The sequence below is a fragment of the Mobula birostris genome, chromosome 13, assembly GCF_030028105.1.
Source record: "Mobula birostris isolate sMobBir1 chromosome 13, sMobBir1.hap1, whole genome shotgun sequence".
NCBI classification, from domain to species: Eukaryota; Metazoa; Chordata; class Chondrichthyes; order Myliobatiformes; family Myliobatidae; genus Mobula; species Mobula birostris.
Genome location: NC_092382.1, coordinates 9,242,639 through 9,372,151, shown reverse-complemented (window position 1 = coordinate 9,372,151; position 129,513 = coordinate 9,242,639). Strand labels below are relative to the sequence as shown.

Here is a 129,513-nt window from a genome sequence, read left to right as displayed (position 1 = left end):
GGTTTATGAGCGTGTTACCAACTGAACATTGCTCAGGGTGTGTTCACTTACTGTTAGAGTCCATAAAATTCAGATACTCGGATCCCCTGAAACCAGACCCATGAGTTCTGCATCAGGTAGGAACATGGACTGTATTCGGCAGTGTTATGGTATTTTAATAAGCACACTTGTAACGACAGTATTACTAATATTTCTACTATATCAGTATTGTCATTGAAATTGCGCGGCTGTACGGATCTGTGTGCTCGATTATTTTGTATGTGTTTTTTTTTAGCTAAGACCAGGTAGATCTGGCAGTGATATTTATATTAACAAATATTGTGGTAATTCTCACTGGCCGTAGATTAAAATAGCAAATTCTGCACTCATTAGGCACTTTGCTATGAACTTCCTGTACCTAATAATGTGGCCACTGAGTGCACGTCCAGGGGATTCTGCTGCGTTCCCCGTCCGCTTCAATGCTGACCACTGCGCTGTATTGGCTGGTATTCGATAAAGACGGGGATTTTATTGTATTCGCTGTTACTGAGATGAAGGAGGGGAGATTTTATCCACTAGTGGTTAGATAAATGAATTGAGTCCTTGCTGGGGACACTCAACATCACGCGGAGTCTAGACAGGAATGTGGAAAACATGTTTGCTGCTGTAGGGGGAGATGAAACAGGTGAAGATAGATGAGGTTATTTTATTGAGGTGGAACTAGTGTGTCTTTGGAATTCTCTTCCGCAAAGGGAAAGAGAAGCAGAGCTTTCTTTCAATGTGTTTAATTCCACTGAACACAGATTATTGACAGTCAAGGGAATGGTTTGTTCCAGGCGTTCGCAGGGATGTGTCACTGAGATCACAGTGCGCCTGTGATAATAAAGAATGGCGGAACAGGACAGAGGGAGCGAATGTCCTATAACTATTTAAACATGCCAGCAACGCACTCTGAGAGATCAGAGAAAAAGTGAATTTAATGTCTGGTGTTTCTCCATCGATCTCAGACGAGGAACGGTTGATGTATTTGTAAAATAAGTGCGATGCCAGGCAAATTCGCCATCGGGAAATAATCATAATTTCTTATGATTCTACTGAGACATGGTAGCTTGTTTCCAGAAAGTGAGTAATAAACTGAAAGGGAAGGGCGTTCTATCTTACTGTTGAATTTCACCGGTTGTTATCTCTGGGAGGTGGTTATCTCGGCACAGTTGCCCCCCAATCGGCCCATTACTGTAATGGTACAACTGCGGCCTTCTGTTAAAACTGGCTTTCTAAACAAGCTGACATTGACTTACCTCCTTCAGGCAGCACTTACAGAATGCCCAGTGTTAAAAAAAAGCAAAAAATACTCCAAATGCATAGTATTTTACAAGAGTTGACGGCGCCCTTCCTTCTCCTCTCTGTGAGTAACAAACCCACAGCGATCTTTGCCCTGAGCTGTCGCTGGAGTTTATAATCTGACAATAAACTGGTCCCGAGGTGAACAATAAATTAAAGCGACGACACCAGCGGAACCGATCCAGGATGCGTGTTGGGCTCCCTCCCTGGGGCAGATCAAATTTTCCAGACAAAGGCAATCATTGCATAGCGCACTGAAGTCGTACTTTTGGCTCGAACCACATGTTAGAAAGGCTCATTCAAAGAAAATGAGTCTTTGCGTTTTTCACTACAAGCGTTGTGGAACAGGGTGCGGCGTGACACGCTGAATAAGCTGAAGTTCAGGTTTATGAGCGAGTTATCAACTGATCATTGCTCAGGGTGTGATCACTTACTGTTAGGGACATAACATTCAGATGCTCGGATTCACTGAGAACAGACTCGGGAGTCCAGCACCAGGTAAGAACAGGAACTGTACTGGGCTGTGTTATGGTGCTCTAATAACCCTATTCGTCACGGAAGTATTTCTAACTTTTCTACCGTATACATACTATCAGTTGCTGTTCCCGGGGAAGCTGAAGCAGGTGAAGATAGATGAGGTGGAACAGTTTTCAAGGGAAACGACACGCAGAGTTTTTTTTTCCCAATATGTTTAATTCCGCAGCGCACAGATTCGAGAATGACAAGGCAGTGAATTATTCCAGGCGGTCGCAGGGATGTGCCACTGAGATCCCAGTCCTGTTGTGAATGGCGGAACAGGACTGAGGGGGTGAAAGTCCGGTTACTAATTCAACATACCAGCAGAGCACACTGAGAGATAAGAAACGCAGTGAATTTAATGTTTTTTTTCCCCATCGTTCTCTGAGGAGGAACGGTAGAAGTATTTGTAAATAAATGCGATGCTGGTTGATGTATCTGTGAAGTAAATGGTTTGCCAGGTAAATTCGCCGGCGGGAAATGATCATAATTTCATACGATTGCTGCTGTGACATGGTAACCTGTTTCCAGTCAGTGAGCAATAAACTGAAGGGGAAGGGTGTCCTTATATCGCTGTCGACTTTGGCCATTTGTTATCTCTGGGAGATGCTTATTTCGGCACAGTTGCTCAGTTACTGTAATGGTCCAACTGCAGACAACTGTTAAAAATGGCTCATTATAAACAGGGTGACCTTGAAGTCAGCTCCAGGCAGAGGGGGCACAGTAAAATCTGGAGAAAGGGAATGCGTCCTGTTCAGAAGAGAACATTATTCCAAATACATAATATTCCATCAGAGTTCAGAGCGCCCTTCCTTTCCCTGTCTCTGTGCAATAAAACCAGGGCGATCTTTGCCCTGAGCTGTCGCTGAGGTTTATCATCTGACAATAAACTGGTGCTAAGGTGAACAATAAATCAAAGCGACGGCACCAGTGGAGCGGACCAGGATGCGGGTTTTCTTCCTCTCCGAAACAGTTCAAATATTCGAGAGAAACGTAATCTTTGCACCGCTTGCACTTAAGTATTAAATCCGGCTCGGACCACTTGTTAGAAAGACGCGTTCAAGCATAATGAGTCTGTCCGTGGTTTAACACAAGCGTTGTGGAACAGGGTGCGGCGTTACAAGCTGAATAGGCTGAAGTTCAGGTTTATGAGCGAGTTATCAACTGAACTTTGCTCAGTGTGTGTTCACTTACTGGTAGGGATATAAAACTCAGATGCTCAGATTTGCAGGAAACTGAATCAGGAGCCTAGCAACAGGTAAGTACAGAGACTATACGGGGAAATGTTATGGTGTTTTATTACGATAGTATTTCTCGTGTTTCTACCAGTTCAATATTGTGGATTAACGGATTCGTGTCTCTTTTTTTTATTCTGTGTATTTTTTTTTCATTGGCAAAGACGGTGTATATCTGTCAGTGATAAAATAAAAATCCCAGCAATAAAATTCGCCGGCAGTTTAAGTAAATATGGAAGTCTGCTCTCAGTGGGCATTTTACTTTGTACAACTTGCACCTAATGGTGTGGGCACTGAGAGTGATCGGGGTCTCCTGCTGCTCTACGCCGTCCAAAATCAATGTTCGGCGTTCAGTGACGCCCTTCTGCACCCCGCTGTTGGGCGCATGGTTATTTGAGTTACTGTCGCCTTCCTGTCAGATTATATCAGTCTGGCCAATCTCCTTGATCTCTCTCATTAACAAGGCGTTTTCGTCCGCAGAACTGCCGCGATTTTGTGCGTGCAAATCCAAGGAGAAGGGCATCCAATTTGATAACTTTTTCGCTGTTAAAATAAAGAACTATATAAAGGAAATGTGTCATATAAACAGATAGTATTTAAAATGATTAGCAAACTGAGGAACATCTGTAGCGGCCAATTCTAACCAAACCAAGTTGTTATTGCCTGCGATCCCCACGGACTTGATATACTTGTATGACGCGCCCTCGGCTCCAATAAAGGTTGTTTCAAAAGTCAAAGGCATGTACTCGATCCTTTATTAGCGATCAGCAAACGTACAACCTTGAAGCAAAGACGCGTACAAGTACACAAGTGTAACCTCAGCGTAAACGAGCCGATGATTACAGAAGATACGCCCCCCGGCTGAATACTGCGCCGAACAAAGCATAAATATGTAACTGATCCCTTCGCGTTTACCACGTCGCCACTGATGCGACAAGTTACCATAAAAAGCATCATAAATACACAACGCAGAATACAATGCAGATAGAGAACAGATACATGGCTCCCACAGACAGGCTCAGCTCTGATACAGGGTTTTCCACCTGGAATATTAACAGGCTGTCTGTTTTGTTGAATAATTCTAGTATTTTGTTTATTTATTTTAAAAGCGTTTTTGTCAGCTCGCTCTTTTGGATGCATGGCGGATCTACATTGTGTTTAACAAGTGTCATGTAACTCTGATAATGGCCATCTGAATGCTCAAAGAAATCTTGACCGGAGTTTAGGCATTAATTATGTTCTTAAGGTCCTGCTGGAGAAACTATAGTGCTTCAGGACAAAATGTCGCGAAGTTATGGGTGATTCTGCGTTGTTCAGGATGTCAGAGGGTTTCTATATAGACTCAAACCGTATATTGCCAGAAGCGTCAACGTCAGGCGATGTTAAACTGAAATGAGATGGTGAGAATCAGGTGTGACTGAGAAATCTGTATAATTCAGTGACGAGAGGAATAGATGTCCCATTTGTCCATTACTCACCATAGCACCACCAGTGGTAGGAGGACCAAAGCAGTCTGCTCAGCCTGTCTAACCATTCCATGGACACATCACTCCCGGTCCAAGACACAGGATTGGTTCCTAAAACAGAATTGCCCACAATATAGCGAGCAGATACCCTGGAGAATCCTGGCCCAGTGTACAATCCATGGAGAGAGTGGAAATGGGCATTGTGTGGCTGTGGGTAGCTGGCCGCGGGTAGGTCAGGCCATGTCGAGTGTTCGGTGGATAGGCCCAAGATGTTTGGAAGAGAGCGACTCAGTTAAAGTGCTTTCATTTACACCTCAAATAATATCTGAATTTTCTGTTAATCTTGTTTGTTACAAAGCAGAAAAATCTGACCAGAACTGTCCTCAAAATGGATAACGGAATGAGCAGTGGAGGAGTTCCAGTGACGTCAACATCGGGAAAGGACACGGGTATGTTGGCGAATTATTTTAATTTATAAATATTGCCTTGACTACGTGTCTGGATTTAATTCAATATCGGCAAGTCACAAAATATTTGTGAAAACTGAGCAGAGAGATGAGAGAGAGAGTTACCATCTCTGGGGGAAACACAGTCACACGTGGAAGGGGTACAATTACCGTCTGCTCCTGCTCCTCCAGAAGATTGAGATACACATTAAAACAGTGAGGTGTTCCAGAGCACAGGAATTCTGCAGATGCTGGAAGTTTCGAGCAGCACAAAGATACACAAAATTTTGGCTGACTCAGCAGGTCAGGCAGCATCCATCGAGAGGAATAAACAGTTAACGTTTCAAACCAGGACCACAAGGAATAGAAAGTAATCTGACAATATCCAGAATTTCTGCCCCTTCATTTCCAGTCTGATGAAGGGCCTTGGCCCGAAACGTTCATTGTTTATTCTCCACCGTAGATGCTGCCTGGCATGCTGAGTACCTCCAGAAATTTGTGAGATATCCCAGAGATTTTCTGAGGAAGGGGTTGACCGGAATTGCAGAAAGTAACCCAGGGCAAAGCAGTGGTGATGGGCAGTACCAGGAGAGTGATGGTGATGGGTTACTACTGTATATTCCCAGCAATAGGCAGAGTCCTTTCCAAACACGGAGGTATATTCTCGGGGACACGAAACAGCAGCCTTCCACAGATGGAACTATACCCCCTTCTACACCCCCCGTGCCCCCCAACACGCAGCCCCCCGACCCAAGCCCTTTCCTCTTCCCCCCCCACCCAACCAATGTATATATATTCGGACTGTATTTGGTGATCTTGTGGGCACATGGCCAAGTGGTTAAGGCATTCGACTAGCGATCTGAATGTCGTGAGTTTGAGCCCCAGCCGAGGGAATGTGTTGTGTCCTTGAGCAAGACACCTAATCACACATTGCTCTGCGATGACACTGCTGCCAAGCTGTATGGGTCCTAATGCCCTTCCCTTGGACAACATCAGTGTCGTGGAGAGGGGAGACTTGCAGCATGGGCAACTGCTGTCTTCCATACAACTTTGCCCAGACCTGCGCCCTGGAGTGTGAACACTTTCCGGGCGCAGATCCATGGTCTCGCAAGACTAACGGATGCCTTTATTATTTGGTGATCTTTAGGTTCCAGAGAGAAAGTTGCTGCCCAATATGGGGTCGGTAAGTTCTTTAATTTTCGCCATTGTGCTTCACAGGTCCGAGCTCAGTGATCGCCGAGCTCCTGGCAAGCTGGAACGATTTCCAGCTGCTGCAGTTGACGGATTTCTACCGGGACAGGCTGGAGCAGGCGATGGAAGGAGGGATGCACGGAGTGAGCCTGGCGTTAACGGCCGAGAATCAGTTCAGCGGAGAGGAACATCGGGTGAGTGGGAGGGAGAATGGGTTTGAATGTTCACACGTCACAGGACTGATGGGTGTCGGAACTCTGACTCAGCGGATAATAAAGCATAAAAATAAATCAGAAATGAATATATATAATTCTTAAAACTGTGAATTTGAAGGAATGATTAAAAAAGGTGTAAACACTCCAGTGGCGGCTCAATGTTCAGAGCGAGGGGAGCCGGTAACAATTGTATGAGGTAGCAGTAAAGGAGCTTAAATGGAAATATGGTAGGAACTTTCATTCTGGGAAGACTGTACAGCGTGACAGTACGATGTCAGTGAGAGTTGGGACATCAGTCATGGATGCCACAGGAGCTGGAGTGTGTTCTGTTCTGGGTGGAGATGATTGTGTTACAATCTGTAACTGCAAACAGTGTGGATCGGGGAATACTGCCATGTTGTAATGTGTAATCACTGAATAAACCTCCACCAGAAAAGGCAAAGGAAAGGCGTCAGGTGTCAGCCGGTAATCCGCTGTCATGTTGGACACTGGCGGACTGAGGAAATGAATCACAACATCTTTTCTGCAACTTCTCTGAGACTGTTCACTCTGTTATAAAAATCTTCCTAACTTCTTCATCAGTGATCATTATTTTCTGATTTCTGTTTACACCATCTAATCCAGTGAGGAATTATTTATGGATTTTGACTGCTCAGTGTGATCCCGTTACAGAGCACATTATTTACTTCTCATTCTCTGTGTGAATCTGTCAGTCCCCAATATGTTCACCGTTACTCTTCACAGAAAATCTCTGATCTCGCTGATAAGGGAGAGCGGGCGGACAGTTCTAAACTCCTCCTGAGCCTGGTGATGGAGAAAGGCTCCCGCGCCCGGAGGGTGATGTGGGAAACCTTTGTGAAAATGCAGAACTGTGTCCCAAATTTGGACAAAATACTGAAGGAAATACAGATATATGGTGAGATAATATCAGCAATTAATTTAAATTTGGATCACAACACAGCACACTTTACAAATTTACAAAAATGATTTCCTCAATTTGTTTAAATTCATCAGGTTGTGATCCCTCCCATCGACCAATTCCCGCTCAACTTTTACTAGAGTTTCTCAGTGAGCTGAAAGGTAAGTGACCGTGCATTGAACATTGCAGAGTATAACGCTGAGATAAGCCATTAGGCCTATCATATTGTGCCGAAACAGCTAAGAAGTAAATCAGACACACCCAAGCTCTAATCTCTGCTTCCTACACCATGTCCATATGCGTCCATCTTCCTTACATCCATGTGTCTATCCAAACGTCTCTCAGAAGTCTCTAACAATTTGCCTCTACCATCGTACCAGGCAGTGCATTCCAGGCATCCACGACTCTCTGATTTAAAAAAAAAACTATCTCTCACATCTCCCATAATCCAACCCCCTCTCACCTTCACTGCAGGCCCTCTAGTAATAGACATTTGAACCCCAGGAAACCTATTCTCTCTGTCTACTCTATCTAAGCCTCTCATAATGTTGTCAACCTGTGTCAGAGCTCCCTCGGCCTCCGATGGTCCAGAGAAAACAATCTAATTTTCTCCAGCCTCTCATGATAGCACATGCCCTCTGAACCAGACAGCATCCTGGTGAATCTCTTGTGCTCCCTCTCTAAAGCCTCAACATCCCTCCGGTAGTGGGGCAATTGGAACGGTACGCAATGGCCCAGATGAGGCTGAAGCAGAGTTCATAATGTTGAAACCTGACCTCTGTTTCCACCAACGGTGGTACTTTACGTCGGGCGGTTAAATTGTTGAGCCACAAAAATCTGACCAGGTAAATGTTGGTACTGTGACAGAGAACACAGTGAGACACAGGGAAACATGTTTCCTAGAGGGAGAGATTTCAAAGAACATTTTGAGGAAAGAGGCAGAGAGCTGGCGAGTTTGACTAGAGTTGTCACACCGCTCTGGGACCTGCAACTACAGATCCCCACCGGAGTCTGGGTGGAGAAGGGGGCGATCCGGAGAATGGAAAAAAAACACACGAAAAAGTCAAAACCTTCTCTTGCCAGCCACTGCCCCCTCCTGAACAGCCTCATCCTTAACCATTTTCTAAACTCCCCCAGTTCCTGCAGATTATCTTTTCTTAGAGTTGGGCGTCCACTGAAGTTCCAGTCACAGAATAGTAATAATAGCATCACTTTAATTAGAAAAGCAGGTAACATCCCAACCGGTCTGTTCAACCACAGAGCAGCATATGAACACCGCTGTGTTTACATCTGCACTCCCTCGTGCAAACACTGCTACAGTGTTAGAGAGGGTGAGATTGGGGGACATATTCCTCAGCTCAGTCTACAGAAGCTGAAATTCCTGTCTACCGGCATTGTGTGATGGACACTGTGGAAGGGTGAGAGATGGGAATTAGGACAGGGAAACTGAGGGTTGTGGGATAGCGACAAGGAAGGTGCAAAGGACTGAAAACATCTATAAATAATATTGTAATTAGTTAAATTGTGATGGTCTGGATGGGAAGCTCACTGCATCCATAAACCCATCACGTCAGAGAAAATAGAGCCCGGGGCAGTGCATGGGCTCAGAGATTGTGAGGCTTCATCACCGCAGACTGAGTTGGACAGAGGAGAGAGTGTAAGAAAGACAAATATCACAAAACTTATTAACATTGCATCAGCCCATGTTTCACTGATTATTCGAACCTCTTAACAGAAATATAAGGAATCTCGGCCAGAATCCTGGTTCAGTCTCTTTCATTTACAAGAACAAATCCCAAAGACAATAATTTAAATCTGGGACCAGAGATAGACGAATCAGGAACTTTACAAACTACTCATGTCTTTGTCACCTCTGTTAATGATGTTCCAGTCCACATCCGGTCAATGAAACCCCTCAGTTTCCCTGCACCATGGGTTTGGTAAATCGCTACAAGCTTGTCCTTCACTAATCCTCATGTTGTTTGCCGAGGGAACAGACATGACAGTGAATTTCCCACAACCATTTCTGAATATCAAACAGATACACTCCCTGATTATTGAAGAACATCATTTCTCCCATTCTCACACTCTCTAAAGTAAATATGTACACAATCAATGTTTTCCTACACTCCCAATCACAGCCAAGTACAGTGAATGGAAACCCCAAACACTCCTGACAGGGTCCTAAAACACTGTGAGACCCCAGACGTCCCTGACAGGGTCCTGACACACTTTGAGACCCCACACACTCCTGACAGGTTCCTGACAGACTGTGAGACCCCCCACACACTTGACAGGTTGCTGACACACTGTCAGAACCCACACACCACTGACAGTGTCCTGATACACTGTGAGAACCCACAGACACCTGACTGGGCCCTGACACACCACACACTCCTGACAGAGTCCTGACACAATGTGAGAACCCACACACACCTGACAGGGTCCTGACACACTGTGAGATAATACATATCCTTGATAGGGTCCTGACACACGGTGAGACCCCACACACCCCTGACAGGGTCCTGACACACTGTGAGACCCCACACATCCATAACAGCGTCCTGACAGACCGTGAGACCCCACACGTCCCTGACAGTGTCCAAACACACTGTGAGACCCCGGACACCCTTGCCAGGGTCCTGACACACTGTGAGATATTACATATTCTTGATAGGGTCCTGACACACGGTGAGACCCCACACACCCCTGACAGGGTCCTGACACACTGTGAGACCCCAGATGTCCCTGAAAGTGTCCTGACACTCTGTGAGACACCAAACACCCCTGGCAGGTTCCTGACAGACTGTGAGACACCACACACACCTGACAGGGTCCTGACACACTGTGAGACCCCACACACTCCTGGCAGGGTCCTGACACACTGTGATACCCCACACACGCCTGACACGGTACTGACACGCTGTGAGACACCACACGCTATTGACAGGTTCCTGACACACTGTGAGACCCTGCACACGTCTGACACGGTCCTGGCACACTGTGAGACCCAACACACCCCTGTTAGGGGACTGAAACTCTGTGAGACCCGACTCACTCCTGACTGGGTCCTGACACACTGTGAGACACCACACGTCCCTGACAGGGTGCTGACACAGCGTGAGACACCACACACCCCTGACAGTGCCCTGACACACTGTGAGAACCCACACACCCCTGACAAGGTCCTGACACACTGTGACACCCCACACATGTCTGACAAGGTCTTGACACACTGTGAGAACACAATGTGAAACCCCACATTCCCTGACAAGGTCCTTACGCACTGTGAGACACCCCACACTCTTTTGGGCGTCCTGACATACTGTGATAACCCGCACACCCCTGACAGGTTCCTGACACAATGTGAAACCCCAGAAGTATGACAGTATGACAATGAGACCTTACACAACCCTGACAGGGTCCTGACACATTGTGAGATACCACACACCTCTGACAGGATCCTGACACACTGTGAGACCGCACACAACCGGACAGGGTCCTGAGACACTGTGAGACCCCAAACGTCCCAGACAGGGTGCTGACACACTGTGAGACCTCGCAAGCCCTTGACAGGTTTCTGACAGACTGTGAGAAAGCACACACACCTTGCAGTGTCCTGAAGCACTGTGATACCCCAGGCGTCCATGATAGTGTCCTGACACACTGTGAGACCCCACACACGCCTCACAGGTTCCTGACAGACTGTGAGACCCCACACACCCCTGACAGGGTCCTGACAGACTGTGAGACACCACACACCCCTGACAGGTTCCTGACATACGGTGACACACCACATGTCCCTGACAGGGTCCTGACACTGTGAAACCCCAGAAAACCTTGGCAGTGTGCTGACAAACTGTGAGACCACACATACCCTGACAGGGTCCTGACACACTGTGAGACTCCACACACCACTCTGTGTCCTAAATCACCCCTGACAGCGTCCTGACACACCGTGAAACCCCACAAGTACCTAGCATGTACCTGTCACACTGTGAAACCTCACACACCCATGACAGGGTCCTGACACACTGTGAGACTACACACACCCCTGACAGGGTCCTGACAGACTGTGAGACCCCACACACCCCTGACAGGGTCCTGACACACTGTGAGACCCCACACACCCCTGATAGGGTCCTGACAGACTGTGAGACACCAAACGCCACTGTCAGTGTCCTAAATCACCCCAGACAGTGTCCTGAAACACTGTGAGACCACAGACATCCCTGACAGTGTCCTGACAGACCATGAGACCCCACACACTCCTGACAGGGCCCTGACACACTATGAGACCCCACACACACCTGACAGACTCCTGATACACCGTATGACTCCACACACTCCTGACAGGGTCCTGACACAGCATGAGACCCCACACACCCCTGACAGGGTCCAGAAACACCATCAGATCCCACACACCCCTGACAGCGTCCTGACACACTGCGTGACACCACACACCTCTGACAGGGTCCGGACACACTGTGAGACCTTACACACCCCTGACAGGGACCTGACACAGTGTGAGACCACACACGTCCCTGACAGTGTCCTGACACACTCTGAGACCCCACACGTCCCTGACAGTGTCCTGACAAACTCTGAGACCCCACATGTCCCTGACAGGGTCCTGACACAATGTTAAACCCCACACAACCTTGGCAGGGTGCTAACGCACTGTGAGATACCACACACCCCTGACAGGGTCCTGACACACTGTGAGACACCACACACCCCTGACGGGGTCCGGACACACTGTGAGGCACAACACACCACTCTCAGTGTCCTAAATCAGCTGGGATGGTGTCCTGAAACGCTGTGAGACCACAGACGTCCCTGACAGGGTCCTGACACATCGTGAGACCCCACACACCCCTGACGGGTTCCTGAAACACCATGAGACCCCACACGTCCCTGACAGGTTCCTGACACAATGAGACACCCCACACACCTCTGACAGCGTCCTGACACACTGTGAAACCCCACAAGTCCCTGACAGGGTCCATACACACTGTGAGACACCACACATTCTTGACAGTGTCCTGACATACTGTGATACCCCGCACACCTCTGACAGGGTCCTGACACAATGAGAGACCCCACACAACCCTGACAGGCTCTTGACACACTGTGAGGCACCACATACCCCAGACAGTGTCCTTACACACTGTGAGTCCGCACACGTCCCTGACAGGGTCCTGACACACTGTGAGACCCCACACACCCCTGACAGGGTCCTGACACACTGTGACACCCTATACATCCCTGGTAGGTTCCTGACACACTGTGACACCCCACACATGTCTGACAGGGTCTTGACACACTGTGAGAACCCATACACACCTGACCGGTTCCTGACATACTGTCCGGACCCACACACAACTGACAAGGTCCTCACACACTGTGAGACCCCACACACTCCTGACAGTGTTCGGAAACACTGTGAGACACCAAGTGCCACTGTCAGTGTCCTAAATATCCCCAGACAGTGTCCTGAAACACTGAGACCACAGACATCCCTGACAGGGTCCTGACACACCATGAGACCACACACAGTCCTGACAGGGTCCTGACGCACTGCGAGACCCCACATGTCCCTGATATGTTCCTGACACACTCTGAGACCCTGCACACATCTAACAGAGTCCTGACACACTGTGAGACCCCACATATCCATGACAGAGCCCTGACACACTGTGAGACCCCACAAGTCCCTGACAGTGTCCTGACACACTGTGAGACCCCACAAGTCCCTGACAGGGTCCATACACACTGTGAGACACCACACACTCTTGACAGCGTCCTGACATACTGTGATACCCCGCACACCCCTATAAGGGTCCTAAAACACTGTGACCCACACGTCCCTGGCAGGGCCCTGACACACTGTGACACCCCACACAGTCCAGGCAGGGTTCTGACACACTGTGAGACCCCAGACACCTCTGACAAGGTCCTAAAACACTGTGAGACCCCACACACCCGTGACAAGGTCCTGACAGACAGTGAAACCCCACACGACCCTGACAGGGTCCTGACACACTGTGAGACCCCACACACCCCTGACAGGGTCCTGAGACTCTGTCGGATCCCACACACTCCTGGCAGGGTCCAGACAGGGTCCAGACACCCATGACAGGATTCGAACACACTTTATGATCCCACACACCCCAACCACCCACCCACAGTGCAGGTGCTGATCAGCATAGCTACCACTTTGTATTTTGAATAAGTAATGGTGAGAGGGGAGAGGGACCTGTGATTGCCCGACCTGTTCCTTTGACAGAATGCCCACTACCTTTTTCTCCATCTCCATACGCCACATCAACACTGGGGAGTAAAAGTTTCTTCCACAGGAATAAATGACAGCTGTGACAGTAGTGGGAGGTTGTCCAGTATGGGACATTTGGGGGACAGTGAACTACCCGGGAAATACTCACCTTCACAGTACAGTTAATTGTGAAAATGTGATGATCTGGTGTTTATCTATACCAGGCCTCCGTCCAGTCTAGGGTCTGTTAATGGAATTTACTTTACTGTTCGAGCATCCATTGATTAATCCAATTAATGCAATAATTTTCAGCTAACTCTTGTGTACTTAAATACTGAGTTCTGAGGTGAGGCATCTAACAGTTTGGTCACTGTCTGTTCCCATGGAAGATGTTCAACAGAAACACAAGGAGACTCTGCGGGCACAAACTGAAACCCTGAGAGTGAACACGATCCTGATGAGGGAGAAGGTGAAGGTTTTCCAGCTGGTTGATCGATACGCTGAGCTCACGGTCATTTCTACTGTTCGAGATCGGAGACTGGTGGAACATGAGCTGCTAGCAAGAGGCAGAGACCACGAGGAGTGGAGAGAGGAACATCTCCGCGGAGAGCTGGAAAAAATCCGCACTGATCAGCTGTTCCAGAGCAGCTTTTCCCGGAGTAATTCCAAATCTGGGAGTTCGGCAGCAGTGGCCGGAGTCCCGGGGATCGGGAAAACAACAATGGTACAAAAGATTGTCCATGACTGGGCCACAGGGAAAATATACCAACAATTCCAGTTTGTCTTCAGTTTCAAATTCCGGGATTTAAACACCATCACTTGTCAAATAAACCTGAGGGAACTGATTCTGGATCAGTATCCGTACTTTGGGAATTTACTCAGAGAGGTCTGGAAGAACCCAGAGGGATTGCTGTTTATATTTGATGGTTTGGATGAATTCAATGACAAAATTGATTTTGCTGGCAGTCAGAGAAACACAGAACCTCGGTCCACATGCACAGATCCTGAATTCAAGTGCAAGGTGTCTGACATTTTGTACAGTTTAATCCAGCACAAGCTGCTCCCAGGGTGTTCAGTGCTGGTCACCACCCGTCCCACTGCGTTACACTTATTGAAAATGGCAGAGATCAGTGTCTGTGCTGAAATCCTGGGATTTGTTGGCAAGGAACAGAAGGAGTATTTCATCAGGCATTTTGAAGATCAGACGGTGGCAGCAGCTGTTTTCAAACACGTGGAGGAGAACAAGATTCTGTACACCATGAGCTACAACCCCTCCTACTGCTGGATCCTCGCTCTGGCACTGGGCCCCTTCTTCACACAAAGAGTCAGCGACCCGCAGCGAGTTCCCAAGACCATCACCCAACTGTATTCCTACTATATTTACAACTTCCTGAAAAACCACGGCCGTGAGATTGAGAACCCCCGTGATGTGTTTCTCAGTCTTGGTCAGATGGCCTTCAGAGGGGTGTCCCAGAAGAAGATTGTGTTTACAGATGGAGATTTAATCAACTACAATCTGCAGCCTTCCCAGTTCCTGTCCGGGTTCCTGATGGAGCTTTTGGAGAGAGAAGATTCTGCCCGGAGCGTGGTGTACACATTCCCACACCTCACCATCCAAGAGTTTGTAGCTGCTATCGCACAATTCCTGACTCTACATCCCGAGAATATCCTGAAATTCCTCACTGAAGCCCACAGCACGACAGATGGGCGATTTGAGGTATTTCTCCGTTTCGTTGCTGGTCTCTCCAACCCAATGACAACTCGGGGCCTGGAGGAGTTTCTGGGTCCATTTCCTCATCAAACAACCTGCCGGGTGATTGACTGGGTGAAGGAGGAGGTTAAACGCCAGAGTGGAAACACATGGAGTGAATCTGGTAAAAGGAGTCTCCTGAACACATTGCACTACCTGTTTGAATCTCAGAATCGTGGACTGGCTCAGGCTGCAGTGGGATCTGTGGAAACACTTTCATTCAGTGGAATGACACTGACCCCGATTGACTGCGCGGTCCTGTCTCATGTCATCGGACTCTGTGATAGAATAAAACGTCTCGACCTGGAGTACTGTCACATTCACTGTGAAGGAATCCAGCGGCTGGGACCCGGGCTGCACAAGTGCCGGGAGTTGAGGTAACTTGATTTATCTCTCACTCTGAACTGTGAAACTGTCCCATTGTGTTGTTTCAATGTAAAGGGATTTGGGTAAATCTGTGATAAATCAGATTGAGAAGAGTTGTGACAAACGCCATCCCCTTACCTCCTGTGGGATTTCTCTTAGCTGTTACCCTTCTCCTGTGGGATCTCTCTTATCCCTGCCCCTCCCGACCCTCTCACGTCAGGAACACGTTTCTAACCATCGAGGAATGGGACAGAATATGTGGAGTTTACAGGGTCACACCGACAGACTAAATTACTGACATTCGGTGAATACCCTGGAGCTGGGCACTGAGGGACATTGACAGTGATGGGAACTCCGATCAGTGATTTACTGAAGGGTTTAATGTTTCCTGAAATATCCGAGTGAGAGAAATTCCCTCAGACCCTCGGCTTGAATCACTTTGTTCATCAATTTGTCTGTTTGTGTTTAGACTGAGTGGTAATGAACTGGGAGATTCAGGAGTGAAACTGGTGTCTGCGGCTCTGAGGAACCCGGAGTGTAAAATACAGAAACTGTGGTAAGTACCAGACTGTGGGAGATTGTGTTTACAGTCACTGGGTGTCTGACACTGAACATTAATGTGATCAGTAATTGTGTTACTGATAAACACTGGGGATTTGTACCGTCTCCTGTCTCTCTGTGTCCTTCACCCTCACTCTCTCTCATCTCCAGGCTGGAAAGTGTCGGTCTCACAGATTCTGTTGCCGAGGATCTCGTCTCCGCTCTCAGTACAAACCCATCACTGACGGGGCTGGACCTGGGATTAAACTCGCTGACAGACCGATCTGTCCCCGCTCTCCGCCGCCTCATACTGACCCTCCCGAGTCTGGAGCGGATCTGGTGAGTGTTTGTGTTACTGTTCAATGTGATAAAATATCAGCGGATCCGCGGGTTTTCTGGTGATATTTGTCTGTGAGTGTTGTCCCCTGTTACTGACACTGTTGTGTGATCTGTTTATTTCATCTTTATTCTCCCATCTGTTTCAGGCTGTGGTACAATAGGTTCAGTGAGACCGGGGAGAAGGAACTGAGATCTCTGCAGGGAGTCAAACCTGGACTGAGAGTGGATCTGTGAACATCTGAATGTGTGAACATCCCCGCCCGCGGGATGCCGACATTTTGGCCGATTCCACGCGCCAGGTTTAATTCCCAACCGTTTTTAACGGAACTAGCTTCAGGCTCGCGCTGTGCGTCGCTCGCTGGTCTCCCGTGGTGACGTATTTTCGCCTCCTGTCCAGCGGCGCTGCTTCTGCCGGATGTGCGGGTTCGAGACCCCGGGAATGACACAGACAGGAAGAGCCCGGGGGCCGGGGCTCAGTCTGGGACACCGGTGTCCCGGGGTGGGATTATCCTGGGAGTGCGTAATGCTGGCTGGCTGCTGCGTTCACGGGCAACTTTTACGTTTGATGCCGGGGAATTACACAGTCAAGAAGGGCCCGATGATGGCGGGTTTTTTTCTGAGACACGGGTGACTCCTGACCGGCGTGGATAACTGCACTCACATCATCTCTATACTGATTCCACAACCTACGGACTCACTTTCAAAGAATTTACAACTCATGTCATTATTATTTAATATTTTATTTGCACAAATTTCCCTTCCTTTGCACGTTGCTTGTTGATTAGTCTTTGTTTTTGTATAGTTTTTCATAAATTCTGCTATATTGATTTATTGTCCTGTAAATGACTGCAATAAAATGAATCTCGGGGTAGTATATGGTGACAAATAAGAACTTTGATAATAAGCAACACGCATCAAAGTTGCTGGTGAACGCAGCAGGCCAGGCAGCATCTCTAGGAAGAGGTGCAGTCGACGTTTTAGGCCGAGACCATTCGTGAGGACGAACTGAAGGAAGAGCTAGTAAGAGATTTGGAAGTGGGAGGGGGAGGGGGAGATCCAAAATGATAGGAGAAGACAGGAGGGGGAGGGATGGAGCCAAGAGCTGGACAGTTCATTGGCAAAAGGGATATGAGACGATCATGGGACAGGAGGTCCAGGGAGAAGGAAAAGGGTGAGGAGGGGGATACCCAGACGATGGGCAAGGGGTATAGTCAGAGGGACAGAGGGAGAAAAAAGAGAAATAATAAATAAATATGTCTGGGGCCCTGACTGTCCAATCACACACTCCCGGGGTTAGACACAGCGTGAAGCTCCCTCCACACTGTCTCATCACACACTCCCGGGGTCAGACACAGCGTGAAGCTCCCTCCACACTGTCTCATCACAGACTCCTGGGGTGAGACACAGCGTGAAGCTCCCTCCGCGCTGTCCCATCACACAATCCCAGCGACTCCCTTGTCCATTCGTCCCCCCCCATCCCTTCCCACCAATCTCCCTCCTGGCACTTTTCCTTGTAAGCGGAACAAGTGCTACACATGCCCTTACACTTCCTCCCTTACCACCATTCAGGGCCCCAGACAGTCCGTCCAGGTGAGGCGACACTTCACCTGTGAGTCGGCTGGGGTGATATACTGCGTCCAGTGCTCCCGATGTGGCCTTCTATATATTGGCGAGACCTGACGCAGACTGGGAGACTGCTTTGCTGAACACCTACGCTCTGTCCGCCAGAGAAAGCAGGATCTCCCAGTGGCCACACATTTTAATTCCACGTCCGATTCCCATTCCGATATGTCTATCCACGGCCTCCTCTACTGTAAAGATGAAGCCACATTCAGGTTGGAGGAACAACACCTTATATTCCGCCTGGTTAGCCTCCAACCTGATGGCATGAACATTGACTTCTCTAACTTCAGTTAATGCCCCACCTCCCCTTTGTACCCCATCCCTTATTTATTATTTATTTTTTCCCCCTTTTTTCTCTCTCTTTTTTCTCCCTCTGTCCCTCTCACTATAGTGGGTTCACCTCCCCCTTTCTTTCTCCCTACGCCTCCTGTCCCATGACCCTCCCCCTCCTCCATCTCTGTATCCCTTTTGCCAAGCACCTGTCCAGCTCTTAGCCCCATCCCTCCTCCTCCTGTCGTCTCCTATCACTTCGGATCTCCGCCTCCCCTCCTACTTTCAAATCTCTTACTATCTCTTCTTTCAGTTAGTCCTGACTAAGGGTCTCGGCTCTAAACGTCGACTGTACCTCTTCCTAGAGATGCTGCCTGGCCTGCTGCGTTCACCAGCATTTTTGTGTGTGTTCCTTGGTTAACGTGGCCGCCAGGGATGGAGTGAGACACAGACTTACAATGGCCACTGTCGCACACAGAATCTATGACGAAGGAACATGCGGTGCCCGTGGATACAATCCCGGGATCGAGTGTGTTACCAATCGTAATAACGGTATTTTACTTTGTGTTTTATATCGTCTTGGGTATTGCATGTATGTTTTAATTCTAATAATTTTCTCATTGAATAAACTAATGTATATATCTCAGATATTCACACATACACATATACATGTGGGTTTTGGGGAGGAGGGGTGAGGGGTTTGGGAGGAAGAGGAGTGACGGGACGAGGAGTGGACTGATGAGACGGTGACCGTGGCGAAGTCACTGACTCAATAGGGGACGAAAAGGGACAAAAGTTCCTGTCAGAAACTGTTTGCGACGTGGATAATATAGAGAGAGGGTGAGGAGGAATGAAACGACAGGAAGGGAGCGGGAGTGGTGGGACTGGGAAGGAGGGGAAGTGATGGGACATGGAGAGAGTGGAAGTAATGGGGCGGGGAGCGAGGGAAATGGGACGTGGAGGGAGGGGAAGTGATGGGACGAGGAGCGAGGGAATCTGATGGGATGGGAAGAGAGGGAAGTGACGGGACTGGGAGAGAGGGGTCTGATAGGACAGGGTGGGGAGGAACAGAATGAGGAGTGTGAGGGAGTGATTCATTCAATAGTAGAGGAAAACTGAGAAGTACCCATGGGGAGGAATGTAGCTACGGGAAATGCTTGGCACCGTTACCACCGCACTCCCAACTCCAAAATACCGCCTCGATTTTCCCTCCTCTCCTCAGGTGGCCTGACACGAATCCTTCAGCTTGTCCCGTGGAGCGGAGAACGTGTCTTCACTGAGGTCTGTCAAAGGCAGGAGTGGGCGCGGGCTGGCTGGAGAAGATGGAGGCGAGGTCTGTCGGTGCGGGCTGGTTAGCAGGGGCGGGGTGAGAGGGAGGGATCAGATTGAGGAGGGGAGGGGAGAAAGAAAAGGTGCGGAGAGGAGACGAGATGAGTAAAACCATCATCGCCTCTGCGTCGTCCATTACCCACTCCCTCAGCATCTCTCTCCCTCACTCCCCTCTCTCCCCCCTCTGTCCCCTTTTCCCTCTCCATATCCTCCCCCAGCTCTCTCTCCCACCCTGTCCCCCAGCCCCACTCACCACCCTTTATTTCGTTTCTCCCTCTGTCCCTATCTCTCTCTCTACCCCTCCCGCGCTGTTGCTCCCACCCATCTCTTTCTACCCTCTTTTACTGTCCAGGCCCCCAGTCTCTCTACCGTCCCCCACGCCACCTCGCCCCGTCTCTATATCCCCGGTCTCATCCCAAATCTCTCCCTCACCCCGGCTGCTCTCTCATCTACGATTCCTCTCACTCTCCTCCTGGTCTATCTCCTGTCTTGGTCTCTCCATCTCCCTCACTGGCCTTTCTCCCCGTTTCACTCTCCCCCCCCTCCCCAGTCGTTCTCTCTCCGCCCTCCCAGATTCTCTCTCTCCCACATTCCCTCTCTCCATTGGTCTCGTTCAAAGTTAAAAGCAAATTTATTATAGAAATGCTTCTATGCCACCGTATACAGCTCTGAGAGTCAGTTTAGAAACATAGAACATAGAAAACCTATAGCACAATACAGACCCTTCGGCCCACAAAGCTGTGCCGATCATGTCATTTCCTTGCAGGCATCCACAAAAAACAACATAAAATAATAACCACAATAGAATCAATGAAATATATCTGCTGATGGTCATTAGACAGGGCTTTCTTCCTCCAGGGTCCTCCACTCTCTCCTCACCCCCGTCTGTCTGTCCCAGACTCTCAGTCCCTCTACAGACTCTCTACTCCAGAGCTCTTTCTCTCCCGTCTGTCTCTCTCGTCTCTCTCTCTCTGCCGTCTCCCTCTCTTTCCACCCATCACCTGAACGGTGACTTTGAGGGTGAGAATTGGGGTGGGGGTAAATGTCTCTGTCTCCCTCTCTCTCTCTCTCTCTTTCTCTCTCGCTCACACACACACACACACACACACACACACACACACACACACACACACACACACACACAGTCTGTCTCCGCAGTCCTTTTCTCTCAATCCCAAACCCCAGACTCTGCCACGGGAGGAAGTGCGAGGAGAGAGAGAAGGATTGTTGGAGAGAAAGATTTCAAGGCAGTTGAGAAAAAAGGGAAGGTCAGTCAGACAGGCAGACAAATACAGGAGAGAGACAGAAAAAAAAACAACAGAAAACAAACCCGAGAGAGAGAGTGAGAGGGCAAGTCGGAGAGAGCAATGAGTAAAACCGAGGGAGTGAGAGGTAGAGACAGAGACACACAGAGAATTCAAGTGAATGAGAGAGAGAGAGAGAGAGAGAGAGAGAGAGAGAGAGAGAGAGAGAGAGAGAGAGAGGGAGAGAGAGACAGAGAAAGACAGTGAATGTCAGGATCACTGTCAGTCAGAGACGAGATGTGGACGGAACAGCGACGCGTGAGAGGTTCCATTCAGAGCAGCAGAAACTCGCACCGCAGCTCGGGAACAGGAGGAACTGGCGAACGGAGCGAGAATGGGAAACCTCAGACCCTCCCCTTGTGCTGCCTTGGTTACTGTGTTTGGGTCAGAGAGAATGGAACTTCCCACTCCCCTGTCTGAGTGTGTGTAGCTCTCTCACCATCTTCTCTCCTCTGTCCGCACGCCTCACCTCCTCCATCTCCCCATCCTCCTCAGCCGTCACCATCCTCACACAGCAGTATGTCAGTAAATCTCCAGAGAAGCACAATACAAACCACCATTAGAATAGTCGGGAAGTTCTGAGCAATTGAGAAATGAGTGTGCCCGTCCCTCTGGTTTTATCAGCTTGAGCCCAGAAAAACAAAACAATACATATTGACGTGTATAACACATATATCGCATAATATCTTGGTCTGAAACCGATCTGGAATCTTATAAAGGAAAACAAGGACTGAAATGAGGAATTTTGAAAAACACCATGTACACTCGAACCCACTTACATCAACTCCACCCAGGAAAGATGGATGAACAGAATAAGACATAAATACTTTACACAACAGTCAGATAAAACTTCTAAGGAAATATTTTCATTAACGGAAACATGATTAACCACTGCAACGAACATATACTATTCTGATAAGAAGTACACGGAACTGAAATTAAATTAAGGCACACGGATGAAAAATGAAGGAAGTATCACGACAGAAGAAACTGTTAACCAATGGAAGACCATGAACTCCAGACCCGGCAACATCCTTGTAAATTTCCCCAAAACTGTATCATACTACTTCAGCGTGACATCCCATCTCCTGTACTTAACTCTTTGATACATGAAGGCCAATGTGTCTAGAGCTTTCTTTACGACTCTATCTACCTGTGACGCCACTTTCAACAAATTATGGATCTGTATTCCCAGCTCCCCTCGTTCTACCGCACTCCTCAGTGCCCCACCGTTCAACCTCCCCTGGTTAGTTCTACTGAACAGTAAAACCTCGCATTTGTCTGCATTAAATTCCATCAGCCATTTTTCAGCTCATTTCTCCAGCCGGTGCGGATCCCGCTGTAAGTCATTATAGCCTTCCTCGCTGTCCACTACACCTCCAATCATGTTGTCATCGGCAAATTTCCAGTAAACCACATTATCATTCAGATGGTTGATATAGACGAGAAACAGAAACGTTCCCAGCACTGATCCCTGCGGCACTGTACGAGTCACAGGCCTCCAGTCAGAGATACAACACTCCACCTCCGCTCTCTGGATCCTACTACAAAGCCAATGTCTCACCCTGTTTACTACGTCATCCTGAATGTCGAGCGACTGAACCTTCGTGACCAACCTCCCACGCGGGAGCTTGTCATCTGGTCACTTATACAGACACAATCACGTGGCAAACATCATTCACAAAAATCTTGCTTTAAAAGGCAAACTCATAAAAGGTGCCATACATTACTACAAATACAATCCGCGTCCTGTTTTAGAGAGAGCCCGACAATAACATGACGACCGACCCATTATCACGGGTGGGGCAATCCATAATACTTGGGATATCACACCAGGACACCCAGTTGTAAGCAGGAAGTAGAGGTGAGAATACGTGTGGAAGTCAGAGATAGGTATACGAATAACAATAGTAGTAGTAATAATAATAATAATAATAATAATAATACTTGATGATCTCCTCACAAATATTGCCCAAGACTGCCGAAGTGCCAGCGATGTAGATTGGGTCAAATCTGCTACGTGCTCCGGGACCGCTTTGAGAAGTGAAGTGAAGATGATACTGAAAGTTGGACCGTTGCACTCGATCACTTGCGAGGGAACGAGACGGGTCAAGCGGCTTCGGCGATAGTGGGGACCTCTTTTGGGACGAATGGCCATCATCCTACTCGTTTCCAGGTTGTTAGAGAGAAGAGAGAAAACAGACACTTCAGTAAAAAAATCGAAATGCTGTGAACCCTACATTCGGTGGCATAAGGAAGGAGCATGTGATCCACATGCAGGAAACAGCGTCCCCTAACGCCTTCACCAGCAGTTTGTGGGATGTTAACCAGGACAGTCTGGGACAAAATCACCAAGAAATTACCATCACTTGCAATGGCAGAAGAAACCACACACTGGACCATTGTTACACCACCATCAATAATGCCTAGCGTGCTATTCCACGCTCTCACTTCGGGCAGTCTGACCACCCGGCTCTTCCTGTAATCCCTGAGTATAGGAAGGGACTGAAGACTGCAGCGCCTGCAATGAAGACCAAGGTACGGACAAGGGAAGCGCGGGAGCGCCGACAGGACGGCTTTGAATCGGTGGACTGGACTGTATTCAGAAATTCATCTTCCAATCTGGATGAGTATGCTGCAGTTGTTACCAACTTCATTAAAACTGTGCGGATGAGTGTGTGCCTGCAAAGAATTACTGTAAAATCCCAAATGAAAGGCCGTGGATAAACCAGCGGTACGTCTCTGCTGAAGTCTATATCTGTAGCAATTAACTCTGGCGACCTGGGTGTGTACCAGAAAACCAGGTATGATTTGCAGAGGACGAAGCGACAATTTCGTACGAGGTTGGAGGCGACATCGGATGTAGGACAACTCTGGCAGGTTTGAAAGACATTGCATCCTACAAAGCAAAACACAACAGTATAACGGGCAGCGATACTTCGCTACCAGATATACCCAACGCCTTCTATGGGCGCCTTGAAAGGGAGCGTATAACTGCTGCGCCCGGTGACGCTGTGATCTCCGTCTCAGAGGCCGATGTTAGTCTGTCTTTAAAGACAGTGAATCCTTTCAGGGTGAAAGGTTCGGTGGAATTCCTGGTAAGGCTCTGAAAACCTGTGCCAACCAACTGGCGGGACTATTCAAGGATATTTTCAACCCCTCACTGCTACAGGCGGAATTTCCTACTGCTTCAAAAAAAATCAACAATTATACCAGTGCCTAGGAAGATTAGTGTGAGCTGCCTTAATGGCTATCTCCCGGTTGCACTCGCATCGACAGTGATGAAATGCGTTGAGAAGTTGGTCATGACTAGAGTGAACTCTTGTCTCAACAAGCATCTGGATCCACTGCAAATTTCCTATCGCCACGACAGGTCAACGTCAGATGCAATGTTAGCGGCTCTTCATACGGCTTTAGACCACCTGGACAATACAAATACCTATGCAGGATGCTGTTTGGTGACAATAGCTCAGCATTCAACACCAGAATTCCCGCAATCCTGATTGAGAAGTTACAGAACCTGGGCCTCTGTGCCTCCCGGTGCAACTGGATCCTCGACTTCCTAACTAGAAGACCACAGTCTGTGCAGATTTTTGATAATATCTCCTCCACGCTGATGATCGACACTGGTGCACCTCGGGCCTGTGTGCTTAGCCCACTGCTCTACTGCCTGTACACCCATGACCGTATGGCTAGGCATTGCTCATCTGTAAATTCACTGATGATACAACCATTGTTGGTAGAATATGATATGGAGACGAGAGGGCGCACAGGAACGAGATATACCAACTAGTGGAGTGGTGTCTCAGCCACAACCTTGCCCTCAACGTCAGTAAGACGAAAGAGGTGATTGTGGACTTCAGGAACGATAAAAATAAGGATCAGATACCGATCCTCATAGAGAGATCAGAAGTGGAGAGAGTGAGCTGTTTCAAGTCCCTGGGTGTCTGGATCTCTGAGGGTCTAACCTGGTCCCAACATATCAATGCAGCTATAAAGAAGGCAAGACAGCGACTATACTTCATTTTTAGTTTGAAGTGATTTGATCTGTCGATAAAAAACACTTTAAAACTTCTGTAGATGGGAGAACATTCTGTCAGGCTCTCTCCTTCTCTCCCTCCCTCCCTCTATCAGTCAGTCTCTCTCTCTCTTTCTCTCTCTCTCTCTCTCATTCTGTCTGTCTCTTTCACTCTGTCTCTCTCACTCTTTCCCTTTCTCTTTCTCTCCTCCCCCTCTTTGTCTGTCTGCCTGTGTCTCTCTCCCTCTCTCCTCCTCTCGCTATCTCTCTCTCCCTCTCACTCTCTCAGCCAAATACTTATGCCACCCTGCTTTTCATTCAGAATATATGAAAATTAAGCTTTTGAAACAAATACCTTTTTTATTTAAAGGAACTTAATGAGAGAATCTGCACATTTTATTCTAGCCTTAACTTCGAATTTTACTCTGACTCAATATTTGCTAACTCTACTGAATATTTTAATAAACAAATTATGAACACATAAAACTTCATTGCTCGAAATTATTTTACAACACCTCCACACCTGCTACTTAGCTGCTGTGCAGAAAGGGTTAAATGCATCTGTCATTTCATTAAATGCCAATATCGTCATTTCCACGGAGGGTTTTAGCGCCACAAGGGAGTTTCCCTCTCCTATTAAATAGCATCGGAATCACTGAGTTCTCGCTGAGCAGCCGCTCCGACACTCACAGCGATTTGCCGATCCACACAGCGGGACAGAGAGAGCACACTCTACGGAAGGAAGGTTTGCTTGTTCCGTAATGGATCAGAGTCCGGGAACAGAAACGTGGAATGTGACAGAAACTCGGGACAATGTCTTCTGGGCTGCTCAATTTATCTTTGCGAAGCATGAATGGATGACCTTGGATCTTCGAATCACGCACGCATTAAAAGTCATTCAAGTGATTTACTACCCCGGTCTCGCTATCGTTGTTCTTCCCGGTGAGTGTCTCTCCAAAACTCAACTATACAACAATATTTAACTGCTTTCTAATATTTATCACCCATTTGAAATTATTGATACTGCCGCACACTCCAGGTAAGAAATCCCCAAAGGTTCAAATTCTGCAACGATTCTGTTCACTGTGGTTCTTGTAAATCTGCGGGTGTAATGGCCATTGATCCAATCGGTAAACTCCGTTCAATCGTTGCTCACATCAGTTCATAAACGAGGTTCTGATATTTTGCCTGTGGAAGCGTTGCTTTCTCTCAGTCGCTCCATCGTCCGCTCGAAAATATCGGCTTTTGAGTCAAGTTGCTTGAAACTCCTTGTGTTTGCAACGGAATTCAATCTGACTTCTAAACGTGCGTTATTCTCTCAGACAACCGGTCTGACTATCAACCAGCCGCCAACGTCACCGCTCACCCAGCACCGCCCAGCTCCGTACGTGCCTGCCACGTCATCGAACAGAACATCCCGCCTTCCCACTTCTCCCAGAACCGACTGTCTATTCTAAAACTCCCGGGTGTCCAGGGAATCCGTGATCCTTTCCTCACGGTTCACCACTGGCATTCGTCCCGCTGCAGCTCTATCTCCGCATTACCGGAATTTGAGAGCAAATGTCTGAATTGTTCCACCTCTGTCCTTTCCTCTGGTAATTCACGTGATTTAAAACAATCCTTCATTCGCTTTTCAAATGTCACTCTGAGGCTTTCGCAGAATTGGGTTATAATAATGATAAAGAGAGACGGCTTGTTGTCTGTCTTCTCCTGAGAGGAGTTACATTATGGTGAATATTCCCGACTCTGTTATTCTCTGGTCATTTCAAACAATATTCATCTGCATAACATTGTGTAGTCGAAACTGTAGTTGTCTATATGGACTGAATTCTGCAACACCGTCCGAAGTTTCGACTTCTTCCTTGAATTCCATTGGCATTTCACTCAAAAAAAAAGGAAAGGGATCTCAATTTCGACTATATTATTGTTAAATTATTCTCACAATCATTCGCTCTCTTCTGATTATCCTCCTCCAATCGATATCTGTATCAGATTTGATTCTACGATAGGAACTCAACAATGATAAAATGCAATTGTCCTATCCGTGAGTGTTTATTTTTTTGAATTTTTGACTCGCGAAAATTGACTGTGGTCTCAGTGATTTCGAATAATCCTGGTACAAAACTGATTCCATTCTCCTATTGCAATTCAAAAGCGTCCTCAACTATTTAGTCGGCGTTTACATTTGACTGCCAACTTGGTTGCTGCTCTGAAGTGACAAAAACAAACAAAAAATCTGCACACTGAAGGTTACGAAAAGGCCATGAAATTCTGACAGTGAGTCATTGCTTTGGGGATAATAGAGGGTCCTTATTCCGGGGAAGTATTTTTTTTAAACCACGAATGAAATAAAATGCAAAGGAATGGAGGAAAATCTCTTTAATAAGGGCAGGAGTATCTGAGGGGGATAAAGAAGCGTGGAGGAAAAATTCCAGAGGAATATCATTTGCCCAGTTAACTTCCGGCTTGTGAACATAACATCCGCTGAGGCAAAATCAGATCTTCTGTTCAACGTGTCAGAGAGTCGACCAGCTTCTCCGAGCTATCGGTCAGCAGATTTAAATCGGTTAATGGGTTATGGATGGATTCCGCTCCTCGGAATCACTCGTACATTGAGCGAATTCACTGGAGCTACTGCTGACAGGATGGTCCACTAGTGACAGTATTTTATACAGAGCGAGGATGCCCGAGACCTCGCCACAGAACTGTAGTAATTGTATATTACTCTGTACTGCTGGCTCAATAATAAATAATTTCTTGAGGTGAGATGGTAATGATGATCCTCATTCTGATATGGGTCTCTGTTGTGGACTGAGTGGGAAAGGGTCAGGGAGAGGGGATAGTAGTTGGAAAAAGTGGGGGGGGGGGGAGAGGGGAGGGAGCGGGCAGCACCAGGAAGACGTCCTGTATTTGTCAGTAATTCGCAACATATTTTTCTCGGGCCAGATTTGAAAGCTGGTTTTCCGCTCTATGTTGACAATACGGGACTGTGTAAAATACAACCATTGTTGGTAGAATCTCAGGTGGTGACGAGAGGGCGTACAGGAGTGAGATATGCCACCTAGTGGAGTGGTGCCGCAGCAACAACCTGACACTCAACAGCAGTAAGACGAAACAGCTGGTTATGGACTTCAGGAAGGGTAAGACGAAGTACAACGCATCAGTCCTCATAGAGGGGTCAGAAGTAGGGAGAGAGTGAGCAGCTTCAAGTTTCTGGGTGTCAAGATCTCTGAAGATCTAACCTGGTCCCAGCATATTGTTGCAGAAATAAAGAAGGCAAGACAACAGCTATACATTTTTAGGAGCTTGAAGCGATTTGGCATGTCTACAAATACACTCAAAAACTTATATAGTTACACTGTGGAGAGCATTCTGACGGGCTGCATCACTGTATAGTATGGAGGGGCTACTGCACAGAATCGAAAGAAGCTGCAGAAGGTTGTAAATCTGGTCATCTCCATCTTGGGCACTAGCCTACGAAGTACCTAGGACATATTTAGGAAGCAGTGTCTCGAAAAGTCAGCGCCCATTATTAAAGACCTCCAGCACCCAGGGCATGCCCTTTTCTCACTGTTACCATCAGGTAGGAGATACAGAAGCCTGAAGGCACACACTCAGCGATTCAGGAACAGCTTCTTCCCCTCTGCCATCCGATTCCTGAATGGACTATCAAGATTTGGACACGGCCTCATTATTTAATATGCAGTATTTCTGTTTTTGCACATTTTAAAAATAATCTATTCAACATACGCAATTAATTTACTTGTTTATTTATTTAATATGTTTTATTTATATTTATTATCTTCTTTTTTCTCTGTCTGCTTGATTGTGTATTGCATTGAACTGCTGCTGCTAATTTGACAAACAAATATGCCAAAGACATTTGCAGTAGGGTATAATGATCAGGGGAGGGAGCCTGCCGTTGATTTAAACAGTCATTGTTGCGGAAAGTTATTTAATTTTATTTAAGTTTCTGTAGAGTTCGTATTTGATGTCCCATTTACACCTTCTCCCCGAACACGCCCGAAGTTACCAAATATCAGTGATCGTTATCCGTGTTATTCGCTGCTGCTTTTGGGTGATATTGATACACAAATGTGCATGATATTTTTCACCGATTTCACTTGCGATTTGATTCTAATAATTGATTTTCTGGATAATTTTCCTGAGCAGCAATGATTAACGAACGTGGCAGAGAACAAATCGGATAAAATGTATGATAATAGAGAACGCTTCCGGATGTTTGTACACTGATTTTTTTATGCTTCTCGCAGTGAACCTGGTGACGATTTTACTCCTGTCAGGAGGAAAGTGCGGTCTCTCCAGAGTTGTCACTCGCTACCTGGTTGCCATGGAAGCGACGGATCTTATGGTCGTTGTCCTGGACCTGATACTGAGCAAGATCCCGTATACTGACGTGCCAATGGAATTTACCTTCTGGGCCGGGGATACACCGGTGTGTAATATCCACGCCGTCCCGCTTTACACCGCCACCGATTGTTCGGTCTGGTTCACCGTCACTTTCACCTTTGACCGGTTCGTGGCCATTTGTTGCCAGAAGCTGAAAACAAAATATTGCACTGGCAAAACTGCGGCTGTGATTCTGGGGACAGTGACTGTAATTAGCTGCTTAAGAAACATTTACTTGTATTTTCGGCTCTCGAGCGTTCCTCAGTGATAATTGATCCATTTATTTGTATGCGAACCGCGCGTTATGTGTCGTTATCTGTCGCAATGCCAATGGACTTATTTCATTAACTCCTCACCCCTGTGACCCCACGTCTGCTGGCTCTCCTGACGAATCGATTAACTGTCTGGCATGTTCTAGTCACCAGCAGAGGGCGCAGGAGACTCCGGCGTGCTGACAAGGGACAGGGTGACAGAGACCCGCAGATGGAGAGTCGCAGAAAATCCTTCGTTTTACTGCTGATCACCTCTGGCAATTTCGTCCTGCTGTGGGCACCGTTCACTGTGTATTCTGTGTGGAACCGGCTGTCGGTTCTCTCTGCGTTGGCACATCCTCCTGATTCTCTGCGAGGACTGGGCTCGATGCTGCAGCTTCTGAGCTGCTGCACAAACACGGCTCTTTACGCCGTCACCCAGACCAAGTTCAGGGAGCAACTGAAGGACGCGATAAAACATCCCCTGGCTCTCATTGCCGCAAGGATGTCATAAATTAGTGATGTAGTGATGTTTCCCTGCCTGGCCCAAATAATTCACCACTCATTGCAGGCAAATTCTGCAGCAATGCAGCCCAGCGTTGTCCTTGTTCGACTCATTATTCGCCCGCTTTACAATGACCATAGAACCATAGAACACAACAGCACAGTACATTCCCTTCGGCCCTTGATGTTGTTCGGACCCATAAAATCCTTTAAAAAAGTACTAAACCAACACTAACCTGTAACCCACCATTTTTCTTTCATCCATGTGCCTGTCCAAGAGGCTCTTAAATACCCCTAAAGTTTTAGCGTCCACCACCATCATTCCAGGTCATTCCAGGCATCCACAACCTTCTGTGTAAAAAAACTTACCTCTGGTGTCTCCCCTAAACTTCCCTCCCTTTACTTTGTACATATGCCCTCTGATGTTCGCTATTCGTGCCCTGGGAAACAAGTACTGGCTATCCACCCTATCTATGCCTCTCATAATCTTGTAGAGCTCTATCAAGTCCCCTCTCATCCTCGTACGCTCCAGCTCTGCTAACCTTGCCTCATAAGACTTGTTTTCCAATCCAGGCAACATCCTGGTAAATCTCTTCTGCTCCCTCTCCATAGCTTCCACATCCTGCCTATAATGAAGTGATTAGAATTGAACACAATACTCCAAGTGTGGTCTCACCAGAACTTTGTGGAGTTGCAACATGACTTCTCTATTGTTGAACTCAATCCCCTTATTAATGAAGCCTAGCATCCCACAGGCCTTCTTAACTATACTGTCAACCTGTGCAGCGATCTTGAGGGATGTGTGGATTTGAATCCCAAGGTCCCTCTGTTCATCTACATTCTTAAGTAACGACCATTAACCGTGTACTCAGCCTTCTGGTTTGTCCGTCGAAATGCATCACCTCACACTTATCCGGATTGAACTCCATCTGCCACTTTTCTGCCCAACTCTGCATCCTGTCTGTATCCTCTTGTAACTTTCGACAACCTACAGCTCCATCCACAACTCCTCCAATCTTAATATCATCCGCAAACTTACTCACCAATCCTTCTGCCTCTTTATCCAAATCATTTATAAAAATCACAAACAGCAGGGGTCCCAGGACAGATCCCTATAGCACTCCACTAATCACCGACCTCCAAGCAGAATACTTTCCTTCCACAAGTATCCTTTGCTTTCTTCCTTTAAGCGAATTTTTTATCCAAACAGCCAAGGTTCCACTGATCCCATGCCTCATGACTTTCTGGATGAGTCTCTCGTGAGGGACCTCGTCAAATGCCTTGCTAAAATCCATGTAAACCACATCTACCGCCCTACCCTCATCAATTTCTTTTGTTATCTCTTCAAAAAGCTTAATTGGGCTCGTGAGGCACATCCTGCCCTTGACAAAGCCATGCTGACTGTTCCTAATCATGTTATACCTCTCCAGAGGTTCATAAATCCTGCCTCTCAGGATCTTCTCCATCAACTTACCAACCACTGAGGTAAGACTCACTGGTCTATAATTTCCTAGGCTATCTCTACTCCCTTTTTTGAATAAAGGAACAAGATCAGCCACCCTCCAATCCCCCGGAACCTCTCCCGTCCCCATGGATGATGCAAAGATCATCGCCAGAGGATCAGCAATCCTCTCCCTCGACTCCCACAGCAGCCTGCGGTACATCTCATTCGGTCCCAGTGACTTACCCAACTTGATACTTTTCAAAAGCTCCAGCACATCCCCTTTCTTAATATCTACATGCTCAAGTATTTTCTGGTCTGCTGCAAGTCATCACTACAATCACCAAGATCCTTTTCCACAGTGAATAGTGAAGTAAAGTATTCATTAAGTAGCTCTGCTAATTGCTCCGGTTCCATACACACTTTTCCATTGATAGGCCCTATTCTTACACATCTTATCCTCTTGTTCTTCACTTACTTGTAGAAAGCCTTGGGGTTTTCTTTAATCCTGCCCACCAAGGCCTTCTCATGGGCCCTTCTGGCTCTCCCAATTTCCTTCTTAAGCTCCTTCCTATTAGCCTTATAATCTTCTGGATCTCTAACATTACCTAGCCCTCTGAACCTTTTGTAAGCTTTACTTTTCTTCTTGACTAGATTTATTACAGCCTTTGTACACCACAGTTCCTGTACCCGACCATAACTTCCCTGTCTCCGTTGATAAGCACATTCTTGTTAAATACGCAAACAGAATTCAAGTTCAACAATTAAAACATAAATGGCTTCGAATTGAACTGCCGTATATTTGTTTGTATTTGTGTGTGTGTGCGTGTGTGCGTGTGTGCGTGTGTGTGTGTGTGCGTGTGTGCGTGTGTGTGTGCGTGTGTGCGTGTGTGCGTGTGTGTGCGTGTGTGCGTGTGTGCGTGTGTGTGTGTGTGTGCGTGTGTGCGTGTGTGTGTGTGTGCGTGCGTGTGTGTGTGTGTGTGTTTGTGTGTGTGTGTCTGTGTGTTTGTGTGTGTCTGTGTGTGTGTGTGTGTGTGTGTGCGTGTGTGTGTGCGTTTGTGTGTGTGTGTCTGTGTGTTTGTGTGTGTGTGTCTGTGTGTGTGTGCGTGTGTGCGCGTGTGTGTGTGTGTGTGTGTGTGTGTGTGTGCGTGTGTGTGTGTGTGTGTGTGTGTGTGTGTGTGTGCGTGTGTGTGTTTGTGTGTGTGTGTGTGTGTGTGTGCGTGTGTGTGTGTGTGTCTGTTTGGGTCAGAGAGAATGGAACTTCCCAGTCCCCTGTCTGAGTGTGTGTAGCTCCCTCACCATCTTCTCTCCTCTGTCCACACGCCTCACATCCTCCATCTCCCCCATCCTCCTCACCCGTCACCATCCTCACCCAGCAGTATGTCAGTAAATCTCCAGAAAAGCACAATACTAAACACCATTAGAATAATCGGAAAGTTCTGAGCAATTGAGAAACAAGTGTGCCCGTCCCTCTGGTTTTATCAACTTGAGCCGAGAAAAGCAAAATAATACATATTGACGTATATAACACATGTATCGCGTGATATCTTTGTCTGAAACCGATCTGGAAATCTTACAAAGGAAAACAAGGACTGAAATGAGGAATTTTGAAAAACACCATGTATACTCGAACCCACCGACATCAACTCCACCCAGGAAAGATGGATGAACAGAATAAGACATAAATACTTTACACAACAGTCAGATAAAACTTCTAAGGAAATATTTTCATTAACGGAAACATGATCAACCACTCCAACGAACATATACTATTCTGATAAGAAGTACATGAAACTGAAGATAAATGAAAGCACACGGATGGGAAATGAAGGAATTATCACGACAGAAGAAACTGTTAACCAATGGAAGACCATTAGCTCCAGACCCGGCAACATCCTTGTAAATTTCCTCAGAAATGTATCATACTACTTCACCGTGACATCCCATCTCCTGTACTTAACTCTTTGATACAGAAAGGCCAATGTGCCCAAAGCTTTCTTTACGACCCTATCTACCTGTGACGCCACGTTCAACGAAGTATGGACCTGTATTCCCAGCTCCCTTTGTTCTACCGCACTCCTCAGTGCCCCTCCGTCCAACCGTCCCGGTTAGTTCTACCGAAGAGCAACACCTCGCATTTGTCTGCATTAAATTCCTGCAGCCATTGTTCAGCTCATTTCTCCAGCCGGTGCGGATCCCGCTGTAAGTCATTACAGCCTTCCTCGCTGTCCACTACACCTCCAATCATGTTGTCATCGGCAAATTTCCAGTAAACCACATTATCATTCAGATGGTTGATATAGACGAGATACAGAAACGTTCCCGGCACTGATTCCTGCGGCACTGTACGAGTCACAGGCCTCCAGTCAGAGATACAACACTCCACCTCCACTCTCTGGATCCAACTACAAAGCCAATGTCTCATCCTGTTTACTACGTCATCGTGAATGTCGAGCGACTGAACCCTCGTGACCAACCTCCCACGCGAGAGCTTGTCATCTGGTCACTTATACAGACACAATCACGTGGCAAACTTCATTCACAAAAATGTTGCTTTAAAAGGCAAACTCATAAATGGTGCCATACATTACTATAAATACAGAGTCAGAGTATATAAATATAAAGTCAGAGCCCTACAATAACATGACGACCGACCCATTATCACGGGTGGGACAATCCATAATACATGGGATATCACATCAGGACACCCAGTCGTAAGCAGGAAGTAAAGGTGAGAATACGTGTGGAATTCAGAGACAGGTATATGAATAATAATAGGGGGTAATACTTGATGAATTTCTCCCAAATATTCCCCAAGACCTCCGAAGTGCCAACGATGTAGATTGGGTCAAATCTGCTTTGCGCCTCCGGGACCGCTTTGAGAAGTGGAGAGAAGATGACACTGGTTGTCAGACCGTTGCACTTGTGAGGGAACAAGACGGGTCAAGCGGCCTCTGTGTCAGTGGGGACCTCGTTTGGGGCGACTGATCATCATTCAACCCGTTCCCAGGTTGTTAGAGAGAAGAGAGAGAACAGACATTTCAGTCAAAAACCTAAAAGGTGTGAACCCTATTTTCGGTGGCATAGGGAAGGATCAATGGGATCAACATGCGCGAAACAGCGCCCCCTAACGCCTTCACCAGCATTTTGGGGCTGTTAACCAGGCCAGTCTGAAAAAAATCACTAAGCAGTTACCATCAACAGATCACATGCGATAGCAGAAGAAACAACACACTGAACCACTGCTACCTCAAGAATGCCTACTGTGCTATTCCACGCCCTCACTTCGGGAAGTCTGATCACCTGGCTGTACTTCTACTCCCCGAATATAGGCAGAGACTGAAGACTGCAGCACCAGCAGTGAGGACCAAGAAGGTTTGGACAAGGGAAGCACAGGAGCCCCTACAGGACGGCTTTAAATCGGTGGACTGGACTGTATTCAGGAATCCATCTTCGAATCTGGATGAGTATAGTGTAGTTGTTATGGACCTGATTAAAAGCTGTGTGGATGAGTGTGTGCCTGCAATTAATTACTGTACAATCCCAAACCAAAGGCCGTGGATGAGCCAGAGGGAACGTCGTCTGCTGAAGTCTGGATCTGTGGCATTCAAATCTGGCGACCCACGTCTGTACCAGAAAACCAGGAATGATTTGCGGAGGACTATTTCAAGGGCGAGGCGACAATTTCCAACGAGGTTGGAGGCGACATCTGACGTACGACAACGCTGGCAGGGTTTGGAAGACATTACTTCCTACAAAGCGAAACCCAACAGTATGAATGGCGGCGATGTTTCACTACCAGATATACCCAATGCCTTCTCTGCGGGCTGTGAAAGGGAGAATATAACTACAGCTGTGAAGATCCTTGTTGCACCCGATGATGCCGTGATCTCTGTCTCAGAGGCCGATATTAGTCTGTCTTTAAAGAGAGTGAATCCTCGCAAGGGGAAAGGTTCAGTGGAATTCCTGGAAAGGCTCTGAAAACCTGTGCCAACCAACTGGCGGGAGCAAGTATTCAAGGACATTTTCAACCCCTCACTGCTACGGGCGGAATTTCCTACTGCTTCAAAAAAAAATTAACAATTATACCAGCGCCTAGGAAGATTAATGAGAGCTGCCTTAATGACTATCGCCCGGCAGCACGCAGATCTACAGTGATGAAATGCTTTGAGAGGTTGGTCATGACTAGAGTGAACTCCTGTCTCAGCAAGCATCTGGACCCACTGCAATCTGCCTATCGTCACAACAGGTGAACGGCAGAAGCGATCTCAATGGCCCTTCATACGGCTTTAGACCACCTGGGCAATAAAATTACCTATGCAGGATGCTGCTTGGTGACAATAGCTCAGCATTCAACACCATCATTCCGCAATCCTGATTGAGAAGTTACAGAACCTGGGCCTCTGTACCTCTCTCTGCAATTGGATCATCGACTTCCTAACTGGAAGACCACAGTCTGTGCGGATTGGTGACAATATCTCCTCCACGCTGACGATCAACACTGGTGCACCTCGGGGCTGTGTGCTTAGCCCACTGCTCTACTCTCTGTACACCCATGACTGTGTGCTTAGCCCACTGCTCTACTCTCTGTACACCCATCACTGTGTGGTAAGACATAGCTCATACACCATCTATAAGTTTATTGATTGCTGGTAGAATATGATATGGAGACGAGAGGGCGCACAGGAACGAGATATACCAACTAGTGGAGTGGTGTCTCAGCAACAACCTGGCACTCAACGTCAGTAAGACGAAAGAGCAGATTGTGGACTTCAGGAACGGCAAGACAAAGAATCAGATACCGATCCTCATAGAGGGATCAGAAGTGGAGAGAGTGAGCAGTTTCAAGTTCCTGGGTGTCTGAGGGCCTAACCTGGTCCCAACATATCGATGCAGCTATAAAGAAGGCAGCACAGCGACTGTACTTAATTTTTAGTTTGAAGAAATTAGGTATGTCGACAAAAAACACTCAAAAATTTCTATAGATGGGAGATCATTCTGACAGGCTGTATCGCTGTCTGATATGGAGGGTTGCGGGGGGTGAGGTGCTACTGCACGGGACCGAAAGAAGCCGCAGAGGGTCGTAAATTTAGGCAGCTCCATCTTGGGTACTGGCCTATAAAGTTGCCAGGACATCTTTCTAGATTAGTGTCAGTGTCAATTATTCAGGACCTCTATCATCCAGGATATGCCCTTTTCTCACTGTTACCATTAGGTAGGAGGTACAGAAGCCTGAAGGCACACACTCAGCGGTTCAGGAACAGCTTCTTCCCCTCTGCCATCCGATTCTTAAATGGACATTGAACCCGTGCTTACTATCCCACATTTTTAACACGTATTACTTGTATTTTGCACGATTTAAAAAAATCACTATTCATCCAATGTAATTGGTTTACTTATTTATCTACTTTTTCTATGTTATGCATTGCATTGAACTGCTGCTGCTAAGTTAACAAATATCACGACACATTCCAGTGATAATAAAGATAATTTTGACTATGAAATTATCTGTTTGCTTTCAGTACTGCGAGGCTACAGAGAGAGCGAAGGGCATGTCGAGACACAAATGAACTCATAGTTCTTCACTCGAGACAAAAAAGAGGTCAGTTTGTGATGGCTGTCTACACCACTGGACACGTAATTCTGAGGTCAAAAGAGTGGAACCGACCCAATGCAACGGGATTTGTACTTTAAAAACTCTCCTGCACATGCTTCATGGACAAAACCAGTTTATTATGATGGTATGAAAATTGGCCGTGAAACACTTGAAAAGCAACAGAAAGACCGAGAGATCGAGTGCAAAGAATAATAATGTTCTCTCTCTCTCTCTCTCTCTCTCCCCCCTCTCTCGATCTATCTATCTCTCTCCGTCTCTTTCTCTCCCTGTCTGTCTGTCTCTCGCTCTCTCACTCTCTCCCCTCTCTCTCTCCCTCCTCTCTTTGTCTGACTGTATTTCTCTCTCTCTCACTCTACCCCCTCTCTCTCTCACACACACACACTCTCACTCTGTCTATCTCTCTCTCCCTCTCTCTCTAAGCCAAACACTCTTGCTACCCTGCTTTTCAATCAGAATATTCAAAAGTAAGCTTTTGAAACAAATACCGGTTTTGTTTAAACGAACTTAATGAGAGAATCTGCACGTTTTATTTTGTCCTTATCTTCGAATTTTACTCTGACTCAGTTTTTGCCAAATCTACTGAATATTTTATAAACATATTATGAACATATAGAACTTTATTGCTCGAAATTATTTGACAACACCTCCGCACACTGGCTACTCAGCTGCTGTGCGAAAAGGGTTAACTACATCTGTCATTTCATTAAATGTCAATATAGTCATTTCCACAGAGGATTTCGGCGTCACGAGGGAGTTTCCCTCTCCTATTAGTAAACATCGGAATCACTGAGTTCTCACTGAGCAGCCGCTCATGCACTCACAGCGGTTCGCCGATCCACACAGCGAGGGACAGAGAGAGCACACTCTGCGGAAGGAAGGTTTGCTGGTTCCGTAATGGGTCAGAGTCCGGGAACAGCAGTGGCAGAAATTCAAAAGAATGTCTTCTGGGCTGCTCAATTTATCTTTGAAAATTATGAATGGATGTCCTTAGATCTTCGAATTGTGCATGCATTAATAGTCATTCAAGTGATTTACTACCCTGTCCTCGCTATCATTGCTCTTCCCGGTGAGTCTGACTCCATACCTCAACTACGCAGCAATATTTAACCTTTTTCTAATGTTTTTCTCCCATTTGAAATTGTTGCTGCTGTCGCACACTCCGTATAAGAAATTTTGAAAACTTCGAATTCTGCAGCGATGCTGTTCACTGTGGCTCCTGGAACTGTGCGGTCAATGATCTAATCGATAAACTCTGTTCAACCGTTCCACACATCATTTCATGATTGGGGCGTTCATGTTTTGCCCCTGAAAACGTCGCTTCTTTTTTGTCGCATCATCTCCCGTCGAGAATATTATCTGCCGAATCAAGTTGTAAATATAATCCAAATCCTCAATATTTGGAAATATAATCCAAATCCAGAATATTCCAGCAGCCAACCGCTCTGTCAGCTAAGAGCCAGCATCACTGCACACTAGCCACAAATCGGATAAATTGTATGTTCACTTAACAGAAAACGCTTCCTGACGTGTGTCAATTGATTATTATTACTTTTTTCTCCTCCTCGCAGTGAACCTGGTGACGATTTTAATCTTGTCCAGAGGAAAGTGCGGTCTCTCCAGAGTTGTCACTCGCTACCTGGTTGCCATGGCAGCGGCGGATCTTATGGTCGTTGTCCTGGACCTGATACTGAGCAAGATCCCGTATACTTACATGCCAATGGAATTTACCTTCTGGGCCGGGGATACACCCGTGTGTAAAATCCACGCCGCCCTGCTTTACACCGCCACCGATTGTTCGGTCTGGTTCACCGTCACTTTCACCTTTGACCGGTTCGTGGCCATTTGTTGCCAGAAGCTAAAAACAAAATATTGCACTGAGAAAACTGCAGCTGTGATTCTGGGGATGGTGACTGTAATCAGCTGTTTAAGAAACATTTACTGGTATTTTCGGTTCTCTGGGCGTTATGCATTCATAATTGATCCATTTATTTGTAGGAGAACCGCGCATTATGTGTCTTTATCTGTCGCAATACCAATAGAATTATTTAATTACCTTCTCACCCCTGTAATCCCATTCCTGCTGGTTCTCCTGACGAATGGATTAACCGTCCGGCATGTTCTAGTCACCAGCAGAGGGCGCAGGAGACTCCGGCGTGCTGACAAGGGACAGGGTGACAGGGACCCGCAGATGGACAGCCGCAGGAAATCCCTCGTTTTACTGCTGATCATCTCTGGCAATTTCGTCCTGCTGTGGGCACCGTTCACTGTGTATTCTGCGTGGAGCCTGCTGTCTGCTTCCTCTGCGCTGACGGTGCCTCCTGATTCTCTGCGAGAACTGGGCTCGGTGCTGCAGCTTCTGAGCTGCTGCACAAACACGGCCCTTTACACCGTCACCCAGACCAAGTTCAGGGAGCAACTGAAGGACGCGATAAAACATCCCCTGGCTCTCGTTGCTGCGAGGATGTCATGAATTACTGATGTTTCCTTGCCTGGCCCAACTAATTCACCGCTCATTACAGGCAGATTCCGCACCAATGGAGCCCGCGTTCTCCTTGTCCGTCTCATTCCTCGCCAGCTTTACCATCGCGCATGATTCCTCACTCTGGCTCACTGACGATCATTTTAATCGTTTGTTTTTCTGCATTCACCAGTTTATATCCCCCTTTCTTCCCCAGTGGAGCGAGCTATTTTATTAGTGTAGATCAGCACCATCGTTGTGAGCCACTGTTCTGCCGTCGAAGTCCCACTGTTCGTCTGTCCCAGCCACACTGCTCCGCTCCAGCGTGAAACCTCTCCTGTGTTCGCGAAACCTCTCCGGTTTAACAGTGACTGCGAACGGTCAGGTTCACCCAGTTCGCAGGTCATACTGGAAATCAGCTCTCGTCCCGGGTATCGTTCTGATAAATTCAAGGATTGCAGAATCATCTTGCAATCACAATGTTAACGTCAGTTTGAAAAATCGATGCTAGCGTTGAGGAAATGCGATTGTCAATTGGCAACGTAGGGGTGCAATTGCTCTAGTGTTTTTCTGGGGCGCGGGGGATAGCGAGGACAGACATGTCTCGGGAGTTGCATTGTATTTGTTGTCCAGCGCTATTTCAAGGCCTGGAGATGGGTGGAGGGAGAAGTATTGCGACAGTTATTGCGACTTTATCTGTCTTTCCCAGCTAAAGTTGTTTGTTTTTCCGGTACTGGTGGGGTGCTGAATTTAATGATGCTTTGAAACACGAACGTTATCAGGTTTTATCCAACGCGGATGGTTCAAGAGAGCCGAAACTCTGCCTGTTGTCTCTACTACAGAGGCCGGATCAGACCGAAACTGTATCACTGAATGTGTCTAAATGAGCAGAGAGGAAGGAGAGCTGACCGAGGAACTGTCTTCTGGAAAAGATCAGGAAAGCACGAGTAAAGCTGCAGAGTACAGCAAACACATAATTACAGGCTCGGGCAGGTCTTCTACTCCGCTGATAAAATATTATTGAAATGATCCCGAGTACGATAATATGGACTCTTCACCTCTCAGTTTATTCCGTCGTGATTTTCCTCCTTTTTTGTCCCCCTGTTGTTCAGTGTATCTGTAGTTGTTTCACTTTATTCAGCATTGTTACTGTTTGACCTTGTTCTGTTTGTTCTACTTCATATAATGATTTGGACTGTACACAAGACTGGATTTTCACAGCATCTCAGTATATGTGACAATACTAAACCGATTCCAATTGCATTCACCTAGGGAACAAATCTGAATCAGTCTTCCCACCATGGGGGAGTCACAGTCCGTGGACAGATTGGGCCGCTCACACGGAGTTGCCTTGTCCGGACCACAGTGAGAAGTGAGCGGCTACTTGGATATCACAGGTTCGCAAGTTCACAGAGTACGTCACGGCGGTACGTCATTTCCGGGTAAGGTACTCTCCCTGACTAGAACCGGATGGCGATAATTTCATGCCTCTTCTGTCCACATGTTCACCCAGATCCGTCTGATCTGCTGTCAGACTCTGCCTCCGCCGGGCGCTCACGCATTTGGTTTCTGATCTGTAGCAACTCACCCGGTGAGGATCAAAGCGATCCGATACTCTCTGTGTTCGCTACACTTCAGAAACATCTATGGTGCCTGGCTGCTGACGCCACCTTGCGTGGGTTGTATTGCAAACTGGTTATCGTCTGCCGATAATCGCGATCCTCTCAGCCTCAGGGTGTCTCGCTACAGCGGACACTAACCGATCCAGTTTATCGGTTTCGTGCTGTTTTAGGATTATTCCTTTCACATGTACCGAGATACAGTGGAACTATGTCTGGCGTTTTGTTCCATGAAACTCCGATGATTACACAAAGTATTGAGTAGAACAATGTAAAGAAATATCTCTGTCCTTGTCCTTGTCTCTGTTCTTGTGCACCGTGTCTCGTGTAATTAAAGGAAGCATGCATTCCAGTGTAGATGGAAATGTTGGGCTGGGGATTCATCGTTCAGTGGTCCCGGGAATCGTTTGCATCCAGGAAACCGTTCTGTTCTCACCATGGTCCGGGCAAAGAAACACGAGGAAATACAGCGCACATACTTTGGTGTTTTACCTATCGGGATCTATAGACTGAAAACACTGGAACGGCTTGTTCCTTCAGACTTATCACAGACCTAATGTCACTGGCGTGTGTTCTAAACTTATCAAACTTCCCCAAGATCTGTTAAAGTCACTTACAGTCTTTGGACCAGCCGGTAAAATAGGCTGAACATTGGTAGGTGGAATTTCATGCAGGTATCTGCGAGCTGTCGCATTTTGGGAGGACATACACGTTGAATGCTCGGTCACGGATGAGTGCGGTGGAACAGAGGGATCCGAGAATAGAGATCCGTAATCTCTCGAAAGCGGCATCACCGGTCGACAGTGTCGTAAAGAGAATATTTCTGTACATTGATCTTCATAAGTCAAGGTTTTGAGTATCAGAGATGAGATGAAATGTTGGAGATGTGTAAGACGTTTGTGAGGGTGAATTAGGGGAGTATTGTGCGCAGTTATGGTCGGCTGTCTGAAGGAAAGCTATCAATAAGACTGAATGTGTTCATAGAGATTTTACAAGAATGTTTCGGGTCTTGAGGACTTAGTCGTGTGAACATCTTACCAGAATAGAACATACCCAATCGAGTGTTGAGACCTGCTTTCATTGATACAGTAAATCCCGAGAAGATTTACTGTAAGCGGGACAGAGGGAATGGAACTGGCCCGACACCCAGTCTGAGTGTGTGCAGCTCTCACAACATCTTCTTCACGCAGCGAGCTCACCGTGTCCGCTTCCCGCTTCCTCCCCACCCCACCCCTCACCATCCTCTCACTCCTCAGCACATCCTCCTTTCTCAGTCTCACTACGTGAGCTCACCGTGTCCGCTTCCCGCTTCCCCCCACCCACCCCTCACCATCCTTGCACTCCTCAGCACACCCTCCTTTCTCAGTCTCACTATGTGAGCTCACCGTGTCCACTTTCCGCTTCCTCCCACCCCTCACCATCCTCTCACTCCTCAGCACATCCTCCTTTCTCAGTCTCACTACGTGAGCTCACCGTGCCCGATTCCCGCTTCCCCCACCCCACCCCTCACCATCCCCTCACTCTTCAGCACATCCTCCTTTCTCAGTCTCACTACGTGAGCTCACCGTGCCCGATTCCCGCTCCCCCCACCCACCCCTCACCATCATCTCACTCCTCAGCACACCCTCCTTTCTCAGTCTCACTACGTGAGCTCACCGTGCCCGATTCCCGCTCCCCCCACCCCTCACCATTCTCTCACTCCTCAGCACACCCTCCTTTCTCAGTCTCACTACGTGAGCTCACCGTGTCCGATTCCCGCTTCCTCCCCTCACCCTCACCATCCTCTCACTCCTCAGCACACCCTCCTTTCTCAGTCTCACTACGTGAGCTCACCGTGTCCGATTCCCGCTTCCTCCCCACCCCACCCCTCACCATCCCCTCACTCCTCAAAACACCCTCGTTTCTCAGTCTCACTACGTGAGCTCACCGTGTCCGATTCCCGCTTCCCCCCCTCACCCCTCACCATCCCCTCACTCCTCAGCACACCCTCCTTTCTCAGTCTCAGTACGTGAGCTCACCGTGTCCGATTCCCGCTTCCCCCCACCCCTCACCATCCCCTCACTCCTCAACACACCCTCGTTTCTCAGTCTCACTACGTGAGCTCACCGTGTCCGATTCCCGCTTCCCCCCTCACCCCTCACCATCCCCTCACTCCTCAGCACACCCTCCTTTCTCAGTCTCAGTAGGTGAGCTCACCGTGTCCGATTCCCGCTTCCCCCACCCCTCACCATCCTCTCACTCTTCAACACACCCTCCTTTCTCAGTCTCACTACGTGAGCTCACCGTGCCCGATTCCCGCTTCCTCCCCACCCCACCCCTCACCATCCCCTCACTCCTCAACACACCCTCCTTTCTCAGTCTCATTACTCCGTTTTCTCTTCCTCACCCCTCTATTTTCTCTTACTCTCCTTCTCTTTCCCCTCTCACCCTAACGTTCCCCCTTCCTTTCCTCACCTCCCTCTCCAACTCCCCTCACTCTCACTTTATAAAACTCTCACTTTTCTTCTCCCCTTTCTGTTTACAAACCACCCCCCACCCACCGCCCATTCACGGACCGACATTGAATCTCTGCCCGTGTTCATTCCGGGATAGCGTCCCATCACTTTCAATGTGCGATGGTGACAGAGAAGCAATTGTCGAAAAGGCTTATTCTGATGTTTGGAGATTGGAGTTTACAGGCATTCAGAGCTGGCTGACCCAGAGGAGAGAGCGACATAGAAGGTGAGTGGGGGGAGAGGGGAGAGGGAGAGCGCCTAGGGAGCGAGAGAGAGTGACCGGGATAGAGAGAAGCGTGAGCGGGTGAGAGATGGCAGTCAGTTAGGCAGGTGGGGTTGAGAAAAAAACTGGTGGAGAATGGTGGGAAATGTGATTGACATAGCTGATAAATAAATGTGGAGCGAGAGACGGGGAGACGGTGACGGGGCAGACAGAGCCGCTGGGAACAGGGTGACAGAGGAGAGAGAGCGGATGGGTTACGGTTGGGTAGAGAGTCGCAGTACAGAGAGAGACGGCGAGAGAGATTGGAATAGAAACGAAGGAGGGAAATGGGGGAGATGAGCAAGGGAGAGAGACGGGGAAGTGCGAGAGAGACTGGAGCAGAGTAGACCCTGGGATCAGAAAGACTCTGAGAAGGATTGTGAGGAATGAGAGTGGGGAGTGAGAGCGAAATAGAGGGAAAGCGAGAGAGAGAGAGAGAGAGAGAGAGAGAGAGTGAGAGAGGGAGGGGAGGGAAGGAGAGAGAGAGAGAAGTGGAATAGGGACAATGAAGGAGAGAATCAGGCGGAAATGGGGAGAGACAAGGGGTTTGAGAGACAGAAATGGGGAAGACAGAGAGAGACTAGGAAAGAGTAAGATGGGAGAGAGATAAGGAAACGACGGGAGAGGGATGATGAAAATAAGAGGGAGAAACAGATAGGGGGCGAGATAATAGGGGAGGATAAATGACTGAGACGGAGAAACTAGGGGAGAGAAGAGGGGAGGAGAGAGTGTGGAAGGAGAGAGGGAAAGTGGGCTGACAGAGTCTGAGAGAAAGAGAGCACGGGCAGAGAGAGACGTGTGACGGGTCGAACTGTAAAACTGTGGAAAGAGAGCAGAAGAGCAAGGGACTGGTGGAGAGAGAGAGAGAGAGAGACGGGTGGGGTGGGATAGAGAGATGGGAAGGAGTATTGTAAGTGATAAATACGGGGTGAGAAAGATGGAGAAGATGGACGGGGCAGAGAAGACAAGGGGAGAGCGCGAGAGAGAGACTGGGGTGGAGAATACACATTAGGAAATAATTTGCGGGAGAGAGAGACAGATAGAGAAGGAGAGAGGTTGCGGAATTCTGGTGAGGGAGAGAGAGTCTGGGGTCAGAGCCAGACGACGGAGAGAGGGAGAGTGCAGAAATGTGGAGACGGGGGATATGGAGAGATTTTGAATTGAGAGAGTTAGCGTACTGGTGAGGGAGATTGGAGTTTGGAGAAACTGGGGCAGAAGAGAGACTGGAGTGAGACGGGGACAGAGAGAGAGCCGAGGAGGGTAAGGGAGACGTGGGAAAGAGCGGCTGCGCAGAGAGAGACCCAGGACCTGGCGAGTGACTGGGCGGGGGCGGGGGGTGGGTGGTGGAGACATAGAATGGCGGTGAAAGACACGGGTTGAGGGCGGGAATGACAAGAGACTGTGAGAGAAGGAGGCCGGGATAGGAGAGATTCCGGTAACAGAGAGCGAATGAGGGAGTGAGAGGCCGGCGTTGGGAGGAGACGGCGGGGCTGTGAAGAAACACCGGGGTTCGGAAGAGACGCCGGGGTTGGATGGAGGCTGGGCGAGACAGACGCTGATATGAGAAAAGGACAGTGGGGTAGAGACCGGCTGGGATGGGAGGAAACAGTGTCTATGAGAGACTGGTGTGAGGGAAAGGAGACTGGGGGGTGTTGAGAGACACGGGGGCTAGATTCTGAGGAGAGAAGGGACGTGGTGGAAAAGGCGGGAGGAAGGAGACGGAGGCGAGACACAACGTGAGAGAGATACTGGGATAAAGGAGGGATTGCTGGAGGGAGAGAGAGATTGTGTAGAGAGAGTGAGACTGTGGAATGAGATAGAGTCGGAGAGGTAGAGACTACAGAAAGAGAGAGGGGAGAGACGAATATAAGGAGCGAAGCTGGGGAGGCAGAAAGACAGGGTAGAGAGGATCGGGGGAAGAGAAGATGGTGAGAGAGCGTCAGAGGGAGACTAGGGAGGAGACACTACAGAGACAGAAACAGGAGGAGAGAAAGAGCCGGGGGAGGTAGAGGCGGAGGGACAGTGTGCCTGGGGCAGAGATGGAGAACGGGAGAGAGGGAGAGACTGTAGGAGAAAGAAACTGGAGTGCTGAGGGGAGAGACAGGGAGTGGGAGGAGAGAGAGATGGGGAGAGAGACTTTTGAGGTAGAGAGAGACCGAGCAGGTAGAGAAAGACCAGAGCCGATAGAAAGGGAAACCTATGATGGGAAGAAAGATCGGAGTGAGGAGTGAGCTTGGGATGGGGAGAGAGATCTGAGTGGAGAGGGAGATCGGAGGTGACAGAGAACAGGAGTGACTGAAACGGTAGAGAGAAAGTTGGGAGGGTGGTGTGGAGAGTGAAAGACGTGGGAAAGAAACTGCAGAGGGAGAGAGGAAGAGACTGGGGAGAGAAAGTATTAGTGGAGGGCTGGACGAAATGGGCAGAGGGAGAGAGAGACTGAGGGAGAGAGACCGACTGGAGAGTGAGTCGGGGAAAAATGGGTTGGGGGCAGAATGGCGGAAATTTGATTGACATAGTTGAGAAATAAATGTGGAGCGAGAGACGGGGAGAGGGTGACGGGGCAAACAGAGCCGCTGGGAACAGGGTGACAGAGGAGAGAGAGCAGATCGGGTAGGGTTGGGTAGAGAGACGCGGTACAGAGACAGACGGCGAGAGAGTCTGGGACAGAAACGAGAGAGATGGGGGAAATGAGCAAGGGAGAGAGACGGGGAAGCGCAAGGGAGATGGCAGGGGAAAGACTCTGAGATCAGAAAGACTCTGAGAAGGATTGTGAGGAAAGAGAGTGGGGAGTGAGAGAGAAATAGAGGGAGAGTAAGAGAGAGAGAGGGAGAGAAAGGGAATGGGGGAATGGAGGAGAGAGTCACGCGGAGATGGGGAGAGGCGAGGGGTATGAGAGACAGAAATGTGGGAAAAGAGAGAGACTGGGAAAGAGTAAGATAGGAGAGAGGTGAGACGACGGGAGAGGGATGATGGGAATAAGAGGGAGAAACAGATGGGGGCGAGATAATAGGGGCGGGTAAATGACTGACACGGAGAGACTAGGGGAAAGAACATGGGAGGAGAGAGTGTGGAAGGAGAGAGGGAAAATGGGCTGAGAGAGACTGAGAGAAAGAGAGCACGGGCAGAGAGAGAAAGACTGGGCAGAGACGGGTCGATCTACAGAACAGTGGAAAGAGAGCAGAAGAGGGAGGGTCTGGTGGAGAGAGAGAGCGAGAGAGAGACTGGGGAGGAGAAAACACATCAGAAAATAGACTGGGAGAGAGACACACGAGGAGAGACGCTGGGGGGGATTCTGGTGAGGGTGAGAGTATGGGGGCAGAGACAGACGACGGAGAGAGGGAGAGTGGAGAAATGTGATGACTGGGGACGTGGCGAGATTTGGAATAGAGAGAGTTATCGGACTGGAGAGGGAGATTGGAGTGGGGAGAGACTGGGGCAGAAGAAAGACTGGGGTGAGACCGCATTAGGGTTCACTCCAGAGAGAGACCGGGACCTTGCGAGTGATTGGAGGGGGGGGGGTGGTGAAGGAGAATGGAGGAGAAATACACGGGTTGGGGGTGGGAAGGGGAAGAGACTGTGAGAGAAAGAGGCCTGGATAGGAGAGATTCTGGTATCAGAGAGAGAATGAGGGAGTGAGAGGCCGGCGTTGGGAAGAGACACTGGGGTTGAGAAGAGACGCTGGGGTTGGATAGAGACTGGGGGAGACAGACACTAAAATGGGAAAGGGTCAGTAGGTAGAGACTGGCTAGGGGTGGGAGGAAACAGTGTCTGTGAGAGACAGGTGGGAGGGAAAAGAGACTGGGGGGTGTTGAGAGACACGGGAGACAGATTCTCAGGAGAGAAGGGACGTGGCAGAGAAGGCGGAAGGGAAGGAGACGGAGGCGAGACACAAGGTCAGAGAGATACTAGGGTAAAGGAGGGAGTGGTGGAGAGAGAGATTGTGTAGAGATAGTGAGACTGTGGAATGAGATAGACTGGGAGACGGAGAGACAACGGAGAGGGGTGGGGGGCGAGACGAATATAGGGAGGGAAACTGGGGAACCAGAAAGACGGGGTAGAGAGGGTCGCGGGAAGAGAAGATGGAGAGAGAGAGTCAGAGGGAGGCTAGGGAGGGGACACTACAAAGACAGAAACAGGAGGAGAGAAAGAGCTGGGGGAGGTAAGGGCGGAGGGAGAGTGTGCCTGGGACATAGAGAGAGGGGGAGAGAGGGAGAAACTGTAGGAAGAAAGAGACTGGAGTGCTGAGGGGAGAGACAGGGAGTGGGAGGAGAGAGAGATGGGGAGAGAGACTTTTGAGGTAGAGAGATACCGAGCGGGTAGAGAAAGACCAGAGGCGATAGAAAGGGAAAGATCGGAGTGAGGAGTGAGCTTGGGATGGGGAGAGAGATCTGAGTGGAGAGGGAGATCGGAGGTGACAGAGAACAGGAGTGACTGAGACGGTAGAGAGAAAGTTGGGAGGGTGGTGTGGTGAGTGAAAGACGTGGGAAAGAGACTGCAGAGGGAGAGAAGAAGAGACTGGGGAGAGAAAGTATTAGTGGAGGGCTAGACGAAATGGGCAGAGGAAGAGTGACTGGGAGAGAGGGAGACCTATTGGAGAGTGAGTCGGGGAAGATTGAATGTGGGGGCGAGAGAGAGACAGCTTTTAGAGACTGGTGCGGGAGTGAGAAATTGTGGATTACAGAGAGACGGAGGATAACAGGACGGGTGAGGAAGATAGAGAGACTAGGTGTAGAGAGAGAAAGACTGGGATGTGGGAGGGTGGGGAAGTGTAAGTCAGAGAAAAGTCTTATTAACCCTGAGGGATTGCAGGGATTTCTCTCACGCACGGCATTCTGGGATTGCAGAGCCACCATTCTTAAATCCTCTGAAACATTCAGCGCTTCCCATCTAACTGACCACTCCCTTCCTTGACCCCTCCTTCCCACACCGTATCCGCAATCTCCCTTTCCCATCCCGTCTTCAGAACAACCACCCTCCCTTCCGCGTTGTGTGACCTCCTACCTCCCCGCCCCCCTGTCTCTGTGACCACCCCGACCCGCCTCCTGTTACATATGCGTGGAGTAGTCTGCTGAAACGCTTGTATTGAGTCATGTTAGAAATGGGACGCGTTGTGGAACTAACAGTGTGGAGGTTACTATCCGAACCCACCCGAGACGAAACCCCTGGGCTGTTGAAAGCCCGCGCCAAGAGTGCCTCAGTCTATAGACTCGCCCTATTAAACAGCCGCATGCGCACCTGCCATATTATCGCAATCAATCTGATTAACATGTTTAATATGTTGACATCTTCCCCTGCGTTTCTTCCCATCTGCACCGCATCCTCCCGTCCCTCCTCCGACCTGCCCGTCACTTCCTCTCTCCACAGCGATCATCCTCCCCGCACTTCTCGAGCGGCACGGTCTCCTTGGCTGAGGTAGGAGGCGGAAGGTCCCGGAGTGGACGCATCCGGGGACGTAGCCATCCTCTTGTCCAGATTAGAGTCCCTGACGGAGCTCAGGACAGCCTGCAGCCAGACCAGACTTGGAGATCGGGTAGCCCGGGAGGAAGAGTCTCTTCTCCTGATGAGGGTCTGACCCGGTCTGTGGTCGCCTATACCCTGGAGCACCTCTTCTCCCCAACAACCTCTGCGCTCCCTTCTACCTTCATTAGGGAGACACGGCGGAGCCTGGCCTCCAGTCCCGGTGCGCAAAACACTCCAACTTCCTCTGTGGAATTTCGGACCTACCGCAGCCTTTTGTCCAAGCAGCTCAGCGACAGGGTTCTGAGGTTCGTGAGGAGAGGAGGGAAAGCTGGAGATTTAACTCACCTTCGTGGGGCTGATCCATGGGGCCACCGGTAGCAGGGATGGTGAGAGCCCCGGAATTCCGGCACTTGTGGGGTAAGCGGTGCTCATAGGCTCGGGGATTCCGTGGTCTTGAGGTCAAAGGAAGTGTGTGTGAGAACTCGGTAATGCTGCTTTGGACCGCTAGGGGGAGCTTCAAGTTGGCGAGAGGGTGATCGCTGTGTGGTCTTATACCTCGATAGATAACATTAACTATTTATGAAATAATACAAACCAAAGACATTTGTAAAATATAATGAAATTAACACTTTACTGTGATTCATTTTGTTCCAGCAGCCTTCTTTCGTAAACGTGGAACACATACCATTCCCACAGCCCCGTATCAGCACCCAACGTAATCCCACTGCCCCATTACATCCCAGCAGCCCCCGGTCAGTCCCAAAACTGATTAACTGGGTAAGTGGAATTTTGATCCTATCAGGCTGGAAACTCAGAGCTAAAATCCGGAACGGATGTACTCTGGGAAAAGCACAACGGGAATGTAAAGGTATTTTAGGCAGCACTTGAATGGGGTTCTGGATAGGTTTGTCCCGTTGAGGCAGGGAAAGGATAGTAGGGTGAAGGAAACATGGTTGACAAGAGATGTGGAACATCTCATCAAGAGAGAGGAAGAAGCTGACTTAAGTTTCAGGAAGCAAGGATCAGACAGGGGTCGAGTTACAAGGTGGACAGGGATGAAGTGAAGAATGGAATTAGGAGAGATAGAAACGGCCTCAGAAGGACATAGCGACTACGATTAAGGACCCCCCCCCCAAGACATTCTAAATGTATTTGAAGAAGAGGATGACTACAGTGAGGGCATGGCCAGTCAGGGACAGAAGGTGAATCGTGCGGCTAGAATCGGGGGAGGTAGGGCAGGTCCTTAATGAAGACTCTGCTTCAGTTTTCACCAGTGAGAGAGATCTTGACGTCTGTGAGGACTGCGACAAACAGGCTGAGGTGTCGAGGTTAAGAGAGAGGACATGTCGGAACTTCGGAAAAACATCAGGATATTTAAGTCCTTTTGTGTGGTCGAGATATCCCCAGGTTACTGCGTGAAGCGAGGGAAGAGATTGCAGCTCCCTTGGAGATGTTCTTTGCATTATCAGTAGCCAGAGAAGTCGTGCCAGAGGACTGGAGCATGGAAAATATTATCGATTTGTTCAGGAAAGGGAGTAAGGATAACTCTGGAAATTATAGTCCAGTGAACCTTACTTCGATGGTGGGCAAACTATTGGAGAAGACTCTTAGAGACATGATTGATGAGAATGGGGGAGCATAACCTGATTTGGGAAAGTCAGTAAAGCTTTGTGAGTGGGAAGGCTTGTCCCACGAACCGGGTTGAATTCTGTGAGGATGTGACAAAACACATTGGTAAAGGCAGGAAAGTTGATCTGGTATAAATAGATTTTAATAAGGCAATTGATACGATTCACAATGATAGGCTGTTTCAGAAGGCATGGTATCCAGGGAAAGTTGGCTGGTGGATTCTGAATTGGCTTTTGTCTACAGAAGACAGAGGATAATTATCTAGAGAGCATTTTCTCCCTGGAAGTTGTTGACCAGTGGTGCTCTGTAGGGATTTGTTCTGGGAACTCCTGCTTTTAGTGTTTTTTTTTAAATATATGATTTGTTGAGAAAGTTGAAGGGTGGAATTAGTAAGTTTAAAATGATATGGCGATTGGTAGAGTTGTGGATACTGCAGACGATTGTCGGAGGTTACAACAGGACATTGACAGGATGCTGAACAGGGCTGAGTAGTGCCAGATGGAGTTCAAACTGAAAAGGTGTGGAGTGATTCACTTTGGAAGGGAGAATTTGACGGCGCTCCTTCTCTCCACTAGCCTGTAGGTCACTCTGGGCAAGGCGTAGCACCTACTTAGCACAATCCCTTCCCCACCCCGATCAGGGTCACTTGAAGCCATGTGAGCAGGTGGTAGATGGTCAAAGGAGACGCTGGTGCATGTCACAGGTTATGACACCGGTCAGACAATCTCTAAAGAGTACTGCTAATGGCTGGGATCACCCATCATGTAAAGTCACTGCCCAGCAGGTGGCAATGGCAAACCGCCTCTGTAGAAAGATTTTCTGTGCGATCACATTCACGGAAAGACCATGATCACCCAAATCATGTGACACGGCACATATCGAACCAACAAACAAATATAAGCTGGGACTTGCTTAGTGTAAGTAGTTTAGATGGAGCAGAATTTGTTAGCAGCATCTTCAATCAATATGTATATTGTTCAACCAGTGGAGGGCCTGTACAGCATTTGGTGTTGGGTAATTAGCGCACCTGAATCTCATCTAACCTGCGGCTTTCCATCCACTCATCACCAGATCGTTGCCTCAGCCAGTACGGTAGTTCACGTTCTAGCATGCTTAGTTTTGTTTCCGCGCTGTTGTTTGCCTGTGTTAACTCTGTCTCTCCGTGGTGCCAGGAGCATTGCTTGCCGCCTGCCTTCCCGTTCATCCTCCTGCCTGCCGTTCTCCTCCAGCCACGCTCACACCCTGGTCTGCATCCCCGCTCTGCCTCGTTCCGCAGCCCACCTACCCTCTCTGTTGGCTCAGTGGTTAAACGCCGCGCTCTCACCGCAGCGAAGGGTTCGATCCCCGGTCAAGCCTCGCTCACTCCTCTGCTTTCCTCTTCCTAATCTTCACTTCCCTGCCTTCCCTGTAACCATTAATGAGCACTGAGCAGATTACTCTACCCCCGTGTCAGTGTCCTGCGTCTGGGTTCACCCGTTCGTCGCAGCAATCAGTTCATACAGATTTTAGAAGAACGTTTCCGAGTCTTGAGGACAGGGCTATGATAGCTTCAATAGGTCAGGACTTTATTGCCTTAATAGTAGGAGAATGGCGGGAGATTAGATATAGGTGTACAACATTTTGAGGGTTGTATAGGGTAAGTGCAGGCAGGCTCTTTCCCACTGAGGTTGGGTGGGATAATGGTCACAGGTTAAGGGTGCCAGGTGAACATGAGGGTGGTGAGAGTGGAACAGGCTGTCTTTGGAGGTAACGAGCGCAGAATCGATTACAACATTTAACAGAAGTTTGGATAAGGACATGGAGGGGAGTGGAGTGCAGGGCTATGGTCATGATGCAAGTCGATGGGACTCGGAAGAACAGTTCAGCAAGACTACACGGGCCGAGTGGCCTGTTTCTGTGCTGTGTTTATCCATGTCTTTAGAAATTTCCACCAGCCTATCACACGACACCATAGGATAAGATGTCTCTCAGCCCTAGGTATTTGTTCTTATTTACGGACACGAGACTATCGAAATTATTGTTGAAGAAGCACAACAGAATTTCCCCTTCCCTTAGTGAACATTGCAACTGTAAAGAACGCATTTCTGACGAATATCGACGGGAAGTATTACTTTTTTGTCCCCTCTCTACGTTTAGAACTTCTACTCTCCGTTTAGAGTGCACGTCGAGTCCCCCTGCAGTACCGGCTCTTCCCACCAGCGTTTGTTTGTCCCTGTTATGCTGAAAGAAACCTTCGCATCAATCTTAATGACGTCAACCAGGGAATTCCCGCCATCCCCAGTTGGTCATATTGGCAGTTTCCTGAACTGGGCAGGTTACCCCGACTTCGCGCAAACAATGTGACGTAGATTCAGGAATTTCATGAATGAAAGCAAACTTTCACCATCGAGCGTGAAGATTAACAATTCATGTTATTGCACTTCTCGAACGTGAGTGAGATCACTGGCAGGACTTCCTCCTTCAAAATGACCGTCACTTCAACATAGAGTAAACAGAAGGATCAGACTGCTGGTGGCGCATCGCTGACCTCCAGTTTACTTTTGTTTCTCTAAGTAATTTCTCACACTTCTGCTCGGCTCTGCTTTATGTTGACATTCGTTATCACTTTCTCATCCGTGCAATTCTGCCTTAGCATTTTCTTGTAATTTTATCAAGTCCTCCGTTAAACAAGCAGCTACTATTGATTTCTGTAATTATTTACGCTGTTCGTCAGTCAGCCTCCATTCAAAACAATGCAGTGGAGATATCCATGCTTATTGTTTATGATTGATTGTTACCTGGGCATAATATACGGTGCTTTTCCTCCATCTGAGAATGACCTCATATTGGCTAGGGGGAGGCCGTGGACCGAGATTGGGATTAACAATTAAAATGGTCAGCCACTAGAAAACTTCGCTTGCTGTTGATGGAACTGGGGTGCTCGACAATGCGTTAATTAATTTGAAGTAGGGCCTTCCGGAAACGTTGACCATTTATTCATTTCTATAAAAGTTGCTTTCTGCAATTGATTTGATTGGCCGATTGGCCCGAGAGTGGTTCGCAAATACATTTCCTGACTTCGCGAATCATATTGTAATTTCGTGTCAAGCTATCCATACCTCATCACAATTGGGATTTTATTTGAATGACATCATGTTTATTTTTATCCCAGCTGTGTGAAGACACGTCAGCCTTGTGTAGTATTGAATATTCAGTGTGCTGGAGCGAGTATAAATGTATGAGCGTGGAGATTTATCAGCTCAGAGTTTCTTCAGCCAGATCACGGGCAGAGGGAAGACAGGCTGAATCTCACTCAGCATGCTTGAAACATTTTACCGCGTGAGAAAGATTTATTACATGGTCATTGCGGTTATTGGTGTGCCTGGTAAGAACATCGGCGAACTATCATTTGCGGTTCTTTGCGCGCGGTCTTTTGACTCGTTCAGATACCGACAGCGTTGCGATGTCGGTGTATCAGTGAGTGCGGTGCAGACATTGTGGCAAAACTCTGTGTTCCTTCAGAAGTTCCCTTGTAGTTTAATCCTTGGCCTGTGCTGAAAATAAACCGGCAGGTGAAACAGATGGCGAGTGCAAGATCTGGGAGATTGATTTTGTGAATTAATAGCAGACAGTTTTGATTTGTCAATGCAAAGCCACTGTCAAAGTAAACTCTGGTAATCCAGCGCGCTCGCCGCCTACTTGCTGATATTCTGTATCAGTAGCGAATCATGTCTTATCAGTTAGAGTCTGAACCATCGGGAGTTTCGTAATCTCAAATAAGGCGTTTTAGTGTATATGTGTTTGCATCCACGCACTATTATCCGTGCAGTGAAGGGGTAGTTAAGATCCCACCAGTTAGAGGTCAAACGGGGCAAGGTATATGCGACAGTCCACTCTGGAACAATAAGTATCAAAGAACTTGGGAAAATGCTGAAGTAACTTGGAGCAACCGCTACAAGACGCAGAATAATCTGTACTGCTTTTCGTTTGGAAATCGGATGGCTTATGCATGAACGTGCGAAATACCTGAATCCTTCGGTGGATCAGGTAAATTCTTTACATTGAAAGTTGGAAATTTCTGATCGGATTTTTTGACATATTATGAAGAAACCCCGTCCTAGAATAGTTGCAGAATTTGAAAGAAACAAACTATGTGGGGACCCTGTGGGCAAGTGACAAACGGAGGTGAGAAGAAGACAACGACACTCGAACTGGGGAAAATAAATTTTCTTTGACGTTTAGCTTTGCAAATGGACAGAGAAGTAGGGAGCAGGGCTTCACTTCACAGAGTGACAGAACATATGTGACGGGAACGCAGCAATCCTGTTCGCTAACGGAGCTGCCGAGGAATGCGGGCTTTACACATCAGTCGAAAAGTTGATGGTGCGAGATTTCTACTGAGTGCTCTACAACAGCGATCAGTTAACAATACCTCCTTCTCAAACACTGCTCCTTTCCCAGTGCCGCGTATCGTACCGTTTCATTCAGCATGCACGCGTGTCAGGCATCGGTGACTCCGCTTTAAATGTTTTAAATCTCCAGAAATGAATTATCTGGGAAGTTTTATTGTTCACAGTTTCCAGCTTATCTTTGCCCTGAGATCCACGAGTGGGCGAGACAGTAATTCATTAATTCTTTATTTGCTCTTTGCCCAGTGAATTTAGTGGCGATTGTGATCCTGTCCCGAGGAAAGTGCGGTCTCTCCACCTGTACCACTCGCTACCTGGTGGCCATGGCGTCGGCGGATCTACTCACCATCATCTTTGAGGTCATACTGTGGCGGGTCAGTTATTATTACTTTCCCGGGACTTTCCTGGACATCACCCCCGTGTGCAGCGTGATCTCTGCCCTGAGTGCGGCAGCCATCGACTGTTCTGTCTGGTTCACTGTCAGTTTTACGTTTGATCGGTTTGTCGCCATCTGTTGCAAGAAGCAAAAAGCAAAGTATTGCACCGGGAAAACTGCGGTTGTGAATCTGACAACAACCGTTGTTCTGCTCTGCTTCAAAGATGTGCCCATTTTTTTTGTTTATCATCCTGCAAAAGTGATTGACAATATACCCTGGGACTGTATTCAAAGGCCGGACCACAATACGGATCCCGGGTGGGTGGGCTATGACTGGCTTTCTACCGTTCTAACTCCATTACTCCCGTTTGTCTTAATACTGCTGCTCAACGCTCTGACAGTCAGGCACATTTTGGTGACCAGTCGCGTCCGTAAGGGGCTGAGGGGTCAGAGCAAGACGGAGAACCGCAGTGACCCGGAGATGGAGAGCAGGAGGAGGTCTGTGATCTTACTTCTCACCATCTCCGGCAGCTTCATCATCCTGTGGTCGGTGAATGTTGCCGAATTCCTTTATTACATCATTGCCGGGCTCGACCCAAAGTATTACAACGATTCGGAAATCATATTTCAGTTCTCCGCAGATATGCTGCAGATATTAAATTGCTGCACAAACACGTTTATTTATGGGATGACTCAGTCCAGGTTCAGAGAGCAGTTCATCAGTTCAGCGAAATATCCGTTCATGTTAATTATTTCAGTAACTAATAAACAAAATATCTGAGCTCCAGTCAGAGGCGGTCGCAGTGTTTTCCATCTCGGCCCACAGAACTGGCGGTCACTAGATAACGGGGCCCAAGAGGAACATAGCAATGGAACAGACCTTTCGCCACCCGCAGCCTGCGACATCCGCCTGTTACAAATTATTAAAATCATCTTACTTTTTATTTATATTCTTTCAGAATATTCACACTCTCGTCACCGCCACACCAATTTCGATAATGTTTCCCCAACTCCTGCGAAAATACCCATTGGTCAAGTGACCTAAATGGCTTCTCGGAAAGGGAGAACCTGGCGAAATTCTGTTGTCACAAGGTGACCGGGCGGCATTCACTCTGGGAGCTCCTCAGATCAGATCGGGTCTGCTCCATGCTTCGAGTGATCGGCAGCACAGTAAAAAAGATTTAGCCGATGATATCCAACATTGGCACGCCGGTCAACATGCTGTGAGCAGACATCATCACTGTGTACGGAAATCCTATCTTGAACTGTCGTGTTTATCTATGTCCAATGATTTGGTATCAACTTTGTGATGTGCTCTCCTGCAGAGGGAATGACTCAACAAAGTCCAATTACCATCTACAGAAAATCTATTTCTGAAGATGGCTTGCTTTACATTGTGAGGAAGGAGCCATTATTTCTTATTTCCCTGGGCTTTTAGAAGGTATCAAGGAGTCTTAATGGACGCAACACTGTCGAAGCGTCGATACACACATTATTAAGGTTTTGAACGAAGACCCGATAGTTAATTCTGACGGTAGAAAGGCTCGTGTTAAGACCATGAAAACACAGGATACGGAAGCAGATTTGGCTCTCTGGTTCCATCGAACACTTCTGCTGTTCTTTCTTGGGTGATACGTTTCTCAACCACAAACCCCTTCCTTCCCACATCATCCGTTAATCCCGTCACAAATCAACAGCTTATCAAACATTTTCTTAGCTGCACCCAATAACTTGCTATCGACGCCATCTGTAGGAGCAAATTCGTGTCCTTTGCTAATGAGTGTGAGCATTTCACTTACCTTCTTTAACATCAAACTAACCTGCAAATTAGCCTTCAGGAAGTAGAACACTACGACTCGTAACATTAATATAAATCTCTTATTTCGACCTGACTAGAAACTTTTCTGCGCATTAATTCCTTCTAAATGCATATGCTGCACCTTCCTGAGCTGCATTTCACCTGCCAAACTGAACCACGATCTGTAGATACCATCATTCACCACAACATCCCATTGCCATCCGCCAGCAAGAGGTTGTCCACAAGGAACTGGCTTGAGGTCAGCTACATGTATCTGGCACATATCTCCTCATTTGTCCTGACCGTGCCCATATTGAAAATTGCCAAAAGAGCTTGCATACTTCTGCCAGCACTGTCTTTTGCTTTAATGTCGATATTATGCCATCAATATCTTCTTAAAAACTTCAAACTTGTCCGACGTTTGCGAATAACATTTGAGAGTTCATCCCTTAGGCCACTGAAATTACGATTCGCACCATTTAGGTGTTTAGTTTGAAGGTGTGTTCTATCTGTTCTGTCTAACCACTTGTAATCGAGGACCATCTACATCTTAATTCACAAAGCCTTCCTGGAGATACATAACACATTTTACCCAAACTAAATCGTTGGCTCTTTGGCAGTCGCAGGCTTTGTTTGGAGGGATAAATGCACCATCTATTATTATTATTATTATTATACCTATCTAGGGCTACACTACATATTTCCACCTCCTAGAGTGTTAGTCATTAGAACCATAGAACCATAGAACACTACAGCACAGCACAGGCCCTTCGGCCCTCGATGTTGTGCCGACCGATATACTTCTTAAAAAAGTACAATCCCACACTACCCTGTAACCCTCTAATTTTCTTTCATCTATGTATCTGTCCAAGAGGCTCTTAAATACCCCTAACGTGTCAGCCTCTACCACCATCCCTGACAAGTCATCCCAGGCACCCACAACCCACTGTGCAAAAAAATTACCCCTGATATCTCCCCTAAACCTTCCTCTCTTAACTTTCTACATATGCCCTCGTGCCCTGGGAAACAGGTACTGGCTATCCACCCTATCTAAGCCTCTCATAACCTTGTAGACCTCTATCAAGGCCCCTCTCAAATGTATAATGATGCCACTTTGTTGCGTAATCGTCGTGTCCAATAAGCATGAGCCCCTGTGATGAAGGGCTGATTTGTGACGATATTCAATGCAAGACCAAGCCATCCAAATTCTACGCTCCAAAGAGAAGAGTCCCAGCTGTGCTAACCTTGCCTCATGAGACTTGTTTTCCAATCTAGGCAACATCCTGATAAATTTCCTCTACACCCTCGCCATAGCTTCCACATCCTTCCTATAATGACGTGACCAGAAATGAACACAATACTCTTAAGTATGGTCTCACGAGAGATTTGTAGAGTTACAACATGACCTCTCTCCTCTTGAACTCAATCCCCCTATTAATGAAGCCTAGCATCCCATAGGCCTTCTTAACTACCCTATCAACCTGTGCAGCGACCTTGAGGGATGTATGAATTTGAACCCCAAGGTCCCTTTGTTTTCCACACTATTAAGTAACCGACCATTAAGCCTGTACTCAGCCTTCTGGTTTGTCCTTCCAAAATGCATCAACTCACACTTGTCCGGAATGAACTCCATCTGCCATTTTTCTGCCCCACTTTGCATCCTGTCTATATCCTCGTGTAACCTTCGACAACCTACAGCTCCATCCACAACTCCTCCAATCTTAATATCATCCACAAACTTACTCACCCATCCTTCCACCTCTTCATCCAGGTCATTTATAAAAATTACAAAGAGCAGTGGTGTCGGGACAGATCCCTGCGACACTCCATTAGTCACCGACTTCCAGGCAGAATGCTTTCCTTCCACAACTACCCTCTTCTTTCTTCTTTTAAGCCAATTTTTTTTTATCCAAACAGCCGTGGTTCCACTGATCCCAAGCTTCCTGACTTTCTAGATGAGTCTCTCGTGAGGGACCTTGTCAAATGTCTTGCTAAAAGCCATGTAGACCACATCTACTGCCCTACCCTCATCAATTTCTTTTGTTATCTCTTCAAGAAAATCAATTAGGCTTGTGAAGCACGACCTGCCCTTGAGAAAGCCATGCTGACTATTCCTAATCATATTATACCTCTCCAAATGTTCACAAATCCTGCCTCTCGGGATCATCTCCATCAACTTACCAATCACTAAGGGAATACTCACTGGTCTATAATTTCCTGGGCTATCTCTACTTCCTTTTTTGAATAAAGGAAAAACATCCGCAACCCTCCAATCTTCCGGAAGTTGTATGACGTTTATAGGAAGCAGAGAGTAAATAAGGTGCTTGAGGAGCATAAGAAGTGCAAGAAAATACTTAAGAAAGAAATCAGGAGGGCTAAAAGAATACATGAGGTTGCCTTGGCAGTCAAAGTGAAGGATAATCCAATGAGCTTTTACAGGTATATTAAGAGCAAAAGGATTGTAAGGGATAAAATTGGTCCTCTTGAAGATCAGAGTGGTCGGCTATTTGCGGAACCAAAGGAAATGGGGGAGATCTTAAATAGTGTTTTTGCGTCTGTGTTTACTAAGGAAACTGGCATGAAGTCCATGGAATTAAGGGAAACAAGTAGTGAGATCATGGAAACTGTACAGATCGAAAAGGAGGAGGTCCTTGCTGTCTTGAGGAAAATTAAAGAGGATAAATCCCCGGGACCTGACAGGGTGTTCCCTCGGACCTTGAAAGAGACTAGCGTTGAAATTGCAGGGGCCCTGGCTGAAATATTTAAAATATCGCTGTCTGTAGGTGAGGTGCTGGAGGATTGGAGAGTGGCTCATGTTGTTCCGTTGTTTAAAAAAGGATCGAAAAGTAATCCGGGAAATTATAGGCCAGTAAGTTTAACGTCGGTAGTAGGTAAGTTATTGGAGGGAGTACTAAGAGACAGAATCTACAAGCATTTGGATAGACTGAGACTTATTACGGAGAGTCAACATGGCTTTGTGCGTGGTAGGTTATGTTTGACCAATTTATTGGAGTTTTTCGAGGAGGTTACCAGGAAAGTGGATGAAGGGAAGGCAGTGGATATTGTCTACATGGACTTCAGTAAGGCCTTTGATAAGGTCTCGCATGGGAGGTTAGTTAGGAAAATTCAGTCGCTAGGTATACATGGAGAGGTGGTAAATTGGATTAGACATTGGCTCGATGGAAGAAGCCAGAGAGTGGTGGTAGAGAATTGCTTCTCTGAGTGGAGGCCTGTGACTAGTCGTGTGCCACAGGGATCTGTGCTGGGTCCATTGTTATTTGTCATCTATATCAATGATCTGGATGATAATGTGGTAAATTGGATCAGCAAGTTTGCTGATGATACAAAGATTGGAGGTGTAGTAGACAGTGAGGAAGGTTTTCAGAGCCTGCAGAGGGACTTGGACCATCTGGAAAAATGGGCTGAAAAATGGCAGATGGAGTTTAATACTGACAAGTGTGAGGTATTGCACGTTGGAAGCACAAACCAACGTACAACATCTAGGGTTAATGGTAAGGCACTGAGGAGTGCAGTGGAACAGAGGGATCTGGGAATACAGATACAAAATTCCCTAAAAGTGTCGTCACAGGTAGATAGGGTCGTAAAGAGATCTTTTGGTACATTGGCCTTTATTAATCGAAGTATTGAGTATAAGAGCTGGAATGTTATGATGAGGTTGTATAAGGCATTGGTGAGGCCGAATCTGGAGTATTGTGTTCAGTTTTGGTCACCAAATTACAGGAAGGGTATAAATAAGGTTGAAAGAGTGCAGAGACGGTTTACAAGGATGTTGCCGGGACTTGAGAAACTCAGTTACAGAGAAAGGTTGAATAGGTTAGGACTTTATTCCCTGGAGCATAGAAAAATGAGGGGAGATTTGATAGAGGTATGTAAAATTATGATGGGTATAGATAGAGTGACTGCAAGCTGGCTTTTTCCACTGAGGCAAGGGGAGAAAAAAACCAGAGGACATGGGTTAAGGGTGAGGGGGGAAAAGTTTAAAGGGAACATTAGGGGGGGCTTCTTCACACAGAGAGTGGTGGGAGTATGGAATGAGCTGCCAGACGAGGTGGTAAATGCGGATTCTTTTTTTAATATTTAAGAATAAAATATTATTGGACAGATACATGGATGGGAGGTGTATGGAGGGATATGGTCCGTGTGCAGGTCAGTGGGTCTAGGCAGAAAATGGTTCGGCACAGCCAAGAAGGGCCGAAAGGCCTGTTTCTGTGCTGTAGTTTCTATGATTCTATGGTTCTATTGTTTGTTTCAGTGCTTTTGGACGTATTGCACTGTACACACATTTCACGACATTTACTGGAGACAGTAAACGTGATGCTGGTTCCGATTCTGATGATGGAAATGAGGAGCCAGTAATGATCCATAATATGCGCCGCCATTTACTGAGACCTTATTCAGAGCCAGAAAAGCCGATGCACATTCGGTATCGGTAATATTTGTCACAGAGGTTATTATAGAGATTTTTAACCTTCAATGTCAAAAAGCAGGGGTTACTTCAATACTTTTCGTGCTGCCCTTGTCAATCATGCCCGCACAACGGGCTGCTGAGTTCACTGTGACTGAGGAAGTATGGACAAAGTTGGAATAAGGTGATGGAATCCGTGTGGTCTACAATGACATTGGGCAAATAACGCAGACTGTGCAGGCCCGCTGTGATGTTCATATAATGTGGGGTTGGTTTCAGGATAAATCGTGAGCTCACTCAGAGCTAACATTTGCTTTGAGAGATATGGAGCGAGATATCATACAATTAATATCAAATAAAATGAATGTGAAAGCAACAATAGAAGTAGATAGGAGAAAATCTGCAGATGCTGGAAATTCAAGCAACATACATAAAATTCCGGTGGAACGCAGCGTTTTGTGTGTGTTAATATAAGCAGGTGATAGGTCATGACTGGCATTTCAATCCGGAGCGCGGGGAACAGCTTTAAAAACTTTCTGATTGTCTACTTTACTAGACGGTGTTCTGGACTGAGCTTTAAGTATTCCCCGCGGTGCCGAGAGAAACGGCGCCTTGTTTGTTAACTGACTGTAACTAACTCGAGTTATTGTGCAGCCTCTGTGTTTTATTCACCGGGGTATAGATTAATGTATAAAAGGGCAGCGAGGTCAGAACGCAGGCGAGTGGCTCTCAGTGCTAGCAGTGCGGTGCATTTTGTACAACACCCGAAAATGGCTCTACCAACAATCTTGCATGTAAGGGTTGTATTTTATCCTATTCTCGCAGCTTTCGGTGTTCCGGGTAAGTCGACACATCCTCTGTCTGAAATGTTAGGGACGGACTTCTATTAACAGTCATTTCACTGGGTGTTGTTTCCCGGCGAAACCGACCCAGCGCGGAGACACGGCAGACTACCGCTGCTGAACGGTTCGTCTCCGCTCCACACGCTGATGCAGGGTCAAGTTCACTGTCACCCCGACCTCCCATCCCGCCCCAAAAGTTCATCGTAGACGATGCTGCTGAAATTCAGGGAGATCAGTCCTCTCCGCTGTTCACCACTGTCAGCGTAAATCTGATACCGGCATTGTTGCAGATTGAAATGTATTTTGTGACCTAACTTTCGGTGAAGGAGCAGTAGAACAGGACGATTTGTGGGAGCGTTGCGGATTGTACCAACTGCCACCGTAGCTGAATTTTCTCTCTGTCTCTCTCTCACATCTCTCTCTCTCTCCCCCCCCCCACTCTCTGTCCTCTCTCTCTTTGTCTCTTTCTTCCTCTCCGTCCTCTCTCTTTCTCCCTTTCTTTCTCTCTCTCTCTCTCTCTATCTCTATCTCTCACAGTCTCCATCCTTTCTCTCTCTCACCCCCTCTCACTCACTCTCTCGTTCTCTCTCCGTCTCTGTCTCTGCCTCTCTTTCTCCCTCTCTCTCTCCCTCTCCATTTCTCTCTGTCTCCCTCACTCTCTGTCCTCCCTCTCTCTCTGTCCTCCCTCTCTCTCTCTCTCGCTCACTCACACTCTCCCTCTCCTTCCCTCTCCGCTTAGTAGATTTCAGATCAAACCTTTCATTATCTGTCTTACCCTTACCAGTTGGGAATTATAGTAAATATAGCTAGCACAAGAATGGGGTGTCCAGCTGGAGATTTGAATTAATATCTCCCTATCGCACCTTTAAGATGATAATGAATGTGATCAAAATGGCGGATATATCCAAGTGAGAGCTTATTTATTGATAGTCGATTCTGAAATTATTCGAGTTTAAGCTAGATTGTGCACAAGCGACACTAGACGAGTCAGTGAAGTCCGATTCTGTTCACCGGGCCCTGCGCTCATTCACTGACTAAACGGAGGGAACGAGTGCATCGGTTTCACCCTGGGGCTGATGACCGACAGCGGGCACGGCCCCACTTACTCCGGGCCAGTACCGGCTCAATAATAACGAGTTCCGTTGAGTGGAATCTGTCGGCTGCACGTCAGCCGATCCTCCTACAGCCACCGTGTTCAGCTCTATCACGGCTCTCATTCACTACAGCTGGTGTCTGAATGGCTCTTCGAGGGTAAGAGCCATTGAAATGACGATCCCACGGGTAGGGAAAGTAGGGCGCAAGGGAGGTATGGGAGAAGACGGTGATCTCCCCTATTTTTCTGGGTTGCGATGGCGAATGAGCAGCAGTGCTGCCCCCTCTCGGTTACATCGCCAAGGTGACATCGAGAGCACGTCACCAGCAACTTAACCAGGAGCAGTGCTGCCCCCTCTCGGTTACATCGCCAAGGTGACATCGAGAGCACGTCACCAGCAACTTAACCAGGAGCAGTGCTGCCCCCTCTCGGTTACATCGCCAAGGTGACATCGAGAGCACGTCACCAGCAACTTAACCAGGAGCAGTGCTGCCCCCTCTCGGTTACATCGCCAAGGTGACATCGAGAGCACGTCACCAGCAACTTAACCAGGAGCAGTGCTGCCCCCTCTCGGTTACATCGCCAAGGTGACATCAAGAGCACGTCACCAGCAACTTAACCAGGAGCAGTGCTGCCCCCTCTCGGTTACATCACCAAGGTGACATCGAGAGCACGTCACCAGCAACTTAACCAGGAGCAGTGCTGCCCCCTCTCGGTTACATCGCCAAGGTGACATCGAGAGCACGTCACCAGCAACTTACCCAGGAGCAAATGCGCAGTTCGGCTGCAAACTGTTTTAGTTCACTGAATGAGGAGTTTTCATTCTCTCTTGGAACATATTTCCCTGGTAATTTTGCCAATCACTGTCGGAAAAGTATTTTCACATTGAATTCCGAGAACGCTTCTCCTTGCCCTGTTTGTAATTCACAATTTGTGACTCTTTCCCTAGCGAACCTGTTGACAATGGTGGTCCTCTTTCGAGGGAATTGCGGCCTTTCCAAATGTATATCGCTCTACATGGCTTTCATGGCAATGGCAGATTTCCTGGTGATGATCGTCTGTGTGATTGTTTATCATATCGTCATGTACCAGTTTCTATTCTCCTTCCTGTCCTACACATCCGCCTGTAAGGTCGTCCTGTACTTCAATTCGACCTGCCTGCAAACCTCGGTCTGGTACACTGTCCTGTTCACAGCCGATCGGTTTGTAGCGATCTGTTGTCAGAAGCTTAAAACGAAATATTGCACGACGAGGACAGCTGTTGCCGGCATTATAACCGTGCCGCTCCTGATGCATTTACAGAACGTCCCATATCTATTTGAGTATAAGCCTGTGCGTGTAATTAACGGTATTCAATGGGGCTGTCAGCCGAGCTCGTGGTTCATGACGTCTCTTGTGGGCGTCGCATTCTCCTTTCTGCAGAGTATTTTAACGGTTATATCACCTTTTGTTCTGATAACCCTGTTTAACTGTCTGACGGTAAGGCGCATTTTATTAGCCAGTAAAATGCGCCGCGGACTGCGCGGTCACAGCAGTCAAACACAGAAGGATCCGGAGATGGAAGGCCGCCGGAAATCCATCATTTTACTCTTTAGTGTGTCCGGCAGTTTCATTCTGCTGTGGCTGTCGGTCACTGTGATCTTTCAGATCACCCGACTCACAGCAACCGCGCATTACGACGGCGATTACACCGACTCTGCCTATGTCGCCACTGAAGCCGGCTACATGATCATGTATCTGAGTTCCTGCACGAACGCCTGCATTTATACAGCGACCCAGGCTAAGTTTAGAGAGGAAATGCGGCTGGTGTTAAAATCTCCTTTGACTTTATTTTTAAAATTGGTTAAAAAACACAGGTAAAGCAAAGCACATATTCCTAAAGGTCGAATGTTCATTAACTACTAATTCTCCGCATCGGGAATCTGTTATTGGGTCACGATGTACATCTGGGTTTTATGTGTTTGAGTATAATACGTCTCGCTATTAAACTGACATGAAATAATATAACACTCCATTTCCGTGCAGAAGCGTCCTTGATAGCCGTGACGTCACCAACAATCCTGGTAGCCGATCGCTCAGTTGATTTCAGTCACTCGTTGCGTTTGACGGCTGCGTTGACACTCAGGGTTTATTTGGCTGCAGGGTAACTCAGGTAAAGGTGGAGTCATCGGAATGACTTTTACACTGGCAGTGCAGATTCGCTGCGGTCAGCGCTGTGACAGAGCTACCTTCTTGTAGATTGCAATGCGGAATCAATATTGCATAGATTCTGCCCCAGTTCGACTATGGCGACCTATGCCAATCCCCGGAGCCATAATCCAGCATGTATCCCTCTCTACCTTTGTTAACCAAGGGTTATCCAGGCACGTTTCCATTATTTTATTATCACCTGCATTCAGCACGTCTGCTGCAGACATAACCACGCCGCACTGGGCGAAAAAAAAGCAATGTCTTCAGATCTGTGTATGGACGTGCCACTGCTGACATAGGAGAAGACAAAGTTATTGGCTATCTGTACAATATACACCCCCTCATAGTTGTATAAACTTTTACAGGGACCATTCATTTTATTTGCTATTTCAGAAAATCAAACTTCTCCTTATAGTTTATCCCCTTTCCCACAGTCCAGGAAACAATCTAGTGAATATTGATCTTCCATCAGTTCTTACAACATCCTTCCCATGGCGTGGCAATCAGAATTGCACCCATTGCTCTCAGTCTGTTATAACCAGTGCTCCGTATAGCTGTAAGACCGAGTTGGAATTCTTCCACTCAAAGCCTCGGTGAACAATGCAAGAATAACAAAATTTACTTTCGCTGTACTGTCCTCCTCCATTCAGAAAGGTGTGGCCTAGCATTGCAAGGTTACAACTAAAAAACGACCCCCCAAAGGTCTATATGTCCTCCCAGAATTTTATTTCACAATGTGGATAAGTCACATCTTGTTTCACATACTCTTTTACAAACAATAAAGGACCCAGCAGCAAATCAACAGCTCGCCGCTTGTTGCCAGCGTCCGGGAGGAGAGACACGCTCGCACACTGCCATTCGCATCCACTTACCAAGCTAATTGTGTGACTAGTTTTCTCATTCATCTCGGCGTCCCTGCATCTGCCATGGGTGCTTTGTTAGGAACATTACTAAAGTCCATCCAAACTCTATCTACCTTCCTGCTTCGTTAAATCGTCGAGATCATTCCTTTAAAAGCACAATCATATTTGTGACACATGACGCCGCCAGCATCAGACCACACGGCTACGGCGTAGGGATCCGCATAGCTCTGCGTATGGTTCGTATGGTTCGCGGCGACGCCGTACCTACGGCGTCGATTTGACGCAGAAGTATAAATAAGCCTTGTCTCCTTATTCGCTTCGTTGAACTGCCTTCCGAGCTGCATATACATGTATTTTGTTAACCGGAATCTTCTCCCATGACATTCCCATACCGATATAAAGAGAACTCATCTCAGTATGAAGTGATAAGGGGAGCGATGTGGAAACGGTGAAGAAGGGAGAAAAAGACATTTAAGGAGGCACAGACGGTAAACGAGGTTTGGGGGATAAATGAAAGACAGGTGTTTGCATAACTAACGGCACAATTAAATCGAGATGGCTGGGTTTATAATTTTATGCACTTGTATCCAAATCACTGCAAGGTCCCGTCCAAATCAGTCCCACGATCCCAGAGCTCAGCGCTCTTTCAGTCACGCCCGCACGGCCCTCCCTCCTGACGTCATCCTTCAGCTACCTGAGGTGAAATTTCCGCAGTCCCATCCGTCAGCTCCGTAGCCTGTCTATTCCTTCCACTTCTGAGCATTCTCTCAGTGGAAAACTGGGCGACATACGCATCCCGTCAACAACTCATCCACAAGAATGCTCCAAGCCATATGGTAATGGACACGTAATTGAAAGCGTTCCAGGAGAACGAAACGGGACAAATAGAGCAAAGCCTCCTGGGTAATAACTGGGGAATAGCGATCACACTCTGAAAATTCGCGGAAATCCGGGTGGGCATATGAGATACAACAAGAAGCTATTCCTTAATGAGACATTATCACGACTAATATATTCCCACGAAGAAGCTTTTCCTTTTTCCGCATCTAATCTCATTGATTTACATAAAAAAGGAATATTTTGAAGTATTTCAAACACTGATCCCCCGCAGAACTTCGGGTGAAAAGTTGCAAGCGTTCACTTCATTTCCTGAAGGGTATTCTCCCCGTCACGTTTCCAAATTATCCCCTTTCTTAACTCCCCACCTGGGAAAAATTCCTTCTGCGTCCTTTTCTTTTGTGTCCTGTCTTCAGTGTGGAAGTTTGATTGGGTTCATTTCTGTCTCTTGTATTCACTCCGTGGATCCCCTCAGCTCCGGCCTCCTGCATCCATTCCACACCCTCACACTCCTCCTTTGGAGCTTCATTCCATTCTCACAGTTCCCATGTCTCCGCTGTACTTTTCCAATGTTGGAAGATTCTCCACACAGTTTTCTCTGAAGTTCCGTCCCTCTGCCAATGGAGAGAAATTCCTTCCTGCATCTCAGTTATTTCCTCTGCTTGTTCTCCCCACAACTCTCCCGAATTCAGCACGGTGAGATCCGCCCGGTCTTCATGCTCTTCAATTTTTATTAGTCAGCAAGATTCTACCAACCTCCACAACTCTTTTTATTTTCTCTGCCACCCCACGCCTTTCAGCATTTTGAAGGGAACATTTTTTACGTGATTTTCTGATCTATTCGGCCCTCGCCACCATTATGCCCTGGTCCTGGATGAGACACATCCACTGTGATCCAGGGACAAAGAATTGAGCAAAATAGCGGGCTCAGCGCTGGCGAAATTCTTGGCCGTCTCTGGAGAAGGTCTCTCTGCTGTGGGCCGAAGGGCCTGTAATGTGCTGTAAATATCTATGTTCTTTTTCAATCTTTTTATTAACTTTCAAAATAAAACATAACAATAATAGTAATGATACGTAGAGATCGGGATTACAATAATAACAGTTAACATGTACAAGCACAAATTCCAAGTAGCAAATATAGTTTAGCCTCGCAACCTCATAGTAATTGACCATGAAAATGATATTTTATAAAGAGAGAAAAAGAAAACCCCCTAAACTAAAAAGAAACTAAACTAAAAACAAAAGACGAATAAAGCTTTGGCTGTCATATTCCATCAGCTAAAATTATTTGTCGTTAACTCCGCTCTTCTATACACGAACAAAAAAAAAACTACAAAGGATTCCGAAAGGGTCAACTTACATCATATGAAAATATTGAATCAATGGCCTCCAAGTTTCTTCAAATTTGACGGAAGGATCCATAGTACCGCTCCTAATTTTTTCCAAGTTTGGGCATGCTATCGTTTGGGAAAACCATTGAAATGTAGTGGGGGAAGTAGAATCTTTCCATTTAAATAAAATGGATCTTCTGGCTATTAATGTAACAAATGCAATCAGACGACAAGCTCACAAGGATAAACGACTAGAGTCTATCACCGGTAGTCCAGAATTTGCAGTAATAGGATGAGGTTGTAAATCAATACACAGAACCACTGAAATAATATCAAAAATATCTTTACAATATTTTTCTAAAAGAGGACAAGACTAGACCATATGTGTCAAGGAAGCTACCTCAGAATTACATCTATCACAAACAGGATTTATATGGCAATAAAAACGAGCTGACTTATCCTTGGACATATGAGCCCAGTGAACCGCCTTGAACTGTATCCAGGCGTGTCTGACACACATTGAGGAAGTATTGACTAATGTTCTATGTTCATACAGTTTTCTCACTCCATCCAGAGACAACAGTAATGGAGAGGTACAGCTGTTAATTTTGTGTACTTCATTGAACGTTTAAAGTCACGTCGCCTGTATTCTGGACAAACAACAGGCGGATGAGTAACCGCTCCTGCTGATCGCCGACCTTTTTGTTCCTGCTGCTTTAGTTCCCTATTCCTTGTAAGTTCTGATCTTTATGTGTCCGGGTACATGTACTGATATACAGGTGAAACACCCTGGTTTCCTTGGCTGCGTGAGTCGAAGGAAGGCGCTCTCAATTCCGGCCGAACTCATGAGATTGAGACGGTTCGATCTCACCCCAAACCCCGGGTTGTGTGGATGCTGTGTAATTTGATATCCTATTACAAATAACAGACTGTACACCGCATACGATTAAAGAGATTATACATCTGAATCCTAACTTAACTGAAAGGTTAGTGAAGAATAACAAAAATAAACTGCCCAATTCAAATCAAACGGTCACACGTGCACACGTTGGAGCTCATCTGGAGCTTCTCTGTCACTCGGGCGCTGGGTCCTTGGTCAACGTGAAAGCTCACACCACCTTCCGAACGTCGCTCGCAACCCACCTCGAACAAACGGGTCTCCCGCCGGATCCTGCGCTTCGACCGGGTCTCTACAGCGTCTCCTCTCCCCATCTCCCGCCGGACAAAACCCAAGCCCAACCTTAGTGTCCCTCACCAGAGAAACAGCCCCTTCATTCAACCATCCTAAATGGATAGCACACATTTCTCCTCATCTCTTATGTTCAACCATCAGCCAAAACAGCTGAAAACAAGCTGCTTTTACTTAACTGCCAATATGAAATACATACAGCACAACAGTAAAAGTAGTAACCAAGGTATTACACTCTCCCCACACCAAAATAGTCATGTCATCATGACTTGGAAATAATTTGTCCTCTCACATTAATAACACCGCTTTCAATGGAATTTCGTAACTCCAATCCATTCGTAAAATGTATTGACATATCTCACTAGGGGGATAGTTGGAGCACTCTGTTACCCTGGTCCCACATAGGGAAGCTGATCCTTTGATACCTCCTTATCCCATTAACTACTTTCTCAGTTTCAGACACTCCTTGGGATACCTCTGGTGTAGATGACGAGGGTTCCCCCGGTCTATCACTCGTGCCTTGCTGCAACCCGGATCCCTCAGCTCAGCTTCATCCCCAGTTACTCTGGAGCCGAGACCCGTTTCCTGGTCCAGCTGCAAGCCTGCCTGAGCACAGCTAATCCCCCACACAACCCCCACCCCCCGCCCCGCTCAGGTCACCTGCCTCGGTGAGAGAAAGGCTGAGAACCCCTTCATCAATTTTTGGGGAGCTGGCGAAAGGCAGCATATACCACAACCCCTTTACCTCATCCTCCGAGTCCCTCAGTCTCTCCGCGTTGCGGCAGAGTCCTCTTACTAGGTGTAGGGTCCAGGCCAGGCTTTGGGCTAACACGCACCTCTTGCCCCAGAGGGAGAAGATGGTTCCGATGCAGAATCCTGACAGGTCCATTCCCATCCTCTGGTATCACTCAGAAAAGTAGTACGTTTGGCATTTGACTCTCCGTTACATAGGTCGTAGCCTCCCAGCGGTCAGCCAACTTATACTTCCCTGGTAGACCCAAATTCATTATGAGGACTCGGTTTCCAGGCATGCACTGGGAGAACTTAACTTTTTGATCATCTTCTTTGGGCGATAATGGCTTTCCACATCACAGCATCAATGATATCTCGCTCATTTAGATCTGATCTTTAACAGTGTCCATACATCTTCTTCTTTGCCTTCCTCTTCCACGTTTCGCAGGCATATGGCCTTGTAATGTAAGGCATTCTATTTCTCCCTTTCTGATGACATGGCCCAAAATTTAAGTTTCCTCTCATTTAATGTTCTCATTAAAGATCTTTTTGTATAGGCACGTTGGAATACTGTTTCATTAATACCATATCGCTATATGATATTTTCAGCATTCTTCTAAGAAACTACATTTCTGTTGCTTCTAAGTTCATTTGGAGCTCTGGTGTTATAGTCCATGTTTCGGAAGCATACAGCAAGATTGATCAGATGCAACATTTTAGTAGCCTAAGCCTTGCTGTCATAGAGATGTGTCTGTTGGTAAAAGTGAGTTTCACTTTTTGGAAGTTGGTTTTGGCAATGGCAATTCTTCTTTTTATTTCTACTTTACTTCCAGAATCTTGTGATATAAAGCTACTCAGGTAATTAAAGCTGGCCTTTTGTTCAATCACTTGGTTAGTGATGTACAATTGGCATTTGGGAGTATTCTGCTGTTTTGATATTACCATACATTTGTTTTTACAGTTGATGGTTAGACCAAAATCTGCACTTGTTTGTACTACTTTGTCTAGGAGGCTGGGTAGGTCTTCTGCAGCACTTGCTGTTAGGGTAGTATCGTCTGTATATCTTATATTGTTGATGTTAACACCACCAATTTTTATCCCATCTTGGTCTTCTATTTCTCTGAGAATCATTTCATTATAGATATCAAATAATTCCGGTAAGGCAATGCATCCCTGTCTAACTCCTCTTTGAATTTTAGTCCAACTGCTTATATTATCATCATTTTGTACCGCCGCTGTTTGATTCCAATATAAATTTTGAAGCAGTTGTTGGTCCCTTCCGTCACTGTTTAGTTTAGCGAGAATTTGAAATAATTTTTCATGTTGCACTTTTTCGAATGCTTTAGTGAAATCAATAAAACATAAAAAGACATCACTTTGATATTTAATGGCCCTTTCTGAAAGCATTCGTAGTATGATAATTGCGTTCCTAGTTCCTCTATCCTCAATGAACCCATATCGCAGTTTGGAAGTTTCTGGGCTTAACTTGTTTTTAATTCGACTCAGAGCAATTCTCAACCAAATCTTTATTATGTGACTCATAAGACTTATTGTTCTATAATTTTCGCAGTCAATCGTTCCAGGAATGCTTAGCAGAGTTATAAGTATTGATTTCAAGAGATAGTCAGAGAATCTACCAGACTCATATATGACATTAAACAGTTCAAAAATAATATCCATGCCCAGATCCTCCAGGGCTTGTATCATTTCCACTGAAATTTCATTAGGTCCAGTGGCTTTACCATGTTTGATGCTTCTCAATGCTTTAGTTATTCCTTCTTTGGTAATAGGTGGGCCAGAATTATGGTGTTTAATAGCTGGGGGTTCCCCTCTATTATCTTCAAAAAGCTGATCTATATGCTGAATCCATGTCTCACGTACTTTATCTGGGTCTGTTAGTATGGATCCGTCTGCTGATCTTATGCATCCTGTAGAGGAGGTTTTCTTAATTACAGTAATTTCCTTAATTTTCTTCTACATTTTTTTGCTGTTGTTAATATGGCTTTCTACTTCATTGCATTTTTGATTCAGCCATTCATCCTTTGCAATATTGCACAATTGTCTGGTCTGTCTGTCTCGCTGTCTGTGTTACACTTCATTATTCACTAACCTCCTTTGTTCCATCAGATCCAGAATTTCTTGGGTTATCCACCCCTTGTCGGTGTGTTGGATTTCTTGTACTGGGATTACCTCCTCTGCTGATTCCTGTATAGCATATTTAAATCCATCCCAAATAGGTGTTGTTTCGTTTTCGTTGAGGTGTTCTTCTACAGCTGTTTTGAATTGTTGCTTAAGTATGCTATCATTTTTAAGTTCTCCCAATATATACTTCTTTCTCTTTTTTCCACGTTTCAGTTTCTTTAAAATTGTTTTAATGGTAGATATTACTGGATGGTGATCTGAACCACAGTCTGCTCCTGGGTAGGCTTCAGAATTTGTGATATTATTTCTAAAGCATTCGTTGATGATAATGAAATCTATTTGAATCCTTGTTCTATCTCCAGGGCTATTCCAAGTACACAGTCTACGTGGATGGTTTTTATATCAAGTATTGTTTCTGACACACCAATGAGTAAACCTTTCTACATTTTCATTTTTTCCCCGAATCCAAAAGGTCCTATGATGTTATCAACGCTTTCCTGTACACTTTGAAATTAAAATCTCCCATGACTAGTTTTATATCCTGAGATTTACATTGCTCATAAACAATGTCGAGATCTTTATAAAACTTGCTGATATCTTCTTCATCCACATCATTTGTTGGCGCACAGGCTTGGATTATGCTAATGTTAAAAGGGTTACCCCTAAATTTAACTAAAAGCAGCTCACTATCCCATAACACATTTTCATATTTGTTTGTTTCAAATAATTCCAACTCCATACATATGCTGATGACCTCCAGAATACATGATCAGAGAACTATTCTCAGTGAATTTGCCACTGTCAATCCATCTAATTTCTGACAGGCCTAAGACATCAACTTCCAACCTTTTCATTTCAGTTAAAGCGCTGTCCAACTTTCCTTTCTGGTAAAGTGTATGGATGTCCCATACTGCTACCCTTAGCCTTTCCCTATTGCTTACAGTCTCTGGATGACGGTCTGGTGTCACCTGCAGCACATGACTACCCCGACCGAGCGAGGTGTTGTTCTGTTCATTAGAATAAACCCCATTCACGCTGTTGTCCGGTTTCCTTCTTTTGTTTCTTTCCATGACTGAAGAGGCAGAAATTTCAACAGTGGTTTGCCGTTGCCTTCTGCTGCCGCAGTGCTCATCTAACTAGAGCATTTGACCTCTACTGGTGTTCCCAACTGGGAATCATACACTAGGCGTCGCCCTAACTTTGCTGTTGTTGTACAAAGACAATCCTCCACCACAGCCTGAAATCAATCTCCCTGCTGCCGGAGTCTTCAGTGATTTTAGGTGAGACCACCAGCATTGGTCTGCTTATTTTTCTGGGGCCAAACACTCGCCATAGACAGAGCTCCTTCAGCGAGACAGGGTGCACCCGGACCTGAGCCCGACGTGAAGGTGGAGTTGTCTTGGGTGGCAGAAGCTATATAATCGCTATTGGCATTTCCTGAAATTTAGTCAGGATTCAACCACCCCATACACCCCCATTGCTTAACAGGATAAAACTCAGAAGAAATACTGGCATGGATAGAGGAATGTCTGGCAGCCAAGAGGCAGCGAGTGGGAATAAAAGGAGCCTTTTCTGGTTGGCTAACAGTGACTAGTGGTCTTCAGGGGTCAGCATTCGGTCCGCTATTTTTCACATTATTTGTCAATGATTTGGATAATGGAATTGATGGTTTTCTGCTAAGGGTTGCGGATGATACAAAGATAAGTGGACGCGTTGGTAGTGCTGAGGCGATATGAGTCAGCTGCACCTTTCCTCATTCCCTGTCACGGCCACTGTTGAGCCATTACGCATGCGAGGTCATGACCCGCGCGTCATCCATGTCAGCGCGAGAAGGAGATCAACTCCTCGAGCTTGCAAATGACGATGGGCTGCAAAGTATGTTTGACGTAACATCTCTGCCGGCATTCTGGATCAAAGTCAAGGCTGACTATCCTGTGATAGCCACGAAAGCACTGAAAATGTTGCTCCCATTTCCAACTTATCTCTGCAATGAATGCAACGAAAACCAAATTGAGAAATAGACTGGACGTAAGGAACCCCGTTCGAGTATCGCTGTCTCCCATCACCCCTCGATAGGACCGTCTTGTTGCAGGAAAACAAGCCCAGGGCTCCCACTGATTCAGCGATATTAGTGTGTTGCAGTGATTTTATATGTTCATATGTGGAAAATATGTGCTGTGTGTTTAATATCCAAACGTTACTTAAAATGCTATGATGCTATTGACTTACTTATATAACCATATAGCAATTACAGCAGGGAAACAGGCCATCTATGCCTTTCTAGTCCGTGCCGAACGCTACTCTCACCTCGTCCCACCGACCTGCACTCAGCCCATAAGCCTCCATTCCTTTCCTGTCCATATACCTGTACAATTTTTCTTCAAATGATAATATCGAACCTGCTTCTGCCAATTCTACTGGAGTTCGTTCAACACTTACTTCAAGCTCCCCTCATAATTGACTTATCACTATATTCATGCGAGGAAAACATGCGCTGTGTGTTTAATATTAAATTCTTTAGATAAACCCTTTTAGAAACGAAATTGAATGTATTAGCTACTTATCACCTATATTCCAGTCGTGATTAACACTCCCCCCCTCCCAGCCCCGCGATCAGAATCGCCAAAAAGGATTTGCAGGGTAAAGAAAACCGGCTGCTGACGACGCGCAGGCGTACTGGTGCCCGCGCTAGCCTTCATGGTCATTGTAGTCTTAAACGGGGTAAACACAACGTATCTGACTGCTACTCTTGTCCGTTGGCAACCCTACTCACCCACCCGGGTCGGCCTGTCCGCAAGAATATTGTCAATATTAAATCGGTCGGCAGTGCAAAAAAGGTTGGGGACCCCCGGCCAACAGGAAACCATCTGTTTCTGGGAAGAGGTTTCCAACTCTGATTCAGGCGTTGGACATTTCCTTGCCAACATCTAGTCTGCTCACATCGTGGTGATCTCTTCCGCGGACGGTCACGATCTTCAATTGGTTACCTTTTATTCTTCTGTTATGTTAATTTCTGCATTTATTCTAAGTTGTGCTTTCATTTGAGATAACTGATGCGTATTTCATACCTGACTCGTATATGCTCGCGTGGAGTGCTGAATGCTGTTTCTGTTGATGAAGCTATACATTTTAAAGCTTCATGTGACTGCTGTGTAATTTTTCAATCTGTTATTCGGTTCGCCCTTCTGTCCCAGTTGTGTTAATCGATAATACAAGAGTGTCTATAGTGTTTTATAAAATGTGTCATTTCAATTCTTATTCATCTTTTGTAAGGTTTCCAGATCGGTTTCGGCCAAGATATTATGCCAAAGGAAAATCTTAATATCGACTCAGCGGAAGTATTTGTTATCCTTATTATCAGGCTACTGTTGAGTTATGTTTGGAGAATTTTCTCAACCCTTACATACCGTTCGTGTCAAATTTGACCCGTTTTGATACTTGACAGCAGTAAAAACAGCCTAAATGCCATTTTTAGCCGAAATTTAATGACTTTTCCTAAAGTGACCAAAAATGAGCAAAAATGAAAATATTTAAAGATTTTATAATTTTGTACCGCTGCTACAAATTTTTGTACATCGAGGCTGTTCCGAGTCAGATTTGACCCGTATCTATTGAAATGGATTTTAAATCTCTGAAACATTAATTAAGGATGACAGTAATCACCCATTTATCAATGTCAGATAGGCTATTTGTACATTCTAAATAGATCCGCGGTTCAACCTTTGGTATAGACACTTTTCATGAGGGGATTCTTGGGCCCGGTCAAAATTGACCCGGACCAGACTGTGAAGGTATAGAATATTAACAGGTTGGACGGGTTAAATCTTGAAGTAAGTTCTATCACAGATTTTTTTTTTCATTATCGCACTATAATCTGTTTACTTTGCTTTCTGAGATGCCAAAATTCATCCACTGGTTGTATTGTATACGGCTGCTCGGTTCAGTGTTCTACTAGCTCTATTGCACCTTTCCTCATGTTTAATGAACGGCATTTATCCGTTCCAAAGTACGTCTTTATATCTTTCGAAAACAGTTCTACTATTCGAATTAATTGTCATAGCTTTATTGATGATGGAACATATAACTTACGATATTGGATTTTAGAAAGTGTGTTAAAATATAGCTCATTTCGTTGTCTCTAATTAGAAACACATTTTTCGTCCGATTCTGTAACCAAGAGAGCGGATTTAAAGTTGAACAGATCTACACTGGACTTAGTAGCAGGAAAGATTTCTGCTTTCTGCCTATCCAATCCTCTCTCGCTCGTTCTCCCCCCCCCCCCACCTCTCTCTCTCTCTCTCTCTCTCTCTCTTTCTCTCTCTCTCTTTCTCTCTCTCTCCCCCTCTCTCCCTCCGAGGTGACTGAAACACTTTCCATGTTTTACTCTAGAATTGTTAACAAAAACTGATCCACTTATTTCCCCCAATACTTCAGCGACCTTTCCCTCCCTGCTGCCCCCTGATGCTCTCCGAGCTGTTCCACGAAGGGCAGCTTCGATCTCACGGAATCTCGCCGAATATTTTGTTCTTTCGAGCGGCGCCCTTCTCAATGCGCGAAAGCATTCGACTGTCGTAACGAGGGTGCGGTGTGAGGAAAGGAGAAGGCGGTGCCTGAAGGGAGGTTGGGAGACAGAGACAGCTTCCCCAGATTCCCTTCTCTTTTACCCACCCCATTCTCCTCTCTCCCGCCCATATTCTCTCACTGAGCTCCCCTCTCTCCCTCGTCTCTCCCTTCCCACTTTAACCATTTCTGATCCCTGTCTCTCACCACTCTGTACCACCTCTCCCATCAGTGGTCTTTCTTCTTCATCTGTCTTACTCCGATTCCCTGTCCCGGCCTATACCGAACGCGAGTGAATGCAGACACATCGGAACACCGCCATTTCCCAGAGCAGGTTTCCTGGACTAATGTCCACAGTGGGAGTATTGTCCTACCTGGGAAGTGCGGACAGGTTCGGCTTCCATCCGCTGGTGGTTGGCAGTGGGAGAGTGAACGGAGAGTTGTGACAGAGGCAGGGGAGAGATGAAGGAGAGAGAGGACAGTGTGAGTTCCGGAGAGGTGAGAGGAATAAGAGGAATAGATAGAATAGATAGCCAGTGCCTCTTAGCCAGGGCACCACTGCTCAATACAAGAGGACATGGCTTTAAGGTAAGGGGTGGGAAGTTCAAGGGGGATATTAGAGGAAGGTTTTTTACTCAGAGAGTGGTTGGTGCGTGGAATGCACTGCCTGAGTCAGTGGTGGAGGCAGATACACCAGTGAAGTTTAAGAGACTACTAGACAGGTATATGGGGAATTTAAGGTGGGGGCTTATATGGCGGCAGGGTTTGGGGGTCGGCACAACATTGTGGGCCGAAGGGCCTATACTGTGCGGTACTATTCTATATTCCATGTTCTATGATACAGGAGTAAGGGGGAGAAAATCAGCTGTTAACGGTCATTAGTAATTGATGCCGCTTTCCTGAGGCACAGATTATTGAAGCTATCGTTAATGTTGGAGAGGGTTGTACCAGTAATGAGTCTACAGCCCTATACAGCGTCTCTCGATCCTGTGCATTGGTGACCCCATACGGGAAAGGGATGCAGCCAGTCAGAATGCTCACCGCCTGTCATCTGTCGGAATTTACTGTTGTAATGAGCTCGTCAGACCTGTGTGGGGCGCCGGAGCCTTGTACTCTGAGGTTCCGAGAACACCTTCATAGATTAATTGTGGTGTAACTATAAATAATCGTTAATTATTTAACTTTGTTAAGTTTATTTTATAGGCTCTGGGATTCCGGGTCACTTGTACTATTTAAGCGGACGTTCCTTAACACCCAGGGCGTGGTGCGAGTTTGGAGAATGCTTCCTCTCGCGGTGCCAGGCGGTTGAGCCACCGATCAACTCCGTTGCCGTCTCTGCATAGGAGTCTGCCGTTCCTCCGCCCTTGTGTCCAGTCATTGCCAGCGTGCTCCGTGACAGATGAACTCCTCGATGTAATCGACTCAGTGAGCATTGGACAGTGGCTTGGACAGCAGTCCGCTGGAGGCGAATAATGTCGCCTGTTCACTAGTCTACCTTCCGAGCCTCTCCAGTCTATGTGTAAGGGTCCTTTCCAAGGTTTGCTGGGTCAAGATTACTGGCTCTAAAATGGCCCTCCATGTTTCCGGGGAATATTCAATATTTCAAGGGGTTAATCTTTATCAGTTTATCAGAAAGAAGGGAAAAACTGCAGATGCTGGAAACCCGAGCAACACCCGCAAAGTGCTGAAGGAACTCGGCAGGCCGGGCAGCATCTGTCGAGAAAAAGAACTACAGTTGGATGTGGGGTCGAAACCCTTCGGCAGGATGGTTTAACAGGCTATGGATCTATATGGAGCCCTCAAACCCTACTGCGAGTTTACCAGGTCTGAATCGATTTTCACCAGGTCTGTCTCAATTTCACCTAGACTGCCTGGAATTTTTTCCAGCCCTGTCACTAGTTTACCAGCCCTGTTTCTATATCAACAGTAATATCACAGGTGGACTAAATCTGTCTCGGCTTTCCCAGTCCAGTGTCGAGATAAACAATGGGTGCCTCGTTTTCCCCGGCCCCTTATGGTGTTCTTCAGGAGTATAAATACCACCGGGCTAGACTTGTCCATCGAGTTTGTTCCACCATTTCAACATAGGTATTGTATTAACCCCTCAACCCCACTGTCCTGCCTTCTCAGCGTAATCTTTGAGACTACTGTGTTTTTGTGTATTCCCTTCCGAATAAATAAAAGTACTGCCGACATGTTCAGAGCACCCTGTTTTTTGAAAGATATTGAGGCCCTGGGTAAGAAGGAAAAGTACAGGCCATGAGGGACAGATGAGGTACAGAAGCATAAGAAATACAGAAATCTGTAGGGTTAAAATAAAGAATGATGCCTCTCTAGCAGACAAGGTGAAGGAGAATGACTCGGGCCTCTGCAGGTATATTAAGATGAAAGGGGAGAAAGGGACAAAATTGGTTCTCTTGAAACTCGGCGGCGTCATCCGTACCTGGAGCCGAAAGATCTTAAATGGATTTCAGAATCAAAATCGGGATCAGGTTTATTATCACCGGCATGTGTCTTAAAGTATGTTAACGTAGCAGCAGGAGTTCAATGCAATATGTAATATAGAAGAGAAAAAATAAAACAATGATGATAATATTAATAATAATAATAAAGAAAATCAATTACAGTATACGTATATTGAATAGATTAAAAATGGCGCAAAAAATCAGAAACAATATATATTTTAAAAGTGAGGTATTGCCGAAGGGTTCAATGTCCATTTAGGAATCAGATGACAGAGGAGAAGATGCTGTTCCTGAATCGCTGAGTGTGTGCCTTCAGGTTTCTGTACCACCTACCTGATGGTAACAGTGAGAAAAGGACATGCTCTGGGTGCAGGGGGTCCTTAATAATGGACGCCGCCTTTGTGAGACACCGCTCCCTGAAGATGTCCTGGGTACTTTGTAGGCTGGTAACCAAAATGGAGACCTCCATACCAGACAATGATTTGCCTATCAGAATGCTCTCCACGGTACATATATAGAAGTTTTTGGGTGTATTTGTTGACATACCAAATCTCTTCAAACTCCTAATGAAGTATAGCCGCTGTTTTGTCTCCTTTATAACTGCATCGAAATGCTGGGACAAGGTTTGTTCCTAAGGGATCTTGACGCCGATCTGCACGTGCATCTACACGGAGTCGTAGTGAACAGCGACGAAGGCTATCAAAGCTTGCAGAGGGAGCTGGGTTGGCTAAGAGAATGGCCTGAAAATGGCTATACGTGGTTATAGAGGCACGGCTGATGGATGATAATGCCGGCAACTCTGCCCGTCTGGGCTATTACTGCTTTGATAGAGATGAAATGGGGGAGAACTGTGTTAGTGATTTGGGGAAAATCACTGTAGCTCACAGGAATACGTATGACATAAAGGACGGAAACCAGCCACGTCCTGTAGAGGAACATAGAAATACCGAAGGAGTGATCACGATGATGGGATAATACACAGTCGGAATCAGCACGTAGAGGTGAACAGATGGAGGAAATTCAGAGTTAGGTATATGAAACCACTTTCTTACCGCGCGTTTCTAGCACTTTAGTACTTTGCTAAATCCAACGGTGAGAAATCCATGTTTCCAGACTCCGTCCATCTAGGATCAGTGTGAATTCCGCGCCCCCCCCAAATAAACCGGGAAGTTGGGATGACTCGCCTACCCGAACCCCGAATGGGTGAATAGTGTGTAAATACTGATACCATGCAACTGACCGTCGGGACGAAATGTGAAATCGTCCACTGCATGCAATTATAATGAAAGTATATTTACAAATGTCAGCTTTATCAAACTGTTAGTAGGAAAAAGACAATAAAAACAGGCCCTTCAGAGTTAACCTAGTCTAAGTGTACACACAAGTTGGAGCTCATCTTGAGGTTGTCTTTAACTCATGCGTGGACCCTCGGTCCGCGTGAAAGCGCACATCATCTTCCGAATGTCACTCGAAATTCATCTCGAACAACCGGGCTCCCCCACAGGAGTATTGGTCCTTCATCCCTGAAGTCACTTATCTGCACAGGGCACCTTGTACAACAGGGACGGCACTCTGAGCCATCTGTATTCTCCCATACCCCGCCCAAAAGACCCCAACCCACACGAGAGTCCGTCACAATAACCTCCCAGCCCAGCATTCTCTAAGAACCTGCTCCTAATCCACCATCCTGATCGGCTGACACAACGTTCCTAAGTTGAACAGCAGAGCCTCTGAACTTTAGCTCAAACTTAAACAGGCTGAAAGCAGAACAGCTCTCACAGAACGGCTAAAATGAAATGCCTACAACAAAACAATAACACTCTTAACTAGGTGTTACATATATGAATAACAATACCTGTAATACTTGGTGAAATTCTCCTCGAAATATTGCTGGGACTGCCAAAGTGCCAACGTTTTAGATTGGGTAAAATGTGTTATCTGCCTCCAGGAACGCTCTGTGAATTAGGATGAAGATGGCACCGGAAGTCAAATGATTGTACTCGATGACTTGTCAGGGAATCAGACTGTACAAGTGGCTGGTGTGTCAGTCTGTGGGGAAATCGTTCGGGATCAATGACCATCACTCTACCCTTTTACAGGTTGTTCGAGAGAAAAGGTAGAACAGACATTCAAGCCAAAGATCAAAACTGCGCGAAAAATAATGTCGGTGAAATAAGGAGAGCACTTGCATATGTTATATTAGTAAAGAACGCCGAACAGGTATGAAGCTTTTTAAGAAGGCGGCAGGTTTATGCTGGAGCAATGGGCCGTGTAGGCAAAGATAGGTAGGCTATTTTGGCAATGCTCTTCAAGGAATAATCAGGAAATTTAGGGAGAAATGTCCAGGTTTAGGCCGCTGGGACCACACCAGTTTCTGCTGGACTATAAGGGTGATGACTGTACATTAGTGTGGGAGAAGGTGGCAATGAGATATTCCTTGCAGTAAAAATAAAAGAGAAACTTGAACAATTTTTTTTGCAGTCTTGCGCAAAAGTTCTAGTCTGACCGGGGTGCTCAGTGTGCATGCTCCCCTTTTCTGCATGTGTCCGCGGTATTTCACCAGGTTCTCCGTCACCGAGAAGCTAACTGATGGATGCGCATTTCCTTTGGACCGTGGGATTCATTATCGAAATGGGCGTGGCGGTGACCGGGGGGGGGGGATGGGGGAAAGTGGTGAAAAAAGAAACATAAAATGACAAAGTAAACGGTACGGTGAGTTTAATCATTGGTAAGCGGTGGCGGTCACGCGCTGCGAAGAATCTGGTCCCGTGCTGTGTCTCTCTCGGACAAAACCAGCCTATTCTCCACGCTGCAATGTTAGTCAATGACCGGCAGTTCTGTAGTGCCAATTTGGAAAACGCCACCATCTCCTTTGAGAAGAGCTTAGATATTTTGTTTATTGATAAATTGAATAATTGATTTGAATGGATATATGGCAGCTCTGTTGAACTGCTCTCTGAACTTGGACTGAGTCACCCCATAAATAAAAGTATTTGTACAGCAACTTAACATCACCAGCATGTCTCCGGAGTGTCCAAATATGTATTCGTTGTAATATTTTTGATCCAGTCTGGCAATGGTGTAATAAAGGAATTCGGCAACATTCACCGACCACAGGATGATGAAGCTGCCGGAGATGCTGAGAAGTAAGATCACAGACCTCCTCCTGCTCTCCATCTCCGGGTCACTGCGGTTCTCCGCCTTGCTCTGACCCCTCAGCCCCTTACGGACCCGACTAGCCACTAAAATGTGTCTGACTGTCAGAGCGTTGAACAGCAGTATTAACACAAATGGGAGTAATGGCGTTAGAACAGCGGAAAGCCATCTATATCCCACTCACCCGCTATCCGTATAGTAGCCCGGCTTTGGAATACAGCCCCAGGGTACATTGTCAATCACTCTCACAGGATAATATATAAAGAAATAGGGCACATTTTTAAACCAGAACAGGACGCCGGTTGTTATCAGAACCACAGCCGCAGTTTTCCCGGTGCAATACTTTGCTTTCCGCTTCTGGCAGCAGATGGCGACAAACCGATCAAATGTAAAAGTAACAGTGAAACAGACAGAACAGTCAGTGGCTGTCTCTCCCAGGACATAAATCACACTGCACACGGGGGTGATGTCCAGGGAAGTCCCGGGGAGATAATAGTAATTGACCGGCTACAATATGACCCGGAAGATGATGGTCAGTAGATCGGCCGTTGCCATGGCCACCAGGTAGCGAGTGGTGCAGGTGGAGAGGCCGCACTTTCCCCGGGACAGGATCACAACCGCCACTAAATTCACTGGGGAACGGGGGAAGAAAAAAACGATGAGTGAATTACTGTCTCGCCACTCCGTGGGTCTCCGGACAGAGAGAAGCTGGAAATTCAGAACAATCAAACATTGCAGGCAACAATTTCAGTAAGTTTAAAACGTGTAAACCGGGATTCGCAGGTATCTCACACGCGTGCATGTGGGGTGAAAGTGCACGGTACTCGGTACAGAGGACTAGTGTTGGGAAAGGAGGCGCGGTCAACAGGCCGTCGAGGGTGCTTTGAGGAAATCAGTCTAAATTTTCAACCATTAAGTTTTCTACTGAGGTCAAATCCTGGAAACCTCGGCAAATTTCTTAGATATGTTGATTGCCGCAAAGCGGTCACCTGTGTTCTTTCAATCTCCTTTTCGTTATCGTTATTGTTAACATCATTACCGGTTGAACCAGGATCCCAGTCTCTGAAAAAGGGGGTGGACTGTCCGGGACTGAGATGAGCGGAAATGTCTCCACTCTGAGGTGGTGAATGTTTGTAAATCCCCACCACAGAGGCCGGTGAAGACTCGGTGATTTGTCCTCACATAAAACAGAGGCCGGCAGATGTGTGGAGACAGAAGGGGTCGAGGAAAGAAACATGTGGCTGAAATGGGAAAGCAGTCGTCACCTTGTTGTTGGTTGGAGGGGGAAATGGCCAACTGTTTCTTCTTCTCAATTGGTGATGTGTCCGTGTTTCTGTTCACTGAAGCCGGAGGAATACGAACAGAAATCAGTACATGTAAACCCAGAAGTGATTTAAATGATACATAGACACATAGAAACATAGAAAATAGGTGCAGGAGTAGGCCATTCGGCCCTTCGAGCCTGCACCGCCATTTATTATGATCATGGCTGATCATCCAACTCAGAACCCTGCACCAGCCTTCCCTTCAGACCCCCTGATCCCCGTAGCCACAAGGGCGATATCTAACTCCCTCTTAAATATAGCCAATGAACCGGCCTCAACTGTTTTCTGTGGCAGAGAATTCCACAGATTCACCACTCGCTGTGTGAAGAAGTTTTTCCTAATCTCAGTCCTAAAAGACTTCGCCTTTATCCTCAAACTGTGACCCCTTGTTCTGGACTTCCCCAACATCGGGAACAATCTCCCTGCATCTAGCCTGTCCAATCCCTTTAGGATTTTATACGTTTCAATCAGATTCCCCCTCAATCTTCTAAATTCCAACGAGTACAAGCCCAGTTCATCCAGTCTTTCTTCATATGAAAGTCCTGCCATCCCAGGAATCAATCTGGTGAACCTTCTTTGTACTCCCTCTATGGCAAGGATGTCTTTCCTCAGATTAGGGAACCAAAACTGCACACAATACTCCAGGTGTGGTCTCACCAAGGCCTTGTATACCTGCAGTAGTACCTCCCTGCTCCTGTACTCGAATCCTCTTGCTATAAATGCCAGCATACCATTCGCCTTTTTCACCGCCTGCTGTACCTTCATGCCCACTTTCAATGACTGGTGTATAATGACACCCAGGTCTCGTTGCACCTCCCCTTTTCCTAATCCGATTTCCGATTTGGGTGTAAATTGTATTTCAGAATGGTATGAGGATCAGCCCCGTGACTGTGATACGAAGGAGGAGGGAAGGGGGAAGATGGGGAAGAAAAGTTTAAGTGCAGTTGCTATAAATATGAAATAATGTAGAAAATGCTGCAGGTGGGCCGTGGGCAGCGTGTAAGGGGTGAGGAGCAGAGTCACCGGGTCAGGTGGCAGTCCGCAAATCGGTCACGTGATCCCGTTTTCCGCTCCCATCTCACCGCACATCTGCAGCAACTGCTGGTTTGTTTCTCGTGTGCCTGCAGTTTAATCTGTCACCCGTTCAAACAAAACAACAAGATCCAGACCTGTCACGTCCTCTCATTGTGGGTGGCCATTTTATTCTGACTCCTTTGACGAAGCGCCGCCAGTATTTCCCAATATATGAATATCCAGGTTTCGGCACTGGAACATTTTTATTAGAGTTGTACAAGATAATGAGAGGCATTGACCGTGTGGATATTCAGAGGTTTTTCCCCAGGGCTGAAATTGCTAGCACGAGAGGACATAGTTTTAAGATGCTTGGAAGTAGGTACAGAGGAGATGTCAGGGGTAAGATTTTTACGCAGAGAGTGGAATGGGCTGCCTGCGGCGGTGATGGAGCCGGGAACGAGAGGGTATTTTAAGAGTCTCCTGGATGGCTACATGCAGCTGTAGAAAAATAGAGGGCTATGGGTAAAGCCCAGGTAGTTCGAAGGTAGGGACATGTTCGGCACAGCTTTGTGGGCCGAAGGGTCTGTGTTGTGCTGTATGTTTTCTATGTGCCTATGTTTCTATGACGGTATCTTTCCGAGCTTGAACAACTTTTCCATTTATTTGCGCTTCTCCAAAATGTGTACAGTACAATTAAACCTCCCCCTGGAAGATCCAAATCAGCAATCCAGGCTGTCTTATATTTCCACACAACTAAAGTGGAGAATCGGTTAATTACGCTTTAATTTAAATTTTGCACTCTTATTTAATTTTATACACACACACACACACACACACACACACACACACACACACACACATACACACATACATGTGTAAATTTACTTTTTTCGTCTATGATGAATTACATCGTACTGCTGCCGTAAAGATAACACGTTCCACGATATTGCCGGAGATATTAAACCAGATTCTTAAATTATCAGGGGATACCCTCCCATCGGTCACGTGATCACACATTACCGCAGATGTGCAGCAGTTGCGGGTGTTACGGGCCTGCAGTTTCGCACTGTGGACTGTTACTTTAAGAGTTCCTGAGTGAGGCGGGACTATGACGTCAGTCACAAACTCTCGCAGTCTGTGCAGATTAAAAGAGAGAGAGAGAGAGAGAGCACAGCTACTCTGGCAGTCTGAGTAAGAGTTTGAACTAAGAACTGCCGGGGCAGGTTTGCTCCAAATGTGCGTGTCTCACACTTCGTATAATCCACCGGAGTGGATTCAGGAATGGTCTGTGGGACCACTCGAAGTTAACCCTTGCCTGGGTATATATGATGTGGTCACCACTTGAAGACGACATTCCTGTGACAGGTCACTTTGGTGAGATATTTGAGTGGACTTTGGATCGATTCAACGGATAAGATCTTCGACGACGGCTCTTTCGTTTATCTGTGAAATTTGACGTGATCGTCTTCTCTCCACGTTTGCCTGGGATTAAAGATATCTCTCTCTCCCATCATTCACTTTGTGGATAACTGAACTTTCATATTTTACCCTCGAAAGACTCCAGCTTTGTTTCCAAGTTTACCTCGGAAGCCACACTTATATATACCTACATAACACTGTTAACTTTTCTTTATCCTGCTTAAGTTAAGATATTATAAGTAGTTACTAATAAAGATAGTGGTTCTAACATCAAAACCAGACTCCACGTGTAATCTGTTGCTGCTGGTTCGTAACATGGGTTTGCTTCCCAAGTCCCGCCCTCCGCTCTGTTTTACTGAGCCGAGGGAGGGATCGCTGACTGCGGGGTGAAAACATGAAGTTCACATCGGTGAGCATCGAGGCTGGTCCCAAGCGGGGAGGCCTGATTTTGGGCAGTCAGTCCCGTTAACTTTTCTGAATTGGCGGCCTCGCCCCGCTTCCTGAAGCAGAACCTGCCGGCGTCGGTCCGGGTTGTGGGACCTTCACAGCGAACCGTCTGAAATGAGCCTCCGCTCAGTCCCTGTTGTTCTCGTCCTGACGGGCGGGGGAGGAATGAGGCGGTGATGCCGGGACTATACCCATCTTTCATCTTTCATGTCTCGTCCGTTCAGACAAGGCGGTGGCGGCCAGATCAGTCACCTCCTCCCACTGTGGGTGGGCATTTGTTTTTCAGCCCATTTCACAGTTATGATCAGCTGAAGTGCAGCCATTGTTTCCCGATGTATGACCCTATTTATGGGAGAATTGAAACTCTTGTATTCATCTGCGCTTCTCAAAAATTTGTACGCTTCCACACACACACACACACTCACGCACACATGTACTTATTGTAGTTCACAGTTTTTCTCTGTTATTATGTATTACTTAGTATTGCTGCCGTAAAGACAACACATTTTTATGACACATGCCGGAGATATTGAACCTGATTCTAATATTGACATGAGAGACTCACCAATCCCGTTTACCGCGGAGCTGCAGCATCTGCAGGTTTGTGTCCGCTCCCCCACCACCGCTCTCCGCCCACCACAGCGCTGGAGACGCGGAGCTCATACTGCGCATGTCCAGTCTCGATAGTGGGTGGTTTCCTTTCCGTTCAGCGTTGATGCGGATCGTCGGCGGGGAGCCGGGGGAAGATTGACTGTCTGCGGGGGAAGCTCCCATCGGTGAGTACTGAGGCCGGTCCCGAGCGGGAAATCTGACGATGGGCAGTGAATATTGTTAACTCACCCGAACTGGCTGTTTCGGTCCGGGTTGCTGACCAAAACTTGCTGGGGTCGATCCGGGTTGTGAGACCTTCGCACCGAGCCGCCGGAGATGAGCCTCCGCTCAGCCCCTGTTGCTCTAGTCCTGGGAGCGGGATGAGGCGGGATGCTGGAACTACTCCCATCTGTGGAGTTGTACCCGGGGATCTTTATGTCCATCACCCGGCCCGGTAGCGGATCTAAACTTCACCTGCAGCGATGCCTGGGGTCGACAATTGTTTTACATAGTTCCAGTACACGGGAAGCGGCCATTCGGCCTGTCGTGCTTTTGCAGACAGAGAAGATTAATGGCAGTAACTCCACGTTCGAGGCATTTCCCCACGTGTATGAGCAGTTTTATCTTTCACCCATTGAGACCAGTAGTGAGATCCAGATCTGTGACGGCATCTCTTTCTGTCTGGGCATTTTGTTCTTGATTCCATTCCCCTGTTACGACTTGCCGAGGTACAGCCAATATTTCCGGGTATCTAACCCTATCAATGGGAGAATTAAGCGTGTTCCATATATGTGGGTTCCTCAAAAGTGTGTACACTTCAGTGAAATCTCTCTACACATGTTTCACAGCAAAAGCTCATTCTCTCTGACGTGTCCACACAAATAAAGTGGGGAATCGTTTATTATTGTCATGTACCGAGGTATAGTAGAAAACCTGTCTTGCGAACCATCCACGAGGAATTCTGCAGATGCTGGAAATTCAAGCAATGCACATCAAAGTTGCTGGTGAACGCAGCAGGCCAGGCAGCATCTCTAGGAAGAGGCACAGTCGACGTTTCGGGTCGAGACCCTTCGTCAGGCCTAACCCAGTGGCCACTCATTTTAATTCCACGTCCCATTCCTATTCCGCTATGTCTATCCACGGCCTCCTCTACTGTAAAGATGAAGCCACACTCAGGTTGGAGGAACAACACCTCATATTCCGTCTGGGTAGCCTCCAACCTGATGGCATGAACATTGACTTCTCTAACTTCCGCTAATGTCCCACCTCCCCCTCGTACCCCATCCGTTATTTATTTGTATACACACATTCTTTCTCTCTCTCTCCTTTTTCTCCCTCTGCCCCTCAGACTATACCCCTTGCCCATCCTCTGGGGTTTCCCCCCTCCCCATTTTCTTTCTCCCTAGCCCTCCTGTCCCATGATCCTCTCATATCCCTTTTGCCAATCACCTGTCCAGCTCTTGGCTCCATCCCTCCCCCTCCTGTCTTCTCCGATCATTTTGGATCTTCCCCTCCCCCTCCCACTTTCAAATCTCTTACTCACTCTTCCTTCAGTTAGTCCTGACGAAGGTTCTCGGCCCGAAACGTCGACTGTGCCTCTTCCTAGAGATGCTGCCTGGCCTGCTGCGTTCACCGGCAACTTTGATGTGTGTTGTGAACCATCCATAGCAATCAATACATTACAACAGAACATTGAGGTGATGGAAGGTAAAATAATAACTGAATGTAACAAATCATTATGGTTACAGAGAAAGTGCGGTGCAGGTAGACATATGGTCCAAGGTCACATGGAGTTAGATAGTGAGGTGGACAGTCCATCTTATTAAGCTGTGTCCTATCATACTGGGAACATTCAATTTGATATCACAGCAAAATGGAGGCCATCCTTGAGCCCAGTGGTATGTTTTCTGGTTTCTTTTAATCTTCCACCGGATGGGTGGGGAGAGGTGAGAATGTCCAGGTTTGTGGAGAACTTTGATTATGTTTCCTGTTTTGCTGAGGCAACGGGAAATATAGAGGCAGTTCATGGCGGGGGGGGGGGCTGTTTCTATGCTGTGCTCAGCTGTATTCTCTGAAGTTTCAACTTGTCACGGGCAGGGCAGTAGCCGTACGAAGGCGGGAAGTATCTACATCGGATACTTCCACTCTCTCTCACTTGCACAACAAATACACTTATGTCAGAATGCTGTAGATTGATTTCAGTTCAGCGTTCAATACCATCATCCCGCAGAGACTAGTGGAGAAACTGTCGATGCTTGGCCTTACCACTGCCATGTGTCGCTGGATTCTGGATTTCTTGACAGAGAGGCCACAGTCAGTCCGTGTTGGCAGGAACATCTCTGACTCCATCACACTGAGCACTGGATCCCCACAAGGCTGTGTGCTTAGCCCACTGCTGTTTACACTGCTAACACATGACTGTGCAGCCAGATTCAAGGAGAACCTGATCATTAAATTTGCTGATGATACCACGGTGGTGGGGCTCATCAGCAAAAATGATGAAACAATGTACAGGGAGGAGGTCAAACACCTAGATAGTTGGTGCAGGGACAACAACTTGATGCTTAATGTCACCAAAACCAAGGAGGTGATCGTCGATTTCAGACGGTCTCAGCCTGAGCACACACCCCTCAGCATCAGCGGCTCCACAGTGGAGAGAGTGGAAAACATCAAGTTCCTTGGGGTGCAGATCTCGGACAACCTCACCTGGTCCAGGAACACCACTGGGATTGTGAAACGGGCCCAGCAGAGATTGCACTTTCTGAGGAAGCTTAAACAAGCATCACTCCCCACTAACATCTTAACTACATTCTACAGAGGCGAGGTTGAGAGTGTTCTGATCTTTAGCACCACAACCTGGTACTCCAGCTGCAGTTCTGTCGACAAAAAAGCCTTGCAGAGGGTGGTTAGGGGAGCGGAGAAGGTTATTGGGGTCTGCCGACCTTCTGTCCAAGACCTCTTTCAGAGTCAATGTCTCCAGAAGACACTGTACATCATTAAAGACCCCTCACACCCTCTCCATGAACTGTTTGTTTTTCTGCCATCAGGCAAACGTTACAGGAGCATCAAAACTAAAAGCACAAGGCTACTAAACAGCTTCCTCCCACAGGCAGTCAGACTGCTAAATAGCTGCTCCACCTGACTCTGCTTTTGATACTGTTAACTTGCACTGGACACTTATAACTTGGTTTTAACTAACATGTGGCTGTTGTGTTTTACTATTTATTGTTATATTTGTTATTTAGTGTTGTGTTTGTTATGTTATGACTGCACTGCTGCTGGGAAACGCTGTCTCATTCTGCCCTGCAGAGCTGATGCACGGTCAGAATGACAATAAAGTTTTTTGAATCTTTTAAACTTTGAATCTTTCCATGACTCACTGATAAAGTTTGGTCAGGGGCAAAGGGCATGTGCCAAATTTCTTACTGTTTGTTCTAGCTTTGTCATTTTAGGATACCTCAATGATCAGTATCAGCAATCTTTCTCCTGACCTCTGTCATCATTGTAAAGTGTTCTCTTTCACCTTTTACTTCATTCAGTTTTCCAGGAATCGTTGTTGTCTTATTATTTTTTTCTTTTTTGTTTTTTTTTTGTTGTCTCTTTTTTCCCCTTTTGTAGCTAGAACTACCAGAGGTCTAATTGAATACAGAACGAAGCAAGGTAAAAGCAGGCATTGCAATTTTAGTTTCTCCGTTACAAAATGGTCGGCGTGTTGATCCTTGTCACTATGAAACTCATAACATTTTATATTAAGTTTGTTATTTCGTTTCTCAGTTATTTTCGGTGAGCCACTTCCTCCGTTTCCAGGGTAACAGCCCGTCAGATCTGCAGCAAGTGTTGCACATTTTATCGCTCTGTGGTCACCGCCTCTCAGCGTAGAGACAGTGGCCTCAGGAGCAAATGTAACAGAGTGACAGTGGGAGGAAAGGATGCTGTGAGCATTGGCTGTATGAATGTATTACACCAGGGTCAGAATGAACTGAGAACTAACACATTGGAGGGGTGAGAGTGGCATTTACACAAATGGTTTGAACATTTTGGTGTGTCCCAAACATTTTGCAAACAGCTACTATCTGTGCATTGAAAATATTTTTTTAAAAAAAATGCTGTGGCCGGAAATTTAAAGTAATAAAAGAGAGAATGCTGGAAACGCTCAGCAGATCGGCAGCATCTTAGACAGTCCCAGTTCTGAATCTGGGTCACTCCACCATTTCTCCTTTGAGGAATGTAGCTTGATGTACTGAGTCCCCAGCATTTTCTGTTTTATAATTTTACATTTTGTTTCTGCTACCCTGAGGGAAACATGGCAGCTAATCGTGTTGGGCAGGATCTCTCACGGCAATAAGATGGTGATCAAATGTGCTCAGTTTAGCTGCTGAAGACATGCTAAAGGGTCTCCGTATCCTCTCTCAAGCTCCAGCCTGGTTCACCAGCCTGAGCCCCGGCCCCGGCAGAGGGTCTTCAGGTTCCAGTTCCAGCTCAGTTTATAAATCAAAAGTGGCAGCAGCACCACGGCAAATCGCCGGCATCAAAGCGTCTGTGACTGGGTTATACTATCAGGATGGACTCTGTCAGAACATGGAACTGGCAGTGTACGGATTTCAATCCAGGCTGGCAATCCTACAGCTGGAATTGGAATTTCCTCAGTCTGTAGTGAAGCTGCAGCCTCGGGTGGTTGGACAATGGGTATGGGGAAATCACAGACTACACCACCCAGAGGGACATCATATCTGTCAAGTATTCTGGAGATGTTTGAAGAGGTAAATATGGAGATAGATGAAGTTGAGCGGTGATTTTGTATAAATGGACTTTGGTAAAGCCTCGAACAAGATCCCGTGCGGCAGCTGATCTGTAAGTTTCGGTCACGTGGGATTCACGGGGAGCTAGCGAGGTTGATTCACACTGGGATCAATGACAGGAAGCAGAGAATAATAGAGTTCCTCTTGTCCTTATCTACCTCCCCTTCAACCTCTGCAACTTGCACCATATCCAAAAAGGTCTTACAACTAAACATATCTTTACCTTCCTCGCTCCCACCCCGCCCTCCACTTTCAACAGGGATCATCCCTCCTCAATTCCCTTGTTCAATCATCCCTCCTCACTAATTTCCCTCCAGTCACTTATCCCTATAAGTGGCCTAGTGCTACACCCTACCCGTACACCTCCTCCCTCACCTTCATGCATAGCGCAAAACAGTCCTTCCAGACGAGGCAACGCTTCACCTGTGAATCTGCTGGGGTCATCTATTGTGCTCCGTGCTCCCGATAGAGCATGATTTACACTGGTGAGACCCACCGTGAATTGGGAGACCGTTTTGTTGTGCGTCTGTGTATCATCTGCAAGAAGGGGGACTTCGCAGTGGCCAAACACTTTAATTCTGATTCCCATTCTGACGTCTCGATTTATGGTCTCCTTTCGTGCCGGGATGAGAACACCCCCAGAGTGAAGGGGCAACACCTTATATTCCATCTGGGTAATCTCCAACCCGATTGCATGAGTATTGAATTCTCCTTCCAGTAATCAAGTCCCCCCCACACACACACACACTTCTCTATGCTCCACTCTGAACTTTCATTTCTGCTCACCAGCCTATTACTTTCCCCTGAGTCCCCTCCTTCCCTTTCTCCTGTTGACACTCTCCGATTCTTCCTTCTCCAGCCGTTAACTTGTTCTACACTTGACTTCACTGTCACCGTCCAGCTCGCCTCTTTCTCCTCCTCCAAAGTTTTATTCAGGTATCTTGTCCATCCCTCCTCAGTAATGAAGAAGACTCTTTGCCGAAAATGTCGACTCTTTACACTTTTCCACAGACACTGCCTGATGTGCTGAGTTCCAGCAGCATTTTGTGTGCGTTGCTTTGAATTTCCAGCATTTGCAGGTCCTCTCGTGTTTAAGTGAGGTATGGACAACATTATTTTTTCAAAAGTGTTGCTTCCTCCGAATTTTTTTGCTGATGAGAGACTGCTTGGAGATGAACACAAATATAAGTTCAGACTACTTGTATCACGTAGGAACTTGGAGAAACAACAAATTAACTTTTATTGAATATAATGTGTTTAATTGCATGATGGTGCTGATGCTTTCCAATAGCTCAACTAAGTTAAAATTATTTTGTTAATGATTTTCATTTGTACTCAGTGTCTGAGCCTGCTCGCTTTAGTGTGCAACAATAATTCGCCAGCATTGATGAATTCCAGTTGCCCCGGTGTCTTCTCTCCATGACCGCTATCTCCTGGTGATACCTTTCACCAGCTCATCACTAACAGCAGCGAGATTTACAGGGAAGAAGTCTAAACGGGAATGCAGAAAATGAATCTTTAGTGACATGTTGCATTTCATGGTTTTATATGTTTGAGGTATGATTTCAACCAGCTGCATGTAGGTTGGTGCTCTGTAGATGCCGAGAACAAAATTCAACAACTTTCTTGAATGCCTTCCATGTGATTTTCTCCGGTCCCACTAGAAATTCTTCAAGTTGCCTGTCATTTTGACCTGTTTGATTGCTGGACAAACAAAAATGCCTTCCTTAATCTTGGCACCAGTTATTCTGGGAAATATCTGTCTCAAATATCAAAATCCTTTATAGAAATTTTTGTACCTGATGATAGAACATTCCATCCTTACAGTCCTGAACCCAATAATATTTACAAAAACCTGTCCTGCCATGCAGCAGCCGCGCTGCCTAAGCACACCTGGACAAGATAGGAAACTTGCCAACTTACATTGTGGGCAACATTTTAATTGACTTAAATTATGAATTGAAATAATAAACATTAGTGATTTCAAAAAATGGAGCGTGATTGGGAAATTTCAAGGTGGTTTTCATGATCAGTAGCCCAAAATTCAGAAGATACACCTGAAAGTTGAGGAAGCAAAACCTTTGTTGTCCAGAGTAATTACCATAATAATTATGTGGGCTTTGTTGAGATTATATCTGGAATATGCTCCCCATACTAACATGGATTATGCAGACCAAAGAACAAACCGCCAGAGGAACTCAATGGGTCGGGCAGCATCTGTGGAGGGAAATCAATTTTCAATATTTTGGGCTGAGAGTGGACGGGAAATAGTCAGAGAAAAGAGGTGAGGGGTGGAGATGGGGCAAGACCTGAGGAGTGAGAGGTGGATCCAGGTGAGGAGGGAGGTGGGAAGGTGGAACTAGTGACAGGGGTGCGAAGTAAGTGTTTGGGCCAACATGGGGCTGCAGAAATGGAATTTAAATCCATAGAGGGTTATCGAAGAAGTTAGAGAGTGTTTGTTTTAGAGATTCAGCAGAATGAGCATTGGAGGACGATGAAGTCTCAGTGATCGTCTTCACATAAAACAGAGGCCGGCAGATGTGTGGAGACTGAAGGGATCGAGGAACTGTGGATCGGACAAAAACTCTTGGCTGAGATGGGAGAACAACCGACATCTTGTTGATGGTTTGAGGGGCTGAACGGCCACCTCCTACTGTTTCTCACTTGATATTTCAGTGTTCCTGTCCAGCGAGGCTCCGGAGGAATGTGAATAGAAATTAGTGCTTATAAGCATAGAAGTGATTTCCACGAAACCTGCACAACTCCTGTTCGGGTGGGAATTGTGTATCGGACCGGGATGGGAATCGAAACCGTAACTCGGAGAACCGGGAGGTGGGGCGATGGGGACGGGGAAGACAAAGAGGGAAAATTTTAAAATGTAGCTGGTGTAAAAAATAAAATAACGTGTAAAACGCAGCTGTGGGTCAGGGAGCGTGTGAGGGGCGAGGAGCAGAGTCACCGGTTCAGATGGGAGACCCTCCACCCGTCACGTGATCCCGTTTCTCGCTCCCATTTCAAGCGCAGATCTGCAGCATCTGCGGGGTTTTATTATCGAGGCCCCGCCCCCGCCTCAGCCCCCCGCTGCCGAGGCTCCGCCCCCGCTCTCAAAGTCCCCGGATGGGCGGTGCTTTTCTATCCGTTCTCTGTTGAAGCGGATGGTCGGCTGGGAGCCGGTGAACCGATCGCTGTCTGCGGGACAAATTGATCAAGTTCTCATCGGTCAGTGTTGAGGCCGGTCACTAGGTGTGAACGCGACCGACAATTTCCCATCGGTGAGTACTGATGTCGATCCCGGTGGGGTGGGGTGGGGTGGGGTGGGGTGGGGGGGGTGCTGATGTTGGGCAGAGCGTCCCGTTAACTTCCTCGAACTGGCGGCCTCGTCCCACTTCCTGGACAGAACCTGCCGGGGTCGGTCCGGCTTATGGGACCGTCACACCGAACCGCCTGAGATGAGCCGCCGCTCAGCCCCGGTTGTTCTGGTCCCAGGAGCGGGATGAGGTGGTGAAGCCGAGACTGAACAAATCCATTAAGATGTAGCTGGGGACCTTTACCTCCATCACCCGGCCCGGTCTCGGATCCAAACTTCACCTGGATCGATGCCTGGGGTCGATAACTGTTTTACATATGTCCAGCACACTGGAATAGGCCGTTCGGCCTGGTGTGCTCTTGCAGACGCGAGGGTTCAACAGAGTAATCACACCCTCGGGACACTGATCCACGTGTATGAGTAGTTTCATTTATCCCCCGTTCAGACAGGACAGTGAGATCCAGATCTCTAACGTAGGACAGTGAGATCCAGATCTCTAACGTCCTCTCGGGGTACTGGGAAGTTTATTTCCATCTTGTTTCCATTGCAACGACTTGCCGAAATGCAGCCAGTGTTTCCCGATATATGAGCCTATTAATGCCGGAATTAAGTGTTGTTTCATTTATCTGGGTTTCTCGGAATTGTGTACACTCCCTCCAGAATTTCCAAAGGAGCAACCCAGGCCGTCTAATATTTCCACACGATTAAAATGGGGAATCTTTATTTTGTTTTACATGTACAGAGGTACAGTGAAAATCGTGTCTTCGGTATCATCCACACAGATCAATACATTACAGCAGTACATTAAGATAACAATACCTGAGTGTAACAACTCATTACGGTTACAGAGGAAGTGCAGTGCAGGTAGATATGTGGTGCAAGGTCAGATCGATTTAGACTGTGAGCTCCATCTCATCCCGCTGGGGAACATTCAGTTCGCTTATCACAGCCGAATGGACACCGTCCCTGAGCCCGGTGGTATGTTTCTGTTTTATTTTATCTTCGCCCCAGTGGGAGGGTGAGAAGTGAGAATGTTCAGGTTGTGGGGATCTTTCATTATGTTGGCTGCTTTACTGAGGCAGCGGGAAGTGTAGACTGAGTCCATGGAGGGGAGGTTGGTTTCTATGATGTGCTCAGCTGTGTCCACAGTTCTCCGCTACTTCATTCAGTTAAAGGAAGAGCGGTAGACAGTAGTTGTATTAAGCTGTGCGGTATCGGGATGGGATACTTTCTCCGGAGCACTGATGAAGCGTGTAGGGTGGGAAACGACAAATACCGAACTTCTTAGTCAAGTCAAGTTTATTGTCATTTCGACCATAAGCTGCTGGGACAGTACACAGTAAAAAGAAAACGACGTTCCTCCAGGGCTATTGTTTGTTCTGGCTTTGTTATATTGGAATCTGTTATCTAGTAGTGTGTACTATTATTTCAGTGTCAGTGTATTACTGGACGACCATCGGAGAGTGCACTTGATTCCTTCTCCCACCGGGTTCCATCTGCTCATTCCCTGCCCATCTGGTTCAACCTCTATCCAGTCTGAATCCCACCAACTGAATGATATATATCAACCCACTGTTCAATCTCTGTCCAGTCTGTATCCCACCACATCAATGATATATATCAACCATTTTGTTCAATCTCTGTCCAGTCTGTATCCCACCACATCAACGATATCTATCAACCATTTTGTTCAATCTCTGTCCAGCCTGTGTCCCAATGCCACAATGATATATTTCAGCAAACTCTCTTCTAAATTTTGTCTTCATTGCGAAGATTTGTTTTGCATCTTTTCCAGGATTGGGTTTTTGATAGCTGGAGCTACCAGAGGTTTAATTGAACACAGCAGGTGGCAGGGTAAAAGCAGCCATTTCAATTTTAGTTTCCCCGTTACAAAATGGCTGCAGTGTAAATCTTTGTAATAATGAAACTCACAGCATCTGATGTTGAGTTTGTTATTTCCTTTTTCGGTTATTTTCGGTGAGCCACTTCCTCCGTTTCCAGGGTAACGGCCCGTCAGAGCTGCAGCAAGTGTTGTACTTTTTATCGCTCTGTGGTCACCGCTTCTCAGCGGCCTCAGGAGCAAATGTGACAGAATGACAGTGGGAGGAAAGGATGCTGTGAGCATTGACGGTATGGGATGTATTACACCAGGGTCAGAATGAACTGAGAACTAACAAATGGTTTGGGGTGGGGTGGCATTTACTGTTTAGGGTGTTGTTGATATTTTACAATCAGTTACTATCTGTGCATTAAAACGAGGAGGGAGAGAATACTACAGTTGCAGGAAATTCAAAGTAAGGAGGAGAAAATACTGGAAACGCTCAGCAGATAGGCAGCATCTCGAACAGTCTCAGTTCTGAAACTGGGTCTTCCACCATTTGTCCTTTCAGAGATGTAGTCTGATGAACTGAGTTCCCAGCATTTTCTACTTTATAATTTTACATTTTGTTCCTGCTACACTGCAGGAAACATGGCAGCCAGCTGTACTGGGCGAGATCCCACGCAGCAAGAAGATTGAACTGGGATTAGCTGAGACACTGCCGCATATTACCGGCAGCAAAGAGCCCTGGGAGAGTTGGTGCTTGAGATACAATCTTGGGATGGGGGCTCCAGGAATATGGAACTGGCAGTGTTTGGGCTTCGGTCTACGTTGGTGCTTTTACAGATGTGGCTGGATGTTCCTCCTTCCACAGTGAAGCAGACGTCTCCAGGGGCTGGATATTGGTAGCGTGAGTCTGTCAGTGTGAGATGTGGAAACACCCAATGTGATATGTGGAAAAGATGTGTGAGGCTCTGGGTGTGGGCTGTGACCCTCTGAGGTTGGATCCTGGAATACCACACGTTTTCACCCAGATAAAATGAATCAGGGGATCAGGTTGTCCGGGTTTATGAGATGTTGAGCGAGTATTTCTGTTCTGTGCTCAGATGTTTGGTTCTGAGGTTCTGAAGTTCTGAAGCAAAGCAGAGAATGAGTTCCCATTCCATCCCTCGCAGGGAGAGGCTGTGATTAATACGCTATTTTGTGTTTGCCCCAGTAGAAATAGACCGGGGTTTCAGAATTCAATTCACTTTTGGAAATTCCCCCTCACTGTCACCTGTCTATCTGCCAGTGGGAGTCAAAGGGAAACTCAAGATGCTGAAGATAGAACAGAACATGGAACAGTACATCACAGGAACAGGCACATCGGCCACAATGGTGTGCCAAACCAGATAAAAAGTAAATCAACCCCCCCCCAAAAAAAAATAATGACGCCTACGTACACAATGTCCATATCCTCTCAATCTTCCTCACACCCATGTGCCTACCTAAACATCTCTTAATAGCTTCCAATGTGTTGGCTTCCACCACCATAACAGACAATGCATTCCAGGCATCCACACCTCTCTGAGTAGAAAAACTTACCCTAACATTTCCTTTGCAACTACTCCCTCACACCTTCATTGCATGTCCTCTGGTATTAGACATTTCTAACCAGTGAAACAATACTCCCCGTCTACTCTATCTATGTCTTTCATAATCTTATAAACCTCCATCCGATCTTCCCTCAGTTCCTACCACTCCATGGAGAACAACCCAAGATTTTCCACTAAAAACTGGATGATGTTTGAATCCATTCTGATGAAAGGTTAAGAAACCGAATTGCTAACTTTTTTCCTCTCCCCACAGCTGTTCCTTACCTGCTGAGCATTTCTAGTGATTCCAGTTTATCTGTGTTACATTCATCCTGGAACATTTTGTGAGAGTTGACAGAAGAGTAAAGAAGGCACAGCTTTTCCCAGTACATTATCCTGGTACCAATTGTCCTGTTTTCCCCGGAAATGTATTCAGTACAGCTGTTGATAACAAGGTTCACAAGAATAATCTGAGGAATAAGCATTATGCATGTGGAGCATTTGATGGACCTGGGCCTGTGTTCAGTGGAGTTCAGAGGGATGGTGGTTGGGGTTTGGTGGTGGTGGGGGGTGGAAGTTAGGGCGGGGGTGATTATTTACACCAACTGAATAACAGCAAGTCTGGATGCACTGGGAATGGAGAGGGTGTCTTGATTAGACGGAGAGTCTGGGATCTGAGAGTGCTGCCTCAGAATAAACAGACTTCACTTTAAAACTGAGACGAGAGCAATTACTTCAGCCAAAGGTTGGTTCATCTGTAGAATTTGATGCCACAGAGGGTGGTGGAGGCTATCGTTCGGTATATTCATGTTCTGGATTGCTAAATAGGTCGAGTGTTATAGCAGGGAAGCAAGAATATGGTGTTGGAAAAAAAAACATCCTCCGTGATTGATTATGGAGCAGACTGGAATGACCGAATCACCTAATTCTACTCCTATGTATTATAACTTGTATCTTATAACATGACTGAACGATGACTTCTTTGTATCCCATCACAAACAAGAGAAGATCTTCAGATGCTGGAAATTCAAGCAACACACACAAAATGCTGGAAGAACTCAGCAGACCAGGCAGCATTAATGGAAGAGAGTAGAGTCAACGTGCACATGTTGCCTGGCCTGATGGGTTCCTCCAGAATTTTCTGTCTGTTCTTTTGTATCCAAGACAGGTTATGTAAAGTGTGAGGGACAGTTCCAGATTTCTTCACTCAGATCATATCTGTATTAAGATTTAAATTTCAGGTTAATGCTTTGTTCTTGTTTGTGTTAGTAACATATTTCATTATCTGTCTGGTTAAATTTAGACCTGCGGTGAGAGGTTTATTGGAAGAAAAGCCCACGACTGGAAGCGAACCACAACTGAAGATGAGGGAACAGCAAGAATGGAACCAGCCCGAGGACTGAGAGCATCAACTGGAGAGAACCCTTCTGACTCGAAGTTTCCATTAATTCAGCCAGGAGAAAGTTTGGTGAGTCTCATTTACTCTAACATTGGTCCTTTAGACATTGCACTTCTGTACCAAGGAAAATAGGAAATAGCTGGAATGAGACTAAATAAACCTAGATGTGCCAGTTATGTCAGTTGCAATCATTCCAGATCTGCTAATATGCTGTCGGCATCAGCTCTGTGAAGCCACGCACATTCCCTCATATTGTTTGCTCATTTCAAACTTGTCACTTCCGATTTTTCCTTGCTTTGTCTGTGAAATGCGTTTAGAATTTCTTCCCTCTATTAGACGCCGCAGTTGTTTCCTGCTGTAGTGATAACAGAAATGTGGAATTACCGTGACTACTACTACATCGACTCAGGCCTAGGGGGCCGGCGTCAGGCACGATGACGGACTCCCCACTGCTCCGTCTGCCTCATCAGTGTGTTCAGTTCACCTACATTAGCCGTGCCGCTGTCTTCTAGGACCGTGTTGACCATAGTCTTGAGAGGGCGCCCAGGGTTCATCCTCCCATGTTTCAGCTCCCATATGATGACTAGGCTGGCAGGTAGCTCGGGGTGTCGTACCATGAACTGCAGCAACATGTCATTAATTCCCCCGTCTATTGCAAGCTGCAATGATATACTTGCCCTCAAGTATATCGTCGTGCAAGCCTCTGCTAAGAGCAAACCCTCTTGAAGCCAAATGTCCCAGCACCACATTTCATTCAGTCCTAACTAGCAACAGCCAACCAATAAATAATACTTACATACCCTGGCGTCATAAACTATTTTTTTTTACCAAAAAATTGTCAGAATCCGTGCTCAAGCAGAAGTAGGTTTTGCAATGTTCCCATCTGACCCTGTAGCAAAGGCACAGGTTACATCTGACTTGAGATGAACGAATGTCCACGCAGCCAGGACTGCTACAGCTGCCGGAGTCGGTTTAAACTCAGTCGTTGAGGGATGGGAAGCAGCCTGTTGAGTCAGATGATGAAGCCGTTGATATTAAGGAAGATGCAATGTTCAGAGAGACTGCGGAAGGATTAGCTGTGGATAGGGCATCATGTAATGAAAAGCAGCATCAGTTTCCCCTCCCCCTCCCCCGACTCCCCTTCTCACTCTCCTGTTTTTTTTTTACCAGTATTAATCACGGGAGTCAGGAACTCTTTCTGCTCACAGACCAGTGAAAGTAAAGCCTTTGATTCCATTTCAGAGCCCAGTTTCTTTATAAAGAGTGGTGTTGAAGTGTTTTCCAGATGAACATGGGGGAATGTGTAACGGAAGTTTGAATCAGATCAGCAGCACCTTCGGAAAGCCGAGTGGTCCACTTATGCATTTGGTGCGTTGATTAGAAAAGTTCTGACAGTTTAATTAGTGTAAGCCAATATAACTTCTGCATATTAATTATATTGTGGAACTGAATAGAAACACTACATTGATTAGGTATATACATGGATATTTATGAGTTAGTGTTGTACCGCAGCGGGTTGCGGATCGACCATGACTCATTCGGTGAGCTGGCCAGCACGGTACGGGACCGAGGGCCAGGCTCCCGCGGTCTCTGTTACTGACTCGACAGTCTCCCCATCTTCCGCGCGCTCCAGCTCACCACCCCTCCCACTGCCCACGCGCGCCCTCTGGCGGAGCGCCGTCACCCTCGCGCTCCCGTGCTGACGCTGCGCGTGCCCGGTATCTCCCGTGAAGTGACGTGAGATTTACTTGTCTCTCATTGGTGACAGCAAATGCCAATTTAGCATACCAACCAATGGGAATATGGGGTTTGTCATTAAGGAGTTCCCTCTCGAGACCCCGCCACTTGTTTCCTAAACTGACTCTTGGGAAATATCCAACAAGCTTGTTGCTTCAATGCCGCTCTTCCTCGCCATGGAGTTAGAGGAGCTGCAAGGGCGACGGATTGAAGAGGGAGAACAGGGGGTTTATCTCCTCTGAAGTGGCGAGGACGAAGGCTTCAATACATTTGTAGCGGACACCGGTAAAGTGTTGACCAGCAAGTGCAGTGTGCAGGGGGTGGGGGGGGGGGGGATATTGAGAGCAAGTCACGATCTTTCTCTATGACACAACGGGCTGCAGGGACTCAGTGGCTGCCTTTTGTTTGAGCTGGCTGGGTTTAAACAGCGGAGTAAACAGACCCACCTTGGGCCAGCAGCCTGTCCCAGTAACACTCACAACACGACTGTCCCAGTGGGCGCTGTGGGGACAGATGTTTGGAGTATGGTTGCTCCCTGTCTGCATCAGCAATTTATCTGAGGGACAAAATGCAACATTTACAAGTCTGTTATTGACTGAAAACATTTGTATTTATTCTGTATTTTGCTTATGATACAATCATTGTCCAACTTATGTTCCTTTAATCGTCATTCAAAACATACATGAAAACCCATGACTACAGCCAAATACAACAGCGTTACTGCACACCGAGTCTTCTTGTTGGAAACTGCCTCGGTAAGATCCCTCGAGGGCATAGCCATTGTCTGAGTAATATTATCTATCCATCGTAGTGTCTGTCATCCTCTCCTTCTTGTTTTGCCTAACATGAGAGTCTTCTCCAAGGAATCCTGTCTTCTCATGATGTGGCCAAAATATTTCATCTTCTCAAGCCTCCTAGTGAGCAGTCTGGCAGTGTTTCTTCAAGTATTGACTTGTTGGATCTTCTGGCTGTCCAACGAACTCTTCACACTTTTCTCCAGCATCCAAGTTGAAAGGCGTCGATTCTTTTGTGTTCAGTCCAGCTCTCACAGCCACACATCACAACTAGAAATACCATAGACTTGACTCTACGGACTTCGGAGACAATGTTATGTGTCTGCGTTTCAGTATTTTTTCTAAATTCCCATCGCTGCCCTCCCCAGGAGTAAGCACCGATTAATTTTCTAGCTGCATTTACCATGTATAGAAACTGTTGAGCTGAGGAAGACAAAATCCATCACTGCTTCCACTTCCTTTCCACTTAATACGACGGAGTTAATAGGACTGCCTGGTTTTCTTAATATTGAGCAAGGAGCCAGCTTTCTTCTTTCACTTTCATTCGAAGCTTCCTCAGATCCTCCTCACTTTCAGCCATTAGAACAGTATCACCTGCATATCTGAAGTTGTTTATCTTTTGTCTGGTAATTTTGATTCCAACATTTTGAGTCCTCTAGACCAACATTCCTCATGATGTGTTCAGCATATAGATTAAATAAGTAGGGTGACAGAATGCAGCCTTGTCATACTCCTTTCCCAATCTTGAACCAGTTTGTTGTTCCGTGGTCAGTTCTGTTGCTTCTTGATCTCCGTACAAGTTTCTCATAAGGCAGATCAGATGCCCAGGTATCCTCATTTCTTTAAGGATTTGCCATAGTTTATTATGGTCCACACTGTTGTAGGTTTTAGATTCATCATTAAAACATAGATAAATACTTTTCTGGAATTCTGCTGATTTCTCTATTATCCAGCATGTGTTAGCAATTTTGTCTCTGGTCCCTCTGCCTTTTCGAAAACCAACTTGTACATCTGGTTGTTCTCGTTCCATACGTTGCTGTAGTCTTGCTTGCGTGATCTTTAGTGTCACCTTGCCACCGTGTGAAATTGCTCGGTAATTTGAACAATCCTTTACATTGACCTTCTTGGGAATTGGGATATAAACTTTTATTTTCCAGTCTAAAGGCCATTGTTAGGATTATCAGATCTGCTGGCAAATTGCATACAACACTTTTACAGCAACATCTTTTAAAGTTTTAAACAATTCAACTGGACCCCTGTCACATCCTGCAGCCTTTTTATTGGCGTAAATACGAGGAATTCTGCAGATGCTGGAAATTCAAGCAACAGACATCAAAGTTGCTGGTCCTGACGAAGGGTCTCGGCTGTACCTCTTCCTAGAGATGCTGACTGGCCTGCTGCGTTCACCAGCAACTGTGATGTTTGTTGCCTTTTTATTGGCAATGTTTTCTATCACCCATTTGACTTCACTTTCCAGAATGTCTGGCTCTAGATTGTCGAGGGAGTCATTGCTGGTGTCTTCGCTGTTGGGATATTTTCTGTACAATTCTTCTGTGTATTCCTGCCATTTCTTTTTGACATTTTCTGGTTCTGTAAGGGCCTCCCCTTCTTTGCCTTTTACTATACTTATTTTTGCATGAAATGTTCCTTTGATTTCTCTAATCTTCTTGAATAGATCTCTTGTTTTTCCAGTTCTTTGGTTTCTTCATCTTCTTTGCATCAGTCTGTTAAGTAAGTTTTCTTATCTCTCCTTTGTCTTCTTGAACGTTGTGTTCATTTGGAGGTATTTGTTCCAATGTCCTTCACTTCTCTTCGCTGCTCAGCTTTCGCAGAAATCCATTTAGCTTTCCTGGTCTTCTTTTTGTTTGCAATGCTCTTCTGGCTTCTCTCTACCAGCTTCACTGCATATTCTTGAGGGATGCTATCAACATCAAACCTTACTTTACCTTGGTTTTCCTGGTGCTCTGCAGTTTCATTTTGAATATTGCATTGAATATTGGTCTGAGATTGTCGCAGAACGGGGGCATTGTGGAGTATGGGTGCACTGTTCGCTCAATACGGCAACATGGGGTAGTGAAGATGTGTTTACCACGTCGTCCTTCAACAGTCAGGGTACTGAGTGCTGGATTTGGGAAATTATTTTATTTATTTTTTTATTGAGATACAGTGAGCCGCGCTGCCCATTAGGTCCCCCGAGATCATCTGGAGGAAACCCATGTGATCACAGTGAGAACCTGCAAACTCTTACAGGCAGCGGTGGGAATTGCAACTGGGTCATTCAAACTGTAAAGACATGTGTTAACCACTATGGGACCGTTGTATCAGTCGTTGGTGAGACTGTGTTTGTGGTACAAAGTATAGTTCTTGCCGCTATATGTTTCAAAAGGCTTGGGTAAAGTGGAAAGAGTGCAGAGACGATTTGCGAGTCTGTTGTCAGGGCCAGAAGGCCTCAGTTCTGGGGAGAGGATGACCACTCTGTTTTTACTCCCTGGAAAGTAGGAGACTGAGCAGCAATCTTACAGAAGTGTTTTAAATTTGAAGGGCAGAGTAAAGCATGGTTTATACTTCTGCATTAACTGGACGCTGTAACCTACGCAAGTGGTCTACGCGCATTTTGAGCATTTATACTTGTGCGTTGGTGTATCTGTGCAGCTCGGCAATTCCCGCACGTCACGCATGTGCACTCATCCGCCCACACAAGGCTTCATGGTCATGGTAGTGTCAGGGTAAACAAGACGCGAGCGTCTTTTTTCGTGCGAAATGTGTCCTCCATAATTTAGAACCATAGCACCATAGAAACTACAGCACAGAAACAGGCCTTTTGGCCCTTCTTGGCTGTGCCAAACCATTTTCTGCCTAGTCCCACTGACCCGCACACGGACCATATCCCTCCATACACCTCCCATCCATGTATCTGTCCAATTTATTCTTAAATGTTAAAAAAAGAACCCACATTTACCACCTCGTCTGGCAGCTCATTCCATACTCCCACCACTCTCTGTGTGAAGAAGCCCCCTCTAATGTTCCCTTTAAACTATCACCCCCCACCCTTAACCCATGTCCTCTGGTTTCTTTCTCCCCTTGCCTCAGTGGAAAAAGCCTGCTTGCATTCACTCTATCTATACCCATCATAATTTTATGTACCTCTATCAAATCTCCCCTCATTCTTCTACGCTCCAGGGAATAAAGTCCTAACCTATTCAACCTTTCTCTGTAACTGAGTTTCTCAAGTCACGGCAACATCCTTGTAAACCTTCTCTGCACTCTTTCAACCTTATTACTATCCTTCCTGTAATTAGGTGACCAAAATGGAACACAATACTTCAGATTCGGCCTCACCAATGCCTTATACAACCTCATCATAACATTCCAGCTCTTATACTCAGTACTTTGATTAATAATGATTAATAAAGGCCAATGTACCAAAAGCTCTCTTTATGACCCTATCAACCTGTGATGTCACGTTTAGGGAATTTTGTATCTGTATTCCCAGATCCCTCTGTTCCACTGCACTCCTCAGTGCCTTACCATTAACCCTGTATGTTCTACCTTGGTTTGTCCTTCCAACGTGCAATACCTCACACTTGTCTGTATTAAACTCCATCTGCCATTTTTCAGCCCATTTTTTCAGCTGGTCCAAGTCCCTCTGCAGGCTCTGAAAACCTTCCTCACTGTCTACTACACCTCCAATCTTTGTATCATCAGCAAACTTGCTGATCCAATTTACCACATTATCATCCAAGATCATTGATATAGATGACAAATAACAATGGACTCAGCACTGATCCCTGTGGCACACCACTAGTCACAGGCCTCCACTCAGAGAAGCAATTCTCTACCACCACTCTCTGTCTTCTTCCATCGAGCCAATGTCTAATCCAATTTACCAACTCTCCATGTATACCTAGCAACTGAATTTTCCTAACTAACCTCCCATGCGAGACCTTGTCAAAGGCCTTACTGAAGTCCATGTAGACAAGATCCACTGTCTTCCCTTCATCCACTTTCCTGGTAACCTCCTCGAAAAACTCCAATAGATTGGTCGAACATGACCTAACATGCACAAAGCCATGTTGACTCTCCCTAATAAGCCCCTGTCTATCCAAAAGCTTGTAGATTCTGTCTCTTAATACTCCCTCCAATAACTTATCTACTACCAACGTTAAATTTACCGGACTATAATTTCCCGGATTACTTTTCGATCCTTTTTCAAACAACGGAACAACCTGAGCCACTCTCCAATCCTCCGGCATCTCAACTGTAGACACTGACATTTTAAATATTTCTGCCAGGGCCCCTGCAATTTCAACACTAGTCTCCTTCAAGGTCCGAGGAAACACCCTGTCAGGTCCCAGAGATTTATCTACTTTAATTTTCCTCAAGACAGCAAGGACCTCCTCCTTTTCGATCTGTACAGTTTCCATGATCTCACTACTTGTTTCCCTTAATTCCATAGACTTCATGCCAGTTTCCTTAGTAAATACAGATGCAGAAAAATCTATTTAAGATCTTTCCCATTTCCTTTGGTTCCGCACATAGCCGACCACTCTGATCTTCAAGAAGACCAATTTTATACCTTACAATCCTTTTGCTCTTAATATACCCTGTAAAAGCTCTTTGGATTATCCTTCACTTTGACTGCCAAGGCAACCTCATGCCTTCTTTTAGCCCTCCTGGTTTCCTTCTTAAGTATTTTCTTGCACTTCTTATACTCCTCAAGCACCTTATTTACTCCCTGCTTCCTATACATTTCATACAACTCCCTCTTCTTCTTTATCAGAGTTGTAATATCCCTTGAGAACCAAGGTTCCTTATTCCTATTCAATTTGCCTTTAATCCTGACAGGAACATACAAACTCTGCACTCTCAAAATTTCTTCTTTGAAGGCTTCCCACCGACCGATCACATCCTTCCCAGAGAGCAACCTGTCCAATTTCGGAGGTCTGTAAGGCTTTATGGAAAGCATTACAACCAGAGTTCCTTCCCTGCCCTTCAGTCGCCCAATGGGAAGCTATTGCAGCGTAGAATGACATGCGATACAATGAAGCGGACCGATCACAGTTGTTGCGTTCTGCGTTGCCGCGACGCGCGATTGAATTTTGTGAGAGGTGCGCGTCGCAGCAATGCAAGCTGTCGCGTGGGGGTCCTTATCAAATTTGCGTAGGGTTTGCGGTGACGCAGAGCTTACGGCGACGCGTTGACGCAGAGTATAAACCAGGCTTGACTGACTCACTCTTTTATTTGTGTAATTCAGATCATCGCCAGCAGGTGGTGCTTTCTTCCACCCAGACGGCGGACAAGCAGCCGACAATCAACCAACTCAGTCAGAGTCAGAATGGACACAGGTATATTCACTGGGCTCTCTGTCATTAAAACTCTGTCATCATTGTACACGTGTAGTCAAATCATCAATAGTTCAGAGGAATAAACTTGGGCGCTAAAGGGGCACAGCAAAACGTGCCATTAAACGGGGTCATTGACCCTACCGGTAAAGCGACCTTGAGCACTGGAACAATGCAGCAGGTCCAGTGCAGGGACCTACAACGAGAATGGTCGAATCACTCCGCTCACCGTGCAGATCTTCACCTGAGTGAAAGGGGAAGGAGCTCCTGAATAAGGTGGGTATGGGTGAAACTCAGACAGGAATACAGCAGCGGGCAATGTAACCGTCCAGGGAACAGACAGAATTTCTGTCAGTATTTGGTACATCCTGATGTGGGAAATGCCTTCAACAGACAGTGAGAAACAGATGCTGTTTTCTGTTTGGAAGGGCAGTGGTGAATTCTCCCCGGATTTCCGGGTTGTTGCTCAATGGAGCTGAGGGGAGTTCTCGGTGTGTTTTCTGTGGCCGAGTTAAGGAGCGTTATATTGTGGGAGAACGGGCTGGGTGCGGGAGACAGTGACAGAGAAATTTTAAACAGGGAATCTGAGTGGGCTACGGAGGCATTGAATGTCCTTGGTGAATAGGATTAAAGTAAAACAAGAGGGTAAGTAGGGAAGGCAACACACAAAATGGTGGAGGAGCTCACAGGTCAGGCAGCACCTATCGAGGGAAAGGAACAATCGACGTTTCGGTTTGAGGAATCTTCAGCGGAGACTTTGTACATTGATTTCAGTGTTGTCTTGGCCACATCAAATAGAGCAGGAATGGAGGAGCATTCTTCTGGGTGAAGGTCTGTGACCAGTAATCTCCGCAAGGCTACTGGCTCGCTATGTGTCATGTGTGATGTAAATAACTTAATAATAAGCTATGTATTACTCAAAATGATTAAATAGAAAGAATCACGTAGGTGGATTGATTCGTCGATTAACCAACTCGGCGGAGTTGTGTAAATTTGGGACTGTTGTCAAAATGTTCAGCATCCAATGAGAAATATGAACAGAAAGTCACCGAGTACAGTTAATTCGGGCAAATGTGAGGAGTTGCACCTTGGGAGATCAAGTTTGCTAGCGATGTGCACAGTGAATGCTGGGACCGTTAGGAAGGCTGATGAGTGGATGGGTCTTGTGATGGATGGGCATAGCTCCCTGAAAGTGGGAACACAATTGGCAGCGTGCTAACGATGAGTTGATGTGTGAGTACGTAATTTTTAAAGTTGTGCTGTAACTGGATGAACTGTGGTTAAGAGACAATCTCAGTATTGTGCACAAATCTGGTAGCCATATCATGAGAATGATGTGGAGGCTCTGGCGAGGGTGCAGGTGAGTTTCACCCTGATTACAGAATATTGGCTTCTGGGAGAGGTCGATCAAGCTTGGATTCCTTTCTCTGGAGCGTCGGAGTCTGAGACCGCTATCTCAGAGAATTCATAAATTTATGAGGGGCAAAGCAAAGTTCGATAGTCCATGACTTGGTGCAAATATCAAGCACTGGAGTGAATAGGTTCAAGGTTAGAGGGTAAAGTTTAAAGGGGATTTAGGATGCATGTTTTCCACAGAGAGTAATCGGTGTCTGGAATGAGCTGCCGAGGGAGGGACTGGAAACAGATACTCAGCAGCATCTGAGAGGGGTTTGAACTCATGAGTAGGCCGGGAATGGAGGGATATTGACCATGTTCCTGAAGATGGGATTGGTTTAAATTGGCATCGTGTCCGCATACACATCGTACACTCAAATATTTTATGTTCTGTGACTGACAACAGATCTGAATTCCGCAATCTCGGCCTTCCTGTCAAATTGTGAGGATCACCAACTGTTCCAGTTGACGAGATTCTACATGGAGCGACTGGAGCAGGCGATTGAGGAGGGTGTGGAGGGAGTCAGCTTCATGTTAATGGGCGAGGATCACTTCACCGGGCCAGAGTATCACGTAAGTGGTAGGAACATAGACTGAGTGTAGATTCTACTGAATCAATCACAGACTGACAGAACCAGTGTAATGTTACCTCTGGGCTATGAAAGTCCTGCAATGCTTGTGGTCAACATCAAGAACAGAGTTTTTGTTTGCAGAAACCAACCCAGGCCTCTGTTAATATTACTGAACACATTCATTTTTAGACAGGTTAGGATACAGACAATGATTGATAGGTGAATTTAGTGATGTGACACTTGATGGGCATTGCAAGTGGACAGAGAACCACTGACATCACATCATGTTCCCAATGCTCGACCTTAATGGCCATTCAGCAGACTCTCTTGATTACTCCCGGGTTTCCCACAAATCAAATATATATTAACTTATTTCTCAGCTCATTTCTCGAGTCTACCTTCAACTCCATCATCAATTGAACAGGCAGGACTGAATATCGTCTCTCTTTTCAACTACTGACCCTCTTTCATTTGATCAAATATTCCAACAATCCTCATGGTTCAGTTACCTTCTGTTCCTTGTCACTGTTCCATGTTGAGTTTGTAATTACCACAGTTCCTGTTAGCACTAGGAACTGCAAAATAATATCACTGAAAATCGTCCAAGCATCTGCAGATAACACAGAATTACCAAGAAATGTCTTTCCAATGGTCCTCCTGTTACTGGGACACATTCACCTATTGCTCACCAGACTGAATTTTAGTGAAGAGCCACATATTATCCCCAACGCTAACATTCCACATGCGACAGCTGACAATTTCAATCCAACCTTCCCTCTCTGTATTACTACCATTTGACTTTGGTCTCTCTGACATGCACAAAAGTCCTGTAATTACTGTCTGCTCCTCACTGCTAGTTCCCAGCTGTAGGCTGACACTGGACTCATCATGGAGCCGGGCAGTTAATTGTGAACCTGCTGCGGTCACCAGAGATTCCCCCTGGGAAAATCAACAGTGACTCTGTCATAGTTTGACTTAGCCATAGTCATCGAACTCTACAGTACAGCAACAGGCTCTTCGGCCCATCAGGTCCACACTGACCTATTATATGCCTAGTTGCATTGATCTGCACACCGACAAGAGACATCCATGCCACTTTCATTCATGTACTTAAAGTAAATTGTTTTTAAATGATCAAATCGAATGCACATGTACCACTTCCGATGGCCGCTCGTTCCATACTCTCACCAGCCTCTGAGTGAAGAAGTTCTCCCTCAAATTTCCTTTCATCTTTCATCCTTAATCTATGGCCTCTAATTCCAGTCTCACCCAACCTCAGTAACAGATGCCTATTTGCATCTACTCTATCTATACCTTTTATAAACTTTTATACCTCTATCACATCTCTCCTCGTCCTCCTACACCCTATGGCAGTCCTAACCTATTCAAACTTTCCCTCTACCTCAGGCCCTCAAGTCCTGACAACACCTTGTAATTTTTTCTGCACTCGTTCAATCTTATTGATATCCTTCCGAGAGGTAGGTGGGCTGCGTGCGGGTCGGTGGGACTAGGTGAGATTAAGCGTTCGTCACGGACTAGAAGGGCTGAGAAGGCCTGTTTCCGTGCTGTAATTGTCATCTGGTTATATGGTTACATTGCTCCCAATTAGCCTCTGCAACATGAATTTCAACATAATATCCCAACTTCTGTATTCGATATTTTGATTTAAGAAGGCCCATATCCTAAACGTTTTATCAGGACATCTACCTTTGACAACACTTTTAAGCAATTTTGGATCTGTATTCCCTGATATCTTGGTTTTACCGCACCGCTCATTGCCAAACCACTCAATGTCTTAATGCTATCCTAGTTTGTCCTCAAATAGTGCAACACCTCACACTTGTCTTCATTAAATTCTATCTGCCGATCTCCACTCCACCTTCTTCCAGCTGTTTCAGGTCCCGCTGCAAACTCTGATAAACTTCCTCGCCGTTACTACCTAGATGTTATCCACAGATTTACTGACTCAGTTTACCACATTATCATCCAGATCCATGAAGCACACCACTAGTCATAGACCTCCAGTCAGAGAATCTCTACTGCCTCTTTTAGATTCTCTCACGAATCCAATATCTAAACTAACTTACTACCATGTCATGAATGCCAAGCGACTTAACCTTATTAACCAGGCTCCCATGAGGGACCTTGTCAAAGGCCCTGCTGAAGTCCATGTAGACAACATCCCTCACTTGCCTTCACTGCTCCCCTGGTAACATCCTCGAGAAACCATAAGATTGGTAAGACAAGATATACCAGGTACAAATCAGTGATGACTATACCTGATGAATCCTTGTCCATCCAAATACTCATACCCAGTCCCTTAGAATACCCACCAATAACTTTACCACCACTGTTGTCAGGCTCACGACCCTATAATTCCCCAGCTTATTTCTACAGCCTTTTCAAACAGCAGAACAACATTATCTACCCTCCAATACTTCTGCATCTAACATTTTAAATATCTTTACTGGAACACCTGCAAGCTCTGCACTCGCCTCAGACAAATTATGAAGGAAAACCCTGGGGATTTACCCTCCCTAATCTGCCTCAAGACAGCAACCACCTCCTCCTCTGTATAGAGTCCATGATCTCACTGCAGTTCCGCCTCACTCTAAAGATGCTATATGTCTCCTGAGTAAATATAACTGTAAAAAATCCATTTTAAGTCTCCCCCATCTACTTCAGCTTCAAGCATAAATGCCCACTCTGAGCTTCAAGCACAAATGCCCTCTCTGAGCTTCAAGCACAAATGCCCACTCTGAGCTTCAAGCACAAATGCCCACTCTGAGCTTCAAGAGGACCAATTTAGACCGTTGGAATATTTTTGTTCTAAATACATTTGATGAAGGATTTGGGGTTCTCTTTTCCCTTGTCTTCTGTAGCAAACTCAGGCTGTACTTTCGCCCTCTTGATTTCCTCCTGTAGTAACTCTTGCATTTCCTGTACTCATCAAATGCCTCATTTGATCCTTTGAGCCTATACTTGTGATATGCTCAGGGCCTTGATATCTCTTTTTAAAAAAAAAAAGAAGAAAACAACATTCCCTAAACGAAGGTACCCTTGTCTTTTATTCTGTCGGGAACATTCAAACTCTTCATTTGTGGTCATTTATGTATTTGAACTCGGTACTCTCAAAATATAGGTTTTGGAGGCCCTACACTTACCAAGCACATCTGTACCAGAAATCAACCAGTCCCAATCCACTTTCATCAGATCCTTTCTGGTACCATTAAAATTGGCTTTTCTCCAATTTAAAGTCTTAACCCAAAGACCAGACCCATCCTTTTCCATAATGATTGTTAAACTGATGTTATTATGATCACCAGATCCAAAGTGTTCTCCTGCACACTCCTCTGTTGCTTGCCCTGTTTTGTTCCCTAATAGGGATTCCAGAATGCACTCTCTCCAGTTGTGACCTGAATATATCGATTACAGAAACTTCCCTGGACACATTTGACCTACACTATCCCATCCAGCCCTTTAACCCAGTGAGTCAGTCAATAAATGGAAAGTCAATTGTCTACCATCAGAATCTTATGTTTCTTGTTTCTGTGAACTCCCTGCACGTTTGTTCTTCTAAATCCCATTGATTATTGGGTGCTCTATAATATAATCCAACTAACATGGTCATCCCTTTCTTATTCCGTAGTTTCACCTATGCAGTCTCATTGGACCAGCTATCCAGTTTGTCCTGTCTGAGCAATGCAGTGACATTTTCTCTGACTAGTTATGCCACTCGTCCCTCTGTAATCCCTCCCACTCTATCGAATCGTGTCTAATGCAACGGAACACTGGAATGCTGAGCTGTTAATCCTGCGCCTCCTCCAACCAAATCACAACAATGGTTACAATGCTGTAATTCAATGTGCTGATCCACATGCTAGGCCGATCTGTCTTTCATACAGTACTCCTTGCATTGAAATAATACGTATTTTGGGAAAAACAATTCTCATCCTTTAGTTTCCTGACTTTGTATGTTGGCTTAACAACATCTTTCCCACACAACCACTCCACCATCCATGCTGGTTCCTCACCCCCTGCAACTCAAGTTTGACACCTCCCCTCTCTCCATGCAGTGCTAACAACCCTTCCCACAGGGGTATCAGTCTGCCTCCAGTTCGGGTGTAAAACGATCACGGCTGTCCAGGCCACAACTTCCTTGGAAGAGAGCCCAAACATCCAAACATCTGAAGCCCTCGGTCATGCACCATCTCATCAGCCAGACGTTAAACTGTATTATCGTCCTATTTCAGTCCTCCCCAGCATGGGGCACGGGTAGCAATCTTAAGAACACAACCCTGGAGTTCCTGCACTTCAGTTTAGCATCTAACTCCATGAACTCACTTTGCAGGACCTCATCACACTTACTACTCTTGTCATTGGTACCAACGTGGACCATGACCTCTGGCTGCTCACACTGCCCTTAAGAAAGTTTCAGACTCGAACCGAGATATCCCTGACACACCATCCAGAAATATTGTTCTCGTCAACAGAATCTCCAGTCTGTTTTCCTAACCGCGGAATTCCCCCTGTTAGTTCAGCTCACGCTTCTCACTCGTTCTGAGTCACAAAACCAAACTCGGTATCAGAGGCTTAATGACCGTGGCTTTCCTCTGCTAGGTCATACCCCGAAACAAAAATCTGTATACCTGTTACAGAGGAGTTTCCTGCAGTGGCTGCCTCTCAGTTACCTGTGTCCTGCGCCTTAGGTATAGCTCCATCCCTGTATAGCCTGTCAGTCAACCTCTCATCCTCTTGAATGATCCTGGGTTCAACCAGCTCCAGTTCCAATTCCTGATCACAGTCTGTAAGAAGCTGCAGCTGGATGCAATTCCTGAAGGTGTAGTTATCTGGGACACTGGCGGTCTCCCTGCCTTGCTACACGCAGTATGAAGAGCATTCCACTATCCTGCCTGGTATTCTCACTGTTCTAACCGTGAAAAGGAAGGGAAAATACTATCCAAAATCTACCTAAAGCCTCCACCTCGCCTCACTGAACCTTCTCTGACACAAAGCCTCAACTCCCCACTCTATCCCTGGCTCACTCACACTGTGTCTACTCCACTTAAAACTTGCCAAGCGGATGTTTCCCGACAATCTGTGGCGTTGAGAAGGACATGACTGACCCCGCTCACTTCTTTTAAATTCTTTCCCCCACTATGAACACTTCAATGGCTGTTAGTGATTTGCGGCGAGCAGAATGCACTGGGTCAGTCCATGTTCAGGGTAGATTTGTACCCATCCCTCCGCTCCTCAATATATTCCCCATTGTTCATTACAGAGCGTGACTGAGCTGGCGGAGAAGGGAAACCGAGCGGGCGCTTCCAAACTCCTCCTGGACCTAGTGATGGAGAAGGGCTCCGGGGCCCGGAGGGTGATGTGGGAATCCTTTGTGAAACTACACCACCATTTACCGAAGCTGAGCAGAATATTGAATGAAATATGGGAACGTGGTACGGTGAACAATACACTGTGTGTTACAGATGTAAATGCTGATGAATTTACAGTATTACACAGAACAGACTTCATGCAGGTTAATCTGTTGAACAGGTGACAGCCAGTTCGCCTACATGGACACTGAGCGGGGTTTATCTGAAATGCCGGTGCATCTGAAGGGTAAGAGATGGAACGGAAATCTCAAAGTCTTTATTTCACTCTGACAGTCTGAATACCTGTATTTAGAGGCCGGTTTAGAGACTGCCAGAGTCGGGAAGACAGGTTTTTGTTGCTGTGGCTGAAGGACAGAAAGCGATTTTCATTTGTCACAACACCCGACACCTTCCGGGTCTCAGGCTGTGCACCCAGAGGCCTCTACGAGTTTGATAAACAGACATTCCAGTCAGTCAGAGATGAAACCACGGCGTTCCCCTTTCTGTAGGGCCGAATATCCTGGGATCTGACAAAACTGAAGGCAAACCATTCCAATTGGAACATCCAACTTCAGCAAGGGAAACCTCATACCTCCGATCCAAAGTGGAGCCGAGAGTTGTTGTTATTCCTCCAAAGCCCACAAGACATAGCAGCAGAATTAGGCCATTCAGCCCATCAGTCTGCTCCGCCATTCCATCATGGCTAATCCCAGATCCCAGTCAGCCCCATACACCTGCCTTCTCGCCATATCCTTTGATGCCCTGACCGATCAGGAACTTCTGCCTTAAATATACCCATGGACTCGGCCTCCACTGCAGTCTGTGACAGAGCATTCCACAGATTCAGTACTCTCTAGCTAAAACGAAATCCTCCTTACCTGTTTTAAAGCATCGCCCCTCAATTTTGAGGCTGTGCCCTCTGGTTCTGGACATCCACCCTGTCTGGTCCTTTCAACATTTGGTAGGTTTCAAACACATTCCCTCGTATTCCTCAAAATTCCAGTGAGTATAGGCCCAAAGTTGCCAAAACACACCTCATATGTTAACCCCTTCATTCCCAGAATCATCCTCTTGAATCTCCTCTGGACCCTCTCTAATGACAACACATCTTTTCAGAGGTATGAGGCACAAAACTGTTGACAATACTCCAACTGCGGCCTGAATACCGTCTTGTAAAGGCTCAGCATTTATATTAGATGCATCATCGAACATTTACAACACTCTATTCCATCTGCCACTTTTTGCCCATTCTTCCAATTTGTCTAAGTCCTGTTGCAATCGCACTACCTACCCCTGCACCTATCTCTGTATCATCCTCAAACTTTCATTCCATCGTCTACATCATTGACAAACAATCTGAAAGCCAGTGGTCCCAATACTGATCCCTGCGGAACAGCACCAGTCAATGGCAGCCGACCAGAAAAGGCCCCTTTTATTCCCACTCGCTGCCTGTCAGTAATTCCGCGACACATGCCAGTATCTTTCCTGTGACACCATAGATTTTTATCTGGTTAAGCAGACTCATGTGCGGCACCCTATCAAATGCCTTCTGAAAATCCAAGTAAATGCCATCCACTGACTCCTTTGTCCACCCTGCTTGTTACTTCCATAATGAATTCTAACAAAACCCACGCTAACTTACTTTGTCATTAGTCTCCAAGTACCTTGAAATCTCAACCTTAATAGGAGACTCCAACTCTTTCCCAATCACTGAGGTTTGGCTAACTGGCCTATAATTTTCTTTCTTTTGCCCTCTTCCCTTCTTAAAGAGTAGAGGTACAATTGCAATCTTCCAGTCCTCCAGGACCATGCCCGAATCAAGTGATTCTTCAAAGTTCATGACCAATGCATCCGTCAACTCTTCAGCATCCTCTCTCATGACTGTGGGATGTAGTCCATCTGGCACAGGTGACTTTGCACCTTAAGAGCTTTCAGTATGCCGAGAACTTTTTAATTTGTAATAGAATGGCACTCACTCCTACTGCCTGTCACTCGCAGACCACTTCACGCTGCTAGCGTCTTGCACAGTGAAGATATATGTAAAGTACACATTAAGTTATTCTGCCATTTGTTTGTCCACCATTACTATGTCACCAACATCATTTTCCAGTGTTCCAGTATCAACTCTCACTTCCTTCTTACTGTTTATATAACTGAAAAAAGTGTTTAGTGTTTATTATCCTGCTTTATATTATTGGCTTTTCTGCCCTCATATTTCATCTTTCCCCTTCTTATAGCTTTTTTAGTTGCCTTTTGTTGCATTTTAAGTTTTCTATTCATCCAACTTTCCCTCACGTTTGTTGTCTTGTATGCCCTTTCCTTGGCTTTTATGTAGTCTTTAAATTCCTTTGTCAACTATGGTGGCCTATACGTGCCACTTGAGAACCTCTGCCTCCGTAGCCCATATCTATCCTGCAACTTGTGACCTGTTCCCGGAAGCTTCAGCCATCTCAGCTCTGCCGTCATCTCCACTGGTATCCTTCTCCAATCTACCTGGGTAAGCTTCTCTCTCGTGCCTCTGTAATTCCCTTTATTCCATTGCGATACTGATACTGTAAGTTATGCTTCTCCCTCTCAAACTGCAGAATCAATTCATTCAAATGATGATCACTACCTCTTAAGGGTTCTTTTACATTAAGCTCCCTCATAGGATCAGGGTTATTGCACAACACCCAATCAAAGATAGCCCTTCCCTGAGTATTCCTAAGCACAAACTGCTCTAAAACGCTAACTCATCGGTATTCAGTAAAATCCCTCTCTTGCGATCCAACTCCTGAAGTTTGTTTGATTTTCTTATTCCGCGAGCATATTGAAGTCCCCCATTACAATTGCGTCATCACATTTATTACATGCCTTTTCCAGCTCCCTTTGCAATCTCAACCCCACACCTTCGCTACTATTTGCAGGCCAATAAAGGATTCCCATAATTTTTTTTTTAACCGTTGCAGATTCTTATGTCCACCCACAAAGATTCAGCATTCTCTGACCCTATGCCACCACTTTTTTAAAGATGTGATTCTATCTCGAACCAACACAGCTACAATACCACCGCCTATGCCTTCCTGCCTGTCCTTTCGACAAGACGTACATCCTCTACCGTTAAGCTCCCAACTGTGGTCTTCTTTCAGCCACGACTCAGTGATGCCCGCAACATCATTCCAACCAATCTCTAATTGCGCCAAGCGTTCGTCCACCTTATTCCGAACGCTGCGCGCATTTAAATACAATGCGTTCAGTCCTGCATCTGCGCCCTTTTGAATTTTGTCTATGTGGTACAATTTAACACTTTGCTCTGTCTGTATGTGAACCCAGTCATTGGCTTGTCCTTCCTTACATTCATGTTACACCCATCGTCTACTTGTAAACCTGCTGGTTCATCCACAACTCTATCGTCCGAGTTCCAATCCCCCTGACATTTTAGCTTAAAACACTCCCAACAGCTCCAGTAAATCTGCCCGTAAGAATATTGGTCCCTATCGGATTCGTGTGCAACACGTCCCTTTTGTACAGGTCTTACCTGCCCCAGAAGTGGTCCCAATTATTGAGAAATCTGAATCACTGCCCCCTGCTCCAAATCTTCAACCACAATTCCTCTGCCACCTCATTCTATTCCTATTGCCACTGTCGGGTGGCACAGGCAGCTGTCCTGAGATGACTACATTTGAGGTCCTGCTTCTCAGCTTTTTACCTAACTCCCTGTGTTCTGTTTTCCAGACCTCCTCCCTTTTCTCTTCCTATGTCGTCGGTACGAACGTTTGCCCCGACCTCTGGCTGCTGAACATCCTTTCTCAGGATACTGTGGACGCGTCCAGAAACATTTTGGACAATGGCACCTGAGAGGCGAAGACCATCGGTGTTTCCATTTTCTGTCCACAGAATCACCTACCTGTCCCCCTGACTTTAGAGTTCCCTATTACCGCTGCCATCCTCTTCAGCTTCCTGCTCTTCCGCACATCATCGGGGAATTGCCTGAGGTCATGTACCAGCTCCTCAGAGAGTAAGAGACTGTAGACTAGTGCGGGGTGTGTTACATTGAGACTGGTACAGCCTGGAGAAGGAAACAGAAATAGTGTTCCTTTTCTGTGGCTCAGTACTGACAGCTTAATCCTAAAGGACTGTCAAGAACATGGGGTCCATTGTGAGAAAAGTAAAAGTCAGTAGAGCAAGTAGATGCCCCCCTCCCCCCACTGTTACCCTCTGCAGTGTTGCCCAGTTCAGCAGAAGCTGAGCAGTGAAAGCGGTGAAACCAGCCGCTCCACACAACACTCTCCTCTCCAGAATCACGTGTGCACTTGGTGCTCGCTGGAACACCAGGGAATCTGCAAACTACGAACAGAGGGGAGAGCGGAGCCTTTCACAGTGAAACTGAATCAGATCAGAAATGTTTCTGGGCCATCGTTCATTCTCAGACACTCTTAGCTCTGACCTCCCAATTTTACCCAAACAATGCCTTTAACAAGTTTTTTTATTTTTATTGAAGAAAAACTGTTGTGTGCTCCATGTTCATCAGATTGGGCATTGACAACCTATTTCTGTCCGTCCTCAGATGTTCAGCAGAAACACAAGGAGACTCTGCGGACACAAACTGAAACACTGAGAGTGAACACGATCCTGATGAGGGAGAAGGTGAAGGTTTTCCAGCTGGTTGATCGATACGCTGAGCTCACGGTCATTTCTACTGTTCGAGATCGGAGACTGGTGGAACATGAGCTGCTGGCAAGAGGCAGAGACCACGAGGAGTGGAGAGAACAACATCTCCGCGGAAAGCTGGAAAAAATCCGCACTGATCAATTATTTACGAAGAGTTTTCTGCAAAAATTTAAAAGATCTGTCTTTGGAAACAAAACAGGAATGTCGGCAGCAGTGGCCGGAGTCCCGGGGATCGGGAAAACAACAATGGTACAAAAGATTGTTTATGACTGGGCCACGGGAAAAATATACCAACAATTCCAGTTTGTCTTCAGTTTCAAATTCCGAGATTTAAACTCCATTCACTGCAGAATAAACCTGAGGGAACTGATTCTGGATCAGTATCCTTACTTTGGGAATTCCCTGAGAGAGGTCTGGAAGAACCGGGAGGGATTACTGTTTATATTCGATGGATTGGATGAATTCAAACACAACATCGACTTTGCTGACGGTCAGAGAGATACAGAACCCAAGCACCAGTGCCCAGATCCCGAGTGGTGGTGTGAAGTGTCTGACATTGTGTACAGTTTAATCCAGGGCAAGCTGCTCCCAGGGTGTTCAGTGCTGGTGACCACTCGCCCCACTGCGTTACATTTATTGGAAAAGGCAGACATCGGTGTCCGGGCTGAAATCCTGGGATTTGTTGGTGAGGAACGGAAGGAATATTTCTTCAGGCATTTTAAAGATCAGACGGTGGCAGCAGCTGTTTTCAAACACGTGAAGGAGAACGAGATCCTGTACACCATGAGCTACAACCCCTCCTACTGCTGGATCCTCGCTCTGGCACTGGGCCCCTTCTTCACACAAAGAGTCAGGGATCCACAGCGAGTTCCCAAGACCATCACCCAACTATATTCCTACTATATTTACAACATCCTGAAAAACCACGGCCGTGAGATTGAGAACCCCCGTGATGTGTTTCTCAGGGTTGGCCAGATGGCCTTCAGAGGAGTGTCCGAGAAGAAGATTGTGTTTACAGATGGAGATTTAATCAACTACAATCTGCAGCCTTCCCAGTTCCTGTCCGGGTTCCTGATGGAGCTGTTGGAGAGAGAGGATTCTGCCCGGTGTGTGGTGTACACATTCCCACACCTCACCATCCAAGAGTTTGTAGCTGCAGTCGCACAATTCCTGAATCCACATCCCGGGGATATCCTGAAATTCCTCACTGAAGCCCACAACACGACAGATGGGCGATTTGGGGTATTTCTCCGTTTTGTTGCTGGTCTCTCCTCTCCAATTACAACTCGTGGCCTGGAGGAGTTTCTGGGTCCATTTACTCATCAAACAACCTGCCGGGTGATTGACTGGGTGAAGGAGGAGGTTAAACGCCAGATTGGAATCACGAGGAGTGAAGTTGGTAAAAGGAGCCTCCTGAACACATTGCACTACCTGTTTGAGACTCAGAATCGTGGACTGGCTCAGGCCGCACTGGGATCAGTGGAAAAACTTTCATTCAGTGGAATGACACTGACCCCGATTGACTGCGCGGTCCTGTCTCATGTCATCGGACTCTGTGATACAATAAAACAGCTCGACCTGGAGAACTGCAACATTCAGAGTGAAGGAATCCAGCGGCTGGGACCCGGGCTGCACAAGTGCCAGGAGTTGAGGTAATTTGATTTATCTCTCACTCTGAACTGTGAAACTGTCCAATTGTGTTGCTTCAATGTTAAGGGATTTGGTTAAAACTAGCAAAATCAGATTGTGATGAATTGTGACAAATGGCCGGGGATCGGTCAGTAATTCCCCAAGGACAGGAGGGTTCTGTGGTTCCTTGTGAAGGGATGTTGGAGACTTCATCAGATCAGTGAACAACGGCCATTGGTTTAATGGTAGTAAATCACAGGAATGGCCGTGTTTCTCGCTGCCTGTGACACGTCCATTGACAATGTTCCTTCTCACTGTTACCAACACTGACTGCAGCAGGTGGGTCAGAGATTCACACCCCCTTCCCAGTGAGGGACAAGAGACCGTCAGCAGACTGTCCCAGTGAGAAGGAAATAAATACCATTGTGAGATTGTCCTCCCCTGCCCTTCCCCGTGTGTGACTATCACCATCAGTCCACCTGTGTGACTGTGCTGACTACCAGATACCCAGAACCCATGGGCGCATCTCCACTCCCGATTGTGGGCCTCAGTTCAGACACACCCCTCCCGTACAATCTGTGGAAATATCCGCCGTTTGAATCACTTTGTTCATCAATTTGTCTGTTTGTGCTTAGACTTGGGGAGAATAAACTGGGAGATTCAGGAGTGAAACTGGTGTCTGCGGCTCTGAGGAACCTGGACTGTAAAATACAGACACTGGGGTAAGTACCAGACTGTGGGAGATTGTGTTTACAGTCACTGGGTGTCTGACACTGAACATTATTGTGATCATTAAATGTGTTACTTATAAATACTGGGGATTTGTACCGTCTCCTGTCTCTCTGTGTCCTTCACCCTCACTCTCTCTCATCTACAGTCTGGACAAAGTCGGTCTCACAGATTCTGGTGCCGAGGATCTCGCCTGCGCTCTCAGTACAAACCCATCACTGACGGAGCTGAACCTGGGTTTTAATAAACTTGGAGATTCAGGAGTGAAACTGGTGTCTGCGGCTCTAAGGAACCCGGAGTGTAAAATACAGAAACTGTGGTAAGTACCAGACTGTGGGAGATTGTGTTTACGGTCACTGGGTGTCTGACACTGAACATTAATGTGATCAGTAATTGTGTTACTGATAAACACTGGGGATTTGTACCGTCTCCTGTCTCTCTGTGTCCTTCACCCTCACTCTCTCTCATCTCCAGGCTGGGCGGTGTTTGTCTTAAAGACTCTGGTGCCGAGGATCTCGTCTCCGCTCTCAGTACAAACCCATCACTGACGGAACTGGACCTGGGTTTTAATAAACTGGGAGATTCAGGAGTGAAACTGGTGTCTGCGGCTCTGAGGAACCCGGAGTGTAAAATACAGAAACTGTGGTAAGTACCAGACTGTGGGAGATTGTGTTTACAGTCACTGGGTGTCTGACACTGAACATAATGTGATCAGTAATTGAGTTACTGATAAACACTGGGGATTTGTACCGTCTCCTGTCTCTCTGTGTACTTCACCTTCACTCTCTCTCATCTCCAGGCTGGACAGTGTCGGTCTCACAGATTCTGGTGCCGAGGATCTCGCCTCCGCTCTCAGTACAAACTCATCACTGACGGAGCTGGAGCTGGGATTAAATTCGCTGACAGACCGATCTGTCCCCGCTCTCCGCCGCCTCATACTGACCCTCCCGAGTCTGGAGTGGATCTGGTGAGTATTTGTGTTAATGTTCAATGTGATAAAATATCAGCGAATCCGCGGGTTTTCTGGTGATATTTGTCTGCGAGTGCTGTTGAAACATTAACCCCAGTCCCCTGTTACCGACACTGTTATATAATCTGTTTATTTCGTCTTTATTTCCCTGCTGTTTCAGGCTGGGGAACAATGAGTTCAGTGAGACCGGGGAGAAGGAACTGAGATCTCTGCAGGAACCCAGACCCGGACTGACAGTGACCGTTGGAACATCTGAATGTGTGAACATCCCCGCCCGCGGGATGGGGTCATTTTGGCCGATTTCCTGCCCTCCCCTTTAACTCCTGCCCTTACCTTTAATGGCCGCGACCCGGCTTTAATTCCCAACGTTTCTGACGGAGCTGACTCCCGTTCAGCGCTCTGCGACTTCGGAAGCGGTCCCTCAGTGACGTATTTCCGCCTGTTGTCCAACGGCACAGCTTCCGCCGGATGTGCGTGTTCGAGACTCCCCCACGTGAGACCCCGGGGAATTACACAGACAGGAAGAGACCGGTGGCCGGGGCTCAGTCTGGGACACCGGTGTCCCGGGGTGGGATTATCCCGGGAGAGATTCCTTTTGCTCCCTTTGCTGAGGACGGTGCATTCGGCTGTCTGGCTGATATAATGATGTTAAATTGACAAATACCTCGGCAGTGACCCTGGATCTGCAGCGATCTCGGACACGGCCCTAAAGTGTGATTTTGTAATCATCGGTTCCCCGATGCAGAGTGACGGTGAGAAACGGGACTGATTATTCAACCAGTCTCTCATTGTCACCGGTCAGTTAATTGTGTGTGACTGTGAGTGAATCGGGAGCAGCTTATTTATTTTCGCACGTCAGCAGCTCACACATTGTTTAATTTACATTTATCCTGATGAAATCAATAAACCGCTGTAACTTCCTGTCTTGGTGTTGGACTCGAGTCTCACTAGAGGAGAAACAGTGACCTGGGGTTCCTGCTGCCCCCCGCACCCGGTGTACTGCAAGAATGGGTCTGAGCTCCTCACACTGGTACAGCAGCCTCTCAGCTCCAAGCTCAGGGATGTCAGTAAAATAGTGTCTGGTCCCCAGGATCTCTTCACTCCCCATCCCCATCCAGGCTGACCACTGCTTCCTCATTCCCCAGATACTTACACTACCCTGACTTCCACCTCCCTGCGCACTCTCCTTGCTCTCGCAGAAAAAAAAACGACAAAGGAGATCAGAAAATGCAAACACGGGGAAATCTGCAGATGCTGGAAATTCAAGCCACACACACAAAATGCTGGTGGAACTCAGCAGGTCCGGCAGCACCTATAGGAAAAGGTACGGTTGACGTTTCGGGCCGAGACCCTTCGTCAGGACTAACTGAATGAAGAGATTTGAGAGGGGGAGGGGGAGATTCAAAATGATTGGGGAAGACAGGAGGGGGAGGGATGGAGCTGAGAGCTGGAAAGATGTTTGTCAAAATGGATACAAGGCTGGAGAAGGGAGAGGATCGTGGGATGGGAGGCCAAGCGAGAAAGAAAGGGGGAGAGGAGAGGCAAGGAGTTATAGTGAGAGGGACAGAGGGAGAAAAAAGAGAGGGGAAACAAAAGAAAAAAACATAAAAGATTATAAATAAATAAATAAATAAATAAATAAACAAGGGATGGTGTAGAAAGGGGTGGTGGGGCATTAACGGGTTTGAGAAGTCAATGTTCATGCCATCAGTTTGGAGGCTACCCACTCAGAACATAAGATGTTCTTCCAACCTGAGTATGGCTTCATCTTGACAGGAGAGGAGGCCGTGGACAGACATACAAGAATGGGAAGGGGACGTGGAATTAAAATGTGTGGCCACTGGGAGATCCTGCTTTCTCTGGCGACAGAGTGTGGGTGTTCAGCGAAACGGTTTCCCAGGCTGCGTCGGGTCTCGCTGATATATAGAAGGCCGCATCGGGAGCACCGGACGCAGTATATCACCCCAGTCGACTCACAGGTGAAATGTCGCCTCACCTGCAAGGACTGTCTGTGGCCCTGACTGTCCCATCACACACTCCCGGGATCAGACAGAGAGTGAACCTCCCTCCATACCGTCCCATCACACACACCCGGGGTCGGACACAAAATGAATCTCCCTCCACTCCATCCCATCACAAACTCCCGGGGTCAAACACAGAGTGAATCTCCCTCCACACCGTCCCATCAGACACTCCTGGGGTCAGACATAGACTGAAGCTCCTTCCACACCGTCCCATCAGACACTCCTGGGGTCAGACACAGAGTGAATCTCCCTCCGCACCGTCCCATCACACACTCCCGGGGTCAAACACAGAGTGAATCTGCCTCCACACCGTCCCATCACAGACTCCCGGGGTCAGACACAGAGTGAAGCTCCCTCCACACCGTCCCATCACACACGCCCGGGGTCAGACACAGAGTGAATCTCCCCCCGCACCGTCCCATCACACACTCCCGGGGTCAGACACAGAGTGAATCTCCCTCCGCACCGTCCCATCACACACTCCCGGGGTCAGACACAGAGTGAATCTCCCTCCCCACCGTCCCATCACACACTCCCGGGGTCAGACACAGAGTGAATCTCCCCCCACACTGTCCCATCACACACTCCCGGGGTCAGACACAGAGTGAATCTCCCTCTGCACCGTCCCATCACACACTCCCGGGGTCAGATGCAGAGTGAATCTCCCTCCACACCGTCCCATCACACACTCCCGGGGTCAGACACAGAGTGAATCTCCCTCTTCACGTCCCATCACACACTCCCGGGGTCTGGCACAGAGTGAAGCTCCCTCTGCACTGTCCAATCTTGCCATCTCCTGCCCAGACATGGAGAAAAGGTCTCTGTAGAGTGAGATATATCAGCTAAATTCTCAAGTTGAAACGGATTAGTGAGGACACTCTCAGCTTGTAGCACAGGGACCACCGCCCCCTCCCCCCCCCCCCCCACACACACCAGAGGAATCTCTGTAGAGAAGGTCAGAGGGGCAGGAAGAGAAGTAGTGTAACGAAGGGGTGCACGGAGTGGGCAAAGGTGTGAGGGAGCACACACGGGCAGGGGAGTACAGGTCGATATTAGAACCCCTGCAGTTAACAATCACATTTGATTTCTAGGGTCCAGAAGTAGCTGAGGATGAAATCGAAGATGAGGACAATTTTGCAAAACCGGGACCCCACCCCTTCCCGTCCTCTCCCACCATCCGCACTCCTAGGAGGACGCGGTCCCTTCCAGTCCGCTCACACGGGGCACGCTCCCAATCAAACTCCACCCTTGCCTATTCATCCCCATCGCCTGAACTCCAAATGGACCCCACCCCTTCTCATTCCTTCCCATCTTCCGCACACCCAATGGACCCAGTCCTTCCCAGTTCACTCCCAATGGGACCCACCCCTTCCCGTTCACACCCAATGGGACCCACCCCTTCCTATTCACGCCCACTATCTGCCTCCCAATGGGGCTCCTTCCAGTTCATTTTCAACGGGTCTGTGAACCTGGAAACTGGCGGGGACGCCCGAATTCCGTGTTTGACAGAACTCAGGGCGGCGTTTACGGAATTTGACATGGACGCAGATGGGTTTATTAGTTACAAGGAAAGTCGAGGGTCGTGTGGATGTTGACGACTTTGCAAAACGGACTATGTTCCTTCTCCTGGCGGAGGAGGTGGATATTATCGGACTTCAGGAACTTCTGCACACCTTCCTGAAGATGGTAGGAGGTGAGGGAGGTTTGTGGTGTGAAGGGATCCAGGAGTGTCCACATTAACTGTTTGAAGAGTTACAGGAGAGTCATTTATCATTGATGGTTTGTTTTGAAGAGAGAGAGAGAGAGAGACAAAGAGTGATGGTTGGACTGTCACGGGAGCTAACTTTGGAGATAACACTGAACAGCTCGAAGGTGCTCGACAGGACATTATTGATGTTAATTCCAAGGACTTGTTGCTTGCTTACATGTCCTCACAGACAAAGGTAGGAGGGACTCTTTGAATGACAGGTGATGCTTAGCACAGGGAAATAAATAGGAGGTCAGATAATACAAACCTCAGACACATGATCGGGACACTAAATGAGCTTTGTGGTGCCCACAGAGAAAGTGGGTTTCTGGAGGACCGATCAGGCAGATCGATCCAAGTGCTCTGCCAGTGAAGATTCAAAGGCAAGACCGGTGGGGAGTTGTCTATGTATCCGACCCTGGCCTGGGTAGACAGCTCAACCACACCGAAGTACGGTCCTCTTTGTTGTTAGTTCACAGTCAGTGACTTGTGAAGGATTTCGAGGACAGCAAGAAAATCGACGGCAACAGCTCACCTCAAGACTCAACTCTCTCTCTCTCTCTCTCTCTCTCTCTCTCTCTCTCCATCGCCATCTCCATCGCCATTCAACTAAATTCCACGAACTGAACTGAACTTTACTCAATATCGTAAGACTGTATCTTTTTACCCCTAGACCTAAAGAAGCTTGGTTTTTCACACGTATATATATTCCACACTTACTTACATCTACTTATTGCTACCCTGTTTGATTTATGTTCACTTAGTTTTCTGTATTGTGTAGTTATTAATAAATATTATTAGTTTCTAGCAATACTAGACTCCAAAGTGGTTTCTATTTCTGCTGGTACTTTATTCCTGTCATGGGGTACGTGACAAAATTGGGGCCTATGTCCGCGATATGAACAAATCGGTCGGGAGGCTGGTTTGAATTGATTGGGAAAAATCCCTTTTGATTTGGAATTTTGATTTGGTTGTGTGGAAAAACAGCAGAAATGGAAGTTTCGGGATTTCTGGAACCGCCAGACCCCGTGTCCGTGAAGAAGGCTAGAAAATATGAGTTGCGGGACCTTGCTAAAGAAGTGAATGTAAAGAGAGGTATGATGAAAGCAGAAATTCAAAGGAAAATAGCTGAATATTATGTCTCTATACAGACACTTGAAGAGGGGAAGTTAAGGAGGTTTCCTGTAGTGAATGAGGAGGTGGAGG

General features: G+C 46.7%; 2 protein-coding genes and 1 pseudogene across 6 annotated transcripts; 2 read left to right on the top strand and 1 right to left on the bottom strand.

Moving 5' to 3' along the window:
• Positions 1-4,925: 4,925 nt before the first annotated feature.
• Positions 4,926-16,811, top strand: LOC140208334 (NACHT, LRR and PYD domains-containing protein 3-like). The gene is made up of 8 exons (XM_072276930.1): positions 4,926-4,986; positions 6,202-6,368; positions 7,134-7,305; positions 7,404-7,469; positions 13,972-15,709; positions 16,168-16,254; positions 16,410-16,577; positions 16,724-16,811. The coding sequence occupies exons 1-8, from the start codon at positions 4,926-4,928 to the stop codon at positions 16,809-16,811; spliced, it is 2,547 nt and encodes an 848-aa protein (XP_072133031.1).
• On the bottom strand, positions 11,235-13,627 carry LOC140207379 (uncharacterized; annotated as a pseudogene).
• Positions 16,812-88,546: 71,735 nt separating the features above from the next.
• Positions 88,547-128,912, top strand: LOC140208330 (NACHT, LRR and PYD domains-containing protein 3-like). 5 transcript variants are annotated; one of them, XR_011888738.1, is made up of 13 exons: positions 96,402-96,522; positions 101,254-101,418; positions 109,135-109,225; positions 111,024-111,190; positions 116,471-116,642; positions 116,740-116,805; positions 121,105-122,860; positions 123,473-123,559; positions 123,715-123,885; positions 124,041-124,211; positions 124,366-124,533; positions 125,682-125,860; positions 127,652-128,912. XR_011888738.1 is itself a non-coding variant. In XM_072276925.1 (12 exons), the coding sequence occupies exons 2-12, from the start codon at positions 101,332-101,334 to the stop codon at positions 124,854-124,856; spliced, it is 3,096 nt and encodes a 1,031-aa protein (XP_072133026.1). In that variant the 5' UTR covers positions 88,547-88,636; positions 101,254-101,331; the 3' UTR covers positions 124,857-125,457. The 5 variants fall into 5 exon arrangements, 3 of the variants coding, with proteins under 3 accessions (XP_072133026.1, XP_072133025.1, XP_072133027.1); XR_011888737.1 differs by having other exon boundaries at positions 126,313-128,912; XM_072276925.1 differs by lacking the exons at positions 96,402-96,522; positions 125,682-125,860; positions 127,652-128,912 and adding exons at positions 88,547-88,636; positions 124,697-125,457.
• The last annotated feature ends 601 nt before the right edge of the window (positions 128,913-129,513 follow it).

Coding starts and splice junctions, on each gene's coding strand:
- LOC140208334 (XM_072276930.1), top strand. CDS start 4,926: ATGGATAACGGAATGAGCAGTGGAGGAGTTCCAGTGACGTCAACATCG. Junction 6,369..7,133: donor TCAGCGGAGAGGAACATCGG/GTGAGTGGGAGG, acceptor TACTCTTCACAG/AAAATCTCTGATCTCGCTGA. Junction 16,578..16,723: donor CCGAGTCTGGAGCGGATCTG/GTGAGTGTTTGT, acceptor CATCTGTTTCAG/GCTGTGGTACAATAGGTTCA.
- LOC140208330 (XM_072276925.1), top strand. CDS start 101,332: ATGGAACCAGCCCGAGGACTGAGAGCATCAACTGGAGAGAACCCTTCT. Junction 109,226..111,023: donor CAGAGTCAGAATGGACACAG/GTATATTCACTG, acceptor GACTGACAACAG/ATCTGAATTCCGCAATCTCG. Junction 123,886..124,040: donor TGTAAAATACAGAAACTGTG/GTAAGTACCAGA, acceptor TCTCATCTCCAG/GCTGGGCGGTGTTTGTCTTA.